Consider the following 144179-nt stretch of genomic DNA (forward strand, 5'->3'; position numbering starts at 1 on the left):
GATCGAACCCAAGCTCCCTGCAGTGGAAGGGCAGAGTCTAAGCCATTGGACTGCCATGGAAGTCCCCCATTGAAATTTTGCAGGAGCTCCATGTGGTAGGCACACTCGATTCTCAGGTTAATGTTGAAGAACTGAGGCTTAGAGATGCTGAGCTCTGCCCAGCGTTGACACTAGCAAGAGGCAGGGCAGAATGAAAGCCAGGTCTCTCTGACTTGAGGCACACCTTAGGCACTGTGCTGTGCTGCTTTGGGGATGACAGCAAGCTTTTGAGGTCTGTGCTCTGTGCTGAGCACAGGGAGCCGGGACACAGCCTCTGCCCTCGTGAAACTGCCATTCTACTTGGAGTCTGACATCCTGGGGGCTCCCTAGATCTTACTGAAAAGGATTTGATCAGGCTGAGTGTATGTTATGAGGCTTAAAAAAAAGTTCACAGCATAGAATTGCTTGTAGAAATTTTAAAAAAACTTTAAAATGTACAATTATGCAGTATTATAACACATTTGGAACTCTGTTGCCTCTGAGTCTTGGAATCTTATCATTTATAGCTTTATTTCAATGGGAAAATGTACTCTATTGAAACACTCAACTTATAAGCTTTTTAATAAATTAACTTTTCATGATTTTTTCAAGAGTTTAGACTTTCCAAACAACATACTAAGACAAAGTTATCATAGCATTTAAGAAAGATCAACAAGAAACATTGATGAAATTTTCAGATAATTAGAATACCATCTTTGAATACTCTGGTTAATTGAGATCATTGCTTCAAAATACTATATTCTAAGGTGAATATAGTCATAGGAAAAGAAATCACTCCCCCAAATTCCTTATGAATTAAGGAAATGAAATAAATAAAAGCCTGATGGCATATTCTTTTACCAGCTGGAAATAACATTAATATCCCTTACTCACAAAGCCCTCAGTTCAGTTCAGTCGCTTAGTCGTGTCCGACTCTTTGCCACCCCATGAATCGCAGCATGCCAGGCCTCCCTGTCCATCACCAACTCTCAGAGTTCACTCAGACTCACGTCCATCGAGTCAGTGATGCCATCCAGCCATCTCATCCTCTGTCGTCCCCTTCTCCTTCTGCCCCCAATCCCTCCCAGCATCAGAGTCTTTTCCAATGAGTCAACTCTTCGCATGAGGAGGCCAAAGTACTGGAGTTTCAGCTTTAGCATCATTCTTTCCAAAGAAATCCCAGGGCTGATCTCCTTCAGAATGGACTGGTTGGATCTCCTTGCAATCCGAGGGACTCTCAAGAGTCTTCTCCAACACCACAGCCCTGGCTCCCATCAAAATGTATTTCTCTTCATTTCTACCACAGATACTTGATGGGAATTGACTTTGTATCCCTCAACAGGAATGGCAAATGTCACAAAATTAATCATTGTAAACACCTGTGTTCAGAGACTGTGTTCTTCTATATAATAGTGACAAAACATGTTGCTTTGTAGTCTGCACATCCTTTTGCACCTGCAATTTCTTTTTGATTATAACAGTCACCTTTTTAATAATAATATATTATTAGCAGATGTCCTAATAATATATTATTGTATAATAAACTATGTCTCATGATTTTGTGGTATTGACCTAAAACAAATAGACTGCCAGATATTTCTCAGGCAAAGGTAGGTTTATTCTGGATCAGCAGACAATTGCAATTTGGAGTCTGTGACCACGACAAGCCACATGGAAGTCCCCACATGGCAAGGGAAGGAGACCACTTGTATAGAGGAGAAAAGGAAGTTGGGAGCGCTACAGTAAACACTCCAAGGCTGAGTCTTGCCAGGAAAGAGGAGTCTTTCTTCTTTCTGTGGGTCTCTGCTATTATCACAGGGCATGAGAGCACCCCCTTCTGGTCTCCTCACTTTAATTGTGTGAGTGCCTTAGTTGCTCAGTTCTGTCTGACTCTTTGCCACCCCATGGACTGTAGCCTGCAAAGCTTCTCTGTCCATGGGACTTCCCAGGCAAGAATACTGGAGTGGCTTGCCATTCCCTTGTCTAGGGGATCTTCCCATTCCAGGGATCGAACTCACGTCTCCTGCATTGCAGGCAGATTCTTTATGGTCTGAGCCAGCAGGGCAGCCCCACTTTAATTGAGGTTTATTAATTTTTTATAGTGGGTTGGAAACTTAGCCAGGACTTGGCTGGACAATCCTTCTGTCCCCTGTGGCACTGTCTGAGTCACTTGCTGGCATATGGATGGTGACTGGGCTGGACCAGAAGTTCCTGGCCGGCTTTACCCATGTGACTGTATCTTGAGACTCATCTGAGTCTCCTAGCTGTCCTCTCTATGTTGAGTAGGTGGACTTCATACATGGTGGCTCAGGGCTCCTAAGCGAATATTCCAGGGGATAGAAAACGGAAGCTTCCAGAAGACTAAAATGTAGGCTCAGATAGAACAGTCACTTTTGCCATATCCTATTCAGCAAAGTAGTTGCTAAATTCAAGGATAGGGGACCAGGACCCCACTTTCAATAGGAAATGTATGGGAAAGTTATGTGAACGTCTTTAATCTGCCACAGGTAGATTTCAGGAGCTTTTCTTTGCATTTTCTAGATGAGAAAACTAATCCTCAAGCTAACTGAGTTGATTTGACCAGAAGGGCATGTCTAGGAGATGGGGAAAGTGCAACACTGCTCACGACTGCTGATTCCAAGGCCAGTATACCTGTACTGCTGGATACCTTGCTGGGCTCAAATACATATTTTCTGATGAACGTAATATGCAACCCTTCTTCCTCTTTTTGGCTTCTGAGCTTTTCAAGTATATTGGGGGAATTCAGGACTTTTAGGACCCAGGCATGTTACCTTAAGTGCCTGCATTTCTGATGGTACATGCGCTCTCTTTTCCCACGTGACCTATTTTCTTCCTGAGGCAGGAATGAGATGAGGGCTGAGGGCAAAGGGGGAGTACTTTCTGGAAGAATTGGGGGTCAGGATAATTGTTGTGGTGTCAGATGCTGCTATCAGCCTAGGCTGCCAGTCCCATTATGTTGAGTTCTGAGCAAGCAAGGGGCTCCACCCATGAAAGAAGTGCCATTTAGTTGAAATGAATGGGGGTGAGAAACTAGTCAGGAAATAAACAGCTGTAGGAGTCATTTCACCGACCAATAAAAATCAGTCCTTTGGAATCTGGCTTTAAATTGAGACATTAGTTAACAAAAGTCAGAGCACACATCATAGTACTTTTCCTGTACAGTACAAATGATTTTTTTGAAAAGCACCACCCAGTACATGACATTTGCTCTATTGCTCAGATTTGGTCATGGGAAATTCTGGGATTTTCTCTGGTCGAAGGCACTTTGTCTTTACTAATAAGCTATGCTTTCACTTTTCTTTATTTCAAAATGTCAAAAGATGCTTCTTTGCCTTTTCCAGTGAAGCAATGGCTATACCAACCCTCTTTTTTCTTACTACAGCAGAGCCTATTGCTATATTACCCAGTATTACTTTATATTATTAATTATGTAACATATTATCTAATTTATAGTATAGTTATATTGCTATAATAGCCTATTGCTATAGCTTCTATGTCTTTTATAGCTCATTGCTGTAGTAGCCTTTAGATTTAAATTTATGCACCAAGTCTTTGCAAATACCTCATCGCTCCTCTTCCAAAGTACTGAAAATTGTTTTCTTTACTGAATAGAAACCTGTCCTATTTTTTACCAAGCAGCAAAATCACTAATGAAATCTACAAAAGCACTTTGGAAATGCACATCAGATGTAAGCAGGGGAAAATTCCCTTCCAAGTGCTTCTGAATGTAACCATGCTGAACAGCATATTGCATTCCAGTAGCTCGGGACTTCAAAGTAACAGCAAAATTAAAGTTCAATCAAAGCATCCTTCACTCGGAACATTTTTGCTTTGTGGATATCAAGTACCACATGTACTTGCAGTGGCTAGAATTTCCATAAAAGGAACAGCAGGAGTGCTAGATTGCATCACCTAAAAGCAATGGTGGCTGTTATCACAAAGGGAAACAAATTAAAGCAGAGGAAAGATGATAGGAGTAGTTAGCTGGAAATGAAAGGCAGAGAGCTTGAGTGCTACCGGGGAGTATTAGTGAGACCCTGAGCTGTGCCCATCTGATGTGTCCCTTTATCATCTCCTTTATCCACAGTGTCTGAGGCTTGGGAAATTTCTGTGATTTATGAAAGTGCCTCCAAGCTTACCTCTCTGCCAGGGAAAGCTACTATAGCTCAGTTTGGTGTAGTGGTTTCCAAAATGAGTTCTTTCACTCCTGGGGTGTATTTTAAAAGATATTTATGTGTCTGAGTGTGTTGGGTCTTAGTTGAAGCACGCAGGATCTTATTTGCATCATGCAGAATCTCTTGCTGAGGTGCATGGACTCCAACTGTGGCATGTGGGCTGTCCTTGTGGTGCTCAGCCTTAGTTGCTCTTAGTTGCATGTGGGATCCTAGTTCTCTGACCAGGGATCAAAACTGAGTCCCGTGCATTGCAAGGCAGATTCTAAATCACTGGACCAGCAGGGAAGTCCCCAGAATTACTATTTTATTCCACTGTATTTTAGTGTTTTAGAATCTTGATTTGGAGGTTATGTTTACAGCAATGCTATTGAAAACGAGGTTCATCACAGGCAGCATCGCTGTCCCCTGGGTTGTTGCTGTTCAGTTGCTCAGTTGTGTCTGACTCTTTGCGACCCCATGGACACCATGGCTTCTGTCCTTTACTATCTTCTGGAGTTTGCTCAAACTCATGTCCATTGAGTCGGTGATGCCATCCAACCATCTCATCCTGTGTCGCCCCCTTCTCCTCCTGCCCTCAATCTTTCCCAGCATCAGGGTATTTTCCAGTCCCCTGGGAACCTGCTAGAAATTCAGATCCTTGGGTCTCATTGCAAACCTACTGAATCTCTGCCCCTCTGGAGGTGGGATCCCATGAACTGTGCTTCAGCAAGTTCTCTAGGTGATTCTGATACCCATGAGAGTTCAAAAAGCAAACTGGTTTCTAATGTGGATATTTATTTTAAAAATACACAGAGATGGGAGAGGCACTCAGACATATTTACTGGTGGGATGCTCAAACAAAAATGTTGGTAAGCGACGCTGTGATGGAAACCTGCTGACTCAAGAGCCATATACCCTCCTCCCCACCCTTTTTTCTCCCTATTTTGCTAATTAAACTTGGGTTGGGAAGGGTATTAAAAATTTAGCCTCTTTCACTTTCCAGATGAACTTAAACAAGTTACTTAGTCACTCTAGAAAATGAAAATAAAGTGAGATGCTTTATCTCACAGGACTGTTAAGGAGAGTTAAATAAGCCTGTGTGTATCAGAAGCATGTAATGAACCTTGAGCACAAAACAGACCCTCGGTTCCTCTTTTCCTATATAGCTGTGGACGCCACAGCATCAGTAGTGGAAGTTCTTCTGTTTGCTAAATAGATCTATTAGCCCCCAAATACATCAATATATGCACAAAAGCTGAAAAAAGGAAAAAATCTCCTACAGTCTATAGACTATAACCTTGTATATTACATTTTGTGATACCATGCCAATACAGACAGGTGGAGAGGTAGCAAGTGAGTGTACTGAACATGTTTACCCTTTTCAAGTTCAGTTCATTCACTCAGTCGTCTCCGACTCTTTGCAACCCCATGAATTGCAGCACGCCAGGCCTCCCTGTCCATCACCAACTCCTGGAGTTCACTCAAACTCATGTCCATGGAGTTGGTGATGCCATCCAGCCATCTCATCCTCTGTCGTCCCCTTCTCCTCCTGCCCCCAATCCCTCCCAGCATCAGAGTCTTCTCCAATGAGTCAACCCTTCGCATGAGGTGGCCAAAGTCCTGGAGTTTCAGCTTTAGCATCAGTCCTTCCCATGAACACCTAGTACTGATCTCCTTTAGAATGGACTGGTTGGATCTCCTTGCAGTCCAAGGGACTCTCAAGGGTCTTCTCCAACACCACAGTTCAAAAGCATCAATTCTTTGGCACTCAGCTTTCTTCACAGTCCAACTCTCACATCCATACATGACTACTGGAAAAACCATAGCCCTGACTATACAGACCTTTGTTGGCAAAGTAATGTCTCTGCTTTTGAATATGCTATCTAGGTTGGTCATAACTTTTCTTCCAAGGAGTAAGCATCTTTTAATTTCACGGCTGCAATCACCATCTGCAGTGATTTCAAGAGGTGTATGTAATTTTCCACTGAAACTCCAAGCTGCAAAGAAACGCAGTGTCAGTGATGCTGTAGACCGCAGCAGGTCAACATCATGCTGTTGTGAGGAACAGCTAGTAAAATCCACTACTGATCATCCTCTGGAGCAGATATCCCCAACCTTCTTGGCACCAGGGACCAGTTTTGTGGAAGACGAGTTTTTCCACAGACCATGCTGGGGATGGTTTTGGGATGATTTAAGTGCATTTCATTTATTGTGCCCTTTATTATTGTCACAGCAGCTCTACCTCAGATCATCAAGCATTAGATCCTGGAGGTTGGGGACCCCTGCTCTAGAAGCAAGTAGCCTCTGACTCAAGTTGTGCGTGTTTCAGCCTGGCAGCTAGATGCAGGTGAGTTAATTCATGGGAGATGATAAAAAGTATTAGCCAGACTTTTTCTCAAAGAGACCCAGGAAATGCACTAAAACTTTTGTGCTCCTAAGAATCACCTGGAGAACTTGTGCAGTTGGCACATTTCTGGGCCTCACTCCCCTTGACTTTTATTCTATCAGTATCGGTGAGCCTAAGAATCTGTATTGTTAACAAGCTTCCTATGTGATTCTATTTCAAGCGGTCCACGCACAAGAGAATTTATATGCCCTGAATCGCAGATGTTTTAGAACTGATTAGCACTTCAGAGCTCATTTGGTGTAAGACTTCTTTTTGTTGTTGCTGTTGTTAATTGTTTATTTATTAAGAGACTCTTTCTCACCCCAGATAGTCAGTTTCATAGTTCAGGAGCACAGGAAAGTGACAAACTTCCAAGGAACTCAACCCAAAGAGATTCTTTATATTCCAAATCACTTTGCACTCTGAAAGATACCAGCCTTCCTCATCTTCTCAAAATCTTTCATGGAATCATAATTTCTGTAGAAGTCTGCATATGCCTTCTTTCTTTTTTCAGCCACAGCAAACTTATAGAAAGTTGCAAACCCCAGGGAGACCACGAATGCTCCAACAATATGAAATCGCAGACGTTTGGCCAGGAGGCCACGCATCTGAGGTTTTGCCAAAGCAGTGGACATGGCAGTTTTTCTTCTCGACGGCTCAACCGCGACGTCCTCTCAGGCTGATGGAGAAATGTTGGTGTAAGACTTCTTAACCTTTTTCCCTTCATGAGAGCCAAGACGATTGCCATTAAGATAAATGCATGACACTTTCTCATTAATATATTCACATCTGACAAAACCACAAAGGTTTGGAACAACTAAAACATGCCATAACTATTAGCAGCAGTGATTCACAGCAGACCGAGGCATCGATAAGATCGTGTTTTACTCAATTCCCTACTGTGGAATTTAGCACTACCTCTCAAGAAAACATCAAAATACGAGGGAGAGAGAGTAAGTGTTAACAAAGACGTGACCCTGCATCTACTCCTGTTTTAGAAATACTAATAATTCATTCATAATCTTGAGTACTTCATTAGTATCAGATTTCCTGGTGATACAAATCAGAATTGAGACACGCCACTGTGGCAGAGCCTGCTAGTTGTCTTCTGATATTTCTTCTCCTCCATCCTCTGTAAGAACCTCCCAATTTTAGCTGGGCACATGGACAGTGAGGAAAAAATGGCCATAACAGCCAACTTCTCTTGCAGTGAGGAATGACCATGAGTCTGAGTTCTTGACAACAGGCTTTAAGAGGAGAGAGTGTGTGAGACTTCCAGGCACTGTCCTTAAAGGGAAGGCCTCTTTTCCTTTCTGTGGCCAGGGATGGGAGGTGAGCTCTCAAGAGCCACTTTGCACTATGATGGGGAAAGTATGTGTGGAGGGTGGCAGAGGAAAAAGGTGAGAAGGAGCTGGAGATCTTCAGTGCTAAGAAATCCAGGCACTAGCCTTGAGAGTGACCTTAGAGCATGATGCTGATGGAGAGTCCAGATGTAGGTAAAAATGACTGTGGCTGCAGTGAGGTGTTGAGGTGGATTTGGGAAGGAATGCAGTGAGGTCTCCACTTCCTGTCTTTAGTCTGCTCAGGCTGCCATAGCAAAATGTCTGGCTTAAGCAGCAGACACTTATTTCTCACCCTTCTGGAGGCTGGGATATCCAAGATCAAGATGCTAGTAGATCTGGTTCCTGGTGAGGGCCCTCTGCTGGGCTTGCAGACGGCTGACTTCTCACTGTATCCTCATATGGCTATAAGGATACTAATCCCATCATAGGTCAATCTTGGGATACACGGTTCTGAATGAGCAGGTGTTAAAATAATTTGAGTTTAGATACTTTATGTTGCACATTACAGTCCAGCAGTTAATCTATTTTGTGAATCACAATACAGGGTTTTTGTTTGTTTGTGGGGTTTTGTTTTTTTGCAAATTGTGGTTTCCATTTCTCACTACAGTATCTCACATAGTGCCCTAATGGGTACTCAATATGTTCAGTTGAATGAATTAGTAAATTAATTATTAAAAGTAAATCAAGACTAAACTAATAGTCCAAGTACACGCATCCTTAGTCACTCAGTTGTGTCCAGCTCTTTTTGACTCTGTGGACTGTAGCCCCCTCCCGCCTCAGGTCCCTCTGTCCATGGGGATTATCCCAGCAAGAATACTGGAGTGGGCTGCCATTGCCTCCTCTAGGGGATATTTGCAACCCAGGGATCAAACCCACATCTCCTGTGGTTCCAGCATTGGCAGCCGACTTCTTTACCCACTGAGCCACCTGAGAAGCTCAATGGTCCCCGTATCTACACACAAAAGCATATGGCAATGGAACTTAAAATAAAAATGCACATTCCTGAGGTCACCCCCTAGATGGTGTGATTAAGTAGGTCTGGATTTGGGGCCAGGTGATTCTGATGCTAGTGGTCCACAGTTTTCACTTCTGAGAAACACTAGCATAGTGGCATGGTGATAAAGTGGGCTTAAGATGTTAACAAGGGGAAGGGAAACACAACCTTATAGGTATCTTTAAGACTTGGTTAAACAGGATTGATAATTGAACTAAGGGCTTCCCGGATGGCTCAGTGGTAAAAAAAATCTGCCTGCCAAGCAGGAGGCCTGGGTTCGACCCCTGGGTCATATTCAGTATGATTGAGCATGCACACATACACACAATTGAACTAAAGAAATCAAGAGTTATGTTCCCTTCAAAATAAGCTGACTGATAGAAATGAAGCACAATGACTTGTATGCCTACAAATACAACACACCTACTAAAAAATCCATGCATCTTTATGTACACAGTGATGAGCACTCAGCTGAGAATTAAAGGAAAGAGAAATAGAAGTGATATTGTCATGGCAGAGCACTTCAGACTACACTGTCTTCATAGGTTTAGCTGTGTCACTAGGTTCTTATTAGTAATAATAAAATGCCTAAATCTGAATGCTTCATTATGTTTTCTATTGAGGTGAAATTATCATAAGATCAAATTAAACATTTCAGAGTGAACAATTCAGTGGTATTTAGTTCATTCACAATGTTGTACAACTATCACCTCTATCTAGTTCTTAAACAGTTTTATTACTCAACAGTAAAATCCGGTATCCATTAAGCAGTTACTCCCCAACCCTTGTTTGTTTTAGGTATATACCTAGGAGTAGAATTGCTGGGTCATATGACAATTCTTGGGGCTTCCCTGGTAAAGTATCTGCCTGCAATGCAGGAGACCGGGGTTTGATCACTGGGTTGGGAAGATACCCTGGAGAAGGGAATAGCTACCTACTCCAGTATTCTTGCCTGGAGAATCCCCATGGACAGAGGAGCCTGGTGGGCTACAGTCCATGGAGTCACAAGGAGTTGGACACAACTGAACAACTAACTTTATTATTTTTTTATGATAATCCTATGTTTAGATTTTTGAGGAACTTCCAAACTATTTGCTGCAATGGCTGAACCATTTTATATCCCCACCAGAAAAAGATGAGAGCTCCAGTTTCTCCACATCCTCTTCCACACTTTTTACTTTTTTTTTTTTTATTATAGCTATCCTAGTGGATACAAACTGTGGATACTCATTGTGGCTTTGATTTGCATTTCCCTAATTTCTAAAGGAGATCAGTGCTGGGTGTTCATTGGAAGGACTGATGCTGAAACTCCAATACTTTGGCCACCTCATGCGAAGAGTTGACTCATTGGAAAAGACTCTGATGCTGGGAGGGATTAGGGGCAGGAGGAGAAGAGGACGACAGAAGATGAGATGGCTGAATGGAATCACCGATTTGACAGACATGAGTCTGAGTGAACTCCGGGAGTTGGTGATGGACAGGGAGGCCTCGCGTGCTGCGATTCATGGGGTCGCAGAGTCGGACACAACTGAGCGACTGAACTGAACTGAATGACTAATGATGTGGAGCATCTTTTCATTTGCTTGTTGGTCATTTGTGTACTTATTTGGAAAAAAATGTCTATTTAAATTCTTTGTCCATTTTAAAATTTGGGTGACTGTTTTCGAATTTTAAGCATTTAAAAATATATATTCTGTATACCAACTCTTGTTAGATATGTGAATCAAAAATCTCTCCAATCTGTAGGCCATATATATATTTAATTAATTTGATTAAGTTTATACTAACATAAATTTCACTCCCTTGTGTTCTGATGTGCTTTCTCGAGTGGAAAACATGGCCACCTGCATATATACAAATCTATGGTATAATATTGCCTTACTCCAAGTTTGTGGGAACAAGTTGCTGGTGGGAACATATTTTTCAGGTGTATCATGGCAAAAAAAAAAAAAAGACTGAAAATTGCTTTTCCAGACCAAAGGTCCAGATTCAAAAATAGGATGATATATACTGATTCCTGTGTACCCAAAACTGGTTCCGAGGTAGGAAACAGCAGCAGGACAGAGACCAACTAACATGACATGTAGGAAGTCTCCTCAGCCATGCTAAGCTCGCTGTTCCTCAACCCCTGAGTCTTCAGACAGTGAAGAAAAGCAATCTAATTCTCTGATTCTTATTCCCAATGTTGGCTTGTTCAGCAGTCTCCGTAGAACAGCGTGCATTCAAGCATTAGAGTCTGGCTTATTAAAAGGAGACATGAGTCTCAAAAAGCCTCAAATACCAGGTTAAAAAGAAACCAAAACAACAAAACTAATAGCAGCAGTGGTGGCATGAGCTATACCATGAAGCTGAAATGGCTCAGGCCCTGGAGTTGGAAGGGAAGGAAGAATGACTGCCCTTAGTTTGAGAATAAAATGAAGACCAACGGGAAAGCAGACTTCCTGGCTCATAAAACCACAGAAGAATTCAAGTTTCCTGACACTTCTAGACAGGGCTACAGCAGATATTAAGGAAAGTGAAAGGAAAGTGAAGTCGCTCAGTTGTATCCGACTCTTTGCGACCCCATGGACTGCAGCCTCCCAGGCTCCTCCGTCCATGGGATTTTCCAGGCAAGAGTACTGGAATGGGTTGCCATTTTCTTCTCCAGGGCTAGCAGATATTAAGCACAGAGTAAAAACCATCTTTAACATTCAACTATAGACTTTCAGGGGCCTCCCTGGTGACTCAGTGGTAAAGAATCCACCTGCCAATGCAGGAGATATAAGACATGTGGGTTCGATCCCTGGGCTGGGAAGATCCTCTGGAGGAGGGCATGGGGACCCACTCCAGTATTCTTGTCTGGGAAATCCCATGGACAGAGGAGCCTGGTGGGCTTCAGTCCACAGGGCTGCAAAGATTTGGACATGACTGAAGCAACTTAGCATGCACACATGTGTAGACTCTCATATCTGGAATGTGCTTCATCTTAAAGGTGGCCCACTGACATGAAGCATGCAGAGACAGAATAAAAATTGCTGATTCTTCCTTATGAAATGAATTCCACTGGCTCCCCACAGCCAAAGTCTAATAAACAAATCAGAGCTCTCTATCGATCTAAGTATAAACTGGCGGCTGTATGCTCAGAGGCAGTAGAAACCATGGATGAACTTGGTGGGTGATGACAAAGGGAGAGAAAAGCCACTGTGTCCTCTAATTCTTCACCACATCTTCCAGTCCTAGTGGAAACAAAGATCACCAGCAGATTAAACAATCCTTGATGGATGAAATATTTATTGAGTTTCTAAATACATGCTAGAGACAGTGCTAGAATATCAAAGACAGAGCTCTTGTTCTGGAGGTGAGGCGGCCACACAGAGTAGAAGTTACCCAGATGGGAGGATGGGGCATGGCAGAGTGAGGAGGCCTGCTGGCTGAGTCGGAACTCTCCTGATTGCAAGCGACAGAAACCTAACTTGAATTGCAAAGAGGGAATGTATGGTCAGGACAGCAATCCCTTGGAAGGGCAGGGGATCTCTCAAGATTCAGAAGCAATTGGAGTCAGGGACTAGATAGCCGTCAAGACAAGGTCAGTGCACAGGCTTGTGTCTGAAAAAATTCTTCCCCCCAACTTGGTTTATCTACTGCTCACTGGAAACCCAGGTTCAATCCCTGGGTTGGGAAGATCCCCTAGAGAAGTGGATGGCAACCCACTCTAGTATTCTTGCCTGGAGAATTCCATGGACATGGCTGGCGGGCTATAGCCCATGGGGTCCCAAAGAGTTGACATGACTGAATGACTTTTCATTTTCACCGTTGCCTTCATTATTCATATGTCCAGTCACTTCCTCAGGAAAGCCTCCACTCCCCCTGCTCAGCAGCCTGACAGAATCACACCCAGAAAGCCAGCTGGAGTTATTCAAGTCTTTGGGGGTCAATTAGAAAAAGGTGACCCTTTTGAGGGGACAATGCCAGTGTGTGAAGAATAGGGTCTCCTGCCTCTTGGCACATACAGCTTCACACCGGGCCCCATGGCTTGGTTAGGAGACTCCAGGTGGGGTTTCAGCCTTCCTCCCTCCTTGGCAGTGCAACTTCATGCCGTGTACAAGCTAGCCCATCTGCTGTGGACCCTGCAGTCCTTAGCTAGTTTGGCTGGCACCTGGAGACCCCAGTGTTTCTGTTGAGCCTCTCCTCAGAGACCGCAGCCATGCTCAGTGACGGACGACACCACTGACCAGTCAAGGGAGAGACTGAATTGGCACTGTCTGAGAGGGAAGTTGGAAAATCAAAGAAGTAAAGCGATGTGGTGCTCACATACACAAAATACAAAACCCAAACCAAAACCCTGTATTCTACTGTGTTCTCAGAAGACAGTTCCTTTTATCCTTACCTACTTGTCAAAATAGCAGTTTTACTTTGCTTGCATGATTACTTAAGAAATGTCTCCCCTGCAAACTTGTAAGCTCCACAAGGATAGCAATTGGGTCTGCTTTTGCCCAACATGTGATTCCAAGGGCCCAGCTGTGTCTGGCACATGGAAAGTCCTTAATAAATAATGTTTGTTTCATGAATAAATGGATAAGCAAACAAATTAGTGTGTGTTTCTTTATTTCTCTGGGACTGGCTTTTTTTAATGAGCAGGGGGCTATGCTTGCTGGCAGCTTATAAGCCCACAGACAGAGAAGGCTGCTTCTTCTTCTGATTTTTAGAATTCCGGGGAAGGATGCTAGCTGGCCCACTTGAGATCACATGTCCACTGGGAATGGGAGCACCCCTGACAGGCAATTCCTCTCCAAGCTGTTTGGTGAATGGTGGTGTGAGCAGTTCCCCCCCCCAAAAGAAGAGGCCCTTGCTAGAGAAAGAGGGGAAGGCTGGACAGAAATAACTCTGATGGCCGCCACACCGTTGTTGACTTGCCCTGGGCCGGTCACTTGTGTCTTTGTTTCCTTACCTGTGAAATGAGGGAATGAGCTGAGCTCACCTCTGAGATCATCCAGCCCAATGTTCCATTCCCTTTTGTTCTGGTTCTGTTTCCTCCCGCCAAATTCTGTTCCAGTGCTACAGGTGTTAAGTGGAAAAAGACATGACTGTGGGCAGTCTCAGTCAAGGAAGGCTTAATGGAGGTGAGCTTTACACTTAGGGGGATAGGCAGAGGAAGGAGGGATGGCATCTCAGGGCAAGGGGCTGGCTGGGGCAGTATGTTAGGGATTGGTGTTGAACCATTTGTTTGCCAGAAGTTTTTTTTTTATCAGTAAGTACCTTTGTAAGGGATACCATGTTAATTTACCTGTATTTTCTCCTGAATTAGCTTATCCAAGAACAGCAAGCCACTCATCCACAAGGATCTGAGGGAATGAGACACTGGACAGGTAAGTTTTGATAATCAAAATAGATCCTGAGAACAAGCATCTCTTGCATGTATGAATTAGGCTGATCATCGTGGGGTCGATGTATACAGCTGACCCTCGAACAGCATGGTTTGAACTACACGGGTCATTTTTATGTGGTTTTCAATAAATATACAAAAATATACTTGTAGAACACTGTGTACAAGACTTGTATTGAAGTGGACAGCCTTTCTTTATGTAGCTAGGCATAAGGTGAGTGATAGTTAATATAAAATTAATAAAGTTAGTTGTCTTCCTGTTTTATAACTTTGCTTTCAAAGAATTACATTACTGTAAAGTCTGCTTCTCTCTCTCATAATCGGAGACACTGCATATCAGTCTATCATCACAGGTAAGTGGTTTTTAAAAAATATGTTGCAATGTTTCCAACACTGTATTATGAATATGACACTATATGCCATCAAAATTTTATAATGATTCATTCACAGTGTATATGTTAGGCTACTGGGAAGCAATCAAATGGATTACACAAGCTACACGGACATGAACTTGGGCAAACTCTGGGAGGCAGTGAGCGACATTGATGCCTGGTGTGTTGCAGCCCATGGGGTTGCAAAGTCGGACACGACTTAGCAACTGAACAACAACAGCAACAAGCTACATTAAAGCAATCATATTGTTGCTTCTTCATTACCAATAATATGAACTTATTTTTCACATTATCTCTTCCTTTTTTGATGACTAGTGTTAGTAATACATAACATTTATAGCACTTTGTATCATATTAGACAATATTGATGTCGATACTAACAGATGACTCATAAAGCATAAGGTTACAGTACTGATACAGTATTGTAAATATATTTTCTCATCCTTGTGATTTCCTTAATAACATTTTTCTCAAACTTACTTTATTGTAAGAATACAGTATATATTACATATAATGTACAGATATGTTAGTCAACGGTTTATCAGTAAGGCTTTCGGTCAACAGTAGCCTATTAGTTGGAGAAGGCAGTACTCTTGCCTGGAAAATCCCATGGACAGGGGAGCCTGGTGGGCTGCAGTTCATGGGGTCGCTAAGAGTAGGACACGACTGAGCAACTTCACTTTCACTTTTCACTTTCATGCATTGGAGAAGGAAATGGCAACCCACTCCAGTGTTCTTGCCTGGAGAATCCCAGGGACGGGGAAGCCTGGTGGGCTGCCGTCTATGGGGTCGCACAGAGTCAGACAAGACTGAAGTGACTTAGCAGTAGCAGCAGCAGCCTATTAGTAATTAAGTTTTTGGGGAGTCAAAAGTTGTATGCAAACTTTTGGTGCTCCCAACCCCCCCCCCCCCCCGCAACAATAGTTCAAGGGACAACTGTACTTTGTATGTGTGCTGGTTGGGGGTCGGGGATAGCTTTGCTCCAAGGATGAGAGAGTGACTCAGGGAGGCAGGGAGCAAAGAAATGTCTCCCTTTCAGGACGCTAAAATGCTTGAGGCTCTTATATACACAATTGGCCCTAAACCCTTCCCATGTCCATTAAGTACAACAATCTGTTGGTGTCTGTCTGTTCCCCTTCTGATTTTTCAAGCAACTCCTTAAGGATGTTATTTAAGCTAAGCTCAGTCTTTGTCAGTCTTGTTCCTGTTGGGGAACAGTGAGGTATGCCTTCACTCCCTAAGGATGGGTCTTGTTCTGAAAGTGGGTTTAGTCTGTCCAGGAGGGCCATCTACCAGTTACCATGATACAAGCTCCTGGCACCCGGGAGAGAGGCTGGAAGAGGGAGAGAAGGCTTCCAAGGGGATGTGGCAAGAGGGGAATGAGTGGCACAGTCTGGAGCTGGGTTCGGTGGCAACCCTATAACCGCACTGCTACTCTGGGCCCTCTCACACACCCCAACACACAGTCCTGTTGCTGCACTCAGGGCTCTGTTTAACAAGAGAATAAAATTCCATACCCTAGAACTGGGGAAACTGTGTCCCATGTTACCATTAATGATGAACGGTGAGAACACAGGACATTGCCTGGACCCCTAGAACTACACAGTGTGACTGCTTACCGCTTCCACATTAGAGGTCCTGAAGTGTGTGTTGGCGGAAGAGGAACTGGGTGGGTAAGCGATCCCCTGTAAAATGCTTTACAAAGATGCAATATAGTGTAGTGACTAAAAGTATAGATCTGAAGCCAGTCTGTGTCGGTGTAATTCTCTTGGTTCTGTCACTCACTAGCTGTATGACTCTGGGCAAGTTACTTTACCTACTTATGCCTCAGTCTCCTCACCTGTAAAATGAGTTGAACAGAAGTTTCTGCCTAGTGAGATTGATGGGCTTTCCAGGTGGTGCTAGTGATAAAGAATCTGGCTGTCAACATAAGAGCTGCAGGAGCCATGTGTTCAGTCCCTGGGTTGGGAAGATTCCCCTGGAGGAGGGCATGGCAACCCACTCCAGTATTCATGCCTGGAAAATCCCATGGACAGAGGAGCCTGGTTAACTACAGTTCATGGGGTCGCAAAGAGTCAGACATGACTGAGCAAGTGGGATTGTTGGGAAGGTTAAACAAATGCACATAAGCACTAGAATAGTACCTGGCGCCAAGTGAGCGGCATTGCAAAACTTAAGTGTTTGCCAATATTTATATCCTTCAATCTACCTCCTGAAACTTGAAATGTTTCCTAAAGTTGAAATTATGGGATTTGAATAGAGGCTTAGAACAGGCTGAAGTTGTGGTGATAGAGCTTGGCAGCCAGAAAAAGTGATCGTGAGGATGGAAGAATGGAGAATAAAATGGAAGCGGTTATAGAGGTACAAGGCAGGACTTACAGCAGAAACCCAACAGATTGTAGGGTGGGGGGTGGAGGAGATGCGGGGCTGCTGGGAGGCCTAGAGCCCAGCTGGAGCTGATGAGGACCTGGGGTTGGGGATGCAGGGAAGAAAGTTAAAGGACAGAGAAGGCATGAGGCGACGGTGGGTAGGGTAGGGCCCACAGGCTGAATGTGGGTGATACAGAAAGAGCAGTTTTGACTGCAACCCAGTTTGGAACTGGAGGTGAGCAAAATTTGTAGAGATGAAATTAATTTTTGGCACCTCCTCTGCAGAGAGCCCTGCTTCTGTTACTCTGTGTTGGTTACATGCACACCGCCCTGAAAATGCTGCCCCTCCCCGCCTGAAATTGCTCCCCTCACCCTCCACTCTCCTTATCTGAATGCAGGCTCAGAAGTCAGCCTGCCTGAAGGAAAGCTAACAGAGAGGAACTCATCTCTCAATAACTAAATTACTGCTAGCCACGGACTGTCCCTAAGGTGCCTGGATTTTAAAAAGGAAAAACCTGTAAACTAAAATGAATTTCTCATCTAGGAATCCTTAATTTAGGGGGTGATGGGGTGGACGTAGGTAGGTTTCAGGCCTTTGACAGAGACTCATCATTCTCAGCGATTCTTAAAGGGAGTCTGATTTTCCCAAAATGTTAAGGGCATTTGCTTTAACCTATTTTGGTTAAGGCAGTGGAACAAACTAAAATGGAAGCATTCAGATTAGTTGGAAGAACATAGTTTTCAATTCCGTTAGTGGTTTGTCTGTGTGTCAAAATTCTTTCCTGTTTCTTTTTTGGAACCATAGGTTTGTTTTTTTTTTTTTCCTTAAATGCTTGGATTCATGCTTTCTTCCTACCGATATGGCTCCTGTGGTAGCTCCGACTGGGGTTCAGGTGTGACTGTCGGGAGGTGTGGGGTATCTTGAGACAGGTGTACCCAGGTTGTAGGGGCTGGAATCTGCTTAGTCATAGGTTTTTGACATCCTACATAGTCTTTTCTTTCTAAAACAGCAAGTTCATACTTCTGTAACGTGGAACCAAGAAGTGGGCATGTCTTTTCCACAGCATCCCTCCTCCTCTTCCCTCCCCCATTTCCTACTGCTGTCTGCAGCTCCATCCACTCTCCCGGCATGCTTCACTTTGCCATAATGAGATGCTCGGCTGCTGTGCAGCCACGACGTCTGGAGATGGATGGGGCCTCCTGTACTGCCCTGAGAGGGATGTTAAAAAGACATTGTATTCATGGAAGCGGGCTAGAAAAGGCAAGGAGAAATGAAGAGCCTCATTTCAACAACACACAGCAGCCGTTGTCCAAGTAAAATGGTTTTTCCTTCTGTCTTATCCCCTGCTTACTGGAGTAACTAAAGCAATGCTATATTTCAGAAAGTCATTCTAAAGGTCATCCATTGTTTAGATTCTATTGGAAAATTATACCTTCTGAGATTGAATTTAATGTGACCTCATTAGGACTTGATTAGCTCAATGTGATTAAGGTGAAAACACCCAATTCAGAGAACTTGTGGTAATGAATGAATACATTTTTATTCAAATATTCTGTTAAATCCCCAGACAGGTATGATTTCCATAAAATAAAAGGCTCTGGATAAAATAGAAAGGAGTCGTTTTAAGCATCTTACAGTTGGGCTGGAGAAAAGATTAGTTTAAAAAAAAGGCTTATTAATGCTACCCTAATTGTCACATGTCAAGAAATCTTGCAGGTTAGAAATAGTTTTTAAAAATAAATGAAATTTTCTCTACATTGAGGACAGGCAAAAAATTTAGTGCTAAATGAAATTAAAAACTGACACATTGATGTCAAATCTCAGTGTAACTGAAAAATTCTTAGCTCTTCTGAGAGAAGCCTAAGATGGCTGCTTCATAAAGAAATCAGGCTCTTCTAGAATTCAAAAATAGACTCATTTTTACTTGAAATAGTCCCAAGCATAACAATTAGCTAACTGCATCTCATAAGACTGCATCAGGTTCACACGGAAATATGTGATCCCATCACATAATTGGTGCTCAAGCACTCATTCATTCGTGTTTCCCTCTGACTTTTATAAAATGCTTTTATATATTAGTCCTTGTTTCTCCCTTGAAGGTATTAGTCCCATTTTTATAGTTGAAGGAACTGAGGCCTGTTTAATGCCTGTTCAAGAGTTTAAGCGGTAGGTAGGGTTTAAGTCTTAATTCAGGCTGGCCCAAGGGCAATACTTAAAAGACATTTTGCGTTTGCCTCTAACATGCCGCTCAGTCGTGTCTGACTCTTTGCGACCCCATGGTCAGTAATCCGCCAGGCTTCTCTGCCCATGGAATTCTCCAGGCAAGAATACTGGAGTGGGTTGCCATTCCCTTCTCCAGGGGATCTTCCTGACCTAGGGATTGAACCTGGGTCTCCTGCATTGCAGGCAGATTCTTTAGTGTCTGAGCCACCAGGGAAGCCCTGCCTCTAGTACAGATTTAAACTGTTTTTTTTATACCAGTTCCTGTGGCTCTTGGGAAAAGGCAGTAGTAGTACATCAAAGTACAAGTAAGAGAAATTATTCATTATGGAACATAACATGTGTCTCTATTCAGGCAGAATCCCCTGTAACTGATGACGATCTGTTTACTCCTTTGGGGTATACCATCTTTCTATAGCCACAGGAATTTCCTATATCCATTTGAACTTCCAGTATCAATCAATTTTCATTACACAAGTTTTTAAATAATTTGAACAATGGACATTGAAGTTGGGTACTGTATGAAGTCTCACGTCAGTTCAAACTAATTTCACACTGGTGGCATGTCCTAGGTCCTAGTGAAGGATGTTCCTGAATACTAACTATATGTTTCACCGTGAACTCTAGAAGGGAAGAAGGAAGTCCAGCTAATAGAAAATACGGACTATGGAGTTAGGGACTAGATTAGACCAAAAACAAGCTTGGGATGAAAAGCTGGACATGAAGGGGGGAAAGTTTATTCCAGAATGTGTTGAGTCCTGGAGAGTGTCACACTGATCACAGCAGCTAATGTCTATTGAACATTACTCTATGCCAGGTACATTTAAGTGCTTACTTGTATTTACTCATTCATGTAATCCTTACAACATTGCTATGAGGTAGTTTCTACTATTTTCACTATTTTGCAGGTAAACAACCAACAGAATTTTAGTCCAGGCAATCTGGCTGCAGAAAATTCTGCTTCAAAAAAAGATGGCCTAAGTGCTCTGGAGGCTAAATAATGTCCAATGTAGAGGTGGTTCCAGAAAGTTCCATCTGCTAAGTGTTTTTGTATATTGGGAGACATGATATAGCCCCAGTGGAGGCTGATGAAAAAATGGAAGGGTCTTGAATGTGCACTACAAGCCCACATGACCAGAGCAGATCAATTTTATGAAATAATCTGTGGTCACTGTTACTTGCTTGTGTTTAATATCCAGTGTTCTGACCTCTAGTGTAAGAGAGGCAGGGGGAAAAGGAAGCTGATGAAGGGAAAAGGGTAGTAAAGTAAGACAGAAGGCAAATGATGCTATATTTTTGGCTTGTCGATTACTCCCAGTTTTGAGGAGAGGCCGTCCTTTCTGCCAGTGAGGAAAATGTCTACTTCTATGCTTTTTCCTTTAACAACCTAATCATTGGGACCTGACTATGATGCAGGTTTGAAAAATGAGACCAACATTTTTATTATCCTAGTAGCATCTGGCAAATTGCTATTTGCAAAACTGTTCTATGTATATATGTGAAAAGAAATGTATCTTACTCTGACATACGTAATTAAATTAAGAGCTGAAACTGGTTCCCAATAACACAGGCCTCAGTGGTTAGAAGGTTAATTCCAGTAGGCTGAAGAGGCTTTCCTCTCTTACTAATACAGCGTGAATGTATGCTCAGTCCAAGAGTATTTATTACATTCAGCAGAACCTCATTAGCTACTCTGGATAAATAACCTCATTAATGACATAGCATGAAGTAGACAGATGCTTTTGAAACAAGATCAAAAGGATCAAATAGATAAGAAAGCTGTAGTAACCTGCAAATAATCTTTCTAATATTTTTCATAATATATATCTACAAAGGCAGCTGGAGTGGCTAGATACTCTAGAAAGAGGCCAGGTTTCATACACTATTTTTGAAAATCACATTCATATCCATATTATTATATCCTTGCAAATAAATCTTTCAGGTATGAGGGCATATACCTGCCCCCAGTATGGGAACACGACAACATAGGGAGTTTGACTTCTCAGGGGCACCACTGCTCATTAGTGGCAAGTTACTATGGCTCTTATTTGTCTGAGCAGGCCCAACTTTATTTCAGTCTTGAGGACTATGCTATTTTCCATTCTGTAACCCCAACCCTAAATGCAAGAAAAGCATGCTATAGTGGAATTTGGGGAGAAGTTTTAAAATTTTATTAAAGAGCATTGTTGTTCTTTCTCACTTGACTTTTCCATACTAAATTTCAATCTAGGCTGAAGGTATTTAAAAAAAATGATTTAAATTAAGGAGGCTTCCCTGGTGGCTCAGATGGTAAAGAAGCTGATTAAAATTAATGTTGTACAACAAATAGAAAAATTCCAATTAAATTATCATTTAAAACAAAGTAACTTGCTTTAATATTACCTTAAAGCAGTAATTGGGTGAAGCAAAATGGCAGACTCCATTCCCAAATATCTCTACCCACCACAGTCCCAAGACTGTGGTTCTCCAAGGACATGAACATAAATGCACAGAATAACATTATCTCAGTAAACATCCCCACAGGAATTGAGTGATTTGGGAACGCTACCAATGAGAAAAAGTGGAAATGTATTATATATTTTAAAAATTCCTTACGGAACTTCATAAAAAAGAAGGCAATATTCTAACTCTGAAGTACAGAGTTTGAAGTAGACTGATAACTTTCTAATGGAAAAGGAGACTGGTTTATCCATCTTTGGAATTTGAAGATTTGTTATTAGACAGTGTGGTTTAGGAAAAGACCTAGTTTAGGAGTTGGGATACTTGAGTTTAATGCTATTAACTAGCTGAATGACTTTATGTTTAATTCTTTTGGACCTCAAGCCTCATATTCTTAAATGAGGAAGCTGGATTTGATTATCTGCAGGGTTCCTTCCACATCTAAAATTACATCTTACAGTCAACGTGCAGTGCACTCTGAGGAAGAGTTAATTAGTGCCTACTCTGAATGCACTGTAGCTGGTGCTGGGGACATAAAGTTTAAACACAAGCTTTCTACCATCAAAGGTTTATAATCTTGGGGATTGTTAAAATGACAGGGTAATATATACAGAATACTATGCAGTCACTTGAGCTTCCCTGGTGGCTCAGATAGCAAAGAGTCAGCTTGCAACGATAGAGACCTGGGTTCGATCCCTGGGCTGGGAAGATCCCCTGGAGAAGAGAATGGCTACCTACTCCAGTATTCTTGCCTGGAGAAAGAATACCACAGAGTCTAGTGGACTACAGCCCTTGGGGTTGCAAAGATTCAGACACGACTAAGCAACTAACATTTTCACTATGCAGTCACTTCATTATATCTGTTTTATTATTCATAAGACTTGTGGGCCAGAGAGGCTTAGCAGGCTGTGAGCTTTGCCTCCCAATCCTCAGGCTACAGCTGACTCACTATAGACATCTGTGTAAATTACTCTCTAGATCTGTTTTTTCTTTAAAAACAATCATACGGACCCGACTGAAAGTGATGCTGGAATACAACAAAAGCTGTATATTCTGTACATTTTTATGTGCCAGAGGACAATGTTGGGTGTTGGGGCAAAGCAGCTGGCAGGTGCCTCATGCAGATTAATATATCAATATATTATTATATAGTTGGCTGCAAATAAATCGATATAGCAAATGACTATCTACAACAAATTAATTTTGGTCTTATTTTAATTTAGAGGTGTCAAGTAACAAGTTCATTATTGTAAAAAACAAACAAACAAACAAACATGTTTCAGCCCTTGAAGTACCATGATAAGCAGTAAAAAGCCATACAAATATCACATATTCAAAATACTATAAACTTGGATGAACTGTAAGTACTTCTTAGATGTGTAGAGTAAGTTGAAAACACAAATGGTATAAAGAATGCAGGAGCAGTTTCTCTGCTCAGGCTAAGGACAGACGTTCTTACTATTAGATGTGCCCCCAAAGGATGCCTCATTTCAGAGTACAGAGGTACCTACCCATCTCTGCAGGGCCCAGCTGATGCTGTTAGGTTAAAGGTCACCAGTGAAGAGATGAGATTCTTGTCTTGTCTGAATTGAACCTGAAGTGGATAAATTCAGGTTCAATTCTGAGAATCTATGATTAGATGGAGTGATTCATAAGTATTTGAATGATAGAAGCATGATAGATACAAAACGAGACATTAGGGATTAAGAAAGATGGAGTATATTACAAGGGGAGTGGTGTGGGACGTAGGAACTGGCTTCATCTTGTTCTTTCAAATAGGCTGTTTTTGGTCTTAATATTTATGCCCTGATTTGAAACATAAATTTCAGAACCCTGAAACTCAAAAGCTTTGGCTGTATAAGTCTAAAACCAAAACGACTCATTTGTTACCAGCTGTTCTTAGTGTCATCCATTCTTTAAGGCGGGAGGGTGGAATGGCCTAGCTGCAGGATGGGCAAGGCTTCTGCACACAGGGAAGTGGTGTTTGTGTGTTGTGGCTGGGATAGGAGAAGCGGTCCTCCACTAATATCTCAAAATATTATTCCGCTACATTAATGTGGTGAGTGTGCTGAGTTGGTTTGAAAGCCTTGCGAAAAACTCGTCGGAACTATGGAAAATGTTGAGAATTCTTGACTGAGGAAACTCAAGGGTCAGAAGTCATCTAAACTAACTCCTTCCTCTGCTAAATAACAGCCAAACAACAGTTTTCTGGACCGCTTCTTGCCGTCATTGACTTAGATTCACTTAGCTGACGCGTACTGTCCTTCAAGGGCTGGTGACCTGAGCCTTGGACTTGCTCAGGTGCCAGCCTGAGCCCGAAGCTCAGAGAGTGGCCCTTGGTTTTCTGCGTGTGGTCTGCGGGAGCACAAATGTGTATCACCGGCCATGGAGCAGTCGAAGCCTTTAGAACAGACCATTTGTGACGAAGGAGGAGGAAATGTGTTGTCGCTGGAAAAGATGCACATTTCGAAAATGAGGACAGAGTGGATTGTTGTGACTTGTGCAAGAAAGAATTTGTTCCTCACCAGAGGGTTTGCTGGAAATAAAGACGCGGCGACTCTTTATCAGTCTCTAGCTGCAGGAAACAGCCAGCAAGAGAAGTCCCAGTCCAACTTCGTCGCGGACTGGGCTCCCGTAGAGAGCCGCTCGGAGGCGTGAGAGACAAGCAGGAGACTCCGACGCGTCGAGTCGGCGGTTCCCCCACTCAGTGCAGCGGGAACAAGCCGCACCAACAGCTCTTCTCCTTCTTCGTTCTTTGGGAGACACTTCGCTTGCTTTGTTTCAGACGCCGACCTATCTTCCTTGGTTGGTCTACAGCTCCACCAGTCCCGCCCACCAGAGGGCGGGGCTCCAGGGTCAAGGTGGACCAATTCCCCAGCCTCGCCCCTACACGCGCTTTTGGACCCCCGGGGCTGAGTGACAGCGGCCAGGTCCAACCTGCTATTCGGGAGCATGGCCCCCGCCAGGGGCGGTACGGGGACGAGGCGCCGGGGCCAATCGTATTGGACTTTAGGGGGCGGGGCCTCTTTGCCAGCTCCAGACCAGCTCTCTCTGCACTCTTTTTGTCAAATGAGAGACGCGGGTGGGCGGCCCCTCAGCCGAAGTTCAGCCAATGGAGGAGGCGAGATGGGCGGGCCGAGAGTGCCCGGCGGCGGGTCCTCAGCTCCCAGCCGAGGTGCGGCGAGCCGGTGGGGGGACCGCGAGGCGAGCGCGGGAGCTTGGGCGGCGAGAGCGGTGTGAGCTGCCCGAAAATGCACTCGGATGCCGCCGCTGTCAGTGAGTAACAGAGAACCAGCCGGCTGGGAGCGGGCGGCTGCCAACACTCTCCGCTCATCTCCCGCAGTCCCCGCCCCGCGCCTCCTGTCCCGAAACACGCCGGGATCCCCTGCCCGGGAGCCACCCCTTCCCCTCCCGGGGCCGGGGCGGGCGGTGACGCTGCGGGCGGCGCGGGGCGGGGGCGGGCGTAGGGGGAAGGGGCCGGCCTGCCGGGGGAGGGCGGAGGTGAGGGGGGTGGGGACTGGCTCTATTTCAGTGTTGGGGGAAGGGGGGGGGGGCGGGACGTGCGATGAAGGGCCGGGACCAGAGTGTCCCGGGTGAATGGAGGTGGAGGCGGCGGCGGGCGCTAGCGAGCAGGGTTGGGGGTTGGCACCGACGCGGGGAGGGAGAGAGGGAGCGAGCGAGCGAGCGGGGCGCAGGGGTGAGGATTTCCTAGGGGCTGAGCGGTGCGGGCGGCTCCGTGAGAAAGGCGGGTGAGTGCTAGGGGAGCGCGGGGGCGGGGACAATGGGAAGAAGGGCTGGATGGCGGGGGTGGGGGGGAACAATGGGGTGGAGGATTGGGGGCAGCGGCCGTGCGGGGCAGGAGGGCAGGCAAGGAGATGAGGGCTGATGTAATGGGAAAGGGAGATGGTGGGAGGGATTGGGGTGTGATGGGATAGTTGGGGAGTCCGGCGAGCAGGAGGGCCATAGGAAGCGTGGAGGGATAGAACTGGGAGTGGTGAGAGGGGGCCGAGGTTGGGGTAATAGGATGGAGCAGGTGTTGGGAACATAAGGAAATTGGGAGTGAGAGGAGAGGCAGAAGGTGGTTTGGGGTGACATAATGGGGCCAGGGGTAGAGGAGGTGCTGTGGGGGTGAAGAGCTAGTTGTGAGGGAAGAGAGGTTGGGAGGGGCCAGGGCAGGGGGAACACTTGTCTTGTCCAGATTCTGTCCGCGTGGGGCTCGGGGAGGAAGCTGTCGGACTGTGTGTTTGGGGGAGATGTATCCTTCCCTGGATTAAGGCTGGGTCCCTTGAAGGGGAGCCTTGAGCTTCAGGGTATAACGGGGGGGCGGGGCCTGGGTGGAGGGGGCGGGGGAGGTGCCCTGAGGTTGGCGCTTGCAGCGGTTACCCCTGATCGGCGGGAAGCGAGGTCAACGCTGGCGCGGGCTATGGCTGCGGGTCTGGGAGGCGGGGCAGGGGAGCAGGCTGCGGGTTTTCCGCTGTGGGTGCCGGAGGGGTCGGGCCCTGGAGTCCAGGGGCGGGGCGGCGCGGGGGGGGGGTCCCTGACGGTCCGAGGATTTGGCAGTCTGTGACGCAGTTGTCTAATTTCTGATCGTCAGATGTGGAGGCTGGTGCTTCGGGATCCGCTTCCCTGCCGGGAGGGCCGGACCACAAACTCAGCGTAGCGCCCTCGGGGCGCGACCTCTTCCAGCCTTGCGGAGAGGGCGCTTTAGGGGTTTCCTTTAGGGTCTGGCACCAGTCGCCGGGCGTGAAGGGGAAAGGCGGTCCCGCGGAATTCTGGGACTTGTAGTCCGGACCGCGGTTGGGTTGGGTGCACGTGGGTAACTGTGGAAACGAGTCCCAGAATGCAGCGCGCCTCTCGGAGCCTCCCAGCTCCGCTAACTCGTGCTTTATTCCCCGCGCACCCTAGCGCACTCCAGGGAGGCGTTCCTGTCCCCTGGGACCTTCTCCCCGTGTCAGCGGGTGGGCGAGAACCAAGCCAAGCGCAGTCCTTTCACACTTGGGTTCTTTATCTCCAAGTTGAATATTTCCCACTTGCATTTGGTGCCCTTACTTGTAGAATAAACGCTTCGTCTTGAACCATTTAGTCCATAGGTTGTGGAAAAACATTGAAGATGCGACGCAATTTAAAGCAGCGTTTAGAATAGTGTGTATTTGTGGCTTCCTGTGTGTATAAACACCAAGTTAAAAGGTTCCGTCTTAGTTAAATCTAAGAATGCGGTGGAGACACGTAAAAACGTTGTGAATATAGTATAAATTGTGTTTGCAGTTCTTGGGCCGTTTGGATTGCCAAAGGATAAGGGGACTTTTGGGGAAAAGATGTTCTTGAATTTGGTGTGTGTGCATGTACGTGTGCGTGCTTAGTCTCTTCAGTCCTGTCTGACTCATTTGTGAGCCCGTAGACTATAATCCGGAGAAGGCAATGGCACCCCACTCCAGTACTCTTGCCTGGAAAATCCCATGGATGGAGGAGCTGCAGTCCCTGGGGTCGCACAGAGTCGGGCACGACTGAAGCGATTTAGCAGCAGCAGCAGCAGACTATAATCCGCCAGGCTCCTCTGTCCATGGGATTTCCCAGGCAAGAATACTGCAGTGCGTTGCCACTTACACTCCAGAGGATCCTCCTGACCCAGGGATCGAACTCAGGTCTCTTGAGTCTCCTGCAATGGCAGGCGTAGTCTTTACCACTGTGCCACCAATTGAGAGCTGGAGGTGGCTTAATGGAATTGCGGTGAAAATGATTTCATTTATTTAAGCCAGCGTGAAAATGTGAAGATGAGCAAAGGGAATATTTGATGTCTTTGGTTTTCAAAGAAGCATGGAAAGCAAATGAGACTAGAGGAAGGTAAACTCATTGGAGAGAACCTTAGGTTTTCATGTGTTTTTCTTTAGTATTAGAAACCATCCTTTCAAGCCTGTAGACTGCAGACATCACAGCCTTTGCCAGTTCCCTTTACCATTGATATGCGATGAGGACTCCAAAACGTGTAATGTGGAGGAGGGCTATCAGGTTAGCTCAGAAGTGACAGAGTTTTTTAATGTGATGTATAAAGTACTATGAAACCATTGGTAGCATGGTCACTAGAAGATTATTGTGATGACCCAGAAGATAAAAATTTTACCAAGAAGTCCAAAGATTTGGAAACTATCTAGTATGGTTACAAATATATTGAACTTGAGTGCTTGATTCAGTGAACTCATATGATTCATTTCATAATGGCTGAAAATTGGGCAATGTGTGATTTTATCAGGAAAAGATTTATATCTGTTTTATATTTTACTTAAGCTTAAGGTGACATATCCAGGAACTCCTTTGTGACATGTAAATATTTAACCTGGTTATGTTTTCCTTTTTTTTTTTTTAATGTGCATGTGTCATGAAATTTGCTCTTGTAAAGGGTGAAGTGTATGAGGTTGAAAACAAGACCTGTAACTGTCTTTAAGGTGGTGTTTTTAAAGAAAATATTAGGCCAGTCATTTTGTTCCCTTTTCTCTTTTTTCAGTTTCATCCCAAAGGGCAGGTGCCCTATAGATACACATGACGCTCTCTCTTCCCCAGCACGCAAACCCCAGATTCCTAAACATTATTATCGTAGCACTTTCTGCTATGGTTTTTAGGTTCCTCTTTGATTTTTGGCCTTTAGGGAGGTTGTTTTATTTTCTCATGAGCTTAGTTATGCATTTAAACAAATGTTTCTTAAACTTTTCCCAGAACTTTTGCAACTGTTTCAAGCAGATGGTTCCAGCTTAAGAATGGTGTGACTTTACAGTGGTGCTCAATCAATATGCATTTGATAAAAACTGTACCTTGAATTTTGGATTTTGACCTTTTCTCAAGTTAGTGATGTATGGTATTACAGTTTCCTGATGCTTGAGCAGCGGCCTCGGCAACTCCCAGTCAGACACATAATCAGGAGGGTAAACAACCAGTACAGTTATAACCATTTTGTACCCAGACCACCATCCTGTTTTTCACTTTCAGTACAGTTTTCTGTAAATTACCTGAGGGGACTTCCCTGGTGGTCCAGCAGTTAAGACCCTGCGCTCCCAATGCTGAGAGCACTGATTCCATCCCTGGTTGGGGAACTAAGATCCTGCCTGCCACATAGCATGGCCAAAAAAAAAAATCACCTGAGATAGTCAATATTTTGTTATAAAATAGGCTTGAAGTTTCGAGATAATTTTGCCCAGCTGTGTGTTAACATAAGAGTTCTGAGCATGTTTAGGATGGGCTAGGCTAAGCTGTTACCTGTAGGTTAGGTTTACTAAATGTACTTTCGCCATAGGATATTCTCAGTTAAATAGTGGGTTTACTCAGGGCATAACCCCATCATAAGTAGAGAAAGATCTATAATGGGAATATTTTCAGGTTGTTTTACCAGTAACTGCCAGAAAAGAAAGAGCCCCTCATTTTCTCCCTTGGAAGAGAAAATGGTAACCCTCTCCAGTATTCTTGTCTGAAAAATCCCATGGACAGAGGAGCCTGGTGGGCCACAGTCCATAGGGTTGCAAAGAATAGGACAATTTTCCACTTCTGAGAATTTCTGTATTTTTGTTTTTTGTTCTTCTCTTCTTGCTCCCAAGAAGTACCCCTATTAACGCTTGATCACATGTTTTCAAATGTTACTTATTATTATATCCATTTCTCTTTAACTGCTCCCAGAAGCTCTTATTTATTGCTTTTTTCCTATCATATATGTTTGCATTGCTCTCATCTCAGTAGTGGAGAAGGCAATGGCAACCCACTCCAGTACTCTTGCCTGGAAAATCCCATGGATGGAGGAGCCTGGTAGGCTGCAGTCCATGGGGTCGCTAAGAGTCGAACATGACTGAGCGACTTCCCTTTCACTTTTCACTTTCATGCATTGGAGAAGGACATGGCAACCCACTCCAGTGTTCTTGCCTGGAGAATCCCAGGGACGGAGGAGCCTGGTGGGCTGCCGTCTATGGGGTCACACAGAGTCGGACACGACTGAAGCGACTTAGCAGCAGCAGCTCTCATCTCAGTAGTAATAGTCTTGTGTAGTCAGCAGTGTAAAAAAATCATGGTTTCAGAAACTGACTTCCTGATAACTTTTGTTGTATGATTTAGGATGCCTCTGGCAAATAAATACTCAATTAAAAGTGGCTTAAGTAATAGAGCTTATTTTTGTTCAGTAACAAGAAGTTGAGAGATGGATGGTTCTAAGGCTGGTACAGAGTCTCAGTATGTCTTTTAAGAATCTAGGCTCTTTGTATACTTTTTTCCTTTATTTTTAGTATTTTGGTTTATCAGGAGCCTTAAGCTCGTTGCCTCATGTTTGCAATGTGGTTGCTGTAGCACCAGACATCATGCTTATGTAAGAAAAGGGTGAAAGCAGTATATTTCCTTATAGTTCCCTCCCTTACAGAGAGAATCTTTTCTGGAAGGTCACCTTGGAGACTTTCCCTTTAGTTTCATTGGGTAGAATTGACATCATGCCACTACTAGTTGTAAGGGAGGTGAAGAAGGTGAAAGTCTGGCATTTTTAGCTTCTGTTGTGGGTTCGAGACTTCCCTAGGGCTCAAGAAGGGTGAGGAGAATGCTATGAGTTGGCAGCCTATAGTTATATCCCTGAATCAGCTACTTTGTCCAACTGTCTTTGACTTGGTCTCAATCATTTTTATCTGTTGATTTATTTTCTGCCACATTCTAAAATGATTAGAGGTGACTTAATAAATATAAATAAAATTCTGTCAAAAGAAAGAAAATACAGATTTACAGGCTACACATAAATGCTTGGTGTATGTTAGAAATGGGCCATGTATTTTGGCTCTCAGCTTCCTAGTGGCCAAAATAAAGATGAGAACAAGACCAATTCATTTTTTTCATTTGGTGAATGAAACTGCAGTTCATTTAATAACCCAGGCTGGAAGCTTAGACATTGCTCATCCTCTCTTTTCTTGGTTGGTAGTGAGTGCAAGCTTGCATCTCTCTTCCTATGCCTGTCCTCTCTGTTCCATACCGATTGCCATTGCCCTAGGTCTGAGCCATCCTTTCTTATAATAACCAGTAAGTAATCTTTTTGCCAGGCTCAGCCTCCTATTTATCCTCTTCATCATCAGTTGAATATCTTTGTCCTTACGACCCCTCTACCCCAAAACCTCAAAGGCTCCCAGTTGCTTACAGATGTCTCAGGAGCTGGGATTGAACTGGTTCTGTAGTTTAAGCTTAGTTTCTTTCCTCTGAACTCTTCTCCCCCCCTCTGCTCTCAGTGCCACTCCTCTTAATTGTTCCTTTTTCCCACTCTAGCAGACTCCTTCCCTCCACCGAATCTCCAAGGACTGTTGACTTTTATTCTCGGTTTTATCTTATTTAACGGTTTTATCTTATTTAACAGTAGCTATGTGTTTACTTACTTGTCCCTTTTCCAGTTGGACAATAACTCTCTCTTGAGATCTGGGACTCTGCCTTAGTATCCATGCTGTGGTCCTGTGCATTGCATTGCTTAGAACCTCAAATATGTAATGAACTGAACTTAGATGGTCTCTTAGATGAACTTAGATGAACTCTTGAGCAGTTAGTGAATTATCTGAAAGATTTTCATGCTTCCTCCTGCAATTCTGCTTCTGAGATGTCTTTTGTTATCTTTAGGTTTTTCTTCCAGGAATACACTTATTTTCACTTATTCATTCTCTGCCATTTTTTTTGGACAGAGTTGTCCTATGCAAACCAATTTAAATAATATGTATTTTTAAATACATGCAGATATCAGTTTTGAAGAATGTCTGTGGCATGGAGAAGTTCTCCAGAAGGGAGTAGCACACTGGTGATGTGCTGAGGGGCAAGAGTGTGCATGTAACAGTACATGTGTCCACTTCTGACCTGGTGTGTAATGGGCCGTGGTGGGGAAGGCTTGGGCAGGGCTTGGCAGATCTGATGGTAAAGAGGAGCCCAAGTTTGATCCCTGATTGGGAAACTAAGATCCTGCATGGTGTGTAGCCACAAAAAATAAAACAAACAAAAAAAGTACTAAAAAAATATTGGTGGCTATCAGTTCAGTTCAGTCGCTCATTCGTGTCCAACTCTTTGCGAACCCATGGACTGCAGCACACCAGGGTACCCTGTCCATCACCAACTCAAAACTCCTGTTTGAGCTTACTCAAACTCCTGTCCATCAAGTCGGTGACGCCATCCAAACATCTCACCCTCTGTCATCCCCATCTCCTCCTGCCTTCATCTTTCCCAGCATCAGGGTCTTTTCCAGTGAGTCAGTTCTTTTCATCAGGTGGGCAAAGTATTGGAGTTTCTGCTTCAGCATCAGTCTTTCCAATGAATATTCAGGACTGATTCCCTTTAGGATTGAGTGGTTGGATCTCCTTGCAGTCCAAGGGACCCTCAAGAGTCTTGTCCAACACCACAGTTCAAAAGCATCACTTCTTCAGCACTCAGCTTTCTTTATAGTCCAACTTTCACATCCGTACCATGACTATTGGGAAAACCATAGCTTTGATTAGATGGACCCTTGGTGGCTATAAGAGAGGCTATTATATTGGTGGCTATAAAAGAGGCTACAACTTTTGGCTTATGTTTCAAATAGAAAAAAATACTGAAGTACATCTTGAATAGAATCATATATTTTAACAATTGTTGCATGACTGTTCAGATCTAAGGATCTTTTCTCTATCATGTCCAGTATTCTGGTAGACAAAGTATTTGCTGCTTTAGATATGAATTGTTTTTGTTTTAATCCGAAGATGCTGTTAATGAGTTATTTTCAATCTAGGAAGGTAGGCTTTGTTGTTTTTGAAACTACTAATTAATATACTGGTGGTGGTGGTGGTTTAGTCGCTAAGTCATGTCTGACTCTTTGTGACCCCCAAGGACCGTAGCCCACCAGGCTCCTCTGTCCATGGGATTTTCCAGGCACAAATACTGGTGTGAGTTGCCATTTCCTTCTCCAGGGTATCTTTCCAACCCAGGGATTGAACTTGTGTCTCCTGCATTGCAGGCGAATTCTTTATCAACTGAACCACTGTAAAACATTAAATAATGTGTCAAAAGACCCCCACCCTCCCCAGATCACATTACCTCTGAGTATGATTCTTTTTAGTTCCATCTTTGAGGATTGTTTTCCATGTGAATATTTTTTGAAAACCTTTCATTAGTTGCTATCTGTGTCAGTAGTATTTGCAAAGATGGTGTGTCATCCCTTTATATCTGTGATGGCTTTTGCCAGTCTTTGGGGCCCTGGTTCTTCCTCTGATTGGGGAATTCTAACTGTCAAAGCAGAGCTGCCCAGACACACCCACACTAGAGTGTGATTCTGAAACTGAAGGCAGGTCCAGGTTATGTCAGTGGTGCACTCTGCCCTTAGATGTTTTGGTTGTACAGCTGGTATGATTGGTCCTCTGGTTTTCCTGGAGATTGTGGGAACTATCTAATAACCTTAAAAAAGAAAAATTGCTGTTCTGTTTAAGTTAGCTAGTTTGTTTGTGATGCTTGCAACTAAGAATTCTGACAAATTCAACATCCAGACCTGTCACTGGTCGATACATGGCAGAGGCCGTTGTGGAGAAGAGCAGTGATCTGCCTTTCCACTCTGCCTGGACTCTGTTCAGAGTCCAAGAGCCCTGACTTGAGGTGATCCAAAAGACTGAAGCGGGTACTGAGGCAGTGTTCGTGGTAGGAGCTGCCTTTGTCAGTGGTCATGCTGGACTCTGAGGCATGCAGTCACCCCACTGATCTCACTGTGTAGAGCTCTTTACTGCTGTCTTCTCTTAATCACATCTGTGTTCTCTCCCCCTCCCCCAAATTGTTGAGAGTATTAGGTATGGAAATAATACTGGTAGAATATTTATTTTGTTTAGCCAAAAATCATGTCTAATAGTCCTAATTGCTGTTTAGTTGACTTTATTGAATGTAATTAATTCTATAAAATTTTACCCATTTGATAAATACATGTGTGTGTGTAACCACCACAATAATTAAGATATGGAATGATTTTGTTGTCCCTCAAAATACCCTTATATTCCCTTGCAGTCTGTACTTCTGTACTTTCCACCACAATTTTTGGCTTTTAATATATATCAGCTTAGGCCTCCTCCATGTTATTTGATGATTTGTCATTTTGCTGTTTGTGAGGATATTACAGTGTAAAAAGATACAATAATCTCTTCTTCAGTTCAGTTCAGTTCAGTCGCTCAGTCGTGTCCGGCGACCCCATGAATCGCAGCACGCCAGGCCTCCCTGTCCATCACCAACTCCTGGAGTTCACTCAGACTCACGTCCATCGAGTCAGTGATGCTATCCAGCCATCTCATCCTCGGTCGTCCTCTTCTCCTCCTGCCCCCAATCCCTCCCAGCGTCTCTTCTTACTGAACTATTAAATCCAAAGAAAAACTAACAGTGCTGCATAAATTATAAATCTTTACACATAGAATTGACTTGTCTTAGTTGACTTGTTCCCTTGAAAGATTTTCCTGGTGGATGGCTTTTCTGTGGACCAAAGGCATACAGTTGTAGGATTAGTTCCTTGGATGAGATAATGTATTTTCTGGGTCAGGTCGGGAGGCAGGGAAGCAGAGCAGCAGAGTAGTTAAGTGTGGGCCTTAGAGTCAGAATATCTGGGTTCTGCCCCTGTTAGCTGTGTGACCGTGGATAAGTTACTCAACTACTCTGTGTAAGCTTCAGGTTCCTCATGCATAAAGCCACCTACTGTAGGGTATGGAGTTGTTCAGTCAGTGGTGTTTATTGAACACCTACTGTGTACTAGGCCCCATTCTTCATCTGTCATGAAGTTTTCATTCCAGCATGGGGAAAGAAGTGGATAATAAGAGTGTGTTCCATGGTGATCAGCTCATTAGAGAAGAACCAAGCAGGGAAGGGGAGCACACCCATGCCCCATGTGTGCAGGGGAGGGGAACAAGAGCAGAGGATGCTGTAGCTTGCATGGCTTGGTCAGGGAAGGCTGGAGGAGGTGAAGGGGGCATTCTAGGGAGAAGGAATACAAATTCAGAGACTCTGAGGAGGGGAGCAGACCTGTGTTTGAGGAATGGCAAATAGGCAAACTGTGCTTGGAGTGGAGTTGGGGCTTGGGCAGAGAGGAAGAGTAGGAGGCAAGATGAGGAGTGATCCTGAGAATTAAATTAAATAGAAGACAAAATGTTTAGAGAAATGCTTGGCACTTTTCTGTTTTTGTTGCTGATGATTACTGTGTAATGACAGTTTTCTTATTAGGCTTTAAAAAGAGCCCCTCGAGGGACTTCCCTGGTGGTCCAGTGGCTAAGACTCTCCCAGGGCAGGGGGCCCAGGTTCTATCCCTGGTCAGGGAACAAGAGCTGACATGCCACAATTCAAGATCCCGTGTGACTCAGCTAAGACCCAGAGCAGCCAAATAAATAAATGAAAGGAGACCGTGGAGAGGAACAGAGGTCATAAGAAAGAGGCAATGCCTCACTTGGTCACTCACCAAACCTTTGCGGTTTTTTCTATAGCTGGGTGCTCCTGCGACAAAGACAGATGAGCCTGGCCCTTGTGTTTAAGGAGCTTCCTTCCAGTGCTTAGTGGTGGAGGCAGAGAAGTCCTGGACAGTTGAAATATGGGGCAGGGAAGGTTAGATGGATGCCCAGCATGCTTAGAAACAAATAGGTAGTCATTAAAGTTAGACTTCAGGGAAGTGAAGTGACGTGTTAGTCGATCAGCCGTGTCCAAATCTTTGTGACCCCGTGGACTGTGTAGCCTGCCAAGGTCCTCTGTCCATAGAGTTCTCCAGGCAAGATTGTTGGAGTGGGTTACCATTCCCTTCTCCAAGGGATCTTCCAGACCCAGGAACTGAACCCTGGTCACTTGGATTGCAGGCAGATTCTTTTACCATCTGAGTCACCAGGGAAGCCCTTCAGGGAAGTTAGCTATTATTGTGTAAGCTTAGCTTTTGAAGTTCTAGTATGTGAAGGAAAAGATGGGTGTGTGCCTCCGGGGCTGAGGTGGAAGGGTGCTTTCCAAGTAGAGGGAGCAGCCTGGCAGTAGCAAAGGAGTTGGATAAGCCAGCGCTAAGGGGAATCAGGTGGAGGGGTGGGCAGGAGCCACATGGAGAGGGCTAGAAAGAGGCTCCAGGGAGTGGAAAGGAGGTGAGTGGTAAGAGAGAAATCAGAAGATGTGGGATGCAGGGAGAAAGGAGGAACAAAGCAGGGGGCAGGGGAGGAGCGGGACTGACAACATGTTTATACATAGTGATTAATCATGGGCTGTTCCAATTGCCTTGACTGCTTTCATTCATTTAATCCTCACCCCAGCCCTTGAAGGTAGGAATATGAATGTACTGTTATCATCCCCATTTTACAGGTGAGGAAGCTGAGGTACAGAATGTGATCTTTTGAAGGTCACACAGCTGTAAGTGGTGAGTTGAGATGCTAACTCAGGCATTCTGACACTGGTGTTTAGGTGCCCGCGACTGCCTATGAAATAATGTGTGTGCTTAGTTGCGTCCGACTCTTTGGAACCCAATGGACTGTAGCCCACCAGGCTCCTCTGTCCGTGGGATTTTCCAGGCAAGAATACTCTGAAATAATACTATTTTATTTGTGCATTTCATTTAATCCTTTGGTAACCTGGCAGGTATACTGGAATTCTGTGTTTTGTCACTGGCGTATGAATGTTGATGGCAGAGCCTGTTGTTACGATTGTCTTTGTTTTGCACTTGGTTCTTTTCTTCTTGGAATGGATCCCAACAGGGTCTGGGATGAATTCCTTCTTTCCCACTCCTCTTCTTTCATTATTGCCATTTCACAATGAAACTAGTCATTTATTTAAAAATGCATTCTAGCTGGGCAACTGATTATGGCAAAGAAGAGTATTTCCATACTTTTTCTTGTCACTAATGAAATAGTCATTTTTTAGTCTTAAAGATTTTAAACAGACATTTGTATTACGTACCTTTTAAGCATATACTTTTTGAATATAGGAGATGCCTAACATTGCCGAAAAGCCAGAAAACTTATAGAGCTGCTAATGTTGTTTTTGTGTAACATCTTTGAACTGATTTCTTATCTTTTTCTGTAGTTGAGGGTGAATTTAAGTCTTTTTCCCCTTTAAGATCTCTTTCTATAGATTCCATTCCCAAAATTAGACCACAGATTATTTGTTCTTAATTAAACAGGAAGCTTGAGGAGGAGTTTTGAACATTCAAGTCCAGACAGCTGGCTATTGACGTGAGAGTTTTAAAGACCTGTCCCTGTGTCATTCTTCTGCCCTGTCTTTTTGATCTTCCGGGTTCTGTCTGCCTTAGTCTCTTCCATGTTGAATAATAATAATAGGGATTAAAATAATGAACCTTTGTTGGTTCACAGTATGGGCCAGTGCTGTGCTGAGTGCTTGGCACACACCCTAAGAGCCTGGTGAGGAGGGGCCTGCTGTTTGATTTAGTGAGGCTGGGTAACAGGAAGGTCCTTCAGCTAGGACATGGCAGAGCAGGGACTCTTACCCAGGGCTTTCTGAGGCCAGAGCTGTACTCTTTACCCCAAATCGGGCCTCTTCTAACATTAGTGAGATGAAATGGATCTGTGTTCTTCAGTGGGTAGGGTGGGGTGAAGCCAGTGAGTCCAGGGCGCTTTGTACCTAGTCAAGGTGGGAGAGCAGCCAGTCTGGCTGTCCTGACGTGGCTGGCTCCTTTAAGATGGTGGCACCAGCAGGCACAGGCTGTGTGGTTGGTGACGGGTGCTGGGTGGCACGCCACCTGTCCTGGATGGGGGCTTCACTTCCCAGCCACTTTTTCAGGTCCTGTGAGAGTTAGGAGGAAAAAGCCAGAAGCGATGGTGTGCTTGGATGGCCTTAGCTTCAGATCTTGTGTTCAGTGAAAGCTCCGAGTCACCCACCATGACCTGGTCCCACCTCGTCAGTTTCCTCCTTTCCACGCTCACTTTCCTGACTTTGTGTCTTGTAAATAACAAGTATTTATTGATGAGGAGAGTGATGTTCTTGCCTTCCTCCTCACTGCCCCTTGGTTCCTTTCAGTTTGCACCTAAGTTTTTGACCTTGAACAGCTTGGATCTTGATCTTGTCTTCACACTGTGAGGGTTGCCGTGAATGGGTTGGACTCCCCTCTGGCCTGGCTGAGATTGTGAACTGGATGTGGACTGGGGATTGAAGAGAGGGTGGGGACGCACGCTCCTCTCTGGTTGTGTGTAGAGTCACCTGGGCTGCTTGAGAAGCTCTGACAAGTCCACTCCTATTTTTGTTTGATTGGCCTGGATGGGGCCCCAGCAGTGGCAGTTATTCAGACTCCCCAGGCGATTCTGATATGCAGCCTCTGGATCAGTGTTCAGTAGCTCAGTGTGTACACGGGGTTTGATTTGGACTATGGCGGGGAGGGTGCCAGGGCTGCGGCCAGCCCTCCCCTGTACAGGCCACGCTGCTCAGCATGCAGGTGACACCGAGTGGCACAGAGCCCCGCTCAGGTGGCGCCGGCTCTGCGCCGGGCACTGTGCTGGGCACACTGCAGCAGGGGCTCGTTTGATCCTCAGTGTTCTCATGAGACAGGTGCTGTTAGACCAAGAGCTTCCTGTTTCTAACAACTTCGACAAGTGTGCGGTGTGAAGCTGACCCACAAACCTGGCTTTTGGTTTTTCCTAGTTTTGCGGTGTGGAAAACTCGTTTCAGATCTGTGTGTTTTAATAATTTGGCCTCAAATGTGAAAATAGGTTTTACAAGTGAGACACGTACTTGTGCCTTCTCACATAGCTCAGTGACTTATCAGTTGGTGTGCAGAAGCATAAGTTGGTTCTAGAATACCAGTTGAAAACACTACTGTTTATAGGGTCAAAAGTAGACTTCATTTTATGGTAGACTTTGTATTTTAAGTCATTTTGAAGTGAAACTGGTTTTTAATGAATTTTTAAACTTAAAAGTGCATTTTGTAATTTTTTAAAATCACATATGCTGCGTATATTTGTGCTCATATTATAGATCCACCCTGACTTGTAATCTGACCCACTCTATGCGCTGTGACTTCTGTAACCTTCTAGGGTACGAAGCAAGTTGAATCTCAGTGTTTTAAAAATGTGCTCCAGTCTCATCATTGTTAAGCCCAAACTCAATACCCACTCTGTCCTTTCTCTTTCTCTTCATGGTAAAACTTCTGCAACAAGTTGTTTATGCCTGATGATAGACTGATCCCTCACTTCTTGCTCCAACCATGCCTCATTTCATTCTTCACCACAGTTATAGAGTAACTTGCACATTGCTCAATCCCGTGGCTACTTTTTTTTCCTAAGTTTATTTATTTATTTGGCTGTGCCGGGTCTTAGTTGCAGCATTCAGGATTTAGTTCCCTGCCCCGGGATCCAAGCCAGGTCCTCTGCATTGGGAGCTCAGAGTCCTGACCACCAGGGAAGTCCCCAGTGGGTACTTTAAAAGCATTTTTCCTCTGTTTATTGGTCATGAGCTGCTGCTGCTGCTAAGTCGCTTCAGTCGTGTCTGACTCTGTGCGACCCCATAGACAGCTTGTGCTTTTCTAGGTATTGGGATAAAGTGGTGAACACAGCTAAAGAAAATGCCTGTAATCATGGAGCTTGGGCTCCAGGGAGTGTGACAAAGGATAAAGATGTAAATATATATAAAATATAATGTCTGGGTCACAAAGGACCTCATATCTTACGATTCTATTGATAGAAAATGTACAGAGGCAAACTGTAGGGTTAGTGGTTGCCTGATGATGTAGGGGTGAGGGGAAAAATGAGGAGTGATTGCTGATGCGGTGATAAAAATGTTGTTAAATAACATTGTGATGGTTGTGCAGCTGTGAATACACTAAAAAGCATTGACTTGTGCACTTTAGATGGATCAATTGTATGGTGGATGATTTCTATTTCAATAAAGCTTTTTAAAAAAGGTCAAAAAATGAAGATGTAAACCCTAACCTGGTAGCTCAGCTGGTAACGCTGGTGGGGATGGAGGTGCTGGTTTGGATAGGGAAGTCAGGGGAGGGAGGCCTCTGGATGAGGTGACGTCTGAACAGACATTTCAGTGATGTCAACGTCAGGCCAGTAACAACAGAGATGGGAAAGAGGAGGAGGGTATATTAAATAAAATAGACCCTGAGCCAGGAGTTCACTTGAGTAGTCAGGAAGAGTGTGGCTGGCATGGAGTGAGCAGGATAATGAAATGGGATGACTTAGGTCAGGTCGTGTAGGGCCTTGCCTGGACTTGTTGGAGTTTTTCCTTTCGTGCGGTAGTCACAAATCCAAAATCTCTACAACCTTACATTGTTACTTGTCACTTGTAGGACCCCCTTGGCAGGGGTCTCTTTTCCCCTCAGTGACATTCATATCCTCAGTGTACCCGAAACCTGTAGGAAAATGGGCTCCTGTTTCTAGAAGGAAAAAGAAAGTGAAAGTCACTCAGTTGTGTCCGACACTTTATGACCCCATGGACTGTAGCTGGCCAGGCTCCTCTGCCTGTGGAATTCTCCAGGCCAGAATACTGGAGTGGGTAGCCATTCCCTTTTCCAAGGGATCTTCCCTACCTAGGGATTGAACCCAGGTCTTCCACATTGCTGGTGGATTCTTTACCAGCTGAGCTACCAGGGAAGCTCTCTAGAAGAAAGAACAGACCTAAACAGTGAGTCTTAGTTACATACACTATTATATACTTTTTCCACATCACTGAGTAAAACTAAGGTTTCAGGAGGGTGGGCCATGTAACCAGTGGCGTGGAGCAGCCCTCAGCCTTCCCTGTGGAATCGCCTTTAGAGAGGCCCAGCCCTGCACCGCTGCCTCTTGCTCTTGTTCTGTTCCAGAAACATGTAGGATGAATGCCGATTTTGATAACCTTTAATTTTGTTTCACTTTTTTGGCAGTGACATGGTAACGACCCCGTGTTCTGTCCTCGGCCTCCACCCCCAAAGCCATTACTGGTTTAGTTCGTCATTTTCATTGTCCTCAGAATGCATTAACCCACTCCAGTGTTCTTGCCTGGAGAATCCCAGGGACGGTGGAGCCTGGTGGGCTGCCGTCTGTGGGGTTGCACAGAGTCGGACATGACTGAAGTGACTTGCAGCAGCAGCAGCAGCATGCATTTATCAGTACATATATGTGCATAGTGCTGTATTAAAAATTTTGTACCTGAGAGCATTGCTTACTGATTGACCAGCTGGAGTTTAGCTAATAATAAAATACTTTTGTGAATTCTTAGTGACAAGAAGAAAGAGGTGTATTTGAAATAGAAATAACATGGATGTTATGTCTTTTCTGCACCATCTGTGTTTTTCTTTAAGTTGGTAGATTGTTTTGATTTCACCAGTATCTTTTTATTTAATATTAAGGTCCTCTAACTTTGTGAGAGCTGATTGTTGACTACTAATTGACAACTTTGGTGGAACATGCTGCTGCTTTTTACTCCCTGATGCTCCCATCAGAAATGAGTTAGAATGGAGGAAGGGGCTTTGGAATGTGAATTCTCCCCAGCTTGGCCACAACTAGTTACCTGACTCTGCTTGTGCTAGTTTTCATAGCTCAAGGAGAATTTTGGGGACTTGGACAAAAGGACGTGAGCTTCCCTCACAGCTCCTGAAAGCAGTCTTGTTGGTCTTCCTCCTAGTGCAATCCATTTTATATAGAGATGAGTTCTAAAGTCCATCTCTAAGGTGAAAATCACCAGTATTAAAAATATCACTGGAGGGATTTCCCTGGTGGTCCAGCGGCTGGGACTTAACACTCTCAATACAGGAGGCCCAGGTTTGATCTCTCGTCCGGAAACTAGATCCCACATGCTACAACTAAGACCTTGAGCAGTCAAATAAATTAATAAAAATATACAAAAAAAATTGCTGGAAATACTTTCAGAAGGTGCCCCCTCATTGCAGATTGTCTCTAGCTCAGCGGTTTTTACCTCCAGTATTAGGACAGGTCACCAACTCTTCTTCAGCTGAGCACCAGTTGAAGCAGCTGGCTTATGTTTAGGGACTGTGTTTTATGAAAAATATATCTCCTAAATACTTGGCTCATACAGTGTTCTGAGATGCGTGTGGAGACTGAGTGGACCCAGCAACTGTCAGAGTCCTGTTGCCCATCTCCCTGTCATTAAGTAGAGGCCTCAGGGCAGTTACTAGGACAGTTGACTTTTCTTCTCTCTCCCTCTTCTTTTTGCCAAGCTGTTGCCATGAATTGGTGTGAGTTAAATGTGGATGTCCTGCGGTCCCGTTGTACTCTCTACTTTTGCTGCCACAGACCACTTGAAGGCCCTAATCATTTCCCACCTTGCTCACTACCAGCAGCCTTCATGAAACACCACTCTGATTCCAGGCCACACTTGCCGTTGGGCAGTCTTTCTAAAAAAGGTGATTTAAACACTCCTGTGGCAGCCAGGCTCATAGCAGTGCTTCCCGCATTCTGCTGTGCAGAATTAACTGCTCTCTCTGGATGCTGGGAGCGTAACTTGGTCTGGTGAAATTTCGTTCAGATCTCGTGCCACAGCCGTTTTGTCGCTTTCATGTGAAACAGCTGTGCACGAGTCACCTTTGAGTAGGCATGCCGGAGTGTGCCGTGTTTGTCTGTTGCATTTGCATACCCTCCGACAGCCCAGTGGAAATACTCGTCCTTAGACTAACCTCTTAAACAGGGTTCAGAGCCACCCTTTTTCTGTCCTGCCCTGCCTTTGAGTCTCTTCTGTTACCATGCTGCTTCTCACATGTGAGGATCTAGAGACGTGAATGCCCTGAAATACCGAAGCATGCTGAATTTAAGTCTTGATGCCTTTGTCCCTACAGTCATTTATTCCTTGAGTATTTATTGAGCACCTGATGTGCGCCAGGTATTGCTTTTGGTACTAGGGCTATAGCAGTGGACAAGAACAGGTTCTGGCCTTCGTGAAGCTTATATTCTAATGCTAGAGGAAGATGGCGCCCAAATATGACATAAAGTCTGGTGGCACTAATGCCATAAAGAAAAGTCAAGCATGGTAATGGGATAGTGAAGAACGGGTCCTGTTTGTTGGGTCTGGCAAGGTTCTGTAAGAAGGCGGTATTTCAGTGGCAACCTGATGAAGTGTGAGAGCAAGCCATGTTATTATTAGAGGAAAGAGGGCTCAGTGCAGAGAGAACAGTGTGTTCAAAGGCCCTGAGGTAAGAGCTTGAATGGAGTATTCACAGGATAGCAGGAAGCTCTCTGTGACCGAGAAGAGTGAGTGAGGGGAAGATAGGTAAGAGATGAGATTGGGTAGAAGAGGCAGAGAACGTGCGGGGCCCCTGAGGCCATAACTTCTCTTTAGCCTTAAGTGCCTTTACCTTCTATCTGTAACTTCTGAGGTTGGAATTAATTTTAATTTGTTCCACATGGTAGCTAGTTGCCCTCTGCTTGCTGAATAATTATCTCTTCCCTATTGATTTGAAATTCCATTTAATCGTGTTAATTCTATGTGCTTATACATACACGTAACTATACAGACGTGCATAGACATGTTTATTAATTCTCTCAATGATTTGTCTTACTGCTCCTGTACCCTATTTTATAGCACTGTACATCTGCACCAGGCCTTGGCAGACTACAGCTCATGGTCCGAACCAGGCCCACCACCTAGTGTCTAGAAATAAAGTTTTATAGGAGCACAGCCACACTCGTTTGCTTGTGTACTGTTTATGGCTGCTTTTGAGCTCCAATGGCAAAGTAGCTGCAGCAGAGATGGTCCACAAAGCCTAAAATATTTAAGATCTGGCACTCTTGCAGAGAGTTTACCAACCTCTGCTTTATATTATGTATGGTCTGATAGGGCCTGTTCTTCTTCATTCTTTGTTTACAACAATTTCTTGGCAAGTCAAGTGTGTTTGTTTTTTTCGGGTGAACTTTGGAATCAATCTGCTAAGCTTGCCTGACTCCCTTCCCTTTCCCTCACCTCTTTTTTGGGATGGGGAAGTGGGAAGCAGGGAGAATAGGAATTTGATTGCGTTTAGTTTTGTAGTTCAGTACAGGGTGAAGTGATCTTCTTACAATACTGGGTCTTTCCATTCCAGGAATATATCTCTGCATCTGTAAACTTTTATTGTTTCTTCACTTGAATGTTGCACATTTAAGTTTATTCCTACATGTACTGTCACTTTTCGTTGCTGTTATAATTGAGATCACCTCCCAGGTATATTTAACGGGTGATTATTTATGGCATAAAAGAAGGATTTGAATTTTTATCTATTTCAGTTGTTTCTGACCCTCTTATGGAAGTAAACTCCTGTTGGTGGTGGTGGTGAAGTCGCTCAGTTGTGTCCGACTCTTTGTGACCCCGTGGACTGTAACCTACTAGACTTCTCCATCCATGGGATTCTCCAGGCAAGAATACTGGAGTGGATTGCCATTTCCTTCTCCAGGGGATCTTCCCGACCCAGGGATCGAACCCGGGTCTCCCGCATTGTGGGCAGACGCTTTAACCTCTGAGCCACCACTGTTAATTCTTAAAGTTGATTCTTTTGGTTGATGATGGTCATTGTCTGAACTTACCAGTTTTTGTTTTATTACTTATGTCTGTCTATATTGTGGGATTCTATATACAAAGAGTAGTTTGGAGGAAGTGAATTTTGACCCTCTCAGTGGCATTCACTTTTTTCTGTTATATAGGTCACGACAAGTGATAATTATTTAAAAAAAAAAAAAAAAAACTCCCAGAAAACTTTATGCTACATCAGGATTTTTTGATCATTTTAGAGAATACTCAGAAGATAATTTAGGCAAGCCATTTATCAAGCATGCTGTATTTTTCTGCAGAGCCATTTGTCACTTTTAATACAGAATGTTAGGTTTGCATGACACACATGAGAGTCTAACCCAGTGATAGTGGAGAGCCTTTTGATCATGGACTAAAGTTGACTTAACTGAGCATTTAGCCTTTAGAATTGAAATAGGAGCCAGAGGAGATTTTATGTCAGTTAGTGCTTTCCTAAATGCGCTTCTGTAAAGCATGCGATCTTCGCCCTTAACATCTATTCCTTAAGGATGTGAAATCTATTTTAGATTTCAAGGTCTGTTACTTGCCCTGAGCAGTGAACAGATGAACCATGAATTCAATAGTGTTAACCTTTGTGGATTTATCTTTTAATGCCATTTTGGTCTTCCCCCACCCTCCCGATTTTGTGTCTACTCCTTAGCTTTTTACCTTGATGAAACTAAAGAAAAACTGTTCTGTTCATGCTGCTGATTCCTTTTCTTTCTCCTTTTTTTCATGAGGTGATGATGAGGTGGTTATGATAGTAGACACTGGATATGGAAATAGAGACTTGCTGACATATATTATGTGACTTGTGAAATGAACCTTGTTACTTGCATCGTCTGTAAAGTGAAACTTCATGTAAAGAACCTTAAATGCTCTTGTATATTTTTTTCCACTGCTGAGATATTCTTCCACCATCGTTATGAAATCAGTTGGTGGTATATGAATGTAGATATACCATCATAGGCTGTAGAGATGTATCAGGCCGTATGCCTGTGTTACAGAGGCAGCTGCAGCTTTGAGATCTTTGATGTGGGGCTTGACTTGGATCTACAGAAGTAGAAACCATTGTAGGTGGTTGGTGTGGAAAATGGTATAATCTAACAGTGATAATATCTTTTATTGGGCACTCACTGTGATCCACACATTACTCTGACTCTGTGCCCCATCCAGGCATTGTAGTCTCATTCACAACTGCGGACATTGAAATTTAGGTTAAATAACTGGTGGATCTGAGATTCAAACTAATTGTTAGACTCCAGAGTCAGGTTGTAAAGCTCAGCGTGTTATTTTGGTAGAAACTGTGTGTGCGTGTGTGTAAAGACGGATTTAGCAATTTTAATTTGTTTAGATTCTCCTGTGTGAATTTTGGCAGTTGAATCAGCAGGTCTGGAGACCTTATTGCTTTGGTGATCTTTGGCAGACCCTGTGTATCCCCAGTGAAGACAGAATCTAGATCCTTAAGTTTTCTGGTTTTTTTTTTTTTTTGCAAGTCCAGAAGCTTAATTTATATATCAAGATATTGCTGTAGTGTATCGTTTGTCTTCCAAATTTTAAATTGAGAGAGTACAAAAAGGGAGCTTAGGGCTTGGTCATAGATGCCAGGGGAGGGGGATGGGGTAAGATTAAGTTCCCCAAAGCCTTTGCTACTGCTCCTAGCTTTAGAGCCTCCTACCTAGGTTTATGAAATAGAAGTGTAAGTACATACATACACACACGTGTGTGTATATATATATATGTGTATATATATATATATTTATTTAAACACCCCAAATATTTTAAAATCTTTTTCTGTGCAGTTGCACTAATGAAGATGGAAAATCAAGATCTGCACATACTTATATCATCATTTACCTTAAATATGGCTCAACCATTCAGATGCTAAATAATTAACACTTGTCTGTATTTGAGGTCCTTCTCTGGTTGTCTCTCAGCCAAGCCCTCTGATTCTTTGGCCCACTCTCAATGGCTGTGCGTGTGGTGTCAGGCCGGGGGCTGCTGTTGGTTGGGCCAGCGCGTGCACGTGTACATGTGCACTTAGACCCCGCTGCTCCTGACAGTGGTGTGTGTATGTCAGGGACTCTGCTGCCTGCTAGCCCCTCTGCCCTCCAGGCCAGCCCAGACCTGGATTCGTGGCACTATTTAGAAGAGAAAAGTGAAGCTTTCTAAATACTGGCAGGCAGGTCAGCTTGCTTTCCAGCCCAGAGTCCAGCTCAGCAGAGACAATTTGTGTTGTAGTGTTGGCTCCTTGCATCTGACATGCATCCTAAATAAATATTCCAGGAAAGGGTGATTTTTTTCTCTCTCTCTCTTTTTTATATCAGAATGGCATAACTTGGAAAGTTACAGTATCTTTTCAAGGTTACTTTCAGACTGACATTTACTAATTGTGATGATAGTAAAGAAAAGGAACTAATGTAAATCTTGATGTTTTATGAAACTGCTTCTATTGATGCTTATTCAAATACGAAAATAGCCGTCGACTTTTAACTCACATTCATATAACCCACTATGGAGGCAAGCATACTTTTTATGAAAAGCATTTGAAATTGGAAATTCAAAAGCCGAGCATAGAGTTTTATGTTGTGCGGTATTGTGTGGTAGAGCAGCTTGATTTTGTCTTTTGTGGGTGATTTAGTGCGCAGTCCTGAAGTTGTTAGAGATGGCGGGTGGAGACAGTCTTTAATTCTCTGTGAGTGCGAGTTCTGCCTCTGCGTCACTGGCTCTGTGGCACATTTTACTGTTGCAGTGCCAGGAACTATAGACTCCATCCCAGGGCCCTGGCCTCTCAGACAGGCCACTTTCAGGCCAGCCCTTTGATTGATCTGTATTTGTTAAACAGGAGGGGGAGGGGCTTAGATTCCATTTCTGCTCTATGTTGTGTAAGAGTCAACAAAATACGTATATTGTAAGAAATGTCAAGTGATTGAGATGCTTTCCTGTGTATTTTCTTGCCAAGAGCTTGTATTGTGCTGGTAATTCTGGGAGGAGAAAGAGAAAGTGAATATGGTTCATTTGAGATCCGTCATCTATTTGTGTTACTTAATTTGCCAGCATCAGTGATATTTTTCTATTAAGCTTAAGTTCATTGCTGATAGGATGTTATAACTACAAGTATAAGTATTTTTGTTTTGTCTTACAATTCACATGAAAATTTCATGAACTGTATTTTAACATTTGGTTGGGAATTTAGTTTTATTGTCAGACTATTTCTAGCAGATAGGTTGGTAGTTGCATGTTGTATCTTATTTAATAAGTATCAAATATAATGGCGATAGTATTCAATTGTATCAAAACATTTATTTCCACTTTTGAGCTTTATTTTTTAATAGTCTTTTTACAGTATGGGAAATAAATGACACTGAATTTTCCCCTTTTTCTTTTAAAGACTTTCAGCTGAACTCTCATCTCTCAACACTGGCAAATATTCATAAGATCTACCACACCCTTAATAAGCTAGTAAGTCAACTTTTTAAAGACAAAACTACCAGCTGTTCAGTTGTTTTAAGTGTATTTGATAAGAATTTAGATTATGGATATTAAGATATCAGCTGTTTATGAAAATACTGAATTTTAAAACTTGCTGTATGGTGTGTGATTTCTTGGTAATAATGAAAATATTTCTTGCAGAATCTAACAGAAGACGTTGGCCAAGACGATCACCAAACAGGTATCTATAAATGCTATCCCTACTTAATTTTCAATAAACTATCTAATAGTTACGAAGAAAAAATACTAGCTGAGACCGCTCCATGTTATTATAATACATCCCATTAGCAAGTTGTTCCTTGGTTGAGGATCTTTCTCAGGGTATATAGAGGCAGCATGCCACAGCTCCTTCCCAGGAGGAAATCTGTTCTAGGGCTCCGGTATATAACGGAGTACTCCAGTTCCTTTAACGGGGTTGGGGGTTCTCCCCAGTGGTTTGAAGATAATCATTCCTTTACTTAAGTATTTCAGCTTATACTAAAAAGTAGTGCAGTTTGAAAGGTTTTCCATAAATGCTTGATGACTTGAGATATAAAATGAGTTGATTGATAGGGAGATAGGAGTATATCTGCGTTTTGTATGGGTCCTGAGGATTTATGGGGTTCCCTGGTAGCTCAGACAGTAAAGAATCTGCCTGCAGTGTGGGGAACCTGGTTTCGATCCCTGGGTGGGGAGGATCTCCTGGAGAAGGGAGTGGCCAGTATTCTTGCCTGGAAAATCCAATGGATAGGATAGAGGAGCCTGACGGGGTACAGTCCATGGGGCTGCGAAAGAGTTGGACACAGCTGAGCAACTAACACTTTCTTTCACTTTGAGGATTTATGACTGGGAAAATTGAAAGTGGATTATTGTAAACAATTCTCTAGCCCTTTGGTTCTCCAACCCTAGCTGGCATTATAATCATGGTGGAAGGAGGGGCTGGTTTCAACGGGTTGCTCGGCTCCACCTCCAGAGCTCTGGGGTAGGGCCCCATAATTTGCATTTCTGACCAGCTCCCGTGTGATCCTGATGGAGCTGGTCTGGAGATCACACTTTGAGAACCACTTCTCTAAACTGTGATGATCACAGAGTTCAGAAACTTGCACTTGATCTATAGTTATGATAACTTCCAGTGAAAGTTATTAAAATATATTTTAAAGTTTTTGAAAGTTACCACAGTAATATATGAACCCATGCTTGTTACAGAATTGTTAGAGAACTGTTAGCTTGTTAGAGAATAGCACAAAAACAAATGAAGGAAAAAGCCATAACCCTCCTTTAGTATGCTGTTTTAATACTTACTCTTTTGGGTATTTTTGTACCTGCATATGTTTTTATAGTAGTGTTTTGTTGGGTTTTTTTTAGCATTGGTGAGCTCATATAGTATATACTATATAGCATCGTTTTTTTTTTTTTTTTCATTTAATTTTTTTATTAAAAAAATCACCTTGGAGGTTGTTAGGATTTAGAACTCCCTACCCTTCTCCTCCAGATTGGTTCAGGATCAATTAAAAACTAGGCATAATAAGATGGATATTGAACTAACAGTTGTGTTGGAAAACACAGCTTAGATGAACAGCAGAAATGCAGAAGCTTTTCAGTATTTCACCTTAATTAGACAGCTTTACACACAATCACTGCCATAGGCAGTAGAGCACTGCACACCTGGCCCACCTCTAACCCCCACTTACGGCAGTGCGGGGTAGCAGCTTCTGCTGGCAGGCTGGGCTGAAAGGGAGTCCAGAAGGGGCTGGGCCCCTCTGCACAGGGCCTCCTGCCCCCCATTACCAATTAGATCAGACATTCCTCCTTCCAGGGAAAGGAGTGAGAGAAGGGGAGGTGTGTTTTAGAAGGCCAGGCCACAGAGGGTCCCTTCACCTGATCTTTCTGTTTTAGTAAACATAGGTCAGGACAGTCAAAAACAGTTTCCTTAATAATTTTAAAAGCAGTGTATGCACATGATTTTAAAAGAAGTGTCAAAAAGGTGTAAAAAAGCAAAGGTTGCTGTCCAGTTTTATGAGCGCCAGCTCCCACCCCCTGCTAATACTACACCCTTGACTCTCCAGAGATAACTCTTAAATTCCTGTATTTGTTTCCCAAATGATGACTAGGATATATTTTCCCCCAAATACAAGTATACATTTATATATGCCTCTTGTTTTTGTCACTCAGTGTATCCTGGAGATCTTTTTATAGCACATTTATGAAGCTTTATTTTTAATGATTGCATGATTTTCTATGTTGAGAATATATCATAATGTGTTTCTGTTGATGCACACTTAAGTGTGTTTAACTTTTAGCTACTACCAATAATGCTGAAAATAATTTTCAGGGCCAGTTCTAATAGTTAAGAAAAAGCACATTTCTGTTTTCTTATTCTGGAAAAATACATTGGTAGGCACTGGAGATTTTTTAAACTTGATAGTTAGTTGTTTTGATTTTTTTAAACTTAATTTTTTGTTGGTAGAGTCTTTTGGCTATCTTTCCCTTGGCTACGGTAATGAAACATCTATAGATGTCCATCAGCAGATGAATGGATAAGAAAGCTGTGGTACATATACACAATGGAGTATTACTCAGCCATTAAAAAGAATATATTTGAATCAATTCTAATGAGGTGGATGAAACTGGAGCCGATTATACAGATTGAAGTAAGCCAGAAAGAAAAACACCAATACAGTATGCTGCTGCTGCTAAGTCACTTCAGTAGTGTCCGACTCTGTGTGACCCCATAGATGGCAGCCCACCAGGCTCCCCTGTCCCTGGGATTCTCCAGGCAAGAACACTGGAGTGGGTTGCCATGTCCTTCTCCAATGCATGAAAGTGAAAAGTGAAAGGGAAGCCACTCAGTCGTGTCCGACTCTTTGCGACCCCATGGACCACAGCCTACCAGGCTTCTCTGTCCATGGGATTTTCCAGGCAAGAGTACTGGAGTGGGGTGCCATTGCCTTCTCCCCAATACAGTATACTAACGCATATATATGGAATTTAGAAAGATGGTAACGATAACCCTGTATGTGAGACAGCAAAAGAGACACAGATGTATAGAACAGTCTTTTGGATTCTGTGAGAGAGGGAGAGGGTGGGATGATTTGGGAGAATGGCATTGAAACTTGTATAATATCATATAAGAAATGAATTGCCAGTCTAGGTTCGATGCAGGATACAGGATGCTTGGGGCTGGTGCACTGGGATGACCCAGGGGGATGGTATGAGGAGGGAGGAGAGAGGGGGGTTCAGGATGGGGAACACGTGTATACCCGTGGTGGATTCATGTTGATGTATGGCAAAACCGATACAATATTGTAAAGTAAAAATAAATAAAAATAGGCATAAGAGAAAAAAAGAAACATCTAAGTTTTCCCCTTGTACATTATTTAGTTAATGTTGAACTTTGGATTTAAGTGAGTATTGTTATTATAGTAATGTCACATTTAAATATTTAACCTGAATGTGGGAGTTTAATAACTGGGGGCTATAATTCAGGAATACTGAAGTGGAGAGTGTGTTTGGCCTCATACGTCCTCTTTTGTCCTTGGGGACAGTGGCTGTGTCTGATGTTTGGTATATGACTTGCTGGTGCAGTGCCTGGTACCTTACACATGCCAGTCAGTGTCGATTAGCATTAGTAATTTCTTAGAGTAGTCCATTTCATTAACATTTCCCCATCTGGTTATAGCATCACTTGTGATTATCATATCTGACAGAGCATACTTGAAAAATTAAACAACATAAAATCTGTAATGTTTGGAAATCTGAGAAAGTTAATCACTGTAGTGCTTCTTTGAATCTCTTCGTTCAGTGGTAGAGCAATTTCTATACCAACTGTACATGAGAGAGTGAAACCAAGTGTGAGAGGCCAGTATCTTTCTCCTCTCTTTCTTTTAATACTTTTCTTCGGTTCTTTCAGTCTTCCTGCCACCAAAGAAAGAAAAAGAGGAGAGAGCCTGTACATTAATGTTGGAGAAATAGCCCAAAATAGTGGGCGTGAATTTAAAAAGCCAGAGAGGACCAATAGCAATAATAATAGTGAAGGAGGATGATAGATGTTGGAAGTTGTATTGCTTAGAGAGAAAGGAAAGGGAATTTTTTGGTTTTTAATAGTAGGATAAAAATTGCACATTTGGACACTAATAGTTTTACTCAAGCAAGTAAGTAGTTCAATGATGTGTTCAAGAAAATGAAATAAAATATTTTGATACTGATAAGATGTCTTAAAATACAACCTGTTTATTAACTTTGGAGGAGGAAATGGCAACCCAGTCCAGTATTGCCTGAAAAATTCCACGGACAGAGGAGCCTGGTGGGCTAGTCGGTGGGGTTGCAAAGAGTCGGACACGACTGAGCACGCTTGCATTTATCAACTTAAATGACTGTACCTTTGTGACACTGTTCTGTGAAAAAGCTATATAAAAATGATGTAAGTGGCAGAATGAACATACAAAATGTTATTAAGTGAGTCAAGGCTATATGATGCAACAAACTCATAATGAAAATTTGATAGTGAGATTTTTGTATTGGAACAAGCATTTATACTAAGTTTGGAAAAGTCAGAAAAAGATCTCTAATTGTATAGAGCTCTTATTTGAGGATGCAGCTGGGTGCACAATTTAATATGTCATAGAATTAATTCCTGAACAGGACCTCTTTTTAACTTGAGGCCCACAAGCAAAATGATTAAATTTTTAAAAGTAGCGGAGTAGCTACTTACATACCATTTATTAGGAATAACATACTTAGTTAAATTATTATGAAAACAGCCAGCTGCATAGGCATTAAAAGGCTTTGTGGTTTGATCCAGGTGAACTCAATTTGCTGTTTAAAATTGATTTTTCTGGGACCAACTATTAGATATGTTTAAAATGTAATATTTCTAATTGTTTAATGTAAGAAGAAGAGCTGCATTCATTGGCTGATTTATTTGAAAATATGGTCAGATTTATTTGAAAATATGGTCAGTTAATAGACTAATTTATTTGTTCTCGTTAAACACTGAACCAAAAAGAAATGAACCTGAACTCACTCATAACCTTTGGTTAAAAAATGGAAGCAATTTCTGTTTTCTTCCTAAGGATCATACAAACACTTCAGCATCAGAAGTGTTTCTAATGAGGGAGGGTTTCAGAGTCACTGTCCATCTAATGGAGAGATGTGCACACTGAACGCCAGAATGTCTATCGCTGTAATGTGAAGGAGCCTGAATCATGGTTTGGGACTACTAGTTGAGATTATCCATCCCTTCGTCTTCCTGCTTCTTTATTATTGTAATAAAAAGGCCTTTCCTCTTTCGTAAGTACCTGCCAAACGTTTCTAATGAGATTTAGGATGGATTCCTAGAATCTTTTTCTTTCCTCTTTTTTCTTTGTTGTTGTTCAGTTGCTCATTTGTGCCCGACTCTTCTTTACTCCATGGACTGCAGCACGCCAGGCTTCCCTGTCCTTCATGATCTGAAGTTTGCTCAAATTCATGTCCGCTGAGTCAGTGATGCGTGATTGGCAAACATGGGAAACTTGTAACTCTGATCATTTTCCCCCCAGAAGGCTGTAATATGATTGGAAGAGAAACCAGAGTATTAACTCTAATCATTTCAAATGAATTTGTGAGTTAGTTAGCTTTTATTTGTTAATTATTTATTGAATAGGAACTTTTAGGAGCTCAACTTACTGGCCAGTTTTCTTATATGTCGAATTGGGGTGGTAATAATACCTCTCAGATTTGTGATGATAACTTTGAAAGTGCTTTGTAGTTATTAATTGAAAACTTCAGCCTTAATATTTTGCCTCTTGACCTATAATAGCAGATTATTTGTACCTAAGTGGATACTTGTAGCAGGTTAAAATAGCTAAAGCTTCTTTAAAACAGATAAACATCCCATAAGATTCTTGTTTATATTATTTGTTTGCTAAATTTTCAGTGTAAAAATAAGTGCAATTCAGGTAGATTAAGTGATTCAAGTTCTGAGGCAATAAAGTCTAAATTTAATGATACAGATAAATACAAATTTGTGAAACATTCATTTGGGTTTAAGTGTCTTGATTTTAAGAAGCAAACATTCTCAAATATTTGTGTTATTAAAAAAAAATCCTACCTGCCAGGATACTTGAGTCAAGTGCTTGTCTTAACTGATAAATGGGGGGGAAAAGTCTGAAATGGTGGTGTATTACCTGCTACCCCGTGGACTGTAGCCCACCAGGCTCCTCTGTCCATGGGATTCTCCAGGCAAGAAAACTGGAGTGGGTTGCCATTTCCTTCTTCAGGGGAATCTTCCCAACCCAGGGATCGAACCCGGGTCTCCCGCATTGCGGGCAGACGCTTTAACCTCTGAGCTACCAGGGAAGCCCATTACCTATTCCTAAGTGTTTCAAATCTCTGGAAATGTACTGACGTCTTAGCAGAAGTTGATTTACAAATTTTTTAGGAACACATTTATTTAACAAATATTTCTTGAGAGTCTACTATAGGATATATATATATACCTTATTACTGTATAATGATACTGTATTAGTTGCTGTGTCTGCACAGGTGAACCAGACAGAACCCTGCAAACCAAGGTGTACTTTTGTGCATGGACTTAAAAATCTTGAGTTGTTGCTTTTGTTTGGGTAGGATCCCTGAAGCCATAGTGGGAGGTTGGGGCTACCACACCTTGAGTTGTATGTACTCTGTAAGTTTTTGTTGACTTGGTTCATGTCACTAAATTATTTTAGGTCAACTTGTTTTCCTCAGCATTGAACACTTGCTTTTGAGTTAGCCTGAAACTTAAGTCATTGAGTTCCAGGATTCTGCCTGTGGAGCTGTGCTCTGTGACTTCTCTGGAATGTGAGTTGGACACGTTCTTCCTGTGAGGTAGAGGTGAGAGGGTCGAGGAGCCAGTGGGTGCCTGAACTGTAGCAGGCGTTGGGACTGAACAGACACTGTTTCATTGTGAAGGACGGCCCCTGATAGTCACTTACTTAAGCCGATGATTAGAGCAGAGACATCTGAACAGGGGCCACGTGAATAAATAAAAGAACAAAATGCAAAATTTGAGATGCTTTGGGGCTAAAATATGAATACGTTTTATGCCAGGGAAAGTGATTTGTGAAACTTTAACAGAAAGCGTTCATTAGTAAGAAAAAACAAAGTGGAAAAAGTTAACGTATGATGGCAGTGTTGCAGGAAGAGGCAACGGTAGAGGAGGTGGTGGTGATCAGATCTTACTGGTGAATGTTGGTGGAAACATTGTTTTAAATGATGGTCATCTTCCCACGGGCTGGGGAGAGGGGTGCATTTCCTCTGTGCTCTGCAAACACTGGTGGGAGGGAGAGGTCAGTGCCAGACTAGAAGCTCAGAACCTGACTGTGACCAGAGCCGGGAGACAGTGTCTCTCCTTCACACGTGCACATCCGAAGGGAGAAGCAAGCCTCAAGGTTGCTCCTTTCCGAGAAGCGTGGCAGGCTTTCCGGCAAGTTGGGTCACACTTTTTTATTCTGCGAGCCCCACCCTGAGGCATTACTGGACAAGAATAAATCTTGTCTGTTGGCGATCTGCAAAAGCTTGGGTCTCTGCCCCCTCAGACCTCTTTGTGCGTCACTGTAAACAGGACTGGGTTTCGCAGGGAGGACGGACGGGTATGTATGGTGGCAGCAGTTGCTCCGGCTCTTCTGCTTCCTGTTCTTGCTGCTGTTGTGAGCGAGATGTGCGGGTGTCTGGTGTCTCTGAAGATCCTTCTACCCCAACCCTGGTTGAGCTCTGGGAAGGGTGGCCGAGGGTCATCTTTCCAGCCTTGTGGGCTCTACCTGTGCACTGAGGAGCCAGCCTGGTCCAATAGCCAGTGCTGGACCCGCGCCTCGCTGGCGCCATTGTCCTGGTTTGTTTCAGGAGAGGTGCTTTTGGCTGGCCTCTTCTGAAAGTACATCGCCTGGAGGTGGAAGCCTGAGTGTGTCCAGGATTTAGGTTCCAGTCCCTGCCCTTGTTCTTTTCATGTTGAAACCGTTAGCTACTGATATCTCTCTCCCTGCCTTCCGAACAGCCTTCTGCAAAGAGCTGTCCATGCTTTGCAGCTTGCTGGGTTTGTTCCCCAGCCTTAGCCCCTCCGCCTCCGCTCCTTGCTGCTGCCTCCCCCGCCGCCACCCACTGCCTAGCACACTCCTCCTCCTCAAGCCTCCGGGAGGACAGTGCACTCACCCAGGTTTTCTCCCCACCCAGGTCCTCATCTTCTTTTCCAAGTCCCCAACATCCAGACTCCCCCAGGCTCTAAGGACTTCCCTGGTAGCTCAGCTGGTGAAGACTCTGCCTGCAATGCAGGTGACCCCAGTTCGATTCCTGGGTCGGGAAGATCTCCTGGAAAAGGGATAGACTACCCACTCTAGTATCCCTGGGCTTCCTTGGTGTCTCACATGGTAAAGAATTTGCCTGTAATGCAGGAGACCTGGGTTTGATCCCTGGGTTGGGAAGATCCCTTGGAGAAGGGAACAGGTACCCACTCCAGTGTCCTGGCCTGGAGAATTCCATGGATAGAGGAGCTGGGTGGGCTACAGTCCACGGGGTTGCAAAGAGTCGGACACAACTGAGGTACTTTCGTTTTTCCCAGGCTCTGGCCTCAGTCCCCTGCTTCTCAGCCTCTGCTGCTGTGGCCGTGTGGGAGTGACAGTGAGTGGTGGCAGGGAGCCAGGGCCTGCCTGGGTTCCATCCTTGATGCCACCTGCTGCTTTCCAACCACTGCTTTATCTCTCTGCCTGAGTTTCCTTATTTGTAGGAACAGGGGTGCTAAGGATGCCCTCCATCGTAGGGTGGTTGTGAGGCTCAGGTAAATGTGGAGCTCTGGCCTGAGCACATACCTCTCTTGTGAAACTCAGCTGCCAACATCTGTCTACACGTGACGCTGGGCACCTGAGCCCTTGCTGAGTGGATGTTTTCCCCTCAGAAAACTCCTGAGAAAGAGTTACCTCAGAACACTGCTGAGAAGGTCTCATTTTCAGATGGTGAACCGGAGACCCAGGATAGGTCATTGGCTGCCCAAGCCACATGACAGGTGAGGAGCTGGAGCTCCTGCCCAGAGTGCAGAGCACTCGGCCCCTAGTGCCCGCTCTCTGAGGGCCAGGCCTGTCACCAAGGCCCTAGCGGATGAGCAGGATGCCGTCCGGAGCTCACCACTTAGCATTTCCAAGACCTTGGGAACGTCTCTTGAGTGCCTGATCCTTAGCTTTTCCCATCTGTCAGTAGAGATCATTGTCTTTGCCCTGCGTGTCATGCAGGGTTATTGTGGGAACCAGTGACATAATATCTCTGCTAGTACTTGTGCCAAGATAGGCTTGTAATTGTCTTTTAATTTACAGTGATTTAAAACAGTCTGAAGTGAGACTGTCTGGGTTTGAATTCCAGTTTTGCCACTTACCTGACCTCTTTCTGCCTCCATTTTCTTGTCTACGTAGGTATTATTATTCTGTTTTCATAAACTTGTCATGAGGTTAAGTGAGTTCAGACATATAAGTGTTAAGAGCAGGGCCTGGTACATGGTAAAGTCTCAACAGGTGTTCTGTGATGGTGTTACATTTTTAATATCTTTTACCAAATTGAAGTTATGTCTCAGAAAACCCTGACCATAAGACCAGAATCTTCTTCAAGTGGCAAAACAAGCTAAAAAGTTCTATGGAAGTTTTGCTGAAGATCATGTCAGGCTTTTGCCCAAGATCCAAATTGTATGTGTAACATTTTCTCAAAGAGGAACTAAAAACCATATTTTCACCTTATAGCATTTTCAGGTAACATATAAACCCTTTGTAGCATAAACCGTGAGAGCTCTTCATTCAGTGGTGGTGTTCTTCAGCAGAGTTTTGACATGGCAGTCCTTACTTTTGCGCTCTTCACTGTGTCTTGTAGGAAGTCTGCGGTCTTGCAGTTCTTCAGACTGCTTTAGTAAAGTGATGCCGCCGAGGAAAAAGAGGAGACCTGCTTCTGGAGATGATCTCTCTGCCAAGAAAAGTAGACACGATAGGTACGTAGCAGAGACAGTGGATCCACGTTGATGGCATACGTGCCAAAGAGGCACACTGATGCATGAGCCCAGTGTGGGCCTTCCAGGTACACGAACACCGACTGGAATGTCGTTTTGGTTCTGCCAGGCAAACTTTCACAGTGTAATTATTTCGTGATACTTAATGTGTGGGTTCATGAAATAAAAACGAGTTAGGTAATCTGGGTTCTTAGAAATTTCAGGTTTTATCTTAGGCCATTGATCCACCAAAACTGGTATAGAGTTTCTCTCCTTTTAAGGGCTTGCTGTCTGTGCCCGTTGAGGACCTCAGAATAGGTGTGTATCTGTTCTTTAAGAGGGTTTCCCTACCTGCAACAGGAGCAGGATTCCCGTTGCTGGTTTTGCAAGGACCTGGGCCACGTGGCTGAAGGGAGCTGCCTGTCCTCAGTGCTCTGAGCCTGCCTGGAATATTAGCTGAGCTGACGTTCCTTCCCTGAAGAGTGAGGATTTGTTAGGAACCATGAAAAATAAGACTGTTGAAACCACTTTTCTTTCAGACAAGTGACCTGCTAATTTTGGTAACTCCCAGGGTCTGTTAGGTTTGCTTATTTTAGACATTTTTACTGTTTCAGCCAGATTTTAATGGCCACTTTTGTTCTCTCTCTCTTTTTAAACAATGAACAAACATCATAGTTTCAGTCTTTTCTGCCTTTTCCTATCTTCCTCCATTCTGGCTGTGTAGGTCATTTCACTTCACTGATGTGGCCTGAATTGCCATATTGATAATCAGAGGGATCAGATGAGATCTTTCTGCTTCTTTCTCGTTGTGATGTTTCATATACTGCAACTCTTAGAGGGTTACAGAGATGGACTCTGAAAACATGAAAATCATGTCACTGTTCCTATCTCACATGAGTGGAAAGTATTATCTGAAAAAACTGTAGCCGTGATTTAGAAGATAATCAATAATCACCAGCACCGTTTAGACCAGTGATTCAGCTTTATGAAGCCAAGCTCCTTGACCATTTGGTGGTACAGATATGATTATCAAGGAATTGTTAAATTCTAGTTATCACATAGCATGGCTATATGTAGCACTTACTATTTTTTCACTGTCTAAATTCTTTTAGCGTGATAAAGCCAGTTTCAAGTCTGTACAAGGCTGAATTTTCTTCACTAATTCAACCAGAACAGTATATCTCAACAGTCTGAATGTAGAAACAGATAATGAGAACTGGACAGTCTAATATAAAGCCATATTTTTAAAGCATTTGCAAAAATGTAAAATAATGCCCCTCTTCTCACTCACTATTTTTAAAACTAGAATTATGTTTCATTAAAATACAGTGTTTTAATGCACACACAAAAAAACTGGTTAGTTGAGTTGCAGAAAGGTGTGAGGTACTCTCATTGATAGCATTTCATTGGTCACCCAGGGCATGGGGAACTAATTTTATAGCTGGATGATTTAGTTGAGTTTCATTCTTGGTCTTTTTTGGAAAAACTTTATTTACATACCACAATGTGTACAGTTTTAAGTGTACAACTCAGTAATTTTTACTAAGTTAGAGTTTTGCAACCATCACTACAAACCAGTTTTATAAGATTTCTCTCACCCCAGTTAGATCCTTGATACCCACTTACAGTCTGTCTGTCCTTATTCCCAGCCCCAGGGAACCACAAATTCACTTTCTGTGTCTTCATATTTGCCTTTTCTGAACATTTCACATAAATGAACCTCTATGTGAAATGCCTTTTTTTTTTTAAACTTAGTATCGTTTTTTTTGAGATTCTTCCATGTAGTAGCATGTATTATTTATTTTTTTCTGAGTGTTATTCCAGTGTCCTTTTTTAGGTAGAATATTGTCAAGTAACTCAGACATTACAATCTTATATAGATCTCCAGTTAATTGACCAGTTATAGACCTTGAGCTGAGATAGAAATGTCCAAACCCAGGACTAGAGCAAATCTGTTTGAACCCCTGGCCAGTATCCACCTTTGTTTCCAGGTGGTATGGCTGCTTTTTATAGAGGAAATACAAAACTAGTGGTTTGTGGTTTCAGTATCTTAATACCCTATAACATATTTTGGGGTGTTTTGGGTACAAAAACCCAGAATCTCTAATTAGCAGTATATACAGATATCCGTGGCGAAAGTCTTGATCATGAATAAATGCTCACTTCAAAAGAATTATGTGTGATATTATATGCTACGTAAATAAAAGCTGTATTCATAAATGTTCATATATAAATAAGGGATAAAGCTTATAACTTTTCTATTGAAATCACTATTTGTAATGATACTGCTTCTTTTCCCCTCCCCAAGTAGGGAATGTCTGGCTCCTCAGCCCCATGTCATCATGAGATAAGGAATTCCTGACGAGGGTCACAGCAGCGCAGGAGGAGGCCCTGTGCTTGCTGACTCAGTTCTCCAGCTTACGCACTGGTTCCACATGGGACACACCAGGAGAAGGGCAGGAGCCAGGACTTCTCTGTATTTCTTTTTCCTGAGGTTCTTTTCCCCTGGAGGCTTGTTCATAATTTGATGTTTCTTTTCATTTGCTTAACAAGTTCCTTGGAGGTCTCTCCTATTGCCAGGTTCTTCATTAGACCGTGGTCTGTGCCTAGCCTGACTCAGATGACATGGGCATTAGGAGAACTTCATTCAGGAACGCAATTGAATTCTAGGGTCTTCAGTTGAAGAAAACACCAGCGACATTTCTTGCTGCATCTCACTATTTTCTGTAGTTGGTTCTGGCTGGAGAGATAGAAAGGTGTATATCAGATACTTGTTCTGTTCAGTTTTTACTAGCTATTTGTTCATCAGATAAAAACCTGTATTAAGAGCTTACCATTTAATTCTATACTAGGTATGACTGTGTTTAAAACTATAGTTATTAAAGGTGACGCTTCCAGATGCAAGAAGTGGAATATTCTAAACGTATGTGAAATACCTGTTAACTAGGTATCTGATTGGGTAAAAGAATAAAAACTATTTGTTACTTTAAAAACTCAGTATCTTTAAATAACTTCTGAAACTCCTTTCTCAATTTCTAGCATGTATAGAAAATATGATTCAACTAGAATAAAGACTGAAGAAGAAGCCTTTTCAAGTAAGAGGTGCTTAGAATGGTTCTATGAATATGCAGGTAGGTAATCATATCACCTAAGGCTGAGCCTCATAAAAATACAGAGTACTTTAGAGGAAACTAAAGAATTAAAAAATGAGTGCTTTTCGAATTTGGTGTGTGTGTGTCTGTGTGTATGTGTGTCTTCCTGTTTTCAAGAGGGAGCACAGTTGAAACAAATCACCAAAGGTTCTATTTATAGCCAGCAGCTAAGCCAAAGAATTCAGAACACTAGAAGGGAACTGAAAAGATGAAATGTACTTGGGAGAAATACTCTGGATTGCTAGGAAACCTGTTGAAAATGCTGGTAATGGGTGGCTGCTTGGTTCACGCGTCCAAGTTAAAATAGGCTTTGTTGCTTTGAACCTTTATGTAGCGCAGTGGAATTTCTTATATTGTGTCTCTATTTTGAAAGATTATTTGGCAGACAGTGTTGGTTTTGTTGTTTAAAATATCTTAAAACCAATCCCATTTTTGCAGTTTATTATATCTGGTTGAATAATATTGAAATAAAAGGTTTGTTTGTTTTTGTGGCTGTGTATGGTGTAAAAAAAGGGGGGAAAAAAAACTTTCAGACAAGTTTGAACTGAAGGCTATTTTACCCTTCCTCTTCCCCACCAGATTTCTATCATAACGTATCCACTTGACAGTTCCAGTGACCTTCAAACCGATTTACTTAATATCAGTCTCTACTCCCAATCAGGGTCTATGGGTTGCCTGTTGTCTAATTTGAAGAAGAAAAAAAAATGTCCAGATCACACATGTCATTCCCTAACAATCCATTACACCCTTAACCCCAACCTGCGGGAGAAAAGACAGCTAACTCACAGTGGTCCCTTTGCCTGGAGTGTTTTTCTCCACTTTTCCATTTGACAAGCAAATGGTACATCTCTTAGCTTCATTAGCTTAATAACCTTCTTTGTACTCTTACAGGAAGGACATTCTGGTAAATCATAACTGGTTTCGATGCCCTTTTCTTGGGTATCAGAATGAGAATTCTTCTGGAGGCCAGTGTTTTGCTCCTACCCCACCCTTTTCTGATAAAAGTCTTGCCCTCTTTGGCCACAAAGATTGTTCCTGGGGCTGGCAGGTAGCCCAGATCAGGACCATCAGATAAAATGTCCTGGGGTTTTCAGATTGAAACTGGAAGAAGAGCCTCTTTCTCTTCCGGTGGTAGACTTGAAAGGATGTGATCCTGATTTCCTGTAGTCTTTTTGGATTTTTGTGAGCTGCCCCAGTGTCTTTCTAGTGAATTCTCTTTCGTCACTTGAACTAATTTGAGCTGGTTTTTATTTGCAGGGATGGACACATAGTGTAAACACTTACATAGTATTAGAATTTATCTGTTTTTTATGTTTACATCTTGACAGCATGACTCTCTTGAAGACACTTTGTTCCTAGTGAAAGCAGTCGGCACGTTTCCAGGTGTTCAGTACTTGGGTCTGAGTGATGAGCATTTTCTCGTGTTTCTGTCACTTTGATTATGAAAATCTCTTGCTTTCTTATATTGGTTCACATTTATTGTTATGACATGTATTATAAGAAGGAAAGTTTAAACAGAAAAAGTACACTTAATCCCACCACCATCGCACAGCCATTTTGATACTGTTGTGTCCTCCTTTATAAGCAAATATAAATTTTTCCATAGTAAAAGCCACACTTCTGTTTTCCTTTAAAAGGAAACACAGTACAGTTTTTCCTTCTTGATTGCTCTTCTCTGGTTCAAAAAGGTGACTTTTGGGATGAAGATTAAGCCGCATTCTTTAGGTTCCTTGAGACCCCTGCCAGGTGGTTCGTTGTGGGGTTCATTACTGCAAGAAGTTTCTGTGGTATGCCTCTCCCTATTTTTATACCCCCCCCCTTTTCTTTTGTATCTCATCAGGAAAAATGGCTTGAAATTGGGAGTAACTAAAAGCCCCACCTGGCACCTTCTTTCATTTCTTAATATCCCAACGACATGAATAAAAACTGTAGATCAGTATTATTCAGGAAAAGCACATGGTGAGGGTCCCCAGGAGGCTTGACAGGCTGTGCTCCGGGCCAGTCTGGGAGCAGAGGGTGAGGCTGTGGGCCCGGTGCCTGGAGGAGGGCCCTCCCCTGTGGGGTTATTGTGTTCCCTGGGAGATCGCCTCCTGCCGTGGAGGCTGAACACCTGAGCAGAGTGGAGTGGAGGGCGGTAGGGGGCCTTGGCAGTGCAGTCCCACGACACAGATGGAACTGCATTCTTCCCAGAGCTCTCAGTTCCACTCTTGCCCTGACCTCTGCCCTCCGCCCTCCCGTAGCCTGAGCCTAGCCCTCCTTTGCACCTCTTAGGATACCACCTCTTGCCTTTTAAAATTCCTGCCAACTCAGTTTCTGATTCTCAGAGATTTGATAAATGGAACTTCCTCGACTGGGGCTCTTGTCCTGTTCTTTGTGGTTATAGGTTTACTGACTTTGGTGCTGTGGTACGCTAGTCCTCTGACTTTAGACAGTGTTGCTGAGGGCAAGATTGGGGGAGTGTCTTGTTTAGACCTCTGTCTGAAGCTGGAATCTCATTAAATAACCAGCTATACATAAATAATTTATCTGATGGCTTTCACCTTCTGAAATATATCTGAGAATAAGAGGTGAGAGCAGGTACCCAAGTGCCAACATTTAAGTCACACTGAAGCTCACACATGTGAGTTCTAAAAGTTCTGCAAGTCCTGATTGTAGGCTCTTCATCTCTACTTTGAATTAGATCCTATAGCAGAGCTGTGTTTTGGTTTAGCAAAGTGAGGCTAGGGATCAGGAGCAGTGGGCTCTTGGTGAAGGAGACAGAGTGGCCCCTTTCGCCCCAGTGATGCAGCGTGGTGCGATTACGGAAACTGTACCATGATGGTTTTGGGCCCTCATGGAAAAGTTAAATATATTTAATTAGGAGTCCCTGCTTAAAATAGCAGTGAAAGTGGGAGGACTATTGTTTTCTAGATTATTGTCAGTATATCTACCTTCTAAATGGACCTCTAGTATCATATCACCAGGGCATTCCATAGCTTTTAAACCATCTCCCTCAAACCTATTTTTAATCTACTTTGTGTTAGTGAGTGGCCTATTTGTTAGATTGTTGTTTAGTCGCTAAGTCATGTCTGATTCTTTTGTGATCCTACGAACTGTACCCCGCCAGGCTTCTCTGTCCATGGGATTTCCCAGGCAAGAATGCTGGAATGTGTTACCATTTCCTTCTCCAGGGGATCTTCCCAACCCAGGGACTGAACCTGCATCTCCTGCATTGCAGGAGGATTCTTTGCCACTGAGCCACCTGGGAAGCCCTTTTGTTAGATTAAGATTGCTCAATTCCACAGATAAATGATAAGTCCAGTGTCAGTACACCCATAAGCCCAATGAACAATGTGATTACAAATAGATCTAAATGTGTGCATGGGAATGATAATGAGAAAAAAGGAAAAGTTATTGGAGATAACAGGATTATGGGTAGCCTTTAAGTAATGTTGACTGATAAGCTCTGTTTTAATTTTTTTAGGATAAAATATTAAAGTAATATGAGTTGTGCCATTGCAAACCATGCTGTTAAAACCTTGCTTTTTATAAAATACACAGATGCATATGGCATTGCATAAAATATGAAAAAAAAGAAAAAAGCATGGGAAACTTAATGTCACCACTGCCCAGTGTACCTCAGCAAACCTCTGAGGGCCTGCTGCATGCCAGGCTGTGGAGTGCGTGTGGACGGCCGAAGTGCTGTGCTTGGAGCTCATTTTGTTGTGTGGTAAACAGACAAGTGGAGAAGCACCGTCACTGATGAGCACCGACAGGGAGGGGAGGTGGGGTTGGAGGGCGTGTGAGAGGGACAGCCAGCTGGGAGACCCCCCAGGCCCTGTGCCCAGGCAGGGGAAGGGCAGGTGGCTTGCCAGGCTCAGGAATTGGTAGCGGAGGGTTTTTTTTAGATCACAAAGTATAGAAACCAAAGACAAAAATTTTTTTAAGATTGTGAAGTGCCTTTTTTTCCCTCAGCTTTGTGTAACCACCTCCCAATGAGTCCTTTCAGTAGATACTAAAAACTCATCTGTTCCTACAAACGGAACCGCTTAGCAGGCTAGAAATAGATGAATACTTCCATCGGATATCGTTGCTCTTTAATCTCATAGCCCAAATACTTTACGGTAGTGGAATGAGGATAAGGACTACGAAACATGGAATTCACACACACAGTGACCTACAGTGGAGCAGTGTACGGAATATCAGCTGGGTGTTTGCACAGGAAAATTACCAGATGGTGAAATAAAGCAGGATACAGTCTGAACCATGTGTGCAGATAAACAAGTTCAGAACCACATCTCACTATATATTTGCACATACACAAATACGTAGCAAAATGGCCCAAGAGTATACATGCCTGCCTGGTAAGAAGAGGAAGGCAGGCTTTCTCTTTACTTCACTTGGACTTCTCTGTTTGAACGTTTCACCATATGAATGTATTCATGTATCATTTGTGTAATACACACGAGTGTGCACATGTAAGTATATGCACACACGTGTGTGTGCTTAGTCACTCAGTTGTGTCTGACTCTTTGTGACCTCATGGACTGTTGCCCACCAGGCTCCTCTGTCCATGGGATTTTCCAGGCAAAGATGCTGGAGTGAGTTGCCATTTCCTCCTCCAGGGGGTCTTCTGCCTTGGCAGGCAGATTCTTTACCACTGAGACACCTGGGAAGCCCATGTGCACACACAGACCCAAATGATAAAATGCTAACTGTATTCCCATTTGAGTCAAGACTGAGATTAGGGTGCCTATTCTCACTCTTTCTTATTTGCCATTGTTTAGGGAGATTATTAGCTAATCCTATTAGATAAGAGAAAGAAAGAAGGGGCATAAATACGGGAAAGGAGGGCAAAAACAATGATTCATTGAAGATGAAATGATTGTTGTGCACCTGGAGGCCAAAGAGAATTGCCTGAAAAACTTACAGAAATATGTATATATTTACTGTAGCTAAAATTCTATAAAATAGCTTATTTGAGGAAGGATTTTTAAAGAAATTCTGGGGCGTAGGGAAAGGTTAGAAGGAAAACTTTTGCTTTTTTAAGCACTTTTATTTTCAGTTTTAATTGAAATTTCATATCATTGTATGTATTAATGTTGCTCAAAAATCTAAATTAAAAATTAAGTAAAGTTTTATTTGATTTTCCTGTAATAAGACAAAATGAAGGATACATTGAAAAACATGTAAAATAAAAGGAGAAAAAAACTGAAAGTCCCCAAAAAGGTAACAGATTTGAACTATGTGAAAGGAAATTATTTGTCATGAAATAACACATTTGTGATTAAAAGGCAAATAAAGCAGGCAGAAAAAGTATTTGCTTCGGCTAGGTTATGTGGAAGAGCCTGAGTCTGGATTTTGAGAGAAGCCAAGGACTAGAAGGGAGAAAAGTGACACAGAACTGACCAACAAGTGTGCAAGGTGGTTTTAATTGTCACCCTTTGTTGAGACTAACCCCCTTATACTTGGTGATCTAGGTATTACTTTGTATTAAAATTACTCTTGTGTTTATTTCCAGTCTTGGTGGGCAGGGACCATATATTATTCCTCGTCAGCTACTTCTACAGTGAATAGCTCCAGGATGTGCCCAGTTGATAATATTTGAACAACAAAGGCATTTAGATGGATTCTGCTGATCTTGGCAGCTTGGTACATCTGAAGGCTGTGGAAGATTGTAGAGTGATTTTTGTATTCTGATATCCATCCATTCATTCAAGAAAATTTATGGAGCAACTACTTCATGCCAGGGTAGTAGATTGAGGTTATAAGAAGAATAAATAGCTCTTACTCTGTTGGAATTTAGAAGGAAAGGTAGATGAGCTGGGACTTGATGTGTATGTGGATACAGTATTCCTCGCATTGCATGGGTTCTGCCTGATCCGGCCTCCACTGGTGGGGAAATTGGGAGGACTGCCTGTATGGTTCCCATCTTCAAGATGGAAGGAGCTCACATGAGAAGAGGGGAGAGGGAGATGGACTGAGGCCCCAAGAGCAGTACCACGTGTAGTACCACGTATTAGTACCACATGTCAGCGTATGTGTGCAGAGCAAACCATGGATCAGTATTTCTGGATCCTAATTTTTATTCATTCAGCAATATTTATTTGATTCTTTTATTTCTGGGAAACTTGATTTGAAGGTGGAAAGTTACGAGGCTGAAGAGGAAGGGTGGCAATAGATCATAAAGAACCTTACTTGATATGCCAGAGACTTTGGACTTCATCCATAGATAGCAGGAAACTTAAAATCAAAGGATTTTAAGGCAGGATGGAGTTTATGTTTGAGGTAGACCCTCCAGATGGCTGTGTGCAGGGTGAGTCAGAGCAGGGTGAGGCTCTGGAAATAGGGAGACCCTGAGGGCATTGCTGTGGTCGTCTAAGTAAGAGAATGATGTCTGAATAATAAGTCAGCAGTTAAGAAATATTTGGAAAGTAAAATTGGCAGCACACTGGACCATTGATTGACTCTTGAGAATGTAGGAGAAGGGGGAGCTGTGGGATGAGGCCTTCCGTTTGAGGCGGTGACCCGGGTTGAGACACTATGGAAGGATAATCCCAGCTACTCCAGGGAAGCCGCATAAAACAGAGACGGACTGTGTCTGTTGGATGTGGTAATTAGAGCTGATTGGTGGCCTTGGCAAGGGGAGTTTCCATGGGGGAGAGGAACAGAAAACAGTTGCTGTGGTTGAAGAATGAGTGGGGATGCGATAGAGCTGGAATGTGTGGACATTTCTTTCAGGAAGAGAGAGAGCTAACATGCAGTGTGAAGAAAGGGCTATTGCCTTGTGTAGAGCAAAAAGACTGCTTGATTTTTTTTTTTTCTGTGTAAAAGAAACAATTATATTACTTCCCAGTTAATTTTATAAAGAATATTAGGTGGTTTTTTACTGTGTTTCCAAAATTTATTTTATGTGTTGAAATTATTATCAAAATAAGAATAGAGATTTATAAGCTGCTTTAAAGAATAGAAATTGAATACCTATAACCTTATCTTTAGATATCAATTATATGTACATCTATTTGTAGGTTGAAGTACTTGGCCATAAATTGATGTAAATGATTGTACAAAGCAGAATCCTTTAAAGATAGAACTTAAATTCCATAATATTTTTCAACTTATACTTGGTAATTTCTTTCTTCAGAAAGGGTTTATGGTCTTTAGGTGTTATTTGATCTTAATAATAAGTGTTTTGACAGTATAATGCTACAGTAGTAGTAATAGTATCTGTACATGGTTAGATTTACTTTATATAAATTGCATTTCATCACAGGTACTGATGATGTTGTAGGTCCTGAGGGCATGGAGAAATTCTGTGAAGACATTGGTGTCGAGCCAGAAAATGTAAGTCTAACTTACTAATTTGGGCAACTCAGTTGATCTGACTTTGTCTCAACAAATAATGCAACAGTAAAGAAGTAAGGATATGTTAGTTTTTATGAGGCAATCTAAGAAATAAGTTCCATTCTGAATTGGTTTGTAAAGCAGAACTTTTTTTGCAGTTGATATGGTATAACGACAGTCTTCTTTTTTTCTCATTTAATTTCTTAATTTCTTTAATTTCACTAATCAAGTAACTAAACTAGACGTTTAAAAAGTGGAGTGTGCGTGTGTACCTCTGATGACAGATAACTAGGGGACTGATGGCATTGTGTATCTTTGTCCTCTGTAGTTGTTCCAGACTAATGCAGAGTTTGCCCAGGACTTTGAATAAGTAATTATTTATAAGAGTTTTGGATAGGTTGTAATTACCAAGGATTTTTCATAGCTCCTTCACTTCCAGTTGAATTTAGCTTGGAAAGTGATTGATTTTTAGTGTAAAAGTGCTAAGTATTTCCCTTAAAAAATTCAATTAGAAGTTTTTTACATGCTTAATTATTTTTGCCTAATTCTTATCATCATGTTATTATTGAATATTTTACTATTCCCACATCTGTCTTACTGTAAAATAAAAAATTATACAAATGCCCTGGCTCGTTAGCTATACAGTTTAGTATTACAGCCCCCAGTTTAACAAATACGTCTTTCATCCTCAATGAATTTATATGTTTGTAGAGCTCCCAAGGGATCATCCCTTTCATCAGAGTATTGGTGAGATAACCTGGTGCCCATGCTGATATGTCATGCTCCTGGAGATTTCACAAAGAAATTTTATTAAAAATTTTTTGTTACCATTTCTATGCCTACATCTTCCCCACTTCCTCCCAGTAACACTTTAAATTTTCTAAAGAGCCTTTGGACTGATTTTTGCCCTGTATTTTTAATTTTAATGTGATCTAGTTCAGGTTGTTGTTGTTCAGTTGCTAAGTCATGACCAACTCTTTGCGACACCACGGACTGCAGCATGGCAGGCTTCCCTGTCCTTCACTATCGCCTGGAGTTTGCTCAGATTTATGTCTATCGGGTCGGTGATGCTTATCTAACCATCACATCCTCTGCTGCCCTCTTGTCCTTTTGCTGTCTTTCCTAGCATCAGGGTCTTTTCCAGTGAGTTGGCTCTTTGCATCAGGTGGCCAGAGTTTTGGAGCTTTAGTCCTTCCAATGAATATTCAGGGTTGATTTCCTTTAGGATTGACTGGTTTGATCTTGTAGTCCAAGGGACTCTCAAGAGTCTTCTCCAGCACCACAGTTCGAAGGCATCAATTTTTTGGTGCTCAGCCTTCTTTATGGTCCAGCTCACATCCATACATGACTACTGGGAAAACCATAGCTTTGTCTATTCAGAACTTTGTTAGCAAAGTGATGTCTTTGCTTTTTAATATGCTGTCTAGGTTTGTCATAGCTTTCCATCCTGTGAGCAAGTGTCTTAATTTCATGGCTGCAGTCACTGTCCACAGTGGTTTTGGAGCCTAAGGAAGTAAAATCTCATTGCTTTCAGTTTCCCCTCACCTGTTTGCCATGGAGTGATGGGACTGGATACCGTGATCTTAATTTTTTGAATGTTGTTTTAAGCCATTTTTCTAGTTCAGATGTCTTGATACATTATTCAGATTGGTGCAGAGGTTTGGGGACAGCTGGGTCAGTAGTGTTTTGCTTAATCTGGTCCTTAGCCAGAAAAAAACATAGCCAGAAAAGAACATTTCACTGTCTTTAAGAAGGAAGTTTCCTGACAGGGAATGGTCTAAGGTTGACAAGTGTTTTCTGGAGGGTAGTGTAAGAGGGGCGAGAGTGAGCTGGCTCTGAGAGGAGTCCCAAGTTTCTACCCAAGGAACAACGGCAGTCAGCATGTAATCAGGGGGATGGGCAGCAGGGCCTGATGGTGGGGAGATTGGGAGGTGTCAGGCCGCAGGTGTCAGAGGGATTAAGTGGGCATCTGCTCTCAGGGGAGAAAGGCCTGTTGGGTGAGAGGAGTGCTGCAGCTGTTTCTAAGCAAAAAAACTAGTGAGGCCCAGCTCTTTAAAGTTCCTCACCCCCAAATACCAGTGTGTGTGTGTGTATGTGTCAGTCACTCAGTCATGTCTGACTCTTTGTAGCCCCATTGGACTGTAGCCCGCCACGCTCCTATGTCTGTGGAATTTTCCAGGCAAGAACACTGGAGTGGGTTGCCATTTCCTCCTCTAGAGGATCTTCCCAACCCAGATATCAAACCCTGATCTCCTGCATTAGCAGGTGGATTCTTTTACCAGTGGTACCACCTGGGAAGCCCCCAAATTCCAGTACTCAATAAAAAAATAGTTGCTATTATTATCTTTTCTGGTAATTATGAGTCTTTGGTTCTCCATTTCTGTAGGAATAGAAATAATCTTGAAATGTTGAATCGCATAGAAGACTAAAAGACCCAATTCAGACTATTATTCCCAAGTACTTATTATTGTATTTCAATTTAAGATGCCACTAATAGAAATTTTATTATTTTATTCATCACTTAAAGGGAAAAATATTAAGTAAATCTGATAAGCCATCAGGTATGGATGCATCCCAGTTTTAGAAATTATTTGAAAAACAAACATTGAAATAGGTTTTTTTAAAGGCTTATCTGTATTGATAAGTGAGCACTTCAAAGTATTTAAAATCTTCCCCTTGCCTGATATTTATAGCTTATGAAATTTAAGCAGGCTTGTAAAATTCAGGTCAGCTTTCATTTACTAAGGTAACAATAAAATTCTTTAGTTAGCTTCTTATTGGCTGTCCTGGGGAAAGGTCTGTTTTGTGTAAAGAAATTCCCGTGTGGTAACTGCTTTGGCTGTTTGGCCACATGACAGGCATACTGTGTGTGTGTGTTCCTTTGCCATAACTGTTTTGTTTTTTTTTAACTTAACAAGTGTTTATGTGGAATATTTAATCTTTCTAATAGAGGATTGCGTATACATACTGTTTGAGAACATATCAAGTTTGAATTAGAAAGTGTAAATGTACCATGTCTTCTTTGTCCATTCCCTTGTTTGTGGACATTTAGGTTGCTTCCATGTCTTGGCTTACCTCATTTTTTTATGTTATATCACCCTGATTTCCTCTCACTGTCACCATCATCTGACCCAGTTGGGCACCATCTGACCCAGGTTGCAGTTTAATGGTGTGGGGCAGTTCTTCTGGTGTAAAGAAATGAGATTACCTGCCAAATGCCATGTCTGCTTGTCCCCAGCCAACTGTATTATAGGAACATGTATTTTCTTCCCATTGCCCTTTTTTTTATTACAACAAACAGACATACAGCCGTTCAGGGTATGTGTGATCTCCAGTTGAGAACTCGAGTTCCCTTCTCTATGAGTGACTGTCCAGAGATTGCCAGCCTTGCAGAGTGGCAGGCTGGTCCTAGGAAGGCCCCGTCCTGCTTTGTCACCTCTCCAGGAATGGCATGCTTTGTTTTTAAGTTACTCTTCATCTTGCCTTGGGTCTTGAGGTAGATGAGGTGGGAGGGCCTCCTCCTCTCTCCCTAATCTAGAAGGCCTCCGCTCTGTCCTTGTGTAAGAACCCCAGAGAGCTTGCAGCTGGAGGCATCTTCAAAATGTAATTTTGTCTTTTGTACCTTCAGGTATTTATTAAACTCACCATAACTGTCTTGGTGCCACCCTTTTCTCTAAAACATCTAAGTGAAAAAGTGGTGAGCAGTGCCACAAACCAGTTGCCACAGTTGCTCACATCAGCAGAGTTTCAGAAGATCCACTAAAAGCAAGGATGGTGCCCACTGAGAAGTGACTGAGTGGCAGTCTGTTCAGCCTGTGCTTGTTGCAGGCACAGCGCCATAGACGCGGAATGTTGGGAAAGTGAAAGAAAGTGAAAGTGAAGTCGCTCAGTCTTGTCCGACTCTTTGTGACCCCATGGACTGCAGCCTATCAGGCTCTTCCGTCCATGGGATTTTCCAGGCAAGAGTGCTGGAGTGGATTGCCATTTCCTTCTCCAGGGGATCTTCCCGACCCAGGAATCGAACCCAAGTCTCCCGTATTGCAGGCAGACGCTTTACCGTCTGAGCCACCAGGGAATGTTGGGCTACATTAAAATCATCTACCCCCTTTTAGAGTTGAATTTACAGATACGTCCACTGTCTGTCCCACCACCTACCTTTTGGGTTTTAACACTCTGTTCTGCACGTCTCTCTTCATTTTCACTTACGTCTTGGAAACTGTTCCGTATTTGTGTTGATGGCCCCACTTCATTTGTCTCATTAGTGGCATTGTTTTCCTTTGTATAGAATGTGTTTAGCAAAGGTGTATTAAGTCGTCCCTTACTAGCAGGTATTTGGTTGTTCTTAGTCTCTTACTACTACAGATGGTCCTGTAGTAAGTCTTGATGCCTGTTCAGCTTTGTTTACATGTGTAGGTAGGTGTATCTATGAGATAACTTCCATAAGTGGAGCTGCTGGTTCCAGTTTTGATACTGCAGAGCCACCCTTTGGAGAGGTTAATCCCTTTATACTTTTCACCATCAGGCATCAACAGAAGTCATGTTTGTCCAAACCCTTATCAGCAGACTGAATTATCAAACTTCTAAATGTTTGCCAAACTAAAACTCATTTTCAAGTTACCCTGTTCATATTTCAGTGACTAAACTACTGTGAACATTTGGTGTGATGTTAATATATTTAATTGCTGAGATATATTCTCCTGATTTGATTGGTCTTTCCGCTTTGTTTTATTTTAAACAGGTAGTTATGCTTGTCCTAGCTTGGAAATTGGATGCACAAAATATGGGTTATTTTACTCTACAGGAATGGTTAAAAGGAATGACTTCTCTACAGTAAGTCCCGAGGCTGCCCTGGGATGGGAGTGGGAGTGGGGGTCCTTGCTATCCCCTGGGTGATGGCCTCCCTCTGGTACCTCATCTGGGTTGGGTGACTGGAGGAAAGCCTGGGGGTCTGGGCAGGGTTCACCTGTAGTCACAGGTGTGAAGACCAAGCCCCGTTTTCATATGTGGAGGAGGGCTATTACGGATAAATTTTAGCAATTGAAGTTTTTATATAATGTACACTGTTTATTTTAGTATTCTTCAAGAGCAGCTCAATAGAAATGGATCATCCTTTTCTCATATATGTGAGCCACATATATAATTTAAAATTTTCTAATAGCCACATTTAAAAAAGGAAAAAGAAACAGGTAAAATTTGTTTTAATGTATTTTACTTAACCCAGAATATCCAAAATACTATCATCCTAACATTAATCAATATTTTAAAAATCACTGAGCTATTTTACTTTTTTTCCGTATTGAATCTTTGAAATCTGGTGTATATTTTACATTTATGATGCATCTCAGTCTTCATTAGCTGCATTTCAGGTGCTCAGTTGCTGTGTATGTTTAGTGGCTACCATTGTTCGAGAGCATAGGTTTAAAATCATAGTGTTAGCATCTGGTTTATAGTTAGTGAGAACAGTTGAGTGAAGTATAACTTACAAGTGAAGATATTTATCTTTTATTCAATATATTCTCACACTAGCTTTGTGAAAATTTAAAATTTCATTACTCTAGTGATTAAAAATGAGTAATAACAAAGATTCCGTTTATGTTACTTGGTGCAGAGTTGAGGAAAAAATCGGTGGTTTTATGTATTCACTTGGTGCTTACATGCATGTGTGTCTGTGTGTGTGTGTTTATGTGTGTGTTTGCTAAGAGTTTCACTCAGGAAAACGTAAATTGTCATTCTTTTATCCACTGAAAGATACAAATGAGGTGAATGATGAAACATTTCACATGGTATTAAAAGAGGAAGTGCTAATTCTTAGGATAGTATTGAATAACTGATCTAAAGTACTTGGAATGGCTTTTTCTTTTTACTTTAAGTAGGAATAATAGACTTGTATTAAAATTGGAATTGAGTGGCTTAATGGTTTTATTTAAATAATTTAGAAATTTGTCAACTTTTAATATCATCGTCCCTTTGTTGTTGGTAACAATACTTTATTTTCGCTGTACTTTAGTACACTTTTATGAGGTCTTTTCACTGTTCTCTTATTTGATCCTCACATCTACCTTGACAGATCAGACTTCATCCTGCCCATTTTACAAGTTAGGAGACAGGCTTCAAAGGGGTATGTGATTTGCGATGGGATTAGGGGTAGGAAGAAAACCTAGGACTTCTGATTCTTCAGTCACATTCTTCCTCTAACAACTATTATCTCATGACACATGCATTTTAGGTAAAAGCCAAATCACCCTTTTGCAAATACACTTTCCTCAGCATGCTCTAGAATTTTGGGGTTGCGTCTCTGGGATCTCATAGGATTGTGTTCATCCTGTTGGGAAACATCTTCTTGTGTTGTTAAGCCTACTAACTTGCATCATTTTCCTCGCTGCCTCTCTCTGTTGCTTTCCGGATAGAACACAGGATGGCTGGTCCTTTTTAAGTACCCTTGTAATGATGAATGCAAGGTTAAATCAAGATTTTATTCAAGGCTTTAGAGGAGGTATCATCAACATTTTTTCAGGCACATTTTCATTTGTCTTAAGAGGGTATAATATCCCATTTTTATATAGTTCTAGGTTCGTTTTTACATTTGCCTTTACAGAAGAATATTACCCAGTGCAAGGCCTTGCTCATGTTTTGAGGATCACGTTGTCTGGGAACTGAACTTCGCAGTTTCCTGAAAGAGGCCTTGCATGTATGCTCTCGGGGTAGGGGCTGCTCCACAAGCTCTTTGCTGGGACTCTGCTTGACACTTTGTGTGACACAAGTGGTGGCAGGTGGATTCCCAGAGAATGCTGCCGCTTGGTCCTTAAGGTTTAATGTGTAGTAACAAACCTGATCCACTGCAAAAAAAAAAGAGGAATCTTCTTTCTTTTTGTGATGTGAAACTTGAGAGTAAGTTTCCTCATCAGTGAGGTGAAGATGATTACTCACAATAACCTCTAAGGTTCTTTGTAGTTCAAAAATAGTGCAATTTCAAGTTTTATGAATTTCCACCCCCCTCTCCCTCCTGCCTCCCTAGATCTGTCATTTGTTCAGCAAATATTTGAGTGGCAGTGATGTGCCAAGCACGGAATTCTAGGTCCTGGGGAAACAAAAGCCAGGAACAAGACAAAGTCCATTTGAGGCAGGAGCTTGGAAGCGATGTTCAGCCAAAACATGCAAAAGTAATAAGGTCACTTCTGTTTATGCTACTTGTATTTATAAGGTATTTGCACCCAATAAATAAGAAAACTCAGAGGCCAGTCTTTTATATCTTCTAAAGATGGAAAATAGTCCATCTTTTGAATGATCTATTTTGTCTTCTATTTGGAATTTTTCCCTTTTTTCTCATTTTGGGTTTATTAAACCTGTCAAGTGAACTTTTTTGGACTCAAGTGGAAATTAAAGTTTAAAAAAAAGACTTTTTTTGTTTGAAGTTACTGTACTGTGTTTTGTGGGTGCATGCTAGAAATAGGAAGCCCAGGGGTTTTAGAACCAGGGAGTTCTGAATCTGCCACTTCCTGGATGTCTCTGGTAGTGTCCCTAAAACCAAGAAGGTTGACGTGATGGAATATGGGGCACCCAGAAATCAGTCTTCTGGACGCTGTCTGGAGGAGCTGCATGCTTGGCCTCTCTAGGGCTGTGTTTCGTGATTCTTGGAAGAAGCGACAGCAGCTGTTGGGGAAGGGAACATTTATCTCCAGGCTCCTGCGATGGTTCTTAAAGAAGGCACAGCTCTTATTTTATTTTGGCCCTGCCATGTTACTTGTGGGGTCTTAGTTCCCTGACAAGGGATTGAACCCATACCCCGGGCAGTGAAAGTACAGAGTACTAACCACTGGACTGCCAGGAAATTCCCAGCTCTTGTTTTAATTGACTGTTTTATTTTTTGTCTTGTTCCAGCATGTGGGTTTAAGGTTACCTCTGATGAATTAAGCTTATAGAGCATTAAAGCTAAACAAAACCAAAAAAGTATGTTAGCCTTGTGGCTAACTGCATAGAACTGATGATGGGCTAGAAAAATACCTCTGGGCTGACTAAGTGAAGGGTGAAGGCTGTCCCTGAGTAATAGAAGAGAACTACCTTTGAGTTTACAACCTTTGAAGATTATCCTCATTCTTGTTACTTCTGATTATGTTTCAGCAGCACCGTTCAAATAAGCAGTGATTCCACAATATGTGCATATTATCTTGTGGCATGTGATGCCCCTTAGCAGCGCGGCACTATCACTCTGTGACAACCTCATTCTTGTATGTGGTACACAGGAAAGCTGGGGAAAATGGGCTGAATGATGTGGCAGCTTTCCGAAGTCTCAGGCCAAGCCTGTTGCTTCACATCTTTGTTGGAACAGAGCTGTCTGCAGATGACCTTGTTGACTGGCCACTAGATGGCAACGTATGGTTCAGACAGGGTGACTCAGCGGCCTGGGTCCCTGGTGGGGGTTAGTCCACGGGCTTTATGGGACCAGGCCCCTTTTAAAGCAGATTAAACTCTTTATTTGGAGAAGGAAATGGCAACCCACTCCAGTATTCTTGCCTGGAGAATCCCATGGACAGAGGAGCCTGGTGAGCTACAGTCCGTGGGGTCGCAACGAGTTGGACACGACTAAACGACTAATACTAACACTAAACTCTTTATTGACAGCATCATCTCTAACCTCTCTTTAATAGACACATGAAGTGAAAGTTTACTTTGGGCATTTTACGTGTGACTCTCCAGACCAGCTCTATGCGTCTTGCAGTGTCAGGACATCTTTGCCAGTGCTGGCTGGACTTCCTCCCCAGCTTGCTGTAGAACTTCACGTTCACCTTGCAGCTGCGTCATATTCTTTCAGCTATGCAGTGGTTCCTGCTCCAGAATCTGCTGAAACAAGCAGCTACTCTTCTTCCTTTCATTGGGCAGAGCTAAACTAAACCAACTGGCCCAAATCTGGCCACTGTCCTGTGGTTTTGGTCCTTAACCTTTTTTCCAAATGAAGAGGGGAATTCCAGCCTTAGGTGTTTTGGGGTTAGCTGTTTCCTTTCTCTTTACTCCTCCCCCATATTACTACTTATAAAATATCACTCATGTATCTGTGGTAAGAAAATCAAAACGTAGAGCAGAGAGCCCAATACACAGTAAGCTCTGCTCCTACTCCTGCTTCGCAGGTTCCCACGTACTGCCTTCTCATGCATCCTTCTAGCCTCCATGAACCCTATGGGTTCTGGCACTAACTGTCTAACTAGGCTATCACTCCGTGTCTCCACCCCTTCCCCCCATTCCTAACCTTGTTCCACAGAGATTCGGAGTAGGCTTTTCAAGATGGAAGCCTGATCATGGTAACCCTCATGATAGGAGGTAGCTTCTGTTGTTTCTAGGTATTCAAAAAAAAAAACCCCAAACAAGCAAACCCACTGTGGACCACAAAAAGTTGATGGTCTGGCCCTACTTCTCTTTCAGCTTTTTTTTTTGGACCATGTTCCCTTTTACTCTACCCAGTCTAGTCACATGACTCTCTTTTAGTCTTCAGGTTTGGCATGCTGCTAGAGCTTTATGCATACTGTTCCTTTAATCTAGAAGGCCCTCCTCTCCAAAAACGTCTATTTTCCATTTATCTTTCGGCTCCCACCCTACAAGTCAGTTCCTTAAAGAAGCCTTTTCTGACTTCTAAAGTTAGCCTAATTTTAATCTTTTTTTAGTTTTCAAAGAAGTCAAGGATATTCTAAATTCTTGTAAACTCAGAAGTGAAACATTTACTGTAACTTTCGACTTTTAGATATTTTATCATCTCAGTAGATCATGGGACGCTTTTTGTAGATGGCTACAAAAAATTGCAGAAATTTCACAATTTTAGTGCTGAAAATAAATCAGTGTGTTCTATAATGAACTATATTTTGGTTTAATAAAGTATGTAAAATCATTGCATTGTTAATACTTGTAATATGTATTATCTGTACTTGGTAGGAGGTAAAAGCTCTATAGGGAAACACAAAGAAACACATCCAGCATAGAAAATCTTTAATATTGCCAGTGAAAATGATGACTCTTGGTTCTCAATTTTAAAGGCTAGTATTAGGAACAGAAAGTTAGCTTGTAAAAAATAGCCAAATAGTCTACTTAGGAAAAAGACTGTGATGCTACTTAAGAAAAAGACCCTGATACTAGGAAGGATTGAAGGCAGGAGGAGAAGGGGATGACAGGCCGAGGTGGTTGGATGGCATCACTGACTCAATGGACACGAGTTTGAGCAAGCTCCGGGAGGTGGTGAAGGATAGGGAAGCCTGGCGTGCTGCAGTCCATGGGGTTGCAAAGAGTCGAACACAACAGAGTGACTGAATGAGGAAAATAAAGTCTGTCACCTGTGAAAACAGGTTGTCATCACCAGGGCTTCCTGGAGAAATAACTGATTTCAAGTCTAGGGTAGAGAGAGTAGTACAAGGTGAACTAGAATATCTTGTGTCAGAAAGCGAGGATGCGCTCAGAGACTGATGGTGGGGACGTGTCAGAACGACACTGGAGGGTCAATTGTGCACCATAAAGAATGAGGACAGTAACAGATTATAACCCTGAGTAAAAGGCAAAAGTCCTTTAGTCCAAAACTAAGAAAGGTGGTGAGTAGAACTTTATAGAAAAGTTCCGGCCTGTAAGTGTAAAAGCATGATAGAATTAGAAAAATCACCATTTTGCATCCTCAAATGTAAAACTGATTTAGGCAGGGATCATAGCAGATGCTGAACCCACCTGGTGATAGGTTGTTGAGGGACAGGATTGTCAGTCTCAAGGTATCATCCTCGAGGTTACACACCATTTAGAGGGGCCAAGAGTACCTTTAAGTGGAGATGGGCGGGTACTACCTTCACCAAATGAGTCATCTTAGTATTACCAGTAATGGAACGGACTGTCCTCGTGGGAGGAGAGGCACATAGCGTGGAGTGTTCTTACCATGAGTGCTTAATCTAAGTGTAATATAGGGAGATTATCTGACAAACTGAGATTCTGCAGAACAACTATCTGGTCCCTTCAAAAATGAGATTGTCAAGAAAGACAGAAAAAAGGCAGGATACCTTCTAGAGACTAAGGAGATAGACACCTGGGAGCAGTGCATAAGCCTTGATTGGATCTCTGATGGCAGATAGGAGCTGGGGGAAAATTGGGACATCTGCACGTGAGTCATATGTTAGCTAAGAAAGTTAACATTTCTGGGATATTAAGAGTGGTGATGGCATTGAGGCATTTAGGAGTAAAGTGGCATTATGTTGGCAACTTACTTTGAAAAGGCACAGAAAAAAGTGCTTGTATGTGAGAGCACAGATGGGACAGTGTTCATGGTGGACCCAGGGAATGGGCACGTGGGTGCTTACTTACAGGACCTTCAGCTTTTCTGTACATTCGAAATTTCTTGAAAAGCATAGGAAAAAAAGCTCATCGTGGACGTGTTCCAACTCCAGCGTTTTTATTGTCTTTTGGGATTGTGTTTTATATTACTGCCCCACGTCAGAAAAAACTCAGGTTATAATTTGCCTTTATTCTGTTTTTCTAGATGTGATACAACAGAAAAACTCAGAAATACTTTGGATTACTTAAGATCATTATTAAATGATTCTACAAACTTTAAACTTATTTACAGATATGCATTTGACTTTGCACGGGTGAGTCCTCTGGATCCTATCCAGATGTTTCTCTCTCTCTCCCCCCTCCCCCCTTTCACTGCCTTTTGAGGTTTGTTTTACATGCTACAGCAAGGAAGTTGAGTAAGCTACTCCCAGGATGCTAGTTAGAATTTCTCTCTACACATAGACTTTCTACCCGAGCTGAGTCTGGGCAAGAATGTAGTATGTCAACAAAAAGCTCTAGTGACAGGCCTTTAATAGCCATGTGATTGGCTTAGAAGTAATTGTAAATGGGTATATCATAGACATTGTTCTAAACAGCTCTTAGGTAAGCTTGGAAAAGCTTTTCCTTCTCACGAAACAGCAAACCTTCACCCATTGAGTTTCCTGGAATAAGGTAGTCAGGTCGAAGCCGGTTTCACTTGGGGTGCTGGATCAAACCTGAAAATCATTTGAATTGCAAATGTAAGCTAATTTCAATGGACAGGATTCAAATGTAGTTTCTAGTCATCATTTTGAAAAATGATCATCTTGTTTGTCACACAGTGAACCAGGCCAAGTTTGGGACGGTGGTTCTACTAGAGTGAAACAAAGCTGTATTTTTCAGCCTGGTCACCACAGGTAGTGAGTAAATCCTGAGGCACCAGTTGGCATTGTGTTCATTCACTGTCCATGGCCCGTACATACCGATTATGTGCTATTGCAGGATGGTAATTTTCTGTTCTGTTTGTGTGCTTGGTGGGTTCAGGTGATTAGGCTTTCTTGACTGATGATTTTTTTTTTAATGATTTCTTTTTTTTAAGGAGAGAACTCAGTTAACAGTGCTTTTTTTTTCTTACCACCATGTGGATCTTTTCACTTTTTCTTCGCTTTGGCTCTGTTAGTTTAGCCAAAAATTTATTTGCTGTCGGGATCTGGTGCACCTACAGCACAGCAGTAAGTTCAGTGTGGTGTCCTCACGTGTGAATTTTTGCAGCCTCAGATAAAATTAGGACACGCATGAAAATGTATAGATGTTAGAAGTGATGCGGTCAAACTCAGATGCAGTGTTTCACTCAATCGCATTTGTATAATTTTATCTAGAAGTTGTTGATCAGATGCTTTTAGAGTAGATGCATAGTTGCCAGGATTAAGTGTTTTCCTTCTCAAGATTTTTTTCCTCCCTGAGTCAGCGGTGTCCTATCATATGGGTGAAGTTTTGTTTAGAAGCATCTTGCCTTTTCACCAGAACAGCTGTATTTTCTAACTTCCTTGTTTGGAAGTGAAATTTCCCCACGTATCTGCTGCTTTAGAACTGGGTCCAGTTTTCCTCCAACCCGGCTGTCTGTCCCTTCTCAGTCGGGCACAGAGGCTCCTTCCGTTGCCTCTCTCTTGTGCCTCTGCTACATCCTGGGGGTTGAGGCTGTGCTCATTGCCGGCACTGCCCCCGTGGCCTCTTGTCCACGCCCTCTCCCTTCTCACCAGGCACTCACACCAGCAGGGCTTGGTCCGTCTTCCCGCAGCCTTGGGCCACTTGTCCACCTTCAGCCATGAGCACCACCGCCTCCATGTGAATATAGTGCTTCAGTCACCATGTGGACGTCACAGTTGCTTCCCTAGCAGCTGAGTGATGAATGGGATGGTTTTGTTCTCCTTCACCAAGGAGTAGGGTGAACTGGGGGCCCCTGGTTGCGCAGCAGTAGGTCCAGGACCACACTCGGGTTCTGGCTCCAGGTCCCATCTCCGGGTTCCCCCAGGCCGTTGCAGTCCAGTCCCATCCAGGCTTCCCCTTCCGCAAGATGCCTGTGCTCTGCTGACCGTGAACTAGCTGTTTGCTGAACCTGCCGCTTGCCCCTGCCTTGTGCCGTGCCAAGCGCTATCTGAGCCTTGTCTGTATCCCTGCTGCTCGCTCCATCACCAGCTTCTGGGCCAAGCTGCCTGGCTCCACCATCACTTAGGATCATCGCTTACATGGCCCTTGTGTCCCGCTAGCTTGGCCTGGGAGTTTGGGTTCAGGCCTGCATTTTTTCTGACAGTTTAAGGGCTGCGTGTTTTCTTTCTTCCTATCTCTGGTAGCAGCCTGCAAAAATCTTTGCCTTTTAAGGAGAGTATCAATAAATATCAGTGAATTAAGCCCCATTATGTAAAGCCCCATTATGTAAAGCCCCATTATGTAATGCTGAATAACAGCCACATCATTACCAAATAGATTCAGTTCAGCTAAAATATGCCCTAAGATGAATCTGTTACTGAATTTGTTTTATTTAGCTGTATCCCACAAGTTTTGAGGTGTTAAATATTCATTTGCATTCAGTTCAAAATATTTTCCTGTTTCCCTTGTGATTGTTTTGGGACCCATTGATTATGTAGAAGTGTGTTGTGTTATTTGCCAACTACTAGGATTTTTCCAAATAATCTATCATTAATTCTGCCATGGTCAGAGAACATGCTTTGTGTAGTCTCAGTCCACTAACAGGTATGGAGGTTTGATTTATGGTCCGAAATGTGACCAAATGGGTCTGCTGTGATGAATATTTTATGTGTGCCTGCAAAGAATGACTATTCTGTTGCTGTTCAGTAGAATGTTGTATAAATGTCAATTAGGTCAAGTTGGTTGGTAGGATTGGTCAGGTCTTCTGTATCCTCATTGATTTCTGCCTACTGTTCTATTATTTGGTGAGAGACGAATATTGGACTCTGACTGTAATTACTTCTGTTGTTTGTGTCTTTTCTTGTTTCACCGTATTTCAAGGCTTCAGACTAGATTTAGATACATGTAGTATTGTTCTGTCCTCTTGAAGAATTGACCTTTTAGCATTATGAAATGTTTCTCTTTATCTCTGATAATATTCTTTGTTCTGAAGTCTACTTTGTCTGATAGAAATATAGCCATTTCTGCTTTTAAGTGAAGTCTATGTGATATGTCTTTTTTCATCCTCTATAAACCTATTTGTGTCTTTATATTTAAAGTGGGTTTCTTTTAGGTAGCATAGGCATAGTTGGGGCTGCCAGTATATGTCCTGAGATGCTTAAACCATTTGCATTTAATGTGTTTATTGATATGGTTAAGTTTACACCTCCTGTATTGCTGTTCGTTTCCCTTTTTGTTCCATCTATGTTTATTTCTTTTTTCCTCTTTTCATGACTCCTTTTGGATTTTTTTAGACTCCATTTTTATCATTCCATTCCACCATTGTCTTATTATCTGTATCTCTGTGTTATTTTTTGTGATTAATCAGGCTTTACAACACACATCTTTAAATTCTCAGTCTATCTTCCACTAATTATACCACTTCGCGTATAACGTTAGAGCCTTTTTAACAGTACACTTTCATTTTGCCCTTCTGTTCTGTGGCTGCTGTGTCACACATTTTACTTACACATGTGTGCACATCTCACGATATATTGCTTTAGTCTCTTCAGGCTGCTTACCAAAGTCCCAGAGACTCAGAAGCTTATAAATAACAGAAATTTATTTCTCACAGTTTAGGAGGCTGCAAAGTCCAAGCTCATAGTGCTAGCAGGGTAGGTGTGTCTCTGCTGTAACCTCACATGGTGGAAGGGAGGAGGGAGCTCCCTGCAGTCTTTGTTTTAGGGGAGTTCCTCCACAGTCATGTGGGCCCTACCTCTTATTACCATCACTTGGAAGGGGGGAACACAAACATTCAGTTCATAGCATATATTGATATAGTTTTTGCTTTAAATAAGCAAAAAAAAATTTTTTTTTTAAAGCAACTTTAAAAAAATTTATTTATTTGACTGCACTGGGTGTTAGTTGCAGCATGCAGCATCTTTAGTTGCAGCATATGGGCTTTTAGCTGTAGCATATGGGATCTAGTTCCCTGACCAGGGGTTGGACCCGGGCTCCTACATTGAGGAGCACAGAGTCTTAGCCGCTGGACCACCAGGGAAAAATGTCTTTTATATTTACCCAGATATATACCACTTGTCTGTGCTTCCTTCCCTTTGTGTGGATCCAGATTCCTATCTGGTATCATTTATCTTCTGCCTAAAGAATTCCTTCAGCATTGCTCATAGTACAGATTTTTTGGTGATGAGTTTCTGAGCTTTTATTTTGCCTTCAATTTAGAAGGTACTTATCTGGATAAAAGATTTCTAGATTGACTGGTTTTTTTTTTTTTAGTGCTTTAATGCTAGCTCTCATTGTCTTCTGTCTTGTGCAGTTTCTGATGATAAGTCTGATGTCATTCATAATTCCTTTGAACATAGTGTCTTCTTTTGTTCTCTCTGGTTGCTTTTATTCTCTTTTCACTGATTTTCAGCAAGTTGACTATGGTGTGCCTCAACATAATTTCCTTATGTTTACTCTGATTAGGATTTGTTGAGTTTTTAGGCCTTTGAACTTAAACAGTTTGTATTAAATTGGGAAATTTCTCAGCTGTTATTTCTTCAGATAGCTCTCCTATTCTCCTTCTCTCTTCCTTGGGGGACTACAGTTATACTTGTGTTAGATGCTGGATCCTGTCACAGAAGCTGCTGATGCTGTGTTATGGTTTTTTTTGTTTTTGTTTTCTCTTTTTGTTTCCCTTTGGGTAATATTTATTACTGTATCTTCTAATACTAATCTTTTCTTCTGCTCACCGCAGCTGGTATATTTTCATTTCAGATGCTGTTATTTTTCATCTCTAGAAATTCTGTTTGTGACTTTTTATATCCATTGCTCTCATCATGATAATATTTTCTTATACCATCTCAGACTTCTCAGATGTGTTTATGACAGGTGTTTTAACAGCATTGTGTTGTGGTTTTGTCATATCCATCATGCCTTTATCTCTTTCTCTGGTTAAAATTTTTATCTTAGCTATGGGTCATATTTTACTGCTTCTTTGCATTCCTGATAGGTTTTTTTTTTTTTCTGTTTTTTAATTGGATGCTGATTGTTTTTTGTTGTTGTTTGCTTGAGTTTGTTGTATTCCTTTAACTAATGTTGGATTAAAATTTTTTTCCTGGTGTGTATTTAAGTTACTTGGAATCATGTTGTTCCTCTGAAAGGACTGGTCCAGAGCAGCCTCAGTCTAGGGATGATGTAGCCCTACCAGGAAGACAACACCCTCCTGAGGATTCCACCCAAGGCCCTGTGTATTTTGAGAATTTTCGACTGTGCCTGGTGGGAATTCAGGCTGTTCCCAGCCATGTGTGAGCTCTGAGAATTTCTGCAAGTTCTTCTGCAATGTTTCTTTCCCTAGACTCAGGCGGTTTCCTCTCACATGTGCACAGACAAGTCCTCAGCCAGCAACTGGGGGACAGTGTGGGTCCCCAGGTCTCTCTGTGCAGTTCTGCCTTGCTGGTATTTTGTCCCACAAATTATATGCCTCCTCGAAATCCACAAACTGTCTTTTCCAGCTTAGTGAGTTGGGGTCCCACTGGGCTGGGTTTGGGTTCCCCCTTCTCTTGCTGTAGCCTGGAAACCACCTCCACACAGTATGCTGGTGTCACTGGGGGGCTCATTTCTTTTTCTCAAAGGCCACACAATAGCATTTGCTAAATTTTCTGAATTACCCTTTAACCCACTCCAGTATTCTTGGGGCTTCCCTGGTGGCTCTGCCTGCAATGCAGGAGACCCTGGTTCAATCCTTGGGTTGGGAAGATCCCCTGGTGGGGAGGCTATGGCAACCCACTCCAGTATTCTTGCTTGGAGAATCCCCATGGACAAAGGAGCCTGGTGGGCTATAATCCATGGGGTCACAAAGAGTCAGACACAACTGAGCAACTTACACTTTGACTTCACCTTTTAATATACCTGGGAAGAAACTATAGTACAATACCAGGAAAAGATAAAATGCCCATTTTTAACATCTCTCCACCAAAATTATAGTCCTAAGGATATGCTTGTTTTCCCCCTCACCTTAGAACCTTGTAACCAATTAAAAATAACACTTGATTGTAAAGTTATATTATTTTTCTCCTAAGTTTACTTTGACTTGAGCTTACATATAGTCTTACAGATGTCAGAGAATCATGACACTTTAGAGTTGAAAGAAACTATGGAGGACCTGGGTTCAGTCTTGTCACTGTGCAGATGGTGAGACTGAGGGCCAGAGGGGAGGGGGACAGCATGAGGGCCTGAGCTCTGTCCCCAAGTCACACCACCTTCCTGACTCAAACTGCCACCGTCCTGTGGTATCTTGTTCCAGGAAGGTGGGGGGATAGAGACCTGGGCTGAAATGGCCATTTCTTCTGCAAGTGGAATTTTACCTTGAATATTTTTATGCTTAGTGTTTTTTCCCCTAATATAAATTTTATTATATAAACACATGTTGTATGGATTCCTATAAGTAAAACAGTCATTTTTGTCTTGATTCCTTTAGAAGGACCTAGTGAGAATAAGATGGGACAAAGAAATGAGATAAAAGACTAAAGAGGGTGATGTTTTTGGTTGCTCTGATGCTACTTCTTATATATCAGTTAAATTTGCTTTTTCTGTATCCTCTGGGACAAAGACAAGGTACTGTGCTGAAAGCCATAGAGGGAGTTGCCTCTTGGGGTTCTGAGAAGGGTGAATGTTGGGCTGAGTGAGGCGCTGAGAACAACAGCATCTTAGCCTGGCTGAGAGTTGACACCATGAATTGATGACTCACTGAAGGAGGTCTTCCAGCAGCGCATCCCACAGCCCAGGTGCAGGAAGGCGAGAATGACAGGGAGGACTGAGCGAAGTTTCTGGGCTCGGTGGAGAGATGGGAGCTGAGTGGAGCCTTTCTGAGTGACTGAGGCAGAGAGGCTTCTGGATGGGTAGAAGGAGGGTTTTGGCGGGGTGAGAGAGAAGAAGGGCAGTGAGCAAGAGAAGGATGGGAGATTTCTTTAGGGGCGAGTCCTGGCTTTTCAGCCCTTGCAGTGAAGCTTTAAGAAGTTGTATCACAGGGTTTTGTGGAGGCAGAAGGTACTAGTGGGAATCCCGCCTTCTTGAGAGGTGATCTTGCGATGGTTAATCTGTTGTTAGAAATTAGTCCTCGCAGCCTGTCCTGTGATGCACCCAACTTTTCCAACTGCCTGTGGTTTTATTTAGTTTTTGAGGTGTTTCAGGAAGGTGCTAAGAGGTCACATGTTAGAGCTAATGTCTAAGTCACTTCCATTTAGTGGAATGGTTGTGGATGTTACTCATAGAATTTGCTGAGGAAGATTTTGTTGGGTCTTATGTTCAACACCCTGTTACCAGAGAACTCTGTCCAACTTTAACCTGAGATCTGCTGTGACCATTTGATTCATTTCCTCTTCTAACTTGAGTCAGTTCTTATTTCTTAACCAATGTGTTTGTCTGATTTCCCTCTCCACACAACCCGCAACACACCAGACATACACGGACACACACTCCTCGCTACTTCTTATGCTTTTATTGTAAATTATGAGGAAAACAGAAGGCGGACATGGGTGAGGACAGAAGTAGAAGAAAATATGGTCATTTAATCCCAGGTTCGTTACTGTGAACATCTTGTTGGCTTTACCTTTAAGGTTACCCTTTGGTTATTGCCTGAATTTGCTCAGCAGTTGTTTGTAAAGTAAATTGAACTCTGAAGAGCTGAGAAGGAGGCAAATGGGTACAAGATGAAATGCTCAGGTTTGGAATCAGACTCTTGGTTCAAGACCCAGCTCTTATCGACAGTCATTTAACTCTTGTGCCTCAGTTTCCTTATTGATAAATTGGGGATTATAATAATGCCTCTCGTAATAGGCATATAATAATAGCCTCTCTTATTATTTTAATATTGAGTATAAGGCACTTAAAATAGTTGCTGGTTCAGTTCTCAATAAAAGTTAGCCATAAAATTAGAAATAGTGGTTGAATTTTTCTTCATTGACATTACTTAGGTGCTTGTAACCCCCTAGTGGCTCAGACAGTAAAGAATCTGCCTGCAACACAGGAGACATGGGTTCAATCCCTGGGTCGGGAAGATCCCCTGGAGAAAGAAATGGCAACCCACTCCGGTATTCTTGCCTGGAGAATTCCATGGACAGAGGACCCTGGCAGACTACAGTCCATGGGGTCACAGAGTTGGACACGACTAAGCGACTAACAAAAGCAGAAGATATTAAGAGGTGGTAAGAATACACAGAAGAACTGTACAAAAAAGATTTTTACAACCAAGATAATCACGATGGTGTGATCACTCACCTAGAGCCAGACATCCTGGAATGTGAAGTCAAGTGGCCTTTAGGAAGCATCACTACGAACAAAGCTAGTGGAGGTGATGGAATTCCAGTTGAGCTATTTCAAATGCTGAAAGATAATGCTATGATAGTGCTGCACTCAATATGCCAGCAAATTTGGAAAACTCAGCAGTGGCCACAGGACGAGAAAAGGTCAGTTTTTATTCCAATCCCAAAGAAAGGCAATGCCAATGAATGCTCAAACTACCGCACAATTGCACTCATCTCACACGCTAGTAAAGTAATGCTCAAAATTCTCCAAGCCAGGCTTCAGCAATATGTGAACTTCCAGATGTTCAAGCTGGTTTTAGAAAAGGCAGAGGAACCAGAGATCAAATTGCCAACATCCAATGGATCATGGAAAAAGCAAGAAAGTTCCAGAAAAACATCTATTTCTGCTTTATTGACTATGCCAAAGCCTTTGACTATGTGGATCACAATAAACTGTGGAAAATTCTGAAAGAGATGGGAATACCAGACCACCTAACCTGCCTCTTGAGAAATCTGTATGCAGGTCAGGAAGCAACAGTTAGAACTGGACAAGGAACAACAGACTGGTTCCGAATAGGATAAGGAGTACGTCAAGGCTGTATGTTGTCACCGTGCTTATTTAACTTATATGCAGAGTACATCATGAGGAACGCTGGGCTGGAAGAAGCACAAGCTGGAATCAAGATTGCCGGGAGAAATATCAATAACCTCAGATACGCAGATGACACCACCCTTATGGCAGAAAGTGAAGAGGAACTAAAGAGCCTCTTGATGAAAGTGAAAGAGGAGAGTGAAAAAGTTGGCTTAAAGCTCAACATTCAGGAAACTAAATTCATGGCATCTGGTCCCATCACTTCATGGCAAATAGATGGGGAAACAGTGGAAACAGGGTCAGACTTTATTTTGGGCGGCTCCAAAATCACTGGAGATGTTGATTGCAGCCATGGAATTAAAAGATGCTTACTCCTTGGAAGTAAAGTTATGACCAACCTAGATAGCATATTAAAAAGGAAAGACATTACTTTGCCAACAAATGTCCATCTAATCAAGGCTATGGTTTTTCCAGTGGTCATGTATGGATGCGAGAGTTGGGCTGTAAAGAAAGCTGAGTGCCAAAGAATTGATGCTTTTGAACTGTGGTGTTGGAGAAGACTCTTGATAGTCCCTTGGACTGCAAGGAGATCCAACCAGTCCATTCTAAAGGAGATCAGTCCTGAGTGTTCTTTGGAAGGAATGATACTAAAGCTGAAACTCCAGTACTTTGGCCACCTCATGCAGAGAGTTGACTCATTGGAAAAGACTCTGATGCTCTGAGGGATTGGGGGCAAGAGGAGAAGGGGACGACAGAGGATGAGATGGCTGGATGGCATCACTGACTCGATGGGCATGAGTTTGAGTGAACTCTGGGAGTTGGTGATGGACAGGGAGGCCTGGCGTGCTGCAATTCATGGGGTTGCAAAGAGTCAGATACGACTGAGCGACTGAACTGAACTGAACCAAAGCGACTAACACACACAAACCTCAGGTTTCAAATAATATCTTGTCTTCCAAGAGTACAGTAATAGAAGCTATACCAAATAAAATGACTGTGGAAAAGCTGTGCCAGTTGAAAGATCTTTTTGGTTTCTCTTTATGTTTTAAAGGAAGTGTCAGTAGTTGAGCTTAATTAAGTAATTGCCTTGCAAACGTTGTGTTTTGAGAACTATGCTGGGTGAATTCTCTAAGCATCTTGTTTTAGTTTTACTCTTTCCAGTGAGAGGGCACTCATGAGTTTTAAGACCTTTTGCTTGTTTCTAATGTGTAATTAAAAAAAGAAAAAACTCCCATTCAAAAAACTGATTTGCTGTGTTTTCAGCTTTGTAGACAACCACATTGATTCAAGTTCTTTAGCACTCTGTTTTTGCCTATGTTTGTTGAATTGTGATAAGGAAGACTGCTTTGTCTCTTTATGTTTTGTAATCCCCATGGTTTCAAATAAAAATTCTGTGAATTGTATTACAGATCTTCAGTGACAGTCTTTTGATTTCACGTAAATTGTCACCAATTTCTTGGTTGTCACCATTTAATATGTTTGTGATCATGGGCACTTATATATTGTTTCTTATATATTCTAGCCTCTCTCGAAATCTTATGGATGTCTTTTTTAACGTTAAAGATATTTTTCTTTATAATTTTAGTAATTATGCATTCCCCTTTTTCAAATGCAAGTTTTTAAGCTATTAAAACTTTGGGAAGATTGGAAATTGGTCATCTGACAGAGATTTGTGACATAGCGTATCTGAATACCTAGATGTTTGGAGAATCATTTTTGTAATATTTATATTTACATATTTACAATTGACTAATTATTTTATTTTAGTTTGTGTCACTTGTGCCATTTAAGAAAAAAAACAAAAAAGCTTAACTTTCACATCTTACAGAAGACCTGTATTTGAACAGTCTTACATAAACAAAAACACTATTTGTTTTCAAAGTTGAACGTCAAATCAGAACTTGATAAAACTTCATTATTCACTACATTAGTGGTTAGTAGTCTTTAGCTTGAGGAGTGCATTCTCGTTCCATATACGAAACATAGCTTTTTAGAATATTCTGAGTAGGATCCTTTGGTTTTACAGCTGCAAATAACATCTGTAACTGCTTTTAAAAATGTGTGTTTAAGGAAGACCACAAAGCAGAATCTAGTGGTGTATTATAGGGGGTTAATAGATCTTTGGTGTGTGTGTGTGGAACCTGCTTGGTTCCTATTAGTATTTGATAGATACAATGAAAGTTGTTTGTTTTGTTGTCTTAGAAAAATGAAACTTCATGAAATCCATACCTGCACATTGTGGGTCAAGAGGTGGCAGGGAGAGCGGTTCTGCTGCTTTCCCCTTAGCCTTGATGGGCCTTTGGGGGTGCTGGTTGACACTGGACAGTCTGTCTCAAGGTACTTGCTGCTTAGATTCTGACCTTGAGATGCCGAAGTCTGCCTATTGCACCCTGATGCTCCACAAGCAGAGTCACAGGGTCAGTGTTGACAGCGTACTATTTGAATTTCCTTCGAAGGGCTTCTAGATGTTTTTAGCTGTATTCCTTGGATTTGTTAAGGTGACTTAAAAAAAAAAAAAACACTCAGTGTTGATGGCTGCTTCATAGCATCCTGGGAGATTCAGTTCACTTAGTTGGGAACACCTTTGAGAATGCCATTAGGATCACTGTCAGAGAACCCCCGGGCGTGTCTCCATTTTGCTGTTTCGTGGATGTTTGCTCTGGGATCTCTCAGTTGTGCCGTCCCCAGGAATCTGCAGTGTTTGCAGTCATAGTCATTTGCACGCAGCCTCACATCCCCCCACAGGCAACATTGGTGATCAGCGAGATGCCACTGTTCAGATTGCGAGTGCCTCCATAATATCTCTCTCTTGTTTGCTAGGCAGAAGATGGTGTTAGTGATTGCGAGCTGCTGGCTGGCACCCTGGCAGAGCAGGAGTGAGTGAGTGCTGTTCAGCTTTCCGGCCCTGTGAGTCTGATGCCTTCCCTCCATGTTTTGGCATCACTGCCAAACACATGCATTGAAATCCTTCATGATCACCAGTTTGTCAGATGGTTGCACTGTTTCCAAGAGTCTGTCCAGGTCCTCTGTATCTTCTTTTCTGTCACCTTAGTGTATGTCCATTGTGATGGGGACGTGGATGGTGTTGGAAGAAGGCACAGTGTGTATCAGGGCAAGACTGGTGACTTTAGGTCTAGTGAGTGACTACAGGCTCCTCAGAGGGAGAGCATTTCCAGAGCGTCCATGCCCTCAGCCCAGCGTTGCCTGAGCTGTTGTTCAACTGGTGCCCGGTCCCGTGGTGCCGCATGCGTTTCCAGCAGGTCCCTGGGTTTCTTCCATGGGACTGTGGAGGGTGCTCCATAGCGGGGAATGCTGCTGCTGCTGCACCCACGTGACAGGACAAGAGGAAGTCTGCTGTTTCCTTGCACAGTGCATTGCGGAAGCACGAGCCATGCAGTGCAACACCCCATGAGGCTCGGGGGCAGAAGCGGGGCCCCCACAGGGCGCCCGTCCCACTGTCGTCCTCTCCTCGGAGTGAGCCCTGCACCCCTGAGCAGGGCCATGCACGTGGCCAGGGGAGGGCAGGACAGGCTGTGGAGGGCAGGCCCCTCCTTGCCCTGAACTGTGGAGCCCGCCTCAGACTTCAGCTGTGTGGCCAGGACAGGGCCGGGTGACAGAGCCATCTGACCCGGCCTGTGGTTGCATGGCCGTCGTGCCGCACAACTGGGGCCAAAAGGCAGACCCGTCGCACATCTCCATTCTTGGCTATTGAGTGAGGCGCTTACGTTTGCTGTATTGTTTAAGTCCTTTACTTTAAAATCAGTGTCAGGGCCAGACATTCTCCTTGTACTCAAGAGCACTTCACTGTTAGAATCCTCGAGGTAACAGTTTTATCAGGAGGTATGTGTGGCTGCATATGTGGCTGGCACGGGGTCATGCGTCCTCCCTTAATCTGGTGAACATTGAGATTCCACTCCACATGAAACAGTCAGGCACTTTCTCCCTTTGTAGAAAGATACTTTTGCAAACTTTCTTTGAAACTAAGATACCATGACGAGGCTAGCTAGCATTTGATGTCTAAGGTTACCACTCAGGGTCCCAGGTCCTCTGTCCTTTTACATAGAAACTGCCCACTTTTTAGTTCCCAAATGGAATCTTGTAAGAAAGATCAGTGAGAAATTAGCATTCTTAATTGTAAATATCCGTAGAAGGAGCTTAATCTGCCCACATTCAGGTTTATGTAAATGTCTTTTCTGGATTCCTCATGCAATGTCGTCTTTCACTTGGCTGTTAGTTAGGGGTGTTCTGCTAGGAGATGTCGCGTGCAGCAGATCGAAGGTAAGAAGCACTGTGGCTGGTAGACAGGTGGATATACTGCTTTCCCCCAGGGTGGGGGATGGAAGATTCTCCAGTGCCCCAGTGTTCATTATGAGCTCCACTGAACTCCCATCATTTTTAGGTACAAAAAAAACATTTACCAGTGAAATAAAATTGGTGGAAGAAAGATTGTTTTTCAAGGAAACCTGATTCCTAAGCATGAAATTTGAAACCTTTAAGCTATTTAGTTAAGTTAAAGGTTTTGGGGATCAGTAATTATGATGTCGATAATAATCATAAATGTCAAACAGCTAGTGACTGAGTTATGGATTTTTATTTATCCCAAGAAATAATCACGGGTAACAATCATATCCCATGAAATAATCATAGATTAGGGTAATCATTCAATTGATATGAATCTTTCTCACAGTAAAACTCTATAGTACAAAACTGTTTAATCTTTCCATTATGTCTGACCACCTCCCCTCCCCCCTACCCTAGTCTTGATTCAGGGTTTTTATGGTGTATGATACAGGAGCTGTTTACTGATTCCTCACTGAAGTGAAATAGGAATTTGGATTGTTGAAACAGATTATTTGGGGGCACTTGGCTCATCCTTGTTTTTGTTTGTTAAACAGGAAAAGGACCAGCGAAGCCTAGACATAAACACTGCCAAGTGCATGTTGGGACTGTTACTAGGAAAAATCTGGCCCCTTTTTCCAGTTTTTCACCAGTTCCTAGAGGTACTAAATTGTTATTTTATGGAATGTATGTTTGCTTGCTTAGAACTACCAAGTGTGCTTTACTTGATCCTTTTTTGTACTTTTCTGTTTGTCATACTTCTCTGCCTGTAGGAACTGCGGCGACATACTTGCTGCCACTGAGCACATTCCCGAGTCCCGAGCGTCCCCATGTGCGCACTGCACACGCCCCCGGCCCCCCTGCAAATGCTCCAGACAGCGCAGCTCTGGCCTTTCCTCTCTCTTCCCCCTTTTGTTTGTGTTTAGATTTCCTGCTTTTTATAACGAGAGTGGGACAAGCTTTACCTTATTTTGTGGCTTTAAAGCTCCACTTTGATGAAGTGAAGGTTAGAGAACAGCCATCCACTCTCTCACTAAGTTCAGTCTGTAACAAGTCTTTACCCACTCTCATCTCCAAGCAGCTTCAGTCTCAGTGGCCAATTCCTTCATTTGGTATCTCCTGCAGTTTAAATTTTCTTCACGTTTGTGTTTGAAAGAACCCAGCACTTCCCTCCATTGTTATCGTTTGTTTGCTCCAAGTATTAATGAGAGAAATTCTGAGCTGCTGGTTATAAGGAACTGGCTCTGATGCCAATGTAATAATACTGTTAAGACCTGGAAGAACTTGAGCTGAAAGTCTGAGTTAGTTGGGTTGTCATATATAGCCTCCTTCTTGCCCTCCAGTCCCCAAACCCCTTTAAAAATTGCTTTTTGCTTGAAAGAAAGAGGGTGTTGGATCTTGGAGAAATTCCTGGACTTTACCCTGACTCCAGCTTCACTCTTGAAATAATTTTCCTTACAACTTGTTGGTGTAATGGTCCAGAAAAACTTCTAACTGACAGGCTCCTTGGAGAACTGTTATTGAAATTTGCTTTTAACATTATTAACTGGGATTCCTGAAGAAAGGTATGAAAACAAGTTTTTAATATAAGAAGCACTTGTTTACATGACAGCCCATGTATACCAGTGATCTCTTCCAGTTTCTCTGACAATCCTCAAAAATGTCAGCTTTATTTGGAAAGTGAGTAGCAATGGGCTCTGATCTCAGGAGGCTGGGAAGAATTTAAGGCTGGGTGTGAAGGTCCTTCTATAGCTAAAAGACTGCAGCAGATTTGACTTCACACAGTTCCAGGAGCACCATCAACTGTTTCAGTGACTGGGTTTTGCTTTTAGTTGCTTAGAAAGTTACACTTATAGTCTGTGCTTTGTTCTCTCTCTCACACCAGTTAGCATTTTTCTTTTAAAAGGACCCAGTAATCCTTTCATTTGAGCTTTTCTTGTGTTTGCATCCTCCAAACCATTGGCTCAACTCTCTTTGCTTTTTATGTACTTGTTTTCCAGTGTTCCCGGTTTTAGTGGCAAAGATTTAAGAATTATCAGACTGGGTTTTATTTTTAGATTTTTATACAGGAATACTGTATTTTGAAATATGCATGTGTCCTTTTTCCTGTCTGGGAGGAAGAGAAAAACTATTTCATGGCTGTTCTTAGTCCTTTTATGATCAGACTCAAGTTTTTAATTATTAGAACAATAACTCTTCAGTGGCTGGACCACCTAGTCCTGAGACTGCTTGCAGCTCTTAGCAAGGTCTCGTTGAGTAAACCCACAGCGGCATGTGCCGTTAGCTGACAGCTTGACAGGAAGCATGATGTTCATGTCAGGGCCTGTTAATGGGAGCAGCTCTTTATTTAGCACTTACTGTGTGCCACACACTCAATAAAGTGCTTTTCATAAATTATAGCAATTATCTGCCTTAAGCCTTACCACATCTCCGTGAAATGGATATTATCTCTCTTTTACATGAAAGGGCTTTTGCCGTCTAGCAGTTTCACTTCTAGCGATGTAAAGATGTGTTTCTTTGATGCATCTGTTGTTTTATGTTGAGCCCCCATAATATTTTTGTAATTAAAATTGTCATCCAAAGTTCCCTTCTCACCATCTCTCACCCTTCTCCTAGCATGGTGCCTAACACCCCTCAAATGGACCTTCGTGAGCTGTTATCAAGTTGATTGTCACAGCAGTTGAAACTGTCTGATTTGTTGTGTTAGTAATTCATATTATTTTTCCTCCACCAGCAATCAAAATATAAAGTTATTAATAAAGACCAGTGGTGCAATGTGCTAGAGTTTAGCAGAACAATTAACCTTGACCTCAGCAACTATGATGAAGACGGAGCGTGTAAGTACTGGGCGGGTGTCGTTTTCCCCCCGTCTCGCGCGCATTTGCTCCTCAGCCTCTGAGAAGTCTCATAGCTGTGTTGTTCCCTCCCTCTCTTCTCTCTCTCTTCAGGGCCAGTTTTGTTGGACGAGTTTGTGGAGTGGTATAAAGACAAACAGATGTCCTAGGACTTTATGCATAGCAGCGAGAGAGTCACTGTTACCACAGTTATGTCAACCATTAGCCATAAATTGCTGTTTGTATCCAAGCGCATGCTGCTTTTCTTGCACTGTCTCCCTTTGGCAGGGACGTGTTGGTGTTTGCTATTGAATGGGCCAGCTCTGCTTGCTGTGTAGCATTGTTCTCTTGGAAGGCTGCTTTGCAGTTTGTATTTACACTACAGATTGGTGAATTTGCCAACGTCCTCACTGTGATTATGTGTATATTGCTGTTTAAATTTTGTATATGTGTATAAAAAGACAAAGCTTCACCTAGAGATTATTTCTGCAAAAATGTATTGTAAAATAATTTTTGTGGCATATTTCTAGTCCCTTTTTTCAAAGGACCCAATTACACTTTTCTTTGGTCTCAAAATGTAGCATTTCAGAACACAAGACAGAACAGCTATTACCATATGCAAATGTTGCCAGAATTAACCTTATTATTTAAGAGGCCAACTTTGGAAGGAGGTGGGAGTCGTAACTTTTCAGAGGCGCTATGCCAAATCTAATTTGGTTTACTTAAATATTAGCATTTTGAAATGATGAAAGTTAGAATAATTGAACATATAGACCCATACCATGCCACAAATCATTTCCACCATGCAGTATATAGGTTTTGATTTTCTAATGTTAAAGCTGTCATAGTTTGAATATAGGTACAGATGAACAAATTACAATTGCACCTTTTTTCCCATTGGTTTTAAACCCTTGTACACTTTTTTAGTGCTTCCCCCCGCCCCTTTTGCATTCTTCTAGTCAGTGTTTGGTCTGCTGATGCTTTCTATGCCATTCTAAGTAAAATTTATTTTGCCGCCTCCATGAAAACCTAATGGTTTGCTGGCAATGTATAACTGCAGAGCACTTTTAGTTGTGGCTTGAATTTTTAGTTAAGCTTTCATGGTGTCTGATTTTCTAGTTTTGCGGGGGTGGGTGGGGGGAAGAACTATACTATAAGTGAGAGGTGTTTTGTTTTGTTTTCCTTTTTTTGTTTCTTTCATGCTAGGCTTTTCCTGGCAGAATGTCCATTGCAGGCAGTGGACACGACACCACCAGCATTGAGCTAAAAACTCTATTACACGGTAGGACCTTTCCTGGAGGGGCCGCTCGTCATTACCTGAGTAATATGTACAGAGAGGTGATAGCCATTATTTATGTGGGTAAGGAAACATGAGTAAACGGGACGGTATTTTTAGGTTTGTATTTTATGTTTTTGTTTTTTTCTTTTCTTGTCTTAGCCCTTCTCAAGGAAATGTATAAAAAACATGCTTCTCCCTCAACTCTCTGGTGCTATTGAATGACTTAATTTAGTCCCTAAAGTTTTGTGAGAACACAGTACTCTAATGACTTAGACCGTCATTAGACAGTCTAATGACTTAGAACCAAGTAAAAGCTACTGGTGCATTTGAGCAAGTAAATGCATAGTTGTGAGCAGAATCCATGACTGAACATGTGACAGTTGGAAGAGGTTCAGATTATTTCAAAACCTGGCCCCAAAACCTTTTGGGTCAAATGTGAACCTTCAAATGGCATTATATGAGTAAAGCACACAGACAATGCTACTGTTTGACCACGATTTCATAGTTTCTTTGCAAACAGTGTTCAGATTTTCATATTTTGTTTTTCCCTAACTGAACCACCAAAGACAGGAATTTTGTATGTATATACAGTGTGTGTGCATATACAAAATCATGATCCGGTAGAATGAAATTCACTTCCTTTTTCTACCAAATAGAAAGGTTTGGTTTGCTGTGAAATAAACCAGAAGTTTGAAAAACTCTGTAGTGATTAAGCATACTTAATCATTCCTTGTTTAGAAGCTGTAGACTCCCCTTCTACTTTACACATTCACACCAGTTTGCACAAATTCATCCCTGAAAAGAACAGAAGACGTTGACAGCAAGCACAGCTCCTGAGACCAGCGTGTTGAAAGGGCTTCCATTCCGACGGGTGCCTGTTAACTCCGTTGGCGATTGACTATAGGCAGGTTCCAGCCTGTAAAGCACTTGATTCGTTTTCAGAAGGATCCCATGAAGTTAACAAATCACACTTTAAAGGCAGCAGTTCTTAAATTCGATCAACTCTAGTTTTGTTTAAAGCAAATAGAAATCATCAATGAAATTATTTTCAAAAGTACTGTAAGAAACTGGAAAATTTTTTAACAGTAAGCACAGTTAATCCCAAAATAAGAGGGTGGCTACAGGGAAAATGTTACATTTTAACACACAGTGAACATTTTGATGACAGGGGTTTTGGAAAAGCCAAGCAAAAATTATTTCATGATGTGTAACATGGAAGTAAGTATTCCAAAAGGATGATCTTGCCTATTTAGAAAAGGCCAAATAATCTCTGAATTCCCTTGAAAAATAAATGTGACTGCAGCGTGCTTGCCCTTGGTTTCTGTGATTTTATGCAGTTATTTTTAAGGGGAAGAAGAGCCAGAAGTAATAAGATATTTTTTCATAAAAATCTCCCTAAGTTACATAAGTTGAGCAGTCACCAAGCACTTATTTATGGGCAAATGCTAAGTAAATGAGGGTGCCTTTTTCTGGTTTTTCTTTATCACCTACATCTCCACCCTTTCTCTCTTTCTGTCGTGTTTTGGCCTCCATGTTGCAATACTCTGTGATAATGGAATCCAACTTTTAGATGTTTACTGTTGCGGTAGGTCAGAAATTGCATTATTTTATTTGCCATAATCACCCTCTATAACGTTACGTGCAGCTTATTTGAAGCATGACCTCTGAACTAAGTTTTTATAAAGCTGACTAGACAGACTTCTAGGATCTGGATTAAGAACAGACTTCTGTTGCCTCTCAGTCTCCATCTTAACAGTGCTTTTGAAGTTTATACAGAAAGCTTTAAAAGTTAGTTTGTGCCCTTGGTTTTTACTCTTACAACTGCTAAAATACCTCTGTAAGCCTTATCTTTTATTCTTTCATATGTTGTATAATAAATGTATAGAATCCATTGACCAACTAAATTGTTGGGTGTCTGTAAATGAGACCAAAATGTGGGTTGCTTCTTTTCATGAAGTCATTTCTCTCGGGGGTTACTGTCAGTGAACTACAGCTAACCTGTAACTGTGAATGCTTCGTGTCGTCAGTATTTGCATCACCTTCATAAACGTGTGCAAGTCTGTGACTCCCAGCTTAACTGAAATATTGTTATGCCACCTAACTTGAGTACAGCAAACTGGTTTTAGGTTTTAATGGAATTGATGTAAAACGATACCCCATAAATAAAAAAGTTATTTGTGTTTGGTTTCAGAACTGATCTGTTTATTTTTCTCTTTTCGTGGCTTTCTCTTTAAAAACCCCTTAAGGTAGTTTTAAACTTCCCTGGGTGGCTCAGACAGTAAAGAATCCGCCTGCAGTGCAGGAGACCTGGGTTCTCTCCCTGGCTTGGGAAGATCCCCTGGAGAAGGGCATGGCAACCCACTTCAGTATTATTGCCTGGAGAATCCCCAGAGGAGCCTGGCAGGCTGCAGCCCATGGGGTCGCAAAGGGTCAGACACGACTGAACAACTAAGCACAGCACACAAGGTAGTTTTAAAGTATTTCATGTATCATCCAGTCAGCCCCAAGGCTACAAAAGTGAGGTGGGAAACATCTTCTTCTGAACTTTCTTCATTTGTTTGAACCTATAGAAAGGTAGGACCTAGTTCCCATGATGCTGTGATGTGGTTATGTCATACTGAAATGACTCATTTGAATGTTCTTCCCAAATTCTGGTGGGAAGAATAACTTTTAGGCAGAAGCTTAGAGAGAAGCTTTTGTGATTTCTTTAGAAAAGAATTGCCCTTGGAACTTTGTTATAGCTAGAAAGGAAAGAAAAAAGAAACCTATCACGTGAGCAAACAATACATCAAGCTTTCTGGCCCTGTGTACCTAAGCTAAGCTTGTGGTGCAGGAGGTATTCCAGAATAAGGCATGTTCACTACTTCTGGCACATTCAACAGACAATACTTTGGGTTCCCCGCCCCCAACCCCCCACCCCCAGTTGGTTCCTAACATTTATTTTCAATTGCCTTAACAAAAAATAAAATCATCCCATGTATAGAAGTGTACTTGCTGAGAAATTATGGTAAGTAGCCTGTGCTGAGAATAATAATTGGAAACTGAAAAACAAAAATTGACTGTAGTAATTAAATGGAAATTTTTTTTAAACATCATTTAAAATGTAAATCTCTTTTCCCAAAGAAATGTATTCAGTCCTCTGAAGGAAATTCTTTTGCAGTTGCTCCCTGGAGAGTGGATTATGAAGAACTCTGGCCTTGAGAAAGCATGCTGAAGAGGTTTGGTTTTCCCTCTGACACTTTCCAGCAGAGGCATCTCAGAATTGCCTAATCTGAATATCTGAAATTCAAACTAGTGTTCTGTATAAGTCTTACGATAAATGTATGATGATTAAAGAGAGCTGTAGCTGTACTTGTTACCAGTGAACTAACTCTCCAAAGAGTTTTTGTCTAACTTCTAATAGTATATTGAAAGCCGCTGTGTTTTTTTCCCTCTTGATGGCCCATTATTTATTTTGGCTTCATTACTTGTTGGCTCCTACATATCCTACCTCGAGAGTAGGATTTGGACAAGGGTTATCCTATCATGGAGGACTTGCCTGTAGCTCAAAACGGTAAAGAATCTGCCTGCAATGCAGGAGACCCGGGTTTGATCCCTGGGTCAGGAAGATCCTCTGGAAAAGGGAATGACAATCCACTCCAGTATTCTTGCCTGGAGAATTCCATGATAGAGGAGCCTGGTGGGCTATAGTTCGTGGGGTCTCAAAGAGTTGGGCATGACTGAGCAGCTATTACTTCATCGCATAAATTCCCAGAATCACTCCATAAAATAGTAGATGCCTTTGAATAACCTATTCTGCATGTCTTAAAGTGCTCATAAATCCTTGCAAACCTTATTACTCCCCCATCAAGGTTGATTTTCAGATTCTGTTTAATCATTGTCTTTATTAACTTGAATTGTATGTTGAGGCAGAATTCCTATGTGAAATTGAGAACATAAGAATCAAATTTTTAAGCGTGCAGAGAGGGGACTGGAATAAATAGAAAATCAACAGACTGAAGAATTAGGGAGGACCGGAAATGGCAATCCACTCCAGTATTCTTGCCTGGAGAATCCCATGGATGGAGAAGCCTAGTAGGTTACAGTCCACGGGATCGCAAAGAGTCGGACACAACTGAGCGACTTCGCCTCACCTCACCTCTGGATGGAAGGTCTTATGGTGATTGGGTGTAAGTGGCACCTTATCAGTTATACATGGTAGGCCAGAAAGATACTGACTCAGTTGGAACTGAGTGTCCCTTTTGGAGAGTTGGGCATTATGGGGACTCATCCAAGAACTGTCCCTAAGGAGGTGCAGCAGTGTACACAAAGATACCAGTGGGGGAGGCAGAATCTTTCTAGTCCATCTCGATGATTGTCATTACTTTAGCACACCACTGTTAAGTGTTTATGTGTGGATTTTTGTTTTGAGATCTGGTTATCAGCAGGCTGTAAGGATTCAAGGGGTGTAGTCGAGAAGGCCAGTTGTTGACTTGATGACATCATGTAGCTCCTTTTGGAAGAGAAGGCGGCCAGTCAGACCATGTGCTGTATCCTGATCTCCTGAAAATACGTAGAGGAAACAGCAGTTCAGAGCGTTTGAGTGACTGGTCCTAAGTCAAACTCAGGTGGATGTGTCTACCCAGAATTTGCTGGGGTGCTCACACAGTGTGGAGAGAGTTGGCCTGGAGGAGGATGAAGGCGTGTAAGCTCTCTGTGCGCTGCTGGGTTCTCTGATGAACTTACTGGTGCCCTTCTGCTAATTTTATTAAGAGTTTGGGAGAAACTGGAGTTCAGGATTGGCCACTTTTTCAGAAGTGAGCATTTTAGGGATTTGTTGAGCATCAGTCAAGGAATTGAGGTCACTGGAGTAAGGCTATTTGTTGCTAATTAGCCAATTTCAGAAGTTTGGGGCTGGCTTCCAAAGGCATGGTCTGGTGTGTGGGTGTTTTCCAAGAGTACCAAGCAATTCAGTTTTGACATGATCTAAAGCTGAAATTCCAGTACTTTGGCCACCTCATGTGAAGAGTTGACTCATTGGAAAAGACTTTGATGCTGGGAGAGATTGGGGGCAGGAGGAGAAGGGGACGACAGAGGATGAGATGGCTGGATGGCATCGCTGACTCGATGGACGTGAGTCTGAGTGAACTCCGGGAGTTGGTGATGGACAGGGAGGCCTGGCGTGCTGCGATTCATGGGGTCGCGAAGAGTCAGACACGACTGAGCGACTGAACTGAACTGACCCAGAGAGAGTGTTAGATCCTACAGGTTAAGGGCTCAGTCCTGCAAGACTGCACCCCTACTTTGCTTCAGATGCCAATTCCAAGTCCAGATTGTCACCTGTGCTTCTAACCAACCAGCTATAATTTGCTAAGTCTCCCACAACTGTTCATTAGGTTCAATTAATTTGCTATAGTGATTCATAGAACTTAGAGTAATAGTCGCTTCCCATGTTGTTGTTTAGTCACTAAGTTTTGTCAGACTCTTTTGGGACCCCATGGACTGTATCCCCCCCAGGCTCCTCTGTCCATGGGTTTTCCCAGGCAAAAATACTGGAGTGGGTTGCCATTTTCTTCTCTAGGGGATCCTCTGACCCAGGGATTGAACCTGAGTCTCCTGCATTGGCCGGTGGATTCTTTACCACTGCATCACCTGGGAAACCCCTTCCTTCTGTTACCAGTTTATTATAAAAGAATGTAATTCAGAAACAGCCTAATGGAAGAGACACAAAGGGCAAGGTACGTGGGGCATGGGCCATGCTTCCTAAGTGTACCACTCTCCCCAAATCTTCACGTGTTCATGAAAGCTCTCTGAAGTCTTTTGAGTTTTTAAAGAGGCTTCATAATAGCCCTGATTGGTTAAATCAATGGCTATTGATGATTGAATGCAATCTCCAGCTCTTCTCTGGAGATGAGGGGTTTAGACTGGAAATTCCAACCCTCTAATCACAGGGCTGGTTCCCCTGGCAAGCAGCCCCATTAGGAGGTTTCTAAAAGGCATCTCATTGACATAACAAAAGGCACCATAATTTCTATTCACTTAGAGAAATCCCAAGGATTTTAGGAGCTCTGTGTCAGGAACTGGGACAAAGACCAAACATACGGTTAAAACTTTTAAGTCGAAGTACCACATGTGGGTCCCAATACAAAACTGTCATTGATCAATAGAGATGAGTTTAAAAATGAGTTCTAGCAGTTACATGTTCCTATGATCAGTGAATAATCCACTTTTCCCTCCTTTTTTGGATTTGAAATACTCTCAAGATGTGAAATGGAGTATTCCCTGCCATATCAGTAAACAAGGATGCCTCAGCCATTGGTGATTTGGGGCCTCCCGATGTGAATTTCTGAGCCCCAAGAGTGCTCAAAAAGGGAGAAGAATGCTTGCAATCCAGCAGCTGTTGACTGTTGATACCCTACAGTGAATGGTGAATGAGGAACTAAGGATGTGAAAAACCAAAAGCAGGATGCTGGCCTCAGATAGCTGAGATGCATATGAAAGGAATGATTTCAGTGTACCCAGACATTTGCATCTTCCCATACAAAGATGAGTGCTATATTCCTTAATTTGAGATACCTGCTTTTCCTTAATTCACAATAATCTTTGACGTTTGTTGCATACTTCTATATAACCTGACTCCTTCCCCTGCCTGCTTGGAACAGTTCTTTCAGGGTTACTTGAGATGCTGTCTTCCAGGCTCGAAATCCTAAAAATTCCCACCAGATAAAACATAACCCTCAATTTCTTTGCATTGATTGCTAAGGAAGGCTTTCTTATCTCTCCTTGTTATTCTTTGGAACTCTGCATTCAAATGGGTATATCTTTCCTTTTCTCCTTCGCTTTTCGTTTCTTTTCTTTTCACAGCTATTTATAAGGCCTTCTCAGACAGCCATTTTGCTCTTTTGCTTTTTCTTGGGGATGGTCTTGGTTCCTGTCTCCTGTACAATGTCACAAACCTCCGTCCATTGGGAGCATTTCATGCAAAGATGGGCTCAATAAAGGACAGAAATGGTATCGACCTAACAGAAGCAGAAGACATTAAGAAGATGTGGCAAGAATACACAGAAGAACTGTACAAAAAAGATCTTCATGACCCAGATAATCACGATGGTGTGATCACTCACACTCACCTAGAGCCAGACATCCTGGAATGTGAAGTCAAGTGGGCCTTAGGAAGCATCACTACGAACAAAGCTAGTGGAGGTGATGGAATTCCAGTTGAGCTGTTTCAAATCCTGAAAGATGATGCTGTGAAAGTGCTGCACTCAATATGCCAGCAAATTTGGAAAACTCGGCAGTGGCCACAGGACTGGAAAAGGTCAGTTTTCATTCCAGTCCCAAAGAAAGGCAATGCTAAAGAATGTTCAAACTACCACACAATTGCACTCATCTCACATGCTAGTAAAGTAATGCTCAAAATTCTCCAAGCCAGGCTTCAGCAGTATGTGAACCGTGAACTTCCAGATGTTCAAGCTGGTTTTAGAAAAAGCAGAGGAACAAGAGATCAGATTGCCAACATCTGCTGGATCATGAAAAACATCTACTTCTGCTTTATTGACTATGCCAAAGCCTTTGACTGTGTGGATCACAATAAACTCTAGAAAATTCTGAAGGAGATGGGAATACCAGACCACCTGACCTGCCTCTTGAGAAACCTATATGCAGGTCAGAAAGCAACAGTTAGAAATAGACATGGAACCACAGACTGGTCCCAAATAGGAAAAGGAGTACGTCAAGGCTGTATATTGTCACCCTGCTTATTTAACTTATATGCAGAGTACATCATGAGAAACGCTGGGCTGGAGGAAGTACAAGCTGGAATCAAGATTGCTGGGAGAAATATCAATAACCTCAGATATGCAGATGACACCACCCTTATGGCAGAAAGTGAAGAAGCACTAAAAAGCCTCTTGATGAAAGTGAAAGAGGAGAGTGAAAAAGTTGGCTTAAAGCTCAACATTCAGAAAACTAAGATCTTGGTATCTGGTCCTATCACTTCATGGCAAATAGATGTGGAAACAGTGTCAGACTTTATTTCTTGGGCTCCAAAATCACTGCAGATGGTGATTGCAGCCATGAAATTAAAAGACGCTTACTCCTTGGAAGGAAAGTTATAACATGACCAACCTAGACAGCATATTAAAAAGCAGAGATATCACTTTGTCAACAAAGGTCCATCTAGTCAAGGCTATGGTTTTTCCAGTAGTTATGTATGGATGTGAGAGTTGGACTGTGAAGAAAGCTGAGTGCTGAAGAATTGATGCTTTTGAAGTGTGGTGTTGGAGAAGACTCTTGAGAGTCCCTTGGACTGCAAGGAGATCCAACCAGTCCATCCTAAAGGAGTCCTGGGTGTTCATTGGAAGGACTGATGCTGAAGCTGAAACTCCAATACTTTGGCCACTTGATGTGAAGAGCTGACTCATTTGAAAAGATCCTGATGCTGGGAAAGATTGAAGGCAGGAGGAAAAGGGGATGACAGAGGATGAGGTGGTTGGATGGCATCACTGACTCAATGGACATGGGTTTGGGTGAACTCCGGGAGTTGGTGATGGACAGGGAGGCCTGGCGTGATGCAGTTCATGGAGTTGCAGAGTCAGACATAACTAAGCAACTGAACTGACTGACTCAATTTCTATGTTGTGACTGTTTTTTAAGATGACAAGATAAAGGAGAGACAAGAGATGATGTTGGAGTAAAAGAATGAAGGAATAAGGAGAAAGGATTCCAAAGCATAGGTGGAGATTCAGTAGTGGGACAAGTTGGACGAATTTTCCCAAGACAGCAGAAGACAGAAGATTCTTGTAAATGGGTAGGCGGTCGTGAAGGTTTCTCGCCTTGTGGTTTTCATTTTCTCTGGGACTGATTCAAAGATTTCTAATGAGAGGAAGAGAAGAGGTAGAGAGATGAAAGTTTGAAAGAGCCCCTGGACAGAATGAGAACAGATGATTAAGAAATAGGTCTCATTGCCCTGAGAGAAATGAAAAGTAACAATGAGACTAGGCTGTGTAACTGGAGAAGGCAGTGGCACCCCACTCCAGTACTCTTGCCTGGAAAATCCCATGGACAGGGGAGCCTGGTAGGCTGCAGTCCATGGGGTTGCTAGGAGTCGGACACAGCTGAGTGACTTCACTTTCATACATTGGAGAAGGAAATGGCAACCCACTGCAGTATTCTTGCCTGGAGAATCCCAGGGATGGGGGAGCCTGGTGGGCTGCCATCTATGGGGTCACACAGAGTCGGACATGACTGCAGCGACTCAGCAGCAGCAGCAGCAGCAGCAGGCTGTGTAACTGGCACAGCAAGAAGTGATGAATCTAGGACATTCAGTCTAGGTGACGTGGCTGGCAGGCGCCAGCCCCTGACTGATATGAAAAGCAGTAAGATTTGAAAGTCAGCCTCCTCTGACCTAGGAAACTCCTCTCTCTTTACAGACTGCTGAGACCACCCATCTCTGGACATGCCTTTTGAGAAATAAGGGAGACCCAACGAACCCAGTTCCCCTATCTTGAACTATCGTACATCTCCAAAGGCTTGCATATATGTTGCATTGTTTTCCAGGTGAAGGGATGATAAAAAACAAAGTGGGAAGTTTCCATAGCTGAGCTGAGTTGCCATTCCTACCAGCCTTCAAATCCAACCAGTCCTGCAATCAGCCCCATCCCTGTGTAATAGTCACTAGACTGGGGTGGGATGACCTCAAGTATAAGAAGGTTATACTTGAGCTATAAGACGTTCTAAATTGGAAAAGGAGTACATCAAGGCTATATATTGTCACCCAGCTTATTTAACTTTATGCAGAGTACATCATGCAAAGTGCCAGGCTTGAAGCACAAGCTGCAATCAAGATTGCTGGGAGAAATATCAATAACCTCAGATACGCAGATGGCACCACCCTTAGGGCAAAAAGCAAAGAAGAACTAAAGAGCCTCTTGATGAAAGTGAAAGAGGAGAATGAAAAAGCTAGCTTAAAACTCAAACATTCAAAAAACTAATATCATGGCATCCAGTCCTATCACTTCATGGTAAATAGATGGAGAAACAATGGAAACAGTGACAGACTTCATTTTCTTGGGCTACAAAATCACTGCAGATGGTGACTGCAGCCATGAAACTAAAAGACGCTTACTCCTTGGAAGAAAAACTATGACAAACCTAGACAGTGTATTAAAATGCAGAGACATTACTTTGCCAACAAAGGTCCGTGTAGTCAAAGCTATGGTTTTTCCATAGTCACGTATGGATGTGAGAGTTGGACCATAAGGAAAGCTAAGCACTGAAGAACTGATGCTTTTGAACTGTGTTGGAAAAGACTCTTGAGAGTTCCTTGGACTGCAAGGAGATCCAACCAGTCAATCCTAAAGGAAATCAGTCCTGAATATTCATTGGAAGGACTGATGCTAAAGCTGAAACTCCAGTACTTTGGCCGCCTGATGTGAGAAACTGACTCATTGGAAAAGACCCTGATGCTGGGCAAGACTGAAGGCTGGAAGAGAAGGGGATTACAGAGGATGAGGTGGTTGGATGGCATCACCAACTCGATGGACATGAGTTTGAGTAAGCTCTGGGAGTTGCTGATGGACAGGGAGGCCTGTCATGCTGCAGTCCATGGAGTGGCAAAGAATCAGACATGACTGAGCGACTGAACTGACTGATAAGAAGGTGGCAGGGGAAGACCGAAGCAGGCATGGGAAACTTCGTAAGTTCCTGGAGTGATGTCATCAGCCAGAGCTTTCTATGGCTTTGGAGCTGCAGGCACAATGGAGGATGGCATCTGTGAGATTATTTGGGGGCACTGGAGGGGATCAGCTGGTGGAATAAAAAGGAAAAGTGGGACAAGGGTAGGCTGTGCCTCAGAATCACAGTACCAGGAATACTAGTTGACTCTATACTAGTTGGAACAAGCATCAAAGGAGGTCAAATTTTCCAAGGCAGAGAATGAGATATACTAAGGTAGAGGACAATTAATGACCACTTAGGTAAAGAGGACTCACCCAGAGGTGCTCCACTGGTCCAGCTCCGGGGCTAGATTCCTGCCTGGCATACAGGAGATGTTGAAGGAGGTCCTGGAGGAAGGGCATGTAGAAGACCAAGACTCTCGGTAGCAGACAATCACTCCAGAGGGGAAAGATCTAGAAATAGAACTGATGGTGAGTGGAAGGAAATGGAAGAATGGATCTTGTGGCCTGACCCCAGGACTATGACATTGTCATAGGCACAACAACACATTTAAGAAGCATTGTCATCATTCTCCCACTTGCCACCCAAGCTGGATGAGGCTTAGATAGCACTGTGCCATATTCACAGGTTGCTCACCCTGAGCTTGAGATCTCTCTTTGAGACAAGGAGCAAGAGCAGAAAATGTGCCATATGGGCTTATATTTTCAGAAAGCTGCTGAGAAAAAGCATCAGGTGAGACAATTAATAAAAAAGTTAGCTATAAGATCTTCCATAGTATGGAGTGACCAAAGATCCCCGGAATAAGACCAATTCTTATTCTAAAATGATAACATTCTTGGAAAGTACATGGATGACATATGCAGTTTGGCTTCCTGTAGTGGTTAAGTTGTTTGGGACAACCTCCTGCAACCTAAGAATAACTAGACAAGTTAGGCAAAATACTAAAAATCTATTTGAAGGAATTGAAAAGCTACTAAGGAAGTGAACATTTGTTAGACAAAGATCTAGAAGAAGAAAGAAGCCAAGAGAAGTGAGCCTGGTATTCAAGGCTCATCTTTTTTCCCTCCAGGCAGTTTCCAAGTATGAAAGTGAAAGCTGAAGCTGAGGGGCTCAGACCTTTTGAAGGTCTCATGGGGAGGGGGATGACAAAATTCCCAGAGTTCAGAGTATGCCAAGAAGGATGGGCCCTGGTCACCAGATCTAAGGTTAGGACCCTGAGAATCTGTGAGAGTCAAGGCTGTCTATGAATAAGGATGATTTAGAAATAGACCAGTACTCACAGAACTAAAACTCAGTTCCAAATCAGTTCAGTCCCTCATGAAATTAAGGTAATAGCCTCTAACAGCCTGACAGAACCAGAAGTAAATTCTCTTTGGAAAAATATGTCATCCACGAGGGATACATATATGAAGTAAAATTCTATTCACTCATGGAAAAATTAAAATTAAAAGCAGAGATGTAATTTATCTTCAGAAAAGCTAACAGATTAAGTGTATGCATGCATGCTAAGTCACTTCAGTTGTGTCCAACTCTTTGCCACCCTGTGGACTGTAGCCCGCCAAGCTGCTTAGTCCGTAGGATTCTCCAGGCAAGAATACTGGAGTGGATTGCCATGCCCTCCTCCAGGGGACCTTCCTGACCCAGGGCTTGAACCTATATCTCTTATTTCTCCTTCATTGGCAGGCGGGTTCACCGCTAGAACCACCTGGGAAGCCCAAATGAAAATGATGAAATCTAGTGATGCTGACATTAATGTTTTCATACTAGATATGAGTATCTTTGGTTTCTACGGAGACTTCTTTTTAAATTTTATTTATTTATTTGGCTGCCTGAGGTCTTGTTTGTGGCATGTGGGCCCTTTTACTGTGGCATGAGGGCACATGGGATTAGTTGCTCCATGGCATGTGGTGTCTTAGTTCCCTGACTGGGGATTGAACCCACATCCCCTGCATTGGAAGGCACATTCTTAACCACTGGACTACCAGGCAAGTCCCTGCTGAGACTTACTTTTAAGCTTGATCTTGCTGCCTTTTTGGAACATGTGAGTTCACACCTCTACACCTATGGTGACTGGACCTGTTCCAGCAGGTGCCAATCAGCCACAGACTTGGCTAAGTCTTTTATATCCTCTTCCTCAGAAATTTGAACTAAGATATACTGAGTCCATCAGGAAGATAAGTGAGTGAAGTGAAGTGAAGTCTCTCAGTCGTGTCCGACTCTGCAACCCCAGGGACTGTAACCCACCAGGCTCCTCAGCCCATGGAATTTTCCAGGCAAGAGTACTGGAGTGGGTTGCCATTTCCTTCTCCAGGGGATATAAGTGAGTATGAGGTCTATAATGTCATGAAGATTTGGGGTAGGTTGACATTTTACGTTGTTTATATTGGATGGCATCATTGACTCAATGGACATGAGTTTGAGCAAACTCCAGGAGATGGTGAAGGACAGGGAAGCCTGGCATGCTGCAGTACATGGGGTCACAAAGAGTTGGACTGACTGAGCAACTGAACAACAACAACAATATGCTAATAAATCAGAGATAAAAGCTGATTAGCAAAGAGCAGGAGCAAGAAGCAGATATGGGACATGCAGTTCCCTGAGATGGATGGGACAGCTTGGTCCCCAGTTTCAGGTCCATAACCCATTTCCCCAGGCCTTTGCTCAGCTTTTTGATGTCTATTTTTGGATATCTATAAGACTATTGGGAGAAGGCAATGGCAACCCACTCCAGTACTCTTGCCTGGAAAATCCCATGGATGGAGGAGCCTGGTAGGCTACCGTCCATGGGGTTGCGAGAGTCGGCCATGACTAAGTGACTTCACTTTCACTTTTCACTTTCATGCATTGGAGAAGGAAATGGCGACCCACTCCAGTATTTTTGCCTGGAGCATCCCAGGGACAGGGGAGCCTGGTGGGCTGCTGTCTATGGGGTCGCACTGAGTCAGCCACGACTGAAGCGACTTAGCAGCAGCAGCAGCAGCAGCATAAGACTATTGAAGCCTTGACATAAGCTTTCGTTTATTAAAAAATATCATACAGAACCTCATGTGATGTCTGTAATTTCTTGTTCGCAGTGTTAGCAATCATTAAAAAAAAAAAAGAAGTCTATAAAAAACAAGATTTTTTTAAGGGGGAACATCAGTAGAAAAAAGACCCATAAGAGATTCAGATATTAGGATTATCTGACATGGAATTTAAATTAAATGAATATTTGTAAGACAGGAAATTCAGCAGAGAACTGGAAACTATAAAAAAGATTCAAAATGAAAATTTTGGAACTGGAAAACCCCCTTAGATGAGATTAACTCAGTGGATTGGGTTTAACAGAAGATTAAACACTATGTAGACAGAATTAGTATTAAGATATGTCAGAGAAAATCCAGATGAAAGCACAGAAAAACTTTTAAAATGTAGAAAATATGAAGACAAGTCAAGAGATGTGTGGCACAGTGAAAAGCTGTTAAATACACATAATTTGAGTCTTGGGAAAAGAGGAGAGAGAAAGTAGAAGCAGCAGTATTTAAAGAAATGTTTTTGTTTAGTCATTAAATCATGTCTGACTCTTTCATGACCCCCATGGACTGTAATGTTCAGTAATTTCCAAAAAGTAATGAAAGAAGACAAGCCCCAATTAGAGCCCTACAAACACCCAAGCAGGACGAATATAAAGGAACAAGACTTAAGTACATACAAGTAGAACTTCTGGGGGAAAAAAAAACACAGAAGTCTTTAAAAATGGCCAGACCTATAAGTAACAATAGTAAAATATTATCAACAAATTAGAAACAAACATATATATATATGACTGAATCATTTTGCTATATACCAGAAATTAACACACATTGTAAATCAACTATACTGCTATTAAAAAAAAAAAAAAGGAAAAATTTGCAAAGGCAGTAAAAGTTTGTCTTTTAAGGGATTAAAAAATAAAACTGCGATTTTTGCCCTAATGACTTAAACAGGGGGAGGGAAAAGTAAACTTGAATATTGAAACATTTATCCATCTCCCTCCATATGATATTTTGATAAAAGTGTTAATTTGTATATCCAGGACTCTGTTTATTAAACTCTGTCATGAATTTAAAAAAAAAAAAAAAAAACAAAGGCAGTAAGGGTAAAAATACATTTCTTTGGCAACAACAGCTTCAGTGGCAATAACAATGGCTACAGCCATTTCAAGAACCACCACTTCTCATCAAACATAATGAAGCTGAGAAGATGGACCATACTTTAAATGTGCCAAAGTGAAAAATAAATTTGTTAACCCAGAATATTTACTCCATTGAAAATATCCTTTAAGAATAAAGGGAAAATAAAGACAATTTCAGATAACTGAAAATCAAAAGAATATGTTCCCAGCAGTTCTGCAGTACATTTAGCAGTTCATGCTAGATTGATGGACTGGATATTTTACTATTATGAAATATCTCTTCTTATCTTTAGTAATATCCGTTGCCTTGAAATCTACTTTGATGTTACTGACGTAAGGAGAGATATTTTAAAACAGTAAAATATTCAATCTATCAGTTTGTTATGTCTACCTATTGATATATTCAATCTATTCAATTTGTTTTATCAATCTATTGATACATTCAATTTATTATATCAAGAAAATATAACAAAAAGGGACAGAACCAAAAGGAAAATTAGACCCACATAGTTAGAGATTTTATCACATCTCTCACTGATAGAATAAGCAGATAAATAGACATTAAGGATATTCAACATTTGAGGAGCAAAATTGTCAAACTTCATTGCCTTACATAGCACACAGCTTTCAGCAGCTTCAGAATAGGCATTTTTTTCACGTGTATGTAAAACAATACCAAAAGTAACCATATATTGGTTCAAAACACAAGTCTCAGATTTGCTTAACAGATTCCAATAAGGTACCAACAGCAAAACTAAATAATGGTCTCAGAAGTCAGGTTGGGGATTACTCTTGAGAAGGGGGATAATAACAAGAAGAGGAAAAGAAATGGGCATTTGGGATGCTGATTCATCTGTTTCTTAACAGAAAAACCTTCCTACAAAACAAAATGAGGCAAAACTTCAAGCCTGGAGAACCCCATCAATGAATTCGTCCCAACATTTGAGGAAGAGATAACATTTTGAATCTTGTTTTAATGTCAGTGCAACCTAAGGACTTTACAAGAAAGAATCCTTTAGATCAGTTTCTTTTGTGTCATATAGGCAAAATCTTAAACAAAATATTAAATTGCTGTTGATAATGATGATCAAACTGGATTTATTTCAAGAGTGAAAAGTTAAACTTTTGAAAATCAGTCAATGCAATCTACTGTATTTACAATCGTATAATCTCAATAGTTGAAAAAATATTTAACAAAAGCATCTGCTATTCATTAATTAAGTGTCTGATGATCCATACAGTTAATCGTCTGGGAAATATAAATTAGAACCCCTAGAGGGGCTACAATGAAAATTAAAATGCCTGACTACCCCCAGTTTAGTGAGGAGATTGAATGACTGAAACTCTTATCCGTGGCTGTTGTGAGTACACTTTGCTATCCATACTATGGAAAATCGTTTGTCATTTGAACATACAAACTAAATTTGAACATACATAATCCCTGTGATTCATCATTTTCCGCCCTAGGTATAACTCATCAGAAATGCTCGAGTCTGTGTGCCAAATGATATTGAAATGGAAGCAAACCACCCCTATATGCTGTGTGATTATTACAGTTCCACTACCAAATGAAAGAAACAAGATGCAGTTCATTCTCTGTAATTCCCTTTACATAAGGTTCAAAACCAGGAAAGCTAATCTGCAGGGTCAGAAGTGAGGAGGTTTCCTCTGAGGAAGAGAAGAACCGTCATTTGGAGCCAGAGTAGGTGGGGGGGTGGGGAGGAAGTTCTAAGGTTCTGGTAGTGGCTTGTTTCTCTTAGAATGTCTTAGGTTTTTTCACTTTGGAATTGCTCCTGGAGCTCTCCATTATTTGTACCCGTTTTACTTATATATATATTCTGCTTCAGTAAAAGAATTTATATTAACATGATAGAATAGGAAATTGTCCACTTTACTGAAGTTGTAAAATTTTTGCACTGCCATACAAGTACTGCCCTGGTTTCTTTTTTCTGAAAGGCAGCAGCAGTTCATCCTATGAATGTATAAACCCCAACACAACTCACGAATCAGGCAAGTGGGTGCAATGTATGTGGTATGTGTAGAATCCAAATAGATCCCTCGGCTGTCACAGCTGAGCCATGGGGCTGCCAGGAATCTTGCAAGGATGAGAAGACAATTAAAGAAAATCCTTTATGGGACAAGGGCCTTGAAGAGGCCTCAGGTTAACAAATATCCAACGGAAACTCTCCTCCTCTGCTAACAGACAATCATGGATCACAAGTAATTGAGGCATGTAAAGAAGTTTGCCACCAAAGTAATTGTACGTGGGGCTTCCCTGGTGGTCCAGTGGTTAAGACTCCACCTTGCAATGCAAGGGACATAGGTTTGATCCCTGGTCTGGAGGATCCCACGTGCCGCAGAGCAGCTAAGCCAGTGCACCACAGCTAATGAGCCAGTGCTCCCGAGCCTGCGAGCTGCAACTTCTGAGCCCATGCTCCGCAACTACTGAAGCCCTAGAGCCCAGGCTCTGCAACAAGAGAAGTCACCACAATGAGAAGTCCATGAACCCCAACGAAGAGTAGCCCCTGCTCGCCATGACTAGAGAAAGCCCACATGCAGCAATGAAGACCCAGAGCAGCCAAAAAAATTGAAAAAGTAAATAAATCTTTTTTTAAAAAAATAATTATACATAATACCTGCTGAGCTCTTTTTATGACCCAGCCCCACTTTGCAAGCAGTAACTTATTTTATCCTCATGATAACCTTTTTCTCATTACACAGATGGAAATATCAGAGGCACAGACTGGTGTAGCAATTTCCCATGGTGTGGGAGTAAAGAAGCAAGATGTGAACCCAGGCAATCTGGCCGCAGGGCCCAAACTCCTAAAGTCTGTCCACACAGCTGCTCCAGGCTAATTAGCAACTTTACAAACTGGTCTTGCACACATCTCAGTAATGTGACGGAAGGAATACAATTTTTTTTTTTTAATGCTCTGGTAGAATGTTTTTCCCGCCCAAAGAAAATATTTTTGTTTTCTCCATTGCCGTGGTTAGAAACTCATCTGCATGAAAAGCCCTTCCTTTAGCAGCTTTACAATAGATAATTCTTCCTCCTGCCTAGTCGAGGGGGAGGCTTAGAATTAGGGGAGGCTGCTAGAAAGTTCTGACCTTAGGAGAGCTTGGCTGTGACAGCAATAACTGCCTGTTTCTAGAAGCAATAGAAGCTCTCTCTTTAAGCCTGTTCTTCTCAGGACCCCATCTGTTTCCAATCCTAATTCTTCAGGAAAAGGGGGAGATTAGAGACTGAAGAATCCGCCTGCAATGAGGGAGAACTGGGTTTGATCTCTGGGTTGGGACGATTCCCCTGGAGACGAACATGGCAACTCACTCCAGTATTCTTAACCTGGAGAATCCCCATGGACAGAGAAGCCTGGTGGGCTCTAGTCCATGGGGTCGCAATGAGTTGGTCGTAACCGAATGACTAAGCACAGCACACATTATTTTGTAACAGTGACTTTTCTCTGGGACACCATTCAGCTTTTTGTTTGTTTTTTGGTCAGGGCTTCTTGGTTTTTATTTATCTCTTTATTTGAAAATACATGAAATTCTATGAATTTGGGTTTTGTCTCTCTGATGAGCAACTGTGGTGTTGGAGAATTCTCTTGAGAGTCTTTTGGTCTGCAAGGAGATCCAGCCAGTCCATCCTAAAGGAGATCAGTCCTGGGTGTTCATTGGAAGGACTGATGTTGAAGCTGAAACTCCAATACTTTGGCCACCTGATACAAAGAGCTGACTCATTTGAAAAGACCCTGATGCTGGGAAAGATTGAAGGCAGGAGGAGAAGGGGACAACAGTGGATGAGATGGTTGGATGGCATCACTGACACAATGGACATGGGTTTTGGTGGACTTCGGGAGTTGGTGATGGACAGGGAGGCCTGGCGTGCTGCGGTTCATGGGGTCGCAAAGAGTCAGCCGCGACTGAACTGAACTGAACTGATGAGCAACTGGGTCAATGTGGGAACCAGAAATCTAGACTTTGACACTCTACCACCTCCTTTAAGCTGTTAAGAACATTCTGCATTTCCAAAGTTTCACATTTTGGCTTAATCTGACTCCATTTTGTAGTGACTGAAAGCTAGTTCCTTCTTCAGATTAAGTTCTAAGCAACTACGTGTCCAAGGAATATACTACCAGCTAAAATATTACACGTATGTACTCATGACTCATTTCATTTTGTAAATGTGTTTTTGGAAATGGTTGATTAAAGAAAGTGACTTCAGAGAAGATAAGTCAACCCTGACACGGCTCGGATTGTTTAGGGGTGCCAGCCTGTCTGGGAACTCTGATTCCAGCCCAGGTTAACTGTTGGGTGTCAACAGATGGCAAAGGGTTTGCTGGGATGAAGTCTGACTGAAGCCAGTGTGAATGGTAACCGTTGTGGTGTTTCTGCTTGTCCGGGCAGCGATCTCAATGTGTGAGACCTGCTAGCCTGTCTCATCTCATACAGTTTAATTATATGAATACTAATTTTATGGATTCCTTTAAATACCTACTTGGTGCCATAAACAATTCAAATATTTTTAGTCATCAAATAGGTTAAGAAGAGGCATAGAAAGGCCAAGTTTACAAGGAGCCAGCCCTTCCCAGACTTCTAATTTCTGTTTCTTGGAGAAGAAATGATTTCAGTGTTCTCAATGAGACAGATTTCGGTTCCATTGTTTTCATGTTGTGTCCCCAGATCGTAGCAGCAATCAACAACATGTGGCTGGGATGCTTTGCTTATTGCTCATGACTTACTAGCAAAATGTGTTCCTTCTCTAATTTTAAAATATTTTTAAATGGTAAATGAGCATGGTTATGTTATATAATGCAGAGAGGATTCTAATGAAAACATCATCCACATCACTCACTTATTCCCAGCTCAATTCAAGCTGAACTGCGAAACTCTGCAGATGCTAGAATTTTCTTAACAGCTTAATATACAGGAGTTAATATGGGTTTTAAGAAAACAGAAACAAGGGCTTTCTCTTGCTGTTTGATGGTTTGTTCTCCAATTTCTCCATTTACTACTGAGTCGTGTTATTCAGTTGGCTTATCATATCTTTTTCTCTAGTGTTTTAGACCTTAATCAAATATATGATGATCGGGCAGAAAATCTGCATATTCATTTCTCTTGAATCTGTCAGAGAATTGAGGTTGTGTTAACCAACTAACTTGAAATCTAAGGAATTCCCTGTGGTCCAGTGATTAGGGCTTCACGCTTCACTGCCGTGGCCTGGGTTCAATACTTAGTTGGGGAACTAAGATCCCACAAGCTACTTGGCTAAAAAAAAGACAGAAAAAAAATCTGAGGGGAAACAGGCATCTCCAAGAAGGAATGGGCTGTGAGCCCTTGCTTGACCAGGGCAGATGGTTCTAGATACAAGTTGGTAAAAATTCAACTAAGGTTTTTAATGAATTTCTAAGGGCTGAATGTGACTAGAATAAAAATACAAAACTCCTTGGAGCTACAGAATTTGCACCAATTTGCAGGTTCTTTTGGAAAAGGAAATGTCAACCCACTCCAGTATTCTTGCCTGGAGAATCCCATGGACAGAAGAACCTGGTGGGCTCCTCTCCATGGGGTTGCCCAGAGTGGGACACGACTGAAGTGACTTAGCAGCTGCAGCAGCAGTAGCAGGTTCTTCGAGGCTTTCCAGGTGGCGCTAGTGATAAAGGACCCACCTGACAATTCAGGAGACCTAAGAGATGGTGTTCGATTCTTGGGTTGGGAAGATCATCTGGAGGAGGGCATGGCAACCCACTCTAGTATTTTGGCCTGGAGAATCCCAAGGACAGAAGAGCCTGGCAGGCTACGGTCCATGTAGTCACAGAGTCGGACGTGGCTGACGCAACTTAGCATGCCCACAAGTTCTTCACTGGAGCTTACCAGGTGCTCACAGGAAGGCTGGGGACGGGATGGTGACTGTGATTGGGGTCATGACTAAGGAACGCTGAGCTTCAGGATCGCCTGCTCTTTATCTTCAGGGAGAGGCTGCCCTGTTCCTCGGGCTGCTCCTTGCACGCACAGCCCTGAGACATGGCCTGGGAAAGGGGCTGAGAGCTGGGGCTCCTGGCACTCCCAGTGGGAACGTGCCAGCACCCGCATGGTGGATCACCTCTCCCAACAAGGCCAGGAACCAGTCCTGGAGGCCCCGCCCAGAGGGTTCTTCCACAGAACCAGGCCTAGGCCACGGGCCTGCTATTGAGCAGGAGGATGTGAAATAGTGGAACTGAAAGGTCAGAATTGCCCCTCTGGCCCTGAGGGATTGTAGGCGGTGATAAGAGAGGAAATAGGAGGGGAAGAATGAGATGAGGAAGGAGGAACTTAGGGATAAGACCAGGGAATGCTGAGGGCATCAGTGAAGACTCTGGGAGGGGGTCCCTCAGATCCTACCCCCTCCCACACACCTGGGGCTGCCAGAGCCCAGGCGCCTCAGCCATGCAGCAAGTCCAGGAGGTTGGGGCTGGAAGCAAGCTGCTATCTGTAGGCTGTGGTGTGGCTCAGACCAGGCAGTACCACATGGGCCCAGAAGGGGTGCACTGGACCCAACCTATGTGCCTCCCTTGCACTGCCTTGGCCACCCACCCCTGGGCCCAGTCACAGGGCTGCGGCCAGCCGTGCTGGACCCTGTCCACCCTCTGCAGCTCTTCTCTCATGGTAGCCAGCCTGGGCCAGCAATGTGCAGCCCGAGCGAGCAACTGCCCTGGGCCTGCTATGGACCTCACCCTCTAACGGTGAAATGTGGGTCCCATGGAAGCCATTACAGCTGAAGCCAGAGCCCCACCATTTTCAAGTTCAGGCACAGCACACTTTCACAGGGGTTTGGCTTCTCTGAGTGCTGCACAGCGGGTCTGGGGAATGCAACCCAGACGTGCAGGAAAGTTTTGATTTGTGGGGTAAAGTTGGAACAGGGAGACAGGAAATGGAAGGAGCCCACAAATGCATTCCTTGCCCTTCCTCCTCTCCCCTTCCTCCCCCATTCTTGACTGTTTAATTACTCCAAGATCTGGGCAGCCATTCTAGAGACATCCACGACCCTGGGCAGCCAGCTATGTTTCCTCGAGCATCGTCTTGTATTTGCACCCCCTTGTCCTTGTTCAGTGACCTTTTCCTCTCACTCTGGCTTCCCAGGGATTGTTCCCCATCTGCAGACCCCCCTAGGCTTCCCAGGTGGCTAGTGGTAAAGAACTTGCCTGTCAATGCAGGAGACAAAAGATGCAGGTTCAATCTCTGGGTTGGGAGGATCCCCTGGAGGAGGGCATGACAACCCACTCCAGTATTCATGCCTGGAGAATCCCATGGACAGAGGAGCCTGGCAGGCTATGGTCCATAGGTTCGCAAAGAGTCGGACATGACTGAAGTGAGTTAGCACACACACGCAGGTCTCCCTGCTAATAATACACTGGCTTTTAAGTTTGACCACAGGATCTTTTTTCTAGGGACCCCAGGATCAGGCAGCAAATGTGGAGGGTGGTTAAGGTTTTCTTCTGGAGATCTTGCCCTAAAGCAGACTATGTGGCCGGGTGGCCCTTGATGGAGGGCTTTAGGGCTAAAAGTGCAGGGAAATCAGGCCAACCTTAGTGTTTGTGAGAGCCTGGGGAGGGTCTGGCCAGTGAGGAACAGCAAGAGAATGACAATAAGATGTGCAGCCACTGGGCGGTCCACTGACACCTTCTGCAAAGCCTAGTCTTTTATTTATTTATTTATTTTAGCATTTAATTATTTGACTGCTCCAAGTCTTAGTTGCGGCATGTGGGATCTATTTTCCCGACCAGGAATCGAACCTGGGTCCCCACCATTAGGAGCTCAGAGTCTCAGCCACTGGACCACCAGGGAAGTCCCCTTGCAAAGCCTAATTTGAGAACATTTTCTCCCTAAAGCCCCCAAAACAGAGTGTGTTCCTCATGTACCCAGACACTGACCAGAGGGAAAGAAAGGAGATAAAAATCAGAGATGAAATCATTCTAGTGAGGCTGCTCAAACCAGTCCAGACAGAGTTCCATTACTTTCCAACAGATTAAAATTTTATTCAGAAAGGAGACAATTTAGATTTGGGAAAGATATAAATATTTTTTATTGGCAAGTCTAAGTTGTTTCTCCTAACCTAGGATGAATATCAGTTATAAGTGAAAGAAAAAAAGCCAATTAACTCTGCAAGTCCACATGGCTTTGGAGCAGTTTTGTGGGCCACCTGTAACTTGCTGGAGGACTCGGTGAGAACCAAGGTTATAGGACTGAGGAGCACCCGAAGTGGCCATGGACTGGCAGATGGCTGGTCAGGACAGCTGTCAGCTAACTTTGTGATTGGGAGGTAGTTCTTTCTTTATCTTGAAATGTGGTTGCTTGGCCAGATCCATGTTTCTATGGCAGAGGTTGCAAACTGCAGGTGCCCACAAGGGCCAGGGAGTCACTGGAGTGGGTGAAGTGGCCCTCACGGGAACTGTGTGAAATGGAGAATGTTTACTCCGTATGAACAGGCAGCCACTGCAGAAAAGAGGGTGTGGTGTTCCCTGGGAATAGCTTACATTTATGGAGGCAGATAGATGATCTCATTTTAAGCTCACAGTAACCCTACAAGGAGCTCCTGTTACTATCCCTATTTTTCAGATGAAGATGATAACTTGAGTTGCTTTGAGTCCTTAGCACAGAGAGGTTAAATAATTTGAAGTCCAAACAAATAGGAAAGTGGCTGAGCTGAGCTTCAGACACAAGCAGTCTAGTGCCAGAGCATGCCTGGTAATGATAGCACAATTCTGCTGATTTCCCATGATTAGTCAGAAACTGAGATTTTAAAAACTTTCAGAAAACGATCAAATGAACTTATTTACATAATAGAAACAGACTCACAGACTTAGAAAACAAACTTATGGTTACCAAAGGAGAAAGGTTTAGAGAGGGAGAGGGATAAACTAGGAGTTTGGGATTAACATGTACACACTACTATATATAAAACAGATAATCAACAAGGCCCTACTGTATAGCACAGGGAACTCTATTTAAATATTCTGTAATAACCTAAATGGGAAAAGAATCTGAAAAAAAATAGACGTGTATAACTGAATCACTTTGCTGTACACTCAAAAATCATACAACATTGTAAATCAACTACAACATAAAATAAAAATTTGTAATTAATAAAAAAATTTAAATATCCCAATTTAAATATGCAGAGTTTAAAAATACTCTCCAAGCCAAAGAAAACAGAAGTGTAGGCCAAAACATGGCCTATGTTGCCAGCCTGTGTCTGGCGTTCCATGAGCAGTAGTTAGGCAGTATCATTGGAAAGCAAAGTTTTTGGGTTTTTTCCCCCAGATAGTAATGGCAGAGTTTAAACTTGGTTTTTCTACAGAGCAGTCAAGCTGGGCACCTATACTTTTACCGATAATGTTTTTCATTGCTCCACACATTTCCAAAATTCTTTTGAAATTGTCTTCACAAAGGTTTACAAACCAGCTATATTATTTTGTAACCATATCTCCTTTTCAGATGAAACTCGCATTTCCCTGTGTGATTCCAATCATCTTCACCAGATGTGGCTTTGAATCACTTCTAGTTATTTCCAGAAATCACATCCATTCCGAGTGCATGGCAATTTACTACCCGGGGAATCATTCAAAAGAATGTATTTCAGAAATCATTAAAATACATTTATAGCCTTCAAGATAACAACTTTTAAGCAGACACACCGATTCATCTCTTCATGTTCTTACTGGTTAAAAAAAACCCAGCCTCTGATATCAGGCTTCATCTCATTTATATTAGCTGAGTTGATACTCTGGGCAATGATGTGATATTATTCCTTATAAATTCTGCCATATAAAATCAATCATCTCTTTCTTTCTCTCTCTCTTTGGTGCTAAAAATTATGACAAGGTACAGAAATTTAGATAGTTTAAGTCTACAATAGGATAATACGTGAGGACTTGTAAAGCTGATCAGTGTGCACTAGATTAGTTTTTCTGGACTTTTTGCTGTGTATGAAGGTGGCTCTGTGTAGCATAGCCTTTCTAAACACACCTGCAGTTTTCCTTTAGTTCCTGGGATGTAAAATAAATTCCAGTGTAGTTACCAGCCACATAAAGAGTACAGTTTTCCACAAGTAACTTAATGGGGAAAGAAACTAAAGAGGAATATGAAATGAAGAATATCAATGGTAGCCAGTTGGACAGATCATCCTGTTTCTGTTGCATCCATTCTCAACTCACAGTCTTCCCGAAATGGGGTGGGGAGGCTGGGCACTACCCCAATACCATCTGCTCCCCCTCCTAGATTAGCAGGAATAGGACTGGCTTCCAGCTAAGCAATATTATTCTGTCTCTATTGCATATGTTTTACAATCCACTTATTTTCTTTCTTTTTTCTGTATTTTAAATCCATCGTCTTCTTACCCTAAGCAAGTATTAGTGCATTTATTGTTCTTTCTGCCCAATAGTTTCTAGACTTGGATGTTTTGATCTGAAGTTTTTCTTTTAAAAATGGCTGGATTTAACATAGTAATGTCAATTTTAAAATTTTCCATGTAAGGATATTAAAAAAAAATACCTTCTTTTAGAATGAACAAACAACAGGGTACTAATGCATAGCATGGGGAACAATGGCCTGTGATAAACTATAAGGTAAAACAATTTTTTTAAATATGGAAAAAAAGCCTGCTTAAATGTGTTCAAATATGTGGAGTATAGATGTACCTGATACTGAAACAATGCCAGGGTACTTCAAAACAGGACAAGCCGTGCAAATTAGTATGTGCTCTTTATATTCCCTAGATTGGGAATTGTTTATAAGTATAGTGGCAGAGAGTAGCATAGTTTTCCTTCTATACTAAACTTTATTGGCTATTCTGGACCAAAAGAGGAATATTTATTGTATAAATATTTCAAATGAGAACACGTTTGTCTGTTTGTTTTTTAAAAAATACCATCTATGATTGCTGCCATTTGATGAAAGATGATTTTAATCTTTAAAAAAGTAAAAAGAAAATACACAATCCTATAATAAAAGATGATGAAATAAAAATTTCTCTTCACACCCTATATGATCACACCCATTCTTGAAATGAAATGAAAATAACAAGCGTAGGTAAGAATGTGGAGATATTGTAACCCATGTTCCCTGTTGGTGGGAATGTAAAGTGGTGTTCTAGAAAACAATTTAAAAAATTAAAATTTTCATACGCTCCAACTTTTCTACTTTTGGATATATATACCTGTAAAAATTGAAAGCAAGGTCTTAAAGAGATATTTGTACACCCATATTCATAGCAGCACTATTCACAATAGCCAAAAGGTGGAAGCAACCAAATTGTTCACTGACAGATCAATGGATGAATAAAAAGTGGTATATAGATACCAAATAATGTACAAATCAAGAAAGAATGAAATTCTGACATATGCAACAACATAAATGAAACTTGAGGACATTATGCTAAGTGAAATAAGCCAGTCACAAAAAGACAAATACTGTATGATTCCACTTATATTAGGGACCTAGAGTTATCAGACTTTTAGAGAAAATAGAATGGTGGTTGCCAGGGATGAAGGAGAAGGGGATATGGGAGTTATTTTTTGATAAGTACAGAATGGCAGTTTTGCACATTGAAAAAGCTCTGCATGATAATGTGAGTATACTTAACACTACTGGACTGTAGACTTAAAAATGTGAAAGATGAAGAATTAAAGATTTTAAAATTAAAAAAAAATGTGAAAGATGGAAAAATTTATATGTTATGTATTTTATAACAGTTAAAAATGAAAAAATAAAAGAGACCATTGTTCTCCTCTTCAAAACAAACCCCACTCTATATAGGTGTGTCTCTTGCTTCACTCATGTCTCAGCAGGCTGGTAAAACCTCATCACAGTTGGACACTGATCGTCAGTGGCTGTTTGGGTATCACTGGACCAGGAGGCCTCATACTTCTAGGAGGGAGCCCAGGTTCTAGGTGAGAAACAGAAGGAACAGTGAAATGTCCTTGTCCTCAACCAACAGGGAGTTTACCTGGAACAGGGCAGGGTTCTAGGAGGAGCTTGGCTATGTCCTCTAGGCAGTGGGAGCCTGCCCGTCTCTGGTCACTCAATTTCAGATGAGGAATCTAACTCTGGAAATGTGTAATCTTATTTATTCCTCTTAGCATGGGGTAACAGTCAACTATTTTAAGGACAAACATTAATCAGTGGAATGGCTGTGTTGGGGCAGGGATCTGGAGCGCCCCCTGCTGCTGTAGTGGGTGCTCTGCCTTTGATTGTACAGCAAGGAGATCAAATCAACACTGAATATTCATTAGAAGGACTGTTGCTGAATCTGAATCTCCAATATTTTGGCCACCTGATGCAAAGAGCCGACTGTTTGAAAAAGATCCTGATACTGGGAAAGACTGAAGGCAAAAGGAGAAGGGGATGGCAGAGTATGAGATGGTTAGATAGCATCACTGGCTTAATGGATATGAATTTGAACAGACGCTACCATTCACTCTATCATAGTGAATGATAGAGGGGTCTGGTGTGCTGCAGTCCATGGGGTTGCGAGGAGTGGGACACCACTTAGAGACTGAACAACAACAACTCCCTTTATTGGTGGGACTTCCCTGGTGGCTCAGTCAGTAAAGAGTCCACCTGCAATGGGGGAGACCTGGGTTCGATCCTTGGATTGGGAAGATCCCCCCGAGAAAGGAATGGCTACCCACTCCAGTATTCTGGCCTGGAGAATTCCATGGACAGAGGAGCCTAGTGGGCTGAAGTCCATAGGGTCACAAGGAGTAGGACACAACTGAATGACTTTCACTTTCAGGAATCTTGGGGAAGCTGCTGAATGGATACCAGTGTTTTAATCTCCTACCCTCCCCCACTAGCTTTATTAAGGTGTAATTGACAAATAAAAATTATAAATATTTACAGTGTATGATGATGTTTTGATATATGGATACATTGTGAAATGATAACCTTGGGCAACTCAACATACCCATTTCTTCACATAATTACTATTTGTGTGTGTCTGATGAGAACATGTTGCCTGACCAGATTTCAAGTATACAATTGTTACTTATGGTCACGATGCTATATATTTTTTGTTGTTGAATTGCTAAGTGGTCTCTGACTCTTTTACAACCTCAAGAATACTGGAGTGGGTTGCCATTTCCTTCTCCAGGGCATCTTCCCAACCCAGGGATCAAACCTCAGCCTCCTGCATCGCGGGTGGATTCTTTACAGCTGAACCACCAGGGAAGCCCATGCTATACATTAGATCTCCATAATTTATTTATCCAACCTGCAGAATTGAAGCTTTGTACCCTTTTACAAACAGCATCTCATTTTCTCTACCCCCCCCCCCCCCACTCCCTGGCAACCACCATTCTACTCTCTGCTTCTAAGTTTGACTTTTTTTAGATTCCACATATAGGTGAGATCATGCAGCATTTGTCTTTCTGTGCCTTGTTTATTTCCCTTAACATAATGTCCTCTAGGTTCATCCCTGTTGTCACAAAAGATAGGATTTCCTTCTTTTTCAAAGCCTAATAATATTCCTCTGTGTATACATACACCACATTTTCTTTATTCGTTCGTCCATTGATGGACACATAGGATGATTCTATATCTTGGCTATTGTGGATAATGCTGCAGGGAACAGGGGAGTGTAAATATCTCTTCAAGACTCAATTTCATTTCCTTTGGAAATATACCGAGAAGTTGTACTTCTGGATCATAGTGCCAACTAAAAATTGGCCCTTGCCATCTGCCTCTACCGATACAGCAGATATGGGTTTGATTCCTGGATCGGGAAGGTCCTCTGGAGAAGGAAATAGCAACCCATCCCAGTATTCTTGCCTGGGAAATCCCATGGACAGGGGAGCCTGGCTGGCTACAGTCCCTGGGGTCGCAAAGCAATCTGCCTCTGCAGGGATTAAGCCACAAACTGCTGTACTGCTAATCTTCAACACACTCTGAACAGAGTTTGGGATGGAGATCAGGAATGTGTTCTCTGGGAGAAAACAGCAGAACAAACCTTCAGATGGTTAGATATTTTCAGGAGACAGTTTTATGAGCCCTTCTTGTACCTCCTCATATCTAGAAAAGCACTAAAATCATTAATGATGACCTCTGCTCTTCATGACTAGCAGCAAGCCTCTACCAAAATGTACGTTTTACTGCATATAACCCCCTACACTAAAGTCGTATATAATACTGACCTTTCGCCTACCTCTTTGGAGCAGTTTCTTAGAGCTATCTGAAATGCTGTCTTGTGGGCTATAGTCCTCATTTTGTGCCCAAATAAACTTTACTTACAACTCTCATGTTGTGCACTTTTTTTTTCTGTCGACAGCAGGTGGTTCAATTTTTAATTTTTTTGAGGAACCTCCATACTGTTTTCCATAATGGCTGTACCAATTTACATTCCTACCAACAGTGTATATGTGTTCCCCTTTCTCTGTACCCAAAACTTGTCTTTTGAAAATGGCTATTCTAACAGATGAAAGTTACACCTTATTGTGGTTTTTGGTTTGTATTTTTCTAATGATTAGGGATGTTGTATTTTTTCATGTATGTCTTTTGTGAAATGTCTTTTTAGGTCCTTTGCCTACTTTTTTAAAAAAAATTTTATTTTAATTGGAGGCTACTTACTTTACAATATTTTGGTGGTTTTTGCCATACATTCACACAGATCAGCCATGGGTGTACATGCGTTCCCCATCCTGAACCCCCCTCCCGCCTCCCTCCCCGTCCCATCCCTCAGGGTCATCCCAGTGCATCAGCCCTGAGCACCCTATCTCATGCATTGAACCTGGACTGGAAATCTATTTCACATATGATAATATACATGTTTCAATGCTGTTCTCTCAAATCATCCCACTCTTGCCTTCTCCCACAGAGTCCAAAAGTCTGTTCTTTACATCTGTGTCTCTTTTGCTGTCTCACATATAGGGTCATCATTACCATCTTTCTAAATTCCACATATATGTGTTAATATACTATATTGGTGTTTTTCTTTCTGACTTACTTCGCTCTGTATAATAGGCTCCAGTTTCATCCACCTCATTAGAACGGATTCAAATGTATTCTTTTTAATAGCTGAGTAATATTCCATTGTGTATATGTACCACAGCTTTCTTATCTATTCGTCTGCCGATGGACATCTAGGTTGCTTCCGTGTTCTGGCTATTGTAAACAGTGTTGTGATGAACACTGGGGTACGTGTCTCTTTCAATTCTGGTTTCCTTGGTGTGTATGCCCAGCACTGGGATTGCTGGGTCATAACGCAGTTCTATTTCCAGTTTTTTAAGGAACCTCCACACTGTTCTCCATAGTGGCTGTACTAGTTTGCATTCCTACCAACAGTGTAAGAGGGTTCCTTTTTCTCCACACCCTCTCCAACATTTATTGTTTGTAGACTTTTTGATAGCATCCATTTTGACTGTCATGAAATGGTACCTCATTGTGGTTTTGATTTGCATTTCTCTGATAAAAGTGATGTTGAGCATCTTTTCATGTGTTTGTTAGCCATCTGTATGTCTTCTTTGGAGAAATGTCTGTTTAGTTCTTTGGCCCATTTTTTGATTGGGTTGTTTATTTTTCTGGAATTGAGCTGCATGAGCTGCTTGTATATTTTTGAGATTAATTCTTTGTCAGTTGCTTCATTTGCTATTATTTTCTCCCATTCTGAAGGCTGTCTTTTCACCTTGCTTATAGTTTCCTTCATTGCACAAAGGTTTTAAGTTTAATTAGGTCCCATTTGTTTATTTTTGCTTTTATTTCCATTACTCTGGGAGGTGGGTCATAGAGGATCATGATTTGCGTCAGAGAGTGTTTTGCCTATGTTTTCCTCTAGGAGTTTTATAGTTTCTGGTCTTACATTTAGATCTTTAATCCATTTTGAGTTTATTTTTGTGTGTGGTGTTAGAAAATGTTCTAGTTTCATTTTTACAAGTGGTTGACCATTTTCCCCAGCACCACTTGTTAAAGAGATTGTCTTTTCTCCATTGTATATTCTTGCCTGCTTTGTCAAAGATAAGGTGTCCATAGGTGCATGAATTTATCTCTGGGCTTTCTATTTTGTTCCATTGATCTATGTTTCTGTCTTTGTGCCAGTACCATAGTGTCTTGATGATTGTAACTTTGTAGTATAGCCAGGCAGGCAGATTGATTCCTCCAGTTCCATTCTTCTTTCTCAAGATTGCTTTGGCTATTCAAGGTTTTTTTGTATTTCCATACAAATTGTAAAATGATTTGTTCTAGTTCTCTGAAAAATAGCATTGGTAGCTTGACAGGGATTGCATTGAGTCTATAGATTGCTTTGGGTAGTATACTCATTTTCACTATATTGATTCTTCCAATCCATGAACATAGTATATTTCTCCATTTATTGTGTCATCTTTGATTTCTTTCATCAGTGTTTTATAGATTTCTATATATAGGTCTTTTGTTTCTTTAGGTAGCTTTATTCCTAAGTATTTTATTCTTTTCATTGCAATGGTGAATGGAATTGTTTCCTTAATTTCTCTTTCTGTTTTCTCATTGTTAGTGTATAGGAATGCAAGGGATTTCTGTGTGTTAATTTTATATTCTGCAACTTTACTATATTCATTGATTAGCTCTAGTAATTTTCTGGTGGAGTCTTTAGCGTTTTCTATGTAGAGGATCATGTCATCTGCAAACAGTGAGAGTTTTACATCTTTTCCAATCTGGATTCCTTTTATTTCTTTTTCTTCTCTGATTGCTGTGGCTAAAACTTCCAAAACTATGTTGAATAGTAGTGGTGAGAGTGGGCATCTTTGTTTTGTTCCTGACTTTAGAGGAAATGCTTTCAATTTTTCACCATTGAGGATAATGTTTGCTGTCAGTTTATCATATATGGCTTTTATTATGTTGAGGTATGTTCCTTCTATACCTGCTTTCTGGAGGGTTTTTATCATAAACGGATGTTGAATTTTGTCAAAGGCTTTCTCTGCATCTATTGAGATAATCATATGGTCTACTTTTTAATAGAGTTATTTTTTTCTTGCTATTGAGTAGTTTGAATTCCTCATATATTTTCAATATTAGCCCCTTACCAGAGGTATAGTTTGCAAATATTTTTTCCTCTTTCATGTTGTCTATTTACTCTGTTGATTGTTTCCTTTGCTATGCAAAAGCTTTTCAGCTTGATGGAATCCCATTTGTCTATTTTTTTTCTGTTGCCTATGATTTTTGGTGTCATATCCAAAAAAATAATTGTCCAGACCAGTTCAAGAAGCATTTCCCCTATGTTTTCATCTAATAATTCTACAGTTTCAGGTATATTTAAGTTTTTAATCCATTTTGAGTTGATTTTTTATATGGTATGAGATAAGGGTCTAGTTTCATTCTTCCATATGTGGCTATCCAGTTTTCTCAACACTGTATATTGAAGAGATTATTCTTTTCCTGTGTGTATTCTGGGAACTTTGCCAATGATCAATTGCCTGAAAATGCATAGATTTGTTTCTAGAATCTCTATTCTGTTCCATTGGTCTATATGTCTGTTTTTAATGCCATTACCATACTGTTTTGATTTGCTATAGCTTTGTAGTGTATTTTGAAACCAGAAAGTGTGATGACATTAGTTTTATTCTTGTTTAAGATTGATTTGGCTGTTTGGGGTTTTTTGTGGTTCCACATAAATTTTAGGATTTTTTTTCTATTTCTGTGAAAAATGTCATTTGAATTCTGACAGAGATTACATTTAATCTATATATTTCTTTGGGTAATATAGATATTTTAATATTAATTTTTGTAATTTAAGAACATGGAATCTTTTACCATTTACTTGTGTCTTCTTTGGTTTCTTTCATCAATGTTTTATAGTTTTCAGTGTACAGATATTTTACCTTTTTATTAGATTTATTCCTAAATATTTTACTGGTTTTGATGAAATTATAAATGAGTTTTTTTTAAAGTTCTTTCTTCACTAGTTTGTTGTTAGTGTATAGAAATGCTTCTGCTTCTTGTATACTGATTCTGCATCTTGTAACTTTACTGAATTTGTTGATCACTTCTAGTTTTTAGTGGAGTCTTTAGGGCTCTCTTTCTAAAATAATGCCATTTGCAATATTTCAGTGACTTTATAACCAGCTGGATCACAGTGGTGAATACCAGCTCAATGCTAGTTTGCCCATTAGGTTCTTAATAAAGGTCTTTCAAAAAAATTTCCAAACTCTGCTGCACTGAACTGAGGAGGGAGGAAATTTGTTTGTATCTGGAACAAATTCTCTATGGAAAGCAAAGTGGCTCAGATCAGGTGTATGGGTTTAGGGAAGATCAGGGAGGAGGGATGGTCAGCAGATGGTCAACAGGAAAATCATGGAAGAGCCAGGTAAGCTGTGGTAAGGATGTGGGCAGAAAGAGTAAGTTGGAAAGAACAGGTGGAAAAATACCACTCCCTTCTCTCTTTTCAAGGAAGTGTGCAGAGCCTTGGCATAAGTGAATAACTTTGCAAAGTCTAAAAGTAATGACAACTCATAATCTTCCTTCCTCCACTCTGTTGGAGCTCAGAGCAAATCACAAAGCAGATTTTCTTTAAGCCAGCAAACCAGATAAATGACTAGTTAGTTCAGAGAAAAGTTAGCTTTGGTATACAATCATGCTTAATAGCCTTTTGGCATTTCCTGGGCACAACTTTCCTACTTTCCCTTCTTCCATTGGGAGGTGATGATATTGACAGACAAGAAAAGCTGAAAGCCAAACAAGAAATAGAAAAAGCAGTGAAAGGTCTGGAGAGCATCCATGAAGACTGGGTGGTAGGCAGCATCTTCCATCAGAGAGGCAACCATCACAGTTTAAACATGAGAATCCTCCTGCCCTGGGGGTGGTGGTAAGCCCCATCTGAGAAGAGAGGCAAAAAATTTGCTCTGTGTGTGCACAGACTGGAGCCAGAGCCAGCACCATTGCGTCTCTGCTAAGAGGACTTAAGCTAAACCCCCAAAACAATTCCCTGCACACTAACAGCAGAGCCAGGGCTCAAACCCAGGTCTCACCCTGAAGCTGTCCTCCTTACCAGAGCACTAGAGCACCTTGTGATAAATCACCCGGGAGTGTAAAAAGGGCCTACCTAGAGGAGGGTGGTAGTGGCAGAGAAAGGATGCCTGAGAGAGGTTTTTTTGCAGAAAGCACTCCAAAAGATGGATGTTATTCATTTTTCTCAGCGCAGCAGTCTGAAAAAGCATAGTTCAAAGATCAATGACCAATTAATATCCAGCTGCCGAAAGAGAACAGTGCTTTGACCTTAGCAGAAAGTTACATAAACTCTCCCCAGGGCAAGAGACTTTTTAGGGAGAATTAAGAGGCAGCATAAACACAGCTCATTTTTGAAGAACTGGAAGAACTTTCCTGTTGAATCCCTGGAATTCCACTGGAAGCTGTGGTGGGTGGAGCCCAGAGGGGACTCAGCAATAGCTCCAGAGGTTCTATTAATAGGATTAGGGGATCAGGTTTCTAGAGGTACCTCAAAGACAGTTAAGCAGTGGTGGTTTGGGGGAGTGATTTCCAAATTGTTTTATGCCTCTGTGTTGCTCTCTGGACCCAAGCTTGACTGTGGCAATAAAGGCTCTGACTTGCTTGGGGCCCCTGACATGTGGTGCTTGGTTTGATAAGCACAGACAGAGAGTGGTGTGTTGGAAAGAGCTTTGAACTGGGCTCTGGTCTGGGCTCTGCATTATGGTCCAGCTCACCTTGGCTGTGTTACACTGAGATGACTTTTATCATTTAAAATCCAAAAGGGTGGGGCTTGATTAATTTTTAAAAATTCACTCCAGCTCTGAAAGGCTATGATTCTGTGACCCTGGAATATTTTCACTTCCTAAGAGAAATGAAATTTTCCTAAGTTTCACACAGGAACGTTCACGAAGCAAATCTAACTTGGAAGTAGAATAACAAGGACAATAAACATCTGTATGGTGCTTATTGGTACCAGACATGATTTAAGTGTTTTACAAATGCTGAGTCATTTAATTCTTAGATCAATCATTTGAAATAGATAGTAGTATTATCTTCATGTGGCAAATGATGAAACCAAAGTGCAAAGAAGTTATATAAGCCTGTGGGGTCAGTGCCACTCTTATCCTTATACCACGGGTGAAGACACAAAGACTTACAGGTGGGCACGTGCTGCTGGCTTTGGGCAAAGAATGGAAAGGGTCCAGCATGGCTGGACCAGGAGCACGTGGCCACAGCAGTCCAGGGAGGCACGTTTGTCCAGGGCACCCCCTTCCAGGCCCTTGCAGGATTGTCTGATCTGAACCATACCACAGCAGTACAGAGAGCAGCTCTGGAAAGCTTGCTTCCAGCCCCTACCTCCTGGACTTGCTGCATGGCTGAGGCGCCTGGGCTCTGGCAGCCCCAGGTGTGTGGAAGGGGGTAGGATCTGAGGGACCCCCTCCCAGAGTCTTCACTGACGCCCTCAGCATTCCCTGGACTTATGCTTGAGTTCCTCCTTCCTCATCTCATTCTTCCCCTCCTATTTCCTCTCTTATCACCGCCTACAATCCCTCAGGGCCAGAGGGGCAGTTCTGACCTTTCAGTTCCACTATTTCACATCCTCCTGCTCAACAACAGGCCAGTGGCCTAGGCCTGGTTCCGTGGAAGAACCCTCTGGGCGGGGCCTCCAGGACTTGTTCCTGGTCTTGTTGGGAGAGGTGATCCACCATGCGGGTGCTGGCACGTTCCCACTGGGAGTGCCAGGAGCCCCAGCACTCAGCCCTTTTCTCAGGCCACGTTTCAGGGCTGTGCATGCAAGGAGCAGCCCGAGAAACAGGGCAGCCTCTCCCTGTAGGTAAAGAGCAGGCGATCCCGAAGCTCAGTGTTCCTTAGTCATGACCCCAATCACGGTCACCATCCCATCCCCAGCCTTCCTGTGAGCACCTGGTGAGCTCGGAGGAGGGAGCGATTGGGAGCATTTACGGCTTTTCTCATAGAAAACTTCAATCACTTTTCTTCAATCCATCGATCAATCAGTGGCTACTGTGGAGCCTGAATGTGTACAAAGGTTACACGTTTGTACAGGTTTACAGGGTTTCAGGTGGCTACAGGTTTCTGGAAACAATGACCTGTTTGTTGACTTCCTGGCTGCAGACGATCTGGTTTGTGATTTGATATGAGCTCCAACAGAGCAGTGGGATGAAGATGAATTATTCACTATCCCTACTTCTAAAGTTTTTAAGATAATTTTCTTATGCCAGGGTTATACATACTTCCTTGAAAAGATTTTTCAAGGTAAGCAGACAGATGAAAGATCTCACAATTAGATGTAGGGAGGCCCTCGGTTGCTGGCCGTCCTCAGTGTGCCAGGTTTGAATACTGAGATGCTGAGACCCAGGGGGGATTATAGAAATCTGCCCCTGGCCCTTGAGGAGGAGCTCAACACATCCTCCCTGATGGGACTGATGACGGACTATAATAAATGGCTCCCACTGAAGCATGACTGCATTAGGCATACGGGTCATGTAGAAATACAGGTGGGGTCCTGGGAAGCCAGGGCAACTTCAAGGCTTGGGTAAAAGCATGAACAAGGCTAAGGAAGGTATTATGTTAGACTCAAGAGAGATGCGGGTAGATACTGCCAGGGACCTAGAAATCCCAGGAATCTTTACCCAAACCCTTTTAAAATACATCTACAAGTGGGTTTCCACTTACCAAAGCATCTAAAAGCTAGATCCAAACAACCTGCTTCCAATGGTAAAGACTGTCAGAGAGACAGTACTTGGTCACCCTTTCTACTGAAATTCTATCAAAGTGTTCTAAGTGAAGGGAAAATTAGACTGAAAGTCAGGAATAGTTAACATTTTTCTACTTTAAAAATTTTCTTGATCATGATGATACTTCCCAAGAGATCACATAAAGTTAGTAAAAGAGATTAACTACATTCTTCTTTGGTGAGTTCTGGAAAGTGGACAGTCTGAGACCACCTTCCCATCACTAACATGTGTGTCTTTTCTAACAGAAATATGTTGAAAAGCACTTTTGGGGGCTTCAGTTGAAATTTATTTGCTTAGTCAAAAATGTTTCTTGAACACTTACTGTGTGCCAGGCACTGTCCCCAGTCCACAGGGGTGCTCTAGTGACCAAGACAAAAATGATTTTTGTTCTTATTGAGAAGAGAGATAATATAGAAGGAAATATTTAAATAAGCAATGATTTTGTAGATAATTTTAGGAGGTATGAATGTGATAAAGAATGCTTTGGGTGGGGTGTGCTACTTTAGATAGGATAAGATGGGAACACCTATCTGTGGAGGTGAGATCTGAGCTAAGATCTTTATGACAGTAAGAAGCCCTGGTGGGAACACTCCACACAGAGGCACTGCCGAGTGCCCATTCCTGCAGTGGGAAGAGGCCCTGCGTGTTCTGGGAGCCGAGAGTGGCCAGTGTGGCTGCAGCAGTGAAAGGAGAGTAGCTCGGTGAGGGGCGGCCAGGAGGTGGCAGCATAGATGTCACAGTAGGGACATGGGCCAAGTAGGGAACCCATTTGGAAGGTTTTCTACAGGACGATGCTGAGGTCCTTCTACTGAAAGTGTGGTCTTTACCTACCTCCTGGGCGAAGTTAGAAATGCAGAATCTAGGGTGCCTGACACCTCTGCATCTTAACCAGGTCTCTTGTGATTCTGTGATTTGTTTGCACAGTGGGGACTTGAGGATTGCTGTCCTAGAAGGTCTGGACATTGTGGTTCTGGCATCTCACCTGGAGAAACTCTCTAATAGCAAACTTAGAAGACAGAGACTGGCTTCACTCCTGACCCTGGGCACTGTTCCTTTTCCAGGAACTTACTCCACTAAGTCTGGAGAAGGAAATGGCAACCCACTCCAGTATTCTTGCCTGGAGAATCCCATGGACAGAGGAGCCTGGAGGGTTACAGTCCATGGGGTCGCAAAGAGTTGGACACAACTGAGCAACTAACACAACAACAACTACAGGACAATGATGTGATCTGGACACCCCATGAAAATTGTGCAAGTCCCAGCTGTGTTTTAATGGAGAAGAGCAAAAGAGCAAACTGTATACCGTCACGGCTGGGCCAGGATTCCCTTTTTTAAGAACCCCTTCGTGTGGTTTAGTGGTGACCTTCATGCACAGGGAAATGAGCCCCAGCCCCCAACTCCTTGGGTTGAGTTTCACTCACATATTGCGGTTCATAACATCACGTGCTTGAAGACAAAATCCGAGGGGCTGCCATCTCTAGGTTTAGGCTGGGTTGCATGGTTGGATCTTCATTACTAAATGTAAATCAAATGTTGATTGTGAATCTGTAAAATGATTTTTCCTCTAATGACCACGTAGGACTGGAGCCCATCACATTTAGGACTTTTGAATTAAATTTAACACACATTATTTAGAAAAGTGTCAGACTTTATTTTGGGGGGCTCCAAAATTACTGCAGATGATGATTGCACCATGAAATTAAAAGATGCTTACTCCTTGGAAGGAAAGTTATGACCAACCTAAATAGCATGTTAAAAAGCAGAGACATTACTTTGCCAACAAAGGTTTGTCTAGTCAAGGCTATGGTTTTTCAGTGGTCATGTATGGATATGAGAGTTGGACTGTGAAGAAAGCTGAGTGCTGAAGAATTGATGCTTTTGAAGTGTGGTGTTGGAGAAGACTCTTGAGAGTCCCTTGGACTGCAAGGAGATCCAACCAGCCCATCCTAAAGGAGATCAGTCCTCAGTATTCATTGGAAGGACTGATGCTGAAGCTGAAACTCCAATACTTTGGCCACCTGATGCGAAGAGTTGACTCACTGGAAAAGACTCTGATGCTGGGAGGGACTGGGGGCAGGAGGAGAAGGGGACGACAGAGGATGAGATGGCTGGATGGCATCACCGACTCCATGGACATGAGTCTGAGTAAACTCCAGGAGTTGGTGATGGACAAGGAGGCCTGGCGTGCTCCAATTCATGGGGTGGCAAGGAGTCAGACACGACTGAATGACTGAACTGAACTGACTGATTTAGATAAGTGATTTAAACAACACACTGACGCTCATCTGGCATACATCTATAAGTCACTTCATGATATGGACAGAATATTCACACTCCCATGTGTCCAGCTTCTCATCCCATCACCCCAGCCCCGGCCCCCGGAGTGGACCTCATGGCATTTTGCACATGAGAGATTTCCCTTGAATGGAGAGGTAAATTTAAGCACGTCTCCACATCTGTGAGTATACAATTTAGGGAGCCAAAGTTGGCCTGCCATAAATACCATAAATAGTTGAGTTCAGTTCAGTTGCTCAGTCGTGTCCAACTCTTTGCAACCCCAAGAATTGCAGCACGCCAGGCCTCCTGTCCATCACCAACTCCCGGAGTTCACTCAAACTCAAGTACAACGAGTCGGTGATGTCATCCAGCCATCTCATCCTCTGTCGTCCCCTTCTCCTCCCGCCTACAATCCCTCCCAGCATCAGAGTCTTTTCCAGTGAGTCAACTCTTCACATCAGGTGGCCAAAGTATTGGAGTTTCAGCTTCAGCATCAGTCCTTCCAATGAATACTGAGGACTGATCACCATTAGAATGGACTGGTTGGATCTCCTTGCAGTCCAAGGGACTCTCAAGAGTCTTCTCCAACACCACACTTCAAAAGCATCAATTCTTCGGTGCTCAGCTTTCTTCACAGTCCAACTCTCACATCCATACATGACCACTGGAAAAACCATAGCCTTGACTAGATGGACTTTTGTTAGCAAAGTAATGTCTCTGCTTTTGAATATGCTATCTAGGTTGGTCATAACTTTCCTTCCAAGGAGTAAGTGTCTTTCAGTTTCATGGCTGCAATCACCATCTGAAGTGATTTTGGAGCCCCCAGAAATAAAGTCTAACCCTGTTTCCACTGTTTCCCCATCTATTTGCCATGAGGTGGTGGGACCAGATGCCATGATCTTAGTTTTCTGAATGTTGAGCTTTAAGCCAAATTTTTCACTCTCTTTCACTTTCATCAAGAGGCTTTTTAGTTCCTCTTCACTTTCTGCCATAAGGGTGGTGTCATCTGCATATCTGAGGTTATTGGTATTTCTCCCAGCAATCTTGATTCCAGCTTGTGCTTCTTCCAGTCCAGCGTTTCTCATGATGTACTCTGCATAGAAGTTAAATAAGCAGGGTGACAATATACAGCCTTGACATACTCCTTTTCCTATTTGGAACCAGTCTGTTGTTCCATGTCTATTTCTAACTGTTGCTTCCTGACCTGCATATAGGTTTTTCAAGAGACAGGTCAGGTGGTCTGGTATTCCCATCTCTTTCAGAATTTTCCAGTTTATTGTGATCCACAGAATCAAAGACTTTGGCATGGTCAATAAAGCAGAAATAGATGTTTTTCTGGAACTCTCTTGCTTTTTTCCATGATCCAGCAGATGTTGGCAATTTGATCTTTGATTCCTCTGCCTTTTCTAAAACCAGCTTGAACATTTGGAAGTTCACGGTTCACATATTGCTGAAGCCTGGCTTGGAGAATTTTGAGCATTACTTTACTAGCATGTGAGATGAGTGCAATTGTGCGGTAGTTTGAGCATTCATTGGCATTGCCTTTCTTTGGGATTGGTATGAAAACTGACCTTTTCCAGTCCTGTGGCCACTGCTGAGTTTTCCAAATTTGTTGGCATATTGAGTGTAGCACTTTCAGAGCATCATCTTCCAGGATTTGAAATAGCTCAACTGGAATTCCATCACCTCCACTAGCTTTATTCATAGTGATGCTTTCTAAGGCCCACTTGACTTCACATTCCAGGATGTCTGGCTCTAGGTGAGTGATCACACCATTGTGGTTATCTTGGTCATGAAGATCTTTTTGGTATAGTTCTTCTGTGTATTCTTGCCACCTTTTCTTAATATATTCTGCTTCTGTTAGGTTCATACCATTTCTGTCCTTTATCAAGCCCATCTTTGCCTGAAATGTTCCCTTGGTTTCTCTAATTTTCTTGAAGAGATCTCTAGTCTTTCCCATTCTGTTGTTTTCCTCTATTTCTTTGCATTGATTGCTGAGGAAGTCTTTCTTATCTCTCCTTGCTATACTTTGGAACTCTGCATTCAGATGCTTATATCTTTCCTTTTCTCCTTTGCTTTTCTCTTCTTTTCACAGCTATTTGTAAGGCCTCCCCAGACAGCCATTTTGCTTTTTTGTATTTCTTTTCCATGGGGATGGTCTTGATCCCTGTCTCCTGTACAATGTCATGAACCTCTGTCCATAGTTCATCAGGCACTCTATCAGATCTAGTCCCTTAAATCTATTTCTCACTTCCACTGTATAATCATAAGGAATTTGATTTAGGTCATACCTGAATGGTCGAGTGGTTTTCCCTACTTTCTTCAGTTTAAGTCTGAATTTGGCAATATTTTAAATGTGTCACTGATTTAACTGAAAGTGAGTCATTCCAGGCTGCTGAGTCAGCCAAAGTAAAAGCTGATAACGATTTGAAGCCAGCAGGTTGGGGAGTTGGTGGAATACTTGGAGTGACCGCTAGTGGCAGGGTTTACAGAATGGGAAGATCTTAGGAGAGGCTCCTATGGAAACGGCAAGAGTTTACAAACCCACTCTCCCTACAAGTAACTCTTTGCTTCTGTGTAAGGGAATGCTTTTGCAACTATTTGGCTTTGTCATGGTTTATTTTGTTTTTTTTTTTTCCTTGGCAACTGCGGGCAGAACTTGTTCTGGGTTTTCTGCCCTCTGGATTTGGGTGTGAGTGAATTTCCATTTTTACTACTTGTAAATCATTTTCTAGCTTTGAGGAGGCAGTTTTGCAAGCACAGGTGGCATGTGCGTAATGCCCCATGTAGGACATACCAGACATCTAATCACTGTCTCGTGGCAGCAAACGTAGCTCACCAGTGTGCACTGCCTCACACCCTTGCTGGAGCTGCAGATCCTTTCAGGACCTTGCAGAAGATTTTTCAGCTCCTCTTATTTCAATATGAAAATAAGGTTGACAGGTAAAACTCAGGTCACCCAGTTGGGTCCAAGTTTCAGCTAAACAACAAATCATATCTTAGTATAAATAAGTCTCAAATATTGCATGAGACATACCTACATAGTTGGAGAACATTTGTTGTTTAGCTTAAAGGCAAACTCAGCTAGGCGTCCTGTATTTTTATTTGCTAAACCTGGCAACGTTAATTAAAGAGAAAGACAAATACCTCATCCATATGATATCTTTTATGTGTGGAATCTAAAATATGGCACAAATGAACCTGTCTACAAAACAGAAACACGTGCACACATGTAGAAAACAGACTTGAGTTTGCCCAGCGGCAGTGGGGAAGGGAGAGAGATGGACTGGGGGGTTTGTGGTTGGCAGATACAAACTATTGCACTTAGAATGGATAAACAGCAAGGAACTATATCCAATCTCCTGGATAAACCATAAGGGAAAAGGAGATTAAAAAAGAATGCGTATCTGTGTTTAAGTGAGTCATTTTGCAGAAATTAGCACAACAATGTAAATCAACTACATGTCATTAAAAAAATAGAAAAAAAAATCGGTGTGTGCAGCTAACGTGGGGCTGGCAGGAGGCAGGGAGGCTGCTCTCAGAGCAAATGGCCTCTGCCACCCGGGTGGCGGCTCTCTGTAGCAGGAATAACTCCAGACCAAACAAATGCACTCCAGCTGTTTGAGATTTTTTTTAAAGTTGGTGGTGGGGGGGAGCAACCGAGGGCCGTTTTAGCTGCTACCACCCATAGGGTCCTAGCTGCCAAGTACAGCCAGCTCACCTGAGGGAAGGGGTAGGGTGGGAAGGGCGGTGTGGGGGTTCATCCCCCGAGGGAGAACCTCAGGGCTCACCTGGATCTGGAGGGAGTGATGGAAGCAGGAAGAAGGAAGCCTTGACCCTTGAAGACAGCTCTGTGGAGCCCATCCCAGAACGCCGGAAGGTGAAGATGGGGCTGCAACAGCCTGGGGCTACACCCTGGGTACCACCCCGTAGCCCTGTGCATGGGGCAGGGAGGATGCCAGGTGTGGCGTCTGCTGCAGCAGACACTAGTCTTCTTTGGAAGAAATACCTGGAAGATACTGTGACATCCTGAAGAGAATGTTTTCTACATCTCCTGGGTGGCAGGGCCTCCCTAACAAGCCAGCCAGCGACAGAGGCAAGGATAAGGATCGTCCTCACTGGTGGGGGACATCCAGAGTGAATCCTGGTTGGAAACAAGGACTAGCTGGGTGACCTTGGGCACAGCAGTTTACTAATCTGTTGCTTCACTTTCTTCCTCTACAGAATAAGGTTAGAATCCATGGTGGGCTCTGCCATCTCTGATTCATTATTCTCCTGGAAACTGCTCCAAGTTGGAACAGAGTTTCCCCAGTCAGGTCAGTTACCTACACCAGCTGTAAGAAAGAATGAAATGACAAAGCTAAAAAAAAAGAAAGAAAGAAAAAGGAGGGGAAATGAATTTATTCCCTGCATAATTATCAACATTATTTCTCATCATTTGCCAACAGAAATTCATTCCCCTTGCTGAGGGATGGCATTCTGAATGTGACCCACATTAATAAATTGATGTGGAGGCAAGACAAAAATGTAGTTATGATTTTGGTATCTACAAGATGTCCATAGAGTCTGGAATCATAGATAATACTGTTTTACTTTTTTTTCATATTGAAGATATTTGTGACATATTCACCCACATTTCTGAAATGCATATATATGCATATATATAATAATAAAATATATTAAATATATAATTATATAATATATATAAATACATATATATGTTTTAGTGTGTGTGCACACAAGTGTATGAGAGAAAAAATAAATATGGCAAATATTATTAATTAGTGAATCTTAAAAATAGTCAGATGGTGATTGCAGCCATGAAATTAAAAGACACGTACTCCTTGGAAGGAAAGTTATGACCAACCTAGATAGCATATTCAAAAGCAGAGACATTACTTTACCAACAAAGGTCCGTCTAGTCAAGGCTATGGTTTTTCCAGTGGTCATGTATGGATGTGAGAGTTGGACTATGAAGAAAGCTGAGTGTAGAAGAATTGATGCTTTTGAAGTGTGGTGTTGGAGAATACTCTTGAGAGTCCCTTGGACTGCAAGGAGATCCAACCAGCCCATCCTAAAGGAGTCCTGGGTGTTCATTGTTAAGGCTGAGGCTGAAACTCCAATACTTTGGCCACCTCATCCGAAGAGTTGACTCATTGGAAAAGACTCTGATGCTGGGAGGGATTGGGGGCAGGAGGAGAAGGGGATGACAGAGGATGAGATGGCTGGATGGCATCACCAACTCGATGCACATGAGTTTGGGTCAACTCTGGGAGTTGGTGATGAACAAGGAGGCCTGGTGTGCTGCAATTCATGGGGTTGCAAAGAATCGGACACGACTGAGCGACTGAACTGAACTGAGAAATAGTGAAAGTAAATACAACTCTAGGTTTTCCACTGGGGTGTTCAGGTAACTACTATTTAACCAGTCAAAACATTTCATTTGAATGGAAAAACAAGCTTTCAAATCAGTGAAGTGTAAGAAATGATTGAAATATTTATGTTAGTTATGAAGGGCATTGTTGTTTAGCTGCTAAGTTGTGTCGAACTCTTTTGCAACCCCATGGACTATAGCCTGCCAGGCTCCTCTGTCCATGGGATTTCCCAAGCAAGAATACTAACATGGGTTGCCATTTCTTTCTCTAGGGGATCTTCCCAACTCAAGGATCAAACCCATGTCTCCTGCTTGGCAGGTGGTTTCTTTATCACTGGGTCACCTGGAAGACTGTATTAAGGGTATTAAATATACAGAAAGAAAGCTTTATATGAATGCAAAGAATTTATGGAAAATATCTAGTCCTATTTTTATTTCTGTTAATTTTGTAACTTTACATTTGATATGAAAAGCATTTCTAATTTCTATATCACATCCTAGCAAAAATTGCAGGAATCCATGGGTTCACTCCTTTGGGCTACATCTGCTACTAACTGAATGGGTTACGCTGCTCCACCCAGAACTGGTCAAGGCCTTGCTAATGCTCCTTGTTTATGAGCTACTCCAGACCACTTTTCATTAAAACTGAAGCATCAACTCTGTGTTTAATTATTTTGATGAAATAATTCACCAAGTCAGGATTATTTGAAATCCATTTTTCCCTTAAGTTCAGTGCAATATTTGATTGCTGGAATGTAGGGGTGGGGGTTATGTATAAAGCATGCCCTTAGTCTCAGTAAGCTTGGGGTTCCAGATGCTATAGGACACAGGTTGCATGAAGACTGCGATTCTAATTCTGGTGTTGGAATTGAAAGCAGGGTCTTTTTTTCTAAAAGAATGGATCTTCATGCAGCCACAGAAGATATGGGTGAAACCACAGTAAGCTTAAAAGCCATCTCCAGCCCTTCTGAGTAGAGCAAAGCTTGCTGTCAGAGAAGGAAGAAGGACCTGTAAGCCTGGAGTCACTGAGTGTTACCCAGTATACCACTCAGGGCACATCCTATTGCTTTTGGGCTACCCTGCAGAGAAAGTCAGCGGGCGCTCTGTTTATTGAGGTCAGTGACGTAGTCCTGACCATATCAAGAGAGATCATCTTTCAGGGCCTGGGCTGCACCACCACAATAGCCCACTGTCTTGTAAAAATATATGGCAGAAAGTCCCACACTTATATTTCTCACATAATATTGGGGCCTAAATTTAAGCTGCTATTGAGCAATCAAGTTTCATCAGCCAGCTGTTTGTCTCAATACTTTTGGAGGATTTTCCAGGCAAGAATACTGGAGTGGGTTGCCATTTCGTCTCCAGGAGATCTTCCTGACCCAGGGATTGAACCCGGGTCTCTCGCATTGTAGGCAGATGCTTTACCCTCTGAGCCACCAGGGAAGTCCACTTGGAGGACAGTGGTTAATCTTTTGAGAAAGATAGGGAACAAAAAAAGTTTAAGCCTCTTTAAGAAAGGAAAGCATTTTAATTAAAAAGAACTGTAGGTGGTCCTGTGGTTAAGAATCTGCCTGCCAATGCAGGGGACACCGGTTCAATCCCTGGTCTGGAAAGATTCTACATGCCACGGGGTAACTAAGCCCACACACCAGCAACTACTGAAGCTCTCACACCCTAGAGCTCCTGATCCAAAACAAGAGAAATCACTGCAATGAGAAGCCCATGTGCCACAACGAAAAGTAGCCGCCACTTGCCGCAACTAGAGAAAGTCCATGCACGGCAAGGAAGACCCAGCACAGTCAAAAATATAATAATAATAAAAAAACAGTAGTCTTTCTGAAAAAAAAAAAAAAGGAACTGTAAACAAACTCTTGCACCTAAAGGTACATTTGTTTAATTGGGCATTATATGCAAATAATACCTCTTTGTTGAAAAGAGAAGGTACTGCTGCTACCAGTGCATATTTGCTAAATACTAGGGTTAAGACGGAGAAGGCAATGGCACCCCATTCTAGTACTCTTGCCTGGCAAATCCCATGGACAGAGGAGCCTAGTAGGCTGCAGTCCATGGGGTCGCTGAGGGTCAGACACGACTGAGCGACTTCACGTTCACTTTTCACTTTCATGCATTGGAGAAGGAAATGGCAACCCACTCCAGTGTTCTTGCCTGGAGAATCCCAGGGATGGGGGAGCCTGGTGGGCTGCCGTCTATGGGGCCGCACAGAGTCAGACACAACTGAAGTGACTTAGCAGCAGCAGCAGGGTTAAGACAAAGTCTCAGGTAAGAGAGACTGTCTGTATCTTGGTGATAATTCTTTTTGGCTGTGTTTCTCAGCTATCCAGTGTAAAGCCATCAGAACTCTCTTGTTTATCAAATTACTTTTGATGCAAGTTTTTTTACAATGTGAAATGTAAACCTCTTTTATTTGTTTGGATGTCAGTAATCATGAAACAGATGAAAAGTCACAAAATGCCAGGTAAGAAACAGTAGTAGATGAAAATGGTACTTGTTAATGACTGCAAATATAAATAAACTTAAAACAAGTTGTGTTTTCTCCTTTCCTATGAAAAGCTGTTTCTGGTTCTACTAATGCTTTAGAAAGTACATTATAATTTCTGGTATTTGAAACAGTAGCATGGTAAAAATAGGACTTTCAAAAATCTTAAAACCAAAACATAACAGGAAGCTTTGTTTATGTTTCAACCGCAATAAATCAAAGCAAAAGAATTTGAGTAGCAATCAGTAACGGGATATTTACAAATATAGCTGCCAAACACTGCAATGTTAAACCTTATTAATCATCCAGTAGTCTTATTATCTGTGTGAATATTAACATTTTCCCTTCAGACTTAATTTGTGTGGAAGGATAAAAAATAAGTAGTTATATCATTTAAGTTATAAATAAATCTGGCTTCCCTGGTGGCTTATACAGTAAAGAATCAGCCTGCAATCCAGGAGACCCATGTTTGATACCTGGATCGGGAAGATGCCCTGGAAAAGGAAGTGGCAACCCAATCCAGTATTCTTGCCTGGGGAATCTCATGGACAGAAGAGCCTAGCGGGCTACAGAGTCCATAGGGTTGCAAAGAGTCAGACACGATGAGCGACTCACCCTTTCACTTTCACAAATAAATCTGTGACTCAGGAAGTTATGGAAGATAAGAACTTAAAATCAAAGTTTGGAAGATTCTGCGACTCCATGGATTGTAGCCCACCAGGCTTCTCTGTCCATGGAATTCTCCAGGCAAGAATACTGGAGTGGGTT

The 144179-nt window shown here is 42.4% G+C and overlaps 2 protein-coding genes across 2 annotated transcripts; one reads left to right on the forward strand and one right to left on the reverse strand.

Moving 5' to 3' along the window:
• Positions 1-6966: 6966 nt before the first annotated feature.
• On the reverse strand, positions 6967-7256 carry LOC138082384 (cytochrome c oxidase subunit 6C-like). Its single transcript, XM_068975671.1, has one exon. The coding sequence runs from the start codon at positions 7212-7214 to the stop codon at positions 6990-6992; it is 225 nt and encodes a 74-aa protein (XP_068831772.1). The 5' UTR covers positions 7215-7256; the 3' UTR covers positions 6967-6989.
• An 18040-nt stretch (positions 7257-25296) lies between these two features.
• On the forward strand, positions 25297-98917 carry DCUN1D4 (defective in cullin neddylation 1 domain containing 4). The gene is given in 12 exon segments (XM_068975066.1): positions 25297-25353; positions 25355-25448; positions 47507-47577; positions 47749-47788; positions 57448-57562; positions 60599-60690; positions 67964-68034; positions 72773-72864; positions 79529-79637; positions 93219-93323; positions 95396-95498; positions 95610-98917. Coding segments are annotated over 12 exon segments (1005 nt in total). The 3' UTR covers positions 95666-98917.
• Positions 98918-144179: the final 45262 nt, after the last annotated feature.

This window comes from Capricornis sumatraensis, chromosome 7 (genome assembly GCF_032405125.1).
Source record: "Capricornis sumatraensis isolate serow.1 chromosome 7, serow.2, whole genome shotgun sequence".
NCBI classification, from domain to species: Eukaryota; Metazoa; Chordata; class Mammalia; order Artiodactyla; family Bovidae; genus Capricornis; species Capricornis sumatraensis.

What these genes read in the sequence shown, in the direction of transcription:
- LOC138082384 (XM_068975671.1), bottom strand. Translation starts at nt 7,214, where the DNA reads ATGTCCACTGCTTTGGCAAAACCTCAGATGCGTGGCCTCCTGGCCAAA.